This window comes from Haemaphysalis longicornis, unplaced genomic scaffold (assembly GCF_048455015.1).
Source record: "Haemaphysalis longicornis isolate Haplotype H1 unplaced genomic scaffold, Haemaphysalis longicornis Haplotype H1 scaffold_5, whole genome shotgun sequence".
In the NCBI taxonomy this organism is placed as follows: domain Eukaryota; kingdom Metazoa; phylum Arthropoda; class Arachnida; order Ixodida; family Ixodidae; genus Haemaphysalis; species Haemaphysalis longicornis.
The window spans coordinates 77768047-77912225 of NW_027526385.1; the positions used below are offsets into that span (position 1 = coordinate 77768047).

General features: G+C 47.0%; 1 protein-coding gene across 1 annotated transcript; it reads right to left on the reverse strand.

Moving 5' to 3' along the window:
* Window positions 1–11549: 11549 nt before the first annotated feature.
* On the reverse strand, window positions 11550–75499 carry LOC144139298 (uncharacterized). Its single transcript, XM_077671691.1, has 10 exons — window positions 75255–75499; window positions 66986–67063; window positions 57987–58136; window positions 54337–54493; window positions 46493–46658; window positions 42414–42541; window positions 35194–35338; window positions 27212–27382; window positions 19313–19480; window positions 11550–12392 (listed from the first exon to the last, which is right to left on the reverse strand). The coding sequence occupies exons 1-10, from the start codon at window positions 75484–75486 to the stop codon at window positions 12201–12203; spliced, it is 1587 nt and encodes a 528-aa protein (XP_077527817.1). The 5' UTR covers window positions 75487–75499; the 3' UTR covers window positions 11550–12200.
* Between the last annotated feature and the right edge of the window lie 68680 nt (window positions 75500–144179).

A 144179-nucleotide genomic window follows, 5' to 3' on the forward strand; every position in this document is an offset into this window, starting at 1 on the left:
TAGAAAGGCACACGCTAATAAGGGGTGCGCTGACAGCGCCGCATTTCAATTTTACTTGTCCTTGAAGAAATTTTTGTTTGCAATGTTTGTCACCCGCTTGGAGTACAAGTATGGGTTAGCGTGACAGTTCGCGGAAACAACAGAACAGCTTGTGGCGTATAACTTTTAATTACTATAATATACAGAATTTGATGTATACCTCTTCTAATTACCAGTATTGCTAAATGTGGGAAAAAAGCGAACAACGCAGCAATCCCGTCCAGAACACAAGTCACAATGACAAGACGGACCAGACCTACTACAGCCAGGTAAATCGCTAGAAACTATTTTTTTTACCCATGCAAAATGTCAACCTATTGTGTTATATATGGACGATATCGAACGGCACCAGCTAAACAACTCCGAAGTTCATTTATTATAGCGGAAAACAATCATTGGCAGCATGCATTAAAAAAGTGTAGAGGGGAGGACTCGTTAGAACACTAGTTTGCATTTTCAAAGCCGGGTAATGTAAACTGAAAGCACACAGATACAAACAAAAATGTGTCAACTTATTTCACCTTTCGAACCGCAGTGATCCATGCTTACCATCTATCCTTTTGGTGCGCTTTCGCGGGGAATATGCAGAATTTAACGAATGGATCCTCTTCTTTCGCCTTGTTACTGTCGTGGCAGCTGACCATGCAACAATATGGGGGGTTTGCTTCACTTTCAGTTAATATTTTCCTTTCGGGCGAGTGAGGAGTGTTCCCGCCGCCCTTTGTACGTGCTGGCTTAAGTGGCTCGCGAAGCAGGCGGTCGCTTTCTTCGCATTCGTGAGTAGGGGGCTGGATGCCTCAGGCGGTGCGGGAGACAGCGCGAGCTGCGCGTGCACTTGCCAGACGCGGAGGAGCGGGCCGGGAGGCGACTGCTTCACAAGAGCACTCTTTATCCTGTGAAACCGCCGGGGCGCTCGGCCGTTCGAGCGGCGCGTAGCAGACGGCGCGTCTCTAGCAGACGACAAGACATGCACCGGCAAAAATGGACCCAGTAGCTACTCTACGTGTAAACCGAACTTGCTGGACACGTGCTAATGTGTATGCTTTCATAAGTCGAAAGAAAATTTTACCCAGCCCTCTTCCTAGCGCGAGAAATGCAGCACGCGCGCAGCGAAAAAAGCACGTGCCGAATAGGCCGCCGGCCCGGCGTACTCCCCCTCCGGGGAGAGTGCAGCGCCACCCGGCGATCGTTCCGGAGCCTATACCTACTAGAGCGCACTACTTGAGGCGTGTCTTTTTCGAGATGAGCCAGATCGACCTAACGCGAATTTGAGAAAAAAGCTTGTTTTTTAGCGTACCTAAATACAGCGCCGTCAAAGCGATTATATGATAAAATTTACATGTCAGTTAGGGGAAGTTTATGTCCACAAGTAATTAAAAGTTATGCTGGTAATTGGTGCAATATTGGGATGAAAAGTTCCGATTTGGCTCATATTGAAGTGAAACACTCAAGTTGATGCGGCATGCATATGAAAACTTTATTTAAATTGATGTACAAGCATGGTGCGTTTGAGTTTCGGCTGAAAAGGCATTAAAATATGCAACAGGGCTTCAAGAACAGTAAAACTATACATGGAGAAAAGGTGAGTCCTCTTGGCACCATTAGCAGCTCTTTTCCAATTCTTCCCCAGGATTATTTTCTTGGGAACGCCTGAATGCACTCTCGAAGCAAGAAAGCTCGTCATTGCTTCGCCAGGAATTTCCAAAACACCTCGCAAGAAGTCTGCTCATATCTTATTCCTCGCCTTAATGAAGTGGTTCGTACTCTCGGAGGGGGGGGGTGGGGTGCCATTTGCAGGGCTTGTAAGCAGTGGCTATTTAGTTGAGTACTAAAATGGCAAATTTGGGAGTACAAAACAAATATAACCAACGTTATTTCGTAGGGACGGGTTAGACGAAATGAAATCATTGTTCCGCATTTCTGTTTCATTTCGTTCGCTTCTTCAGTTCACTTCGTCGTTGACATCAGGAAACAGATCATTCGCCGAACTCGTAATACAGATTTCCGATGTGAATTCTTAATAAGCCAGCTCCGAAAAGCAAAACAAAAATATACGAAAACACCCACGAAACAGTCTGTACTACCGTGATAAAATGAAATACTTACAACGGAGCGCGTGGCTCTCAGTACACTCCGGGCATCCTGGCGACGGGCCGCGCATGCGCAGTGCGAACGAGTTATGAGAGTTCGTGACCAACCTTGATATGGAAAGACCACCGTATTTACATAGTCCGTTGGGCGCTCAGCAGGAAACAAAGAATAAAGGAATTTAGCTGCGTCCGCCGTTTTCACTCACGGCAGCTACAAAGTTAGATAACGCTTGCGTGAGTGGGCGCTTAACGCGGCGGGAACACAAACCGAAACGCTCACATGCCAAACGACGGTGTTTGCATTAGAACGTTGAACCATCGCCTCCGGTATTTTTACGTGCCAAACGCATCAGCCCGGAACGGCCATCCAAGCCCTCTCCTTCTACTCTGGCCACTCTTCCCCAATCGGTAGCCTACCCAGCGCTTGAATCACGTGATCAGTTCAGCTTGGGGCGACATTGGCAAAACATGCTCCGCCGCAGCTCTGATCGAGCTTTCTAGCGCTGGTGCGAGCGCAATTTCTTTGACAAACGACATCGGTTGCCTTGGCAACAATGTACAAACCGCTCTCGAAGTCAGTTACGGTTGCGTGATCCCGGTTCAGCTCGGGGCCCCACCTCGCGACATGCGGGCACTGCAGGCGTATCACTCACCCCGATTGGAAAGTGCGCGATGCGTTTGGCATTGTAAGTACAGGAGGCGATGGTTGGACACAAACTCTCACAACGTGTTCGCACTGCGCATACGCGGCACGCCGCAGGAGGCGTGGCACATACTGAAAGCCACGCGCTCCGTTGTTCGTATTTCAATTTATCACGACAGTGCACTCGAGCCAAAAGGAAACTCCTATTGTGCAAATGGATGTGGCTCACTATGATCTATGAAGCAGCAGGATCGGGCTCATTTTCGATACGAACTATGATGTGCGTGCACGTTTTCAGGGTGATAGCTCTACTATTCTCGAGCCACCACTTTTTTAGGGGAAAATTGCCGAGTTTTTCTTGTCGCAGAAGTTTTATTCGACTCAATTTCAGCCTCTGGATCTGGCTTATTTCGAAAAAAAAGCCTGATTTGTATATAACAATATATCGGCCAAACTGCAACGCCGTTTCGTATGGGATTCAATAATCACCGCTCTCCCGCAAAAGTTCTCCTTTGTGCAGTTTGTCAAGGCATGTGAATGGTCCCGGTAATGCATTTGAACACTTCAAAGCCAAAAGATTAGAATATATTTTTAAAACCCACCGGGATTGCGATGTTCGGGAGTCTTACCTCATTTATAAGTCAGCTTCGCTTGGTATTGATCAAAGGTACAGGAAACTAAAATGTTTATCCCTCGAATAAAATTTTCGACGTCATTCTATTAACGTTGTTTATTTTTTTCGCGTTGTTTTTTCCGCAAGCACCGGAATTTCCAATAAGAATTCGCACGAACTCCGTCTCACAGAAAAATAATTTCGCACAATCTGCCGATACCCAGCAGCTGAATCGGGTGCTTTCACCCCGTACAGTGGCTTCATTAGCCTAATCCGCCTCGACGATGCAATCTCCCCTTGGGAAGGAGGCTGCATTCCACCGCTACTTCAAAACTGTGAACACTTTTTTTAACAGATCGCCGCCAAGGGGCCGACACAGGCACTCGAGCCTCGTTTCGACTCACGTTTCCAACGGCCTGCCTGTGATCTATCGATGATCCCGACCTAACTGACACTTCCACTGGTCATCGGAAGTCATACAGACCCGGTTGACGCGCTGTGTGCCCCTCTCCGACATACGGGAGTATCAATAAGGCACCCTTCCAGTTCGACCGCGCTGGTGCCGCAACTAGGCCTACTTTCCACGGCTAGCGCGACCGGCTGTCTCCCCGCCGCCCCGCCGTCTGCGAGCGCGCTCCTATGCGTGCCTGCTGACACGTCTTCCCAGCCAGCGACGGCTTTTTCTCCTAGGATAGATACAGCACTCACTACCGGCAAAAGCGCACCACTACAACCAACCGCCCAGGAAGCCTTCAACTCTGCGAACAAGCCGGCCGGAACAATGGATTTCGACCCCCTTAGCGGTCGTACCGTGCCACCCCCAAACCCATAGACACAAGTTATAAATCGCGGCAGCGACCATCCCTGACTCACAGCGGGGTACGCAATTCTCCCGATGCCACCAAGTGTACTGCAACTGCCCGCCCGATACCCCTTCATAATTTCACGAAACCTACCCTGTTTCGGTTTTCCGCCCCCACGGCGTTCTCCGATTCATTGACTGCGCCACATGAGAATTGACTTGCAGCCTCGCAACCACCAGCCAGAGGTCAGACCTACAATTCCGGAAGGAAATCACACTCCAAGCCCAGCCGGGGCCAAACCTCATTGTCGCCGGCACTCCGGATACCTATAGCTGGCCGACCACCTCACTTCGGATACCTACCTGGACGATAGCATATATCTCAAGTAACCACCAATCTTCGTGAACCATCTACGATGTTACTACCGACATGAAGCCACCCTCCTGTACATCCAGGGGCGTTATTCTTGGCATCGCGGAAAAAATTGAGAATGAACACTTGCTCGAACTAACGGCAGCGATAGTTAATTCACGCCTCGATTATAAGACACACAAGGTGTGCACTGCTCACCTTCAACGGGCTGAGCGTATACCACTCTTCGCAAAATTTGACTGGGCGCTGGTGCATTGCCGCCCCTACAGTCGTGCCCTTCAAACTAGCAAGTGTTGTGGCGACGTCGGCCACCGTCAGGACGTGTGCCCCCAACCCGAGAAGCCACGCGGCCCAACTTGCGGCATCTCCAACCCTCCACCGGATTACCGCTGCGTTCCACGCTGCAAGCTAGGTGAGGGCCCTCCGCTCACGGCCAACAAAGACTGTCCGAAGCGCCTGCTTCCCACCCCAGCTCCTCGCAAACCTCGCAGCCAGCCCAACCACGAACCCCTAGCCGGCCTACTGCACTTAAGATTTCGCTGCGCTTCCTATACTTTACCAATGGACCCCCTCCCCAGATCCCAGCCTAATCTTCAAGCACAGATGAGCTGTGGTCAGGCGCACTTCGCAACTATCGCGCTGATCCCAACCCAATCCCTAATACCTTTCCCGCCAGTCTTCCTACTTACGAATCCCTGATAGCGGAGCTCAAAGAACCACGACTACGTTTTCAAAAACAACTGGACACTCTCACCAAGAAGATTGAGGCCCTCGTTGCATCCGCTGCCCCCCACCGGCCGCACCACTCGTCCTCACATCCGAGCAGATAAACACCACCATCAACACTAAGCCAGTCGATGGCCTAAAACAACTCATCGACGTCCAAGGAGATAGCCTTGCCCCACTATGCTCTGGCATTCAGGCGGTCACAGACCGACAGCGCAAGTTGTAACAGGCTAACCAGGGCATAGAAGACACCCTGGCGTCCTCCCACCCGACCAATAAGCTTAAGAATCACACAAACCATGACTAGCGCTCCGGAGGCCCTCCGTGTCGTATACCAATAGAATTGTCGATCCTTTAGTAGTAAGTGAAACAGCTAGCGTCCATCACCCTACAGGACCCGCCAGATACCATTGCTCTCAGAGAAACAAATACTCCTACCGCTCGCTTGCCACAATACAGCGCCTTCATTCAGGACCCGCAAAACCGCGCAGCCATCCTTGTACTTCCTTCCCACCCGACCCAACCACACCAGCTCAGCCAGACCATTCCTATAACTTTGTTCAAAGACCATTCCTATAACTTTGTTCAAGTCATCTCCACCCGGCTCTCTTAACCCAGCGTGTGTAGTCCTCATACCAACGAGCCGCTCTTGCATGCAGCTACGCTCAAAGCCAAAGACCACCCGCTACTCCTCCCCGGTGATTTCAATGCCCCGCTTACGGCTTGGGCATATACACGCGCCTCGAAGAAAGGTACGGCTCAGTTAGTCATACAAAATGACCTTACAATCGCCACCCGGACTGGTTTCACGCTATACCACACCCGATTTATTTATTTATTTACAGATACTGCTGTCTCGATACACGAGACATAGCACGAGTGGGCAAATCATAAAAGAGAAAAAAAAAGAACATTCATTAGGCAACACCAAAAAGCATACAAAGCATATAAAACACATTACAAAATCTGATGAGGCAGTTCTTTCAAAAAGAGTGCAATTATTTTTTCGATCAAAGAACCATCTAGGTCGTTCCGAATCTCAACTCCAGGTGGAAAAAAGGAACGCCTAAAGCAATTTCCAAATGGCTGGAAGGGAACAATGTTGAGTGGGTGAAATCGGTGCGTTGTTCGTCGGGCTGAATGACAAAAAGTAATCGGTGCTCCAATTGAACTGCAGCCGTGTACTATCTTGTGTAGCCGAGTGATGCGATCATGTGTTCGTCGAAAAGCAAGGGGTTCAAACGACAATGAGCATGCGTGGGATGAGGGAGAAAAATTGCGGTCATACCGGCCGAAAACGAACCCTATTGGTTTTTTCGGTATTTCCTCGAGTATTTTTATGTCAAGTGCAGTATATGGGTTAATTTAACATTCACAAAAATATATTCACGGCGTCAGATGGTCATGTGTGGATTGAAGTCTCGGCAGCGACCATCATAACATCTATATCCGAGCACCGACTTTGGGGCTGACTACTCGGAAGGCCACGCCCGCCTAATCAACCCTATTCATCAAGATGAATGCAGTTGGTTAGGCGGAATGGAGTTTCAAGATGACTCGATTCATCCCCCCACCATAGACCAAAATCTTAACTATTGGACACTGCTGCTTAAGCAGCGGGTCCAGAAGCACACCCAAGAAAGTGCGCTCACTGACAGTACTCCATGTAGCCACTGACCCCCATCTCATGCCCATCTGGGATGCTCGTCAAAGCCTAAAAAACGTTAGATCACCAGAAACACAACCGTTGCTTAAAAAACGCATACCCTTCTCACACAGCAAGCGCAGATGTACGCCGCTCATCTTCAACGACAGAATCGACACTCCTTTTGCAACGTGCTCCAAGGCATTCTGCACGCGAAGAAAACCTGGCACCTGCTCTGGTCCCTTGTCAACGACACCACTACCCGGCGGCAAACAAGCCATAAAATACAAATATTGATTCGGAACAGCTCGTTCTCTTTTCAAGACCTCCTGAGGTCCATCCAACCGCACCTTTTTGGAGATCCAGCTTCTTATCGAACCTCCCGAAACACACTACACTGGCCAGGCGTATGATGAGCTGGACTCCCCCTTATCCTTACCGAACTCCACCCTCTACTTGCCCGCTTGAAACGGAATACTACGTCAGGCAAGGATTAACTCACATATCTCGATCTCCGAAATTTGGGCGAATACACGCTGCAGGCGGTTCTCGAACTGTACAACCGCCACCGGGACGACGGCACCTTACCTGAACAATGGAAACATTCGGCCATCCCTCCAATGCCGAATCCAGACAAGCTCTTCTCTCACACGACCCTTCGGCCCTTTTCTCTGACGCCCTGCCTCAACAAACGTTTTGAACACTTAGTACATCGACGTCTACCTACGTACTTGGAAGATCACAACATGTATCTACTAACCATGTTCGGGTTTCGACAGCACCTCTCCATGCAAGACGTGCTAATTCAGCTCAAGGAACAGGTCTTAGATCATGTGAGAAGAGCTACTCCTAGGGCCATCCCAACACTCGACGTCAAGGGCGCGTTTGATAACGTCACGCATCAAGCGATTTTGGAAAACCTCACAACGACCAATTGCCGAAACAAGACGTTCCACTTCGTAAAAGCTTTTCTCGGAATCCGGATCGCAACGCTCGACTTGGGCCCCTTCAATCTCCCACGTTTTACACGCCGGCCAAAGGCACCCCCCAAGGCGCCGTTATTTCGCCATTGTTTAATATTGCCCTCCTTAACTTACCGACTCACCTACAAGCTATCCCCGGCTACAACACGCTCTTTATGCGGAAGATCCGACCATTTAGGCAATGCAGGGTTCCAGCGGCGCGCAACAAGGCACTTTCCCACAAGCCATCGACAAAACTGTCGACTATCTACCCCCAGGGGTTTGACATACGAAGCTAACAAACAGGCCATCCTCGTCCTTAGCGCCCGCACAGGAGGTCGGCATGCTTTGGCTACTCCCGATTCGCAAGTTACCATCCAGGGCTTTCCCGTTTACTAAGACCCCACCCTCCGGATCCCCTACGATGGTTCCGGCTCAATCCTCCCGCCTCAGCTACATAAAACGGCCACACAGCTCACTCACCTAATACGAAGGATACGGGGATCCACTCATGGCCTCAAAGAACAAGAAACCAGCCACCTGGTCCAAGCACAGCTGGTTAGCCGGTGTTGCGACACTGATTCCCCGAAAACCTGCCTTTGACCCTCCCTCATCGCCTTGCCACGAACCGGCGTATTTACAGTGGCGAACTTTGCGCCTACTTGAACTATGCGCCTTTCAGCGACCTCGCGGCTTCTCAAAGCGCTAACCTGCCAGTGGGGGTGCTAACAAAAGCAATGCTGGGCGCCCTGCACAACAAGCCTCAGCGGCGTGCCCGCGCCTCATTGTCTTGCCCTTTTGTGGCGTATTGTGTTCAATAGGCCACTCGAAGAATATTACCACCGAGGGATGCAAGGCGTCTTCGTGGTAGTGCAACATCGCCAGGACAAAGGGGGCTCTGACCACGGCGGATTGCCACGGCGGGAGCAACCTGGCGCTCACCTGCCCAGGAGAGGAGGGGTCTCTCGTGCGTGTGCGCGTGTGTTTTGCGTGGTGGCGCTCCTATCAGTGCCATGAACTGTGGGATTGGTGCCTCCTGACGTCAGCCGGAGAAAAAGGGTGAAGGGGAAGGGACCCAACGTGCCTATTTAATCTCGCGCGCGCAGGAGCGCACTGCCCGCTCTCATACCAAGATGTAAATACTTGTATTATTGTATATAAAGTTTTCTTCTTCGTCAACTTGCCCATCATGACTGCCCCGGCACTTCACCAACCTCGGCCCACATCGACCACGCTACCATGGTTCGCAACAGTGGAGTCAGCGGTGAAATTCCCAACAGTGGACGCAGCCCCTGGCTTCCCAATACCGGATAACCGATGGAACTTCTTTTGTCAACCTAAAACCACAGGACGCCAACCAGCTCGATGCTCTAATCTGCAAAAGTGACAAAGCTGCCCTTGGCTCTCAGCTTACACTTCCAATGAGCGTCTGCTTCGCCTCGGCCTGCAGAATACGCTCGGTGAGCGTCTGAAGTACAGCGCAAGCCCCACCTCTATCGCGTAGCCCTCACTCCCTCAGGTAGACGCGTTCTCCGAAGCATTGGCAGAGCAACCCCTGCCCTCAACACGAACTCCAACGCATCCCCCTGTACACTCGTCAACGCCTGAAGATCAGCCCGGAACCTAAACACGTGCACCATTCCTTCAATCGGAGATGTCGCCGGGGGTCGCCTCCACTAAATATTTAGCAATGTCAATTTTTTTCTGGGTTATCGAGCCTTTTCAAGCCGCATCGCAGCAGAAAAACATAAACTCTTTCAAAAGTACGTCGCGCTGACCGCCACCGGCACTCCACTGACGAGCGGTTCGCCACGGGCGGCGCTGTTTGCTAAAGCCACGGTGGTGCCATACAACAACAGCCCATTCCCTATAATTTGTCGTCGCCCACCCCTAAAAATAAGTGTGCTTTTTTGCTACGTATCATTGTTTTTTGGTTCGAAGTATGCACCTTTTTCTAATTAGACCAATATTAATCCATGGCCAATCCCCCTCACTGGGTATGTGCCATCACCCTAAAAAAAAGAAGAGGAAGAAGACTTCACTGATCGCCTGAGTCATCAAGCTAATCCATTCTAATATTTAATCATTTTTCTTTCCCCACAAAAAACTGCATAGTTTCTTTCGGTAAGGCGCTCACTTTCTGGCCAATCTCCCTGAGTGGGTATGAGCCATATCACTGGTACCACCATCGTCTGGTAAACATATCCGCTGAGGCCGTGCTCCCAGCCCTGCAGTTGTAGGTGCTTCTTAGATACGTTTAGCGCAAAAAAAAAAAAAAAAAAACCAAAGACGGCCCACAAGAAAGGAGACAGGACAAGCGCTTGTTCTGTCTCCTTTTTGGTGTACCGTCTGGTTTTTTTGTGTAAACATATTTAAAAATCACGAACCAACTAGCCCGCAACAAGTTTTTTTAAACTACCAGTCGTACGTGCTCCTGACTACCTTAGACGGTTCATCGCTGCTTTCCCACCGCTGTTGCGAACTGGACATTATATGAGAGATCGTTCTCATCCGTGGTGGCAAGCACTTCTCCAGGGTTTTTATTACATCACTCGTCCGCACTGCAGTCGTCACATTGCTGCGGCATCGATCGGGCCGGTCGCTTTCAACCGGGGGTGAAAGGCCTCGTGAGTGAGACGAAGTCCAGAGAGTAGCCAAGCACTGTGCCTCCCCATGAGTGAAGACGACTAAGGAGCAGGCCCCACGCATCCCAGAGGACTGCCATGACCGCATGTACAGCCACGATTAAAAGTTTACGGACCAGGCAAGCGGCAATTTAAGGTCATTTTTCTTCCTATAGCAGCCCGACAAACTGTCGAATGCATGCAAGATGTCGTACAAGTACTGAACTAATGAAAACTACCGCAAATAGTACTCTGGGCTGCCGTGCGGCACAGAAATAACTCAAAATTGCAGCTTTCGTGGTCCGTAAACTTCTGCTCTTGGGTGTACATAGGTCTTATCGTCTTGGGAATATATCGCACAACCGTCACGCATGGTTCGTCTCTTCTTTGTCCGGTCGTCGCGTGACAATATGTACCTTATACACAGCTTCCACAAAGCGAAGGCAAAAATTAACATTCCGCAAAAATAAGTGCTCAAAAACGAATAAAACTGATAAAAGTGTACCAAAAATTCTCTATGACAAGGATCTCTGCAAAAACATATACTTCGCGGAGTTGAGATGCAGAGAGAGCGTGGCGATGAAGTTTAGATAAGCCTAAACTGGCAACCGTGTAAGTATACATCATTGGCAAATAGAAACGAAACACTATAGAAAAATAAATAGCCAAACGTATTTGTCTACTTCTAACCATATTTCGCAAGATATATAGAAAACAACAATGCAGTTAGAGGATTAACTGAATGCTCCTTTTCGGTAGACAGTTTTCTAAATGCTTGCACATTTTTACATCAAATTTTTGTTACATAACTTCCAGATTCGGCGGTGTCCAAGCTCGGGAGGCCCAAGCTCCGTAGAGCGACGATTACTACAAATTAGGCAAAATTCCAGTCTGAGGGGCGGCGGCTGGGAACTTTGATTCGACAAAATTTTTTGTTTCTGAGCGCAATGGCTGATAAGGCTATTTGAGAGCACATTTGAAGAATTTTTGATCCCTCATAAAGGTTTCGATTAAAGGTTTGTTCAAGGTTTATGCAATAATTGTTTAGCATGCACAATTGATGTTAGTGGAGAAGGAGGTCCCGAAGTAAAGCTGTCTAAGAACAATTCTTGTCTCTTAGCGTTCCTTTTAGGGCCGTGCGGCTCGGAGCACCGCGCACCGCGCACCGGGGGCCACATTCAAGAGAAACGAAGCATCAGCATGGCCATGCCTCAGCTATCTCGACAGCAGGCGCTCGGCCGGAAGGCGTCGCGCCGATAGTTATCGCGCAACGCTCCCTTGGTCCGATTTATTTTGCGACCGACAGTATGGTGCGTCACCCGAGAAAGGACCGCGCTGTGAGTGGGCACTTAGTTTTAATAAATATATAAATAGCTAAAAGGACGGAAGGCCATCGTTAGAAGCACCAATGCACGCGGTTTTGAATATTATTGGTTCGGACTCTTGTAAGCCAATTGAGCCAGTCGTTTTGTGCGTCAAAAGGGTGATACCGGTGATAACATCCGTCCTAACAACAGTTAAAACCAGGCTCTTCGCGAGCATCTCTGAACAGGACAGCGATAGATAAATCAACAAAGGGGCAGGTGAAGCTGACATCATGAAGGAGGGCGCCAGTCGTGGTGTCTATGACGACTTCCGGTGGCGTCACTGGACTAAGTGGCGACGTCACGTCCGTCGTCGTCGTCAGTAATATTGCGCGGGGAAGGCCGGCCCGTACCGCGCCGTCATGGCCTTGACGACGGCGTGGAGCAGCTCGTATGCTTTGAACTCGACCGTGGTGCCACCCGCGGACAGCGTGGCACCTCTGCCGTCTTCCCCCAGATCGTCGAACACGATGCACTTGTCATCCGGGTAGGCGTTTAGTAGCTGCGTCACCTGCGTGATGGGGGAAGACGAGAAGGCAGGTCTCTCCGCTCTCACTACGGAAGCGTGCGGGCCGTGGTGCACAAAACAACACATGCTTCCCTTCAAAGTGAAAGATAAACTTTCGCATTAAAGGGACCCTGAAACACTGCCGATAAACTTTTTCACTATTTCCTTCCCGTCTGCAGGCACTGCGAAACTGAAATTATGGCCACCAGTGAGCGGTCCTGCGTGAATTGCTCGTTGCAGTAGATGCGTCTCCCAGTTTCTGCGCTGCTTTTCGTGCAGTTTTGTGTAATGGGGTATCGAATACGTTTATTGCTGCAACTGAGAGGACGGCCGGGCCAAATTTACAAGGTATCTCGACTGACGTCACTTGAGTCTAAACTGAGAAAGAAAAAAAGTATTTCGAGCAAGTTTCTGGGTTATTTATTGAGCACAGAGCAGTATTATTTGTCTGAGTGATATATGATCCCAAATCTAAATACTGGGTGTGATTGTTGACGACGCTGTGAAGGCATTCATGATTTAAAAGATGGCCGCCTTCTTTCGTTGCAAATGTCGACGAAAGACGGTAGTCGACTCGCGCCCCTGGCGAGTAAACTCCTCCTTTGTCTTTCCCGCTCAGCTTTCATGCTGTTCCTCTCCCGTGTCGTTCCTCCCAAGGTAAGCACGGTAGAGGTTTGCTCCAGTCAATTTAAATTTACCGCGTTCCACTGCTCCAACTCAGGCGCCTCGATGCCAGCGCTGCCGTACGGCGGAGACGCGCGTGAATCGAGGTACCCTACTGCAACGTTTATTGAACCATGTTGCCCTACTCCCCGAGCGTTCCAAGCGAAACATGGAACCTATCTACTGGAACTTTTCGTTGCTGTTGCCGTTTGATTTTGAAATGCCACCAGGTAGCGCACGCAGCAGCAGGCGACGGGTTTCTGCAGTTGATGTACTATTTCATTTGTTATCGCAAAAAACCAAGCATCCGTGAATTTTTTAAATAAAGAAACGCTGCAAATATCCCTCACTTATTTTCCGCCTTATATTTGCGTAATGTCTTGTTCAAGTTCAACAATGTTGACAAGTATGAACATTAACACCGGACTCAAACGTCTAGATTTGGCTGCGGGTATATAAGACTTTTGCGCAATTTGTGTTTCCCTTTGGCCAGGTGGCTGAATCTAGCTACAGACAGACAGACAGACGGACCAAAATTTCTGCGATTAGGTAGCAAAAGAAAGGCTATGGTCTTTAAAAAATAAACCTAGTACCACCCAGGGTAAAATCTGTGCAATAGAGCGGAGCTGTAGGTTGCATTTACGAACGTTCCATTTAGCTTCAGCTTCTTTCTTATACGTAACGTTAGAGTCGTTTTAGCGGCTAATTGTTATATGATCTATTTTCGAATAGTTCCGGTAAAAGAGTTGCTGCCGTTTTCTGAAACCACACTCCCTCCGTAGATGGCGATGCTTCACTGCAGAATTGCAATGTGGCAAAGCCAGCTTATACAGACCAAGCATATACCGATTTCCTTAACGAGGGCTTCAAATCTAAGCACAAATTCACTCCTGGGAAGTCATTTTTTCAGGGCCAATATAAGCCAACTCATATCATAATATGGATGCCCTAGCCTAGTCCACTCTTATTTTTTGCTAATATATTTATACTGGGAACCGATTTTTCGCGGCGGTGGTACCTGCTCCCGAAAGAGCGTGACACGATACCAGCCCCGAATGTCGTCAGGTCCTGCCCTAGAACAGCTTCGGTGTTAAAAAGTTAGAGCAGTGTTACAGGGTCCCTTTAAAGTGACCCTGCAACCCTTTTTTTAACTTTTTTATGAAATATTAAATGCTTGCAGAACGTAGTCACCCAATACACCCAATACTTAGATTAGGGGGTCGCAAAGTATACCTCGCCCAAAAATTACCGCTCTATGCTCATCAGATAACTGGGAAATTCGCTCAAAAGATTTTTCTTTCTTTCCAGGTCTTGACGTTCTTTGAGGGCTCGAATTACGTCACTCAGGCCACGCAGCGGCTGTTGGCCGGTTTTTGCTTCAGTTGCAGCAACGAACGCTTTTCGGTAGCAACTTTAAAAATAAAGCCACAAAAACAAAGCAGAAAAGGAAGGCGTATCTGGCGCGACGAGAAAATCACACAGTGCCGCTCCGTGCTGACGATAACTGTAACACCGGACTTAGACGTCTAGATTTGGCTGCGGGTATATAAGACTATTGCGCAGTTTCTGTTTCACTTTATCGGCTTACAATCGACTTGGAGACAGATGGACATACAGACGGACCAAAGAACTGTAGCTTTCGCAGTGCTTCCGGACACGAAGGAAATAGTGAAAAAAATTATCGAAGGTGTTGCAGGGTCCCTTTAAAGATGGCAGGTGATACGGGAATATGACTCACCATGTGCAGATGCACGTGCGTATAGAATCTATCGTACAATTAAGCGCAACACACGGGTGCGCTCTGGGCCGCACCATTGAATCTTTCACTCTGTGAAGGAGGGTGACCAGTGAAGTTTAAACAGCCACACCTATGAGACATTTTTGATAATAGATACACTTTATCTGCGTCCAACCTATCTGTTTTTATGCTTCAACTGCTCATAGTCTAGCCTCTTATCGTCATCGATTAGCGTTTAAGTTGGTATTGCTTGCCTTTTTTTTTCTGTGCGCATAAATCCACGTGCCCTCTTCCAAACGAAGTGGATTCGCATCTCGCGTGTTACCACACTCTTAAACACGTAGAGTTTCATACTAATATACACTAGAGGGAAATCTGGCGCCACTGCCTACGGGAGCCGCGCTTCGGCGAGCGTTACGTCATGCACCGGGCAGGCGCGTTACACTTGTCCTTGGCATGGCTCATGGACAGGCTGGAAAGTTGGCTCTGACTGCGAAAAGCAACAATATTGTTACGTGGCGGTAGGACGGATGGCATGAACCATGGTCGATGCTGAAGCGATCTATTTACAGAAAGAGATGCAAGCTATTTACAGTTCTCCCATCACAGCACGAGCGATAACCTCACGCCAACCGTCTTCGTCTTCGTCGGTGTAAGATGCCCATCGCACTAGCCTGCACAGTCCACTTCCTCGTCTTCTCGTTACATATCCCCCCGCCATCCAAAACGACCGTCCCGGTCGAGGCCACAGTCAATGAACCCGTGCGGTGAAGATGAAATGAATATAAACAGTGAAGTCCTTGCCGCCACTGCACACGCTGATCGGTTCATGAAGATGGGCCCCAGAACAGCGATGCCGCCGACGCCACGAAGGAACCTCAAGCTCTTGGAATCGCGCCGGAGAACTGGGCAGGGGAATGTCGTTGGCTTCTGGTCTCGTCGGGGCTAGTCAGGTCGGCTGGTCTCGTTGGATCACGGGCAGGGGACACCGGGCTGGGGAATGCGCAGGCCAATGGCTCACAGGGGCTGGGGCGGACCGAAGTGATCCTTGATGCTTGAGGTGGTCGCTTCAGAAACCGAGACGGGCGTAGCTGAAGGTCTACGAAGCGGATCAGAACCGCAACCTCCACCAAAACATGTTACGTGGCGGTAGGACGGATGGCATGAACCATGGTCGATGCTGAAGCGATCTATTTACAGAAAGAGATGCAAGCTATTTACAATTCTCCCATCACAGCACGAGCGATAACCTCACGCCAAACGTCTTCGTCTTCATCGGTGTAAGATGGCCATCGCACTAGCCTGCACAGTCCACTTCCTCGTCTTCTCGTTACAATATTACTGTAGAAGGTTCATCAAATTTGTTTGGTTGTTATAAAATTGAACCTCCAGAAAGATTAATTTGTCAGTGATTGTGTAGAAGCTTCATGCACGATGAACAAGAAAAAAAGGTTGCCATTTTTTTGTTGATTTTGGCTTCGAGAGAAAAAAAATCACGCCATATCCACGGAATGAATGATGATAAGTGGGGCGAAGCTCGAGAGGGGGAGATCATCGGTAACCGTAACTCTCCCGTGAAAGTTCGCCCATTACATCATTAAGAAAGACGTAAGACTGTGTGCGTACATTGTACAAATCAACTTTTATTTTCGGAGTCAATGCTCCCAGGCCCAGACCTGGTGAAAGACCCCGCGCCATCGAGGACTACTCCGCACCTCCACCACAATTTGTCACGTAGGATGGGACACAACGGTAAAGAAAGAACTTTTATTTAGGGCGAACCTGTGCCCGAACAAGACGAGAGGAAACGAGCAAAGGTCCTTGCGTCTCGTTCGATCTCCGAGAACGACTGCCTGCGTTCGTGGCGTGATCTCTTGCGTGATCTCCCCCTCGCAGTGCACGTGCGCTCGCGCCTCCGTTGGCGAACACAGACAAGCTCGCGCTCCCGATGCCGAGTTTGCGCTGCCGGTTGCAGCCGGTTCTTGCGCGTGCAACGCGGCCCACTTTGCGACATCTCCGAAAGCATGCGGCGGTCACGTACCACGAGACACAAGGGATGGACAGACCCATGGCTTTAGGAGCTTCGCCCCTAAAAGAAGCCATATGGCTAGCTAAGCCAAGTAGGCGAGGTACGTCGCTAGCGGCAATGGCGCCGCCCAGGGCAGCCCGCGACTGCAGTGGCAGATTTCTCTCAAGTATATATTAGTATGAAACTCTATGCTTAAACATATACTAGGCCCAGAGATTCCTCCGACGATTGTTCAGTGGATGCGAAGCATATAATTATTCAATCGCGCCAACAGACCTGACGGGAGGGTTCATTGGGGAAGATGCACATAATGACCCTGTGTCATACCTTTATTTTCTCGAGATTCAGCTAACGGCGAGCCATTTTAAGCGAAAGCCCGATGGCTGCGGCTACATGCATTTTTGATGCCTTCGAACAAAAATCCAGGCTCCTTCAAAGCGCGAGTGCGTGGCGCTGCAAAACGAATGTCCACTTGCGTGCGCCATTAGCTCGCGGTCACCAGCGAACTCGCACGCCGTTCAATACATATATGGGACCTCTCGTTTATACGTCACATCTCCTGCGTATATGCATTCCGAGTAGATTAGTTAGTAGGCACCAGTTTTAAGGTTAAAAATGATTTTGACTTTAACCCTCTACGTGTCATGACTCCAAATTTAGATTATTGACCAGCAGGCACCGTTTCAAAAACTAACAAATTGTTTAGACCTCAAGTTTATGTGTTGCTGTACTTGAATATGCATTTTGAACCGATTACATGTAGCAACCAGTACGCACCATTTTCAAGATCAGTGGAGTATGAGGTGGATATAAAAGTTTCTCAAAAGTTTGCCGCTGCAGTGCGACCCCCGTAGGCCAAGTCTGCGTTCGCAGCGCCCTCTCTTTATCGACGTTCCAAGCGCTCACGTGTCTACTTTCCTCCGGCTCCCTGTGGTGGCGGTTGTGTAGTCAAGTCAAGTTGTCTCTGCATTTTGAATTTCCCTCGTCTTCTGTAGTTGTAGTGGGGACGCCGAGTGCAGTCAGGGCTCAAGCATCGCTGGTCATGCCCCTTAACAGAGTGGAATAGCTCGAGATTTTTAACTGCAGAGCCGCTTAGGGTTTTAGATGCCCCGTGGAGCGTTGTCAGGAAATTCAACCCACCAGAGGTACACGTTAGCGAGCGACTCGTGAGGAGCTTCCCGCGTCGGCCAGCTCGATTTTCGAGAACACTCTGCTCAGCGTCTACGGCGTGATTTCTCGCGTGCTCTTCTACTCGCCACTTCACGTGCGTTCGCGCCTGAAGTGGGGAGCACAGATGCCCAGTTCGCGAATCCGGTCGCCGCGGGTTCTAACGGGAGGGATGTGAAAGCCTGCGGACAAAACGATCCGGGCAGGCTGCCAGTCATGGAGAACTTACAGCGGCAACTTCAGAAACACATGTCAGGTGCAACAGCCGCGTCTCAGGCGAACGAACAGGGGCCACCAGCCCTGCTGTTTCTCCATCCTGGCACTACGCAAGCTGCGCCAATTTCAGATGCCACACATCTCATTCACCCGCCTTGTCCCTCCATCCGGCGTCGGCGTAGTTGCCGGCGTCCTAGTAACGTTGGCCGGCGTCCGCCCCTCCCCCATTCTCCTCGCCGCGCCAGCTTCGCTCTCCGCCGCTCACCAACGCCACCTAGAGCCAGTCTAGGTGGCGTTGCGCTCCCCCTCTCCTCTCCGATAGCGAACACGCGAGGGGCATTGGATTGGATTCTATTGGATTGGCTTGGATTAGGTTGGATTTGATTTGGATTGGATTAAAGTGGATTTTGTTGGATTGTGTTGCGTCGTAGCCGCGGCAGACGCACTGGCGCCGGCGCGCCCCCTCACCGTTATGCGCGCTATAAAACGCGGTGCCTGCGCCCCTCCGCCCCATCGTTCCAGCGCCGTTCCTCCGCTGTCCAACGCTGCAACGTGAACCCCCTATGCGTCGAATCTACACAGGGGTTCCCGCGAGGGGAGGTGGTAGTTTTTTTTTGGTACTGCCCCTACCAGGTCGATGCTCAGGTTTTGTAATGCGATATTTCAGAGATTTCTTTTTTTAAACGTGAAAATGTCCACCGAGGCCGTAACAGATTTGACTGAGTTACAAAAGGTTAATGGTTTTAAAACGCGGTTGTGCTTTGTCTTTAAGGTCCCTGTAAGGCGAGACCACCCCTCCCCTTCTTTCGGTAGCGGGTTACTTTGTAAACCAATTCTTCAACGAACCACTAGAGTCAAGTTAAATTCCTACCCCCGTTTTAAGCAGCTCGAGCCACAGCCTCTTTGCAGACCGCGAAGACGCTGCCGGGTTCTTACACATTGGCTGGAGGGCACATCGCGGCAAAGCAGCAACCTCGCACCGCTATTCTACAAGGGGAACAACAATCGTACGAAGAAGACTACGAAGTGTAGAAGGGGAACTAGTCCTGCGTCGCGGGCTTACGATCACAGCGGAAGTCTCACCAAAGTCGTCCGGCACGAGGCACCCACCTTCGGTCCGAGCGTGTCGGCCTTGTCATACGCGAAGAAGCGCAGCATCTTGCCTCGGTAGTACCACCTCCAAAAGTGGGTCTGCGTGTGGTTGTCGAAGCCGTACGTGCAGTCCTCAGCTTCCACGGGTAACAGCCTGGCGCTTCCGAACGGTCGCCTCCTGGCGAACTGCGCAGGAATCCACAGTGAAAGAGCAAGGTTGACGGGAAGAAAAAATGGCTGCGTATCTGCTTGCTTTGTTGAAATGTCGCAGAAAGACGGCAGTCGTCTGCCACCCCTTCCTTCTTTTCTGCACTGCTCTCCAACCCCTCGTTTTCTTCTCCGGAGCCTTTCTACGCCATTTTTAGTGCGTCGTATTTTTTTGCGCGGTCATTTTCTTGGCTTGCTATCGTAACCAGCCCAACGTCTATTTCTACGTAACGCAGCGAGTACCGGTCAAGTGCCTATGTTTTTTTTTACCTCCAATGTGCCTGAAATTTTCTTAGCGCTCAATAGTGAGGACATGTGCGACCAATACAAGCAGTTTTAGGAGTTTGGAACGGCTCTGCCTGTATAACGTTCTTTTCGACGAAATGGCCGGAACGATGAATGGAGGAGCAGACAGTGAGACAGACCAATATTTTCGCGTTTGTCTAGCCCAAGAAAAACTCTCGACTTAAAAAAAAAAAAAAAAAAACCCGAAAGACCTTAAAGGAGCCATGAAGACAAAATACAAGTTGGGTTTTTTTAGAAAGACTGCTTAGTCAAGATAACAATGATACCAATATCATCGCACTCTTCGAACAAATAACGGAGATATTAAAGAAAACGTGTGAAGCAGTTGCGACCCCCTAGCCAATTTCCCGCAACTTTTCTATGACGTCACGGAATCTTGTTTGTGCGATTGGCGGCCGCCTAACTGACCTGTCGCGACGACACATGACTGGACGTCTGTAATGGGGCCTCTAGTTCCATTTGACCGCATCACTTGAATGCTAACGTGCAGTTAACGCACTGAAAATCATGTTTTATTGTTGGCCCGTATGACGTCATTCTTGCTCATAACACGTCATTGTGGCGCAAAATTTGAAAGTTTTTAAATACTTCTTGCTTTTTTTTTCGTTAAAAAACATCTTTTGTGGTTGTAATGGAGCTGAGTGAGATACTGAATTCTAGTTCTTTCAAATTAAACGAAGTTGTATTTTCTCTTCATGGCTCCTTTAAAGGGGCCATGTAGACAAAATGCAAATTAGTTTTATTCGAAAATTGTAGTGTTTTATAGTGGCCTCAGCGTTTGTCCGGCCCCAAACAATGCTTTATTCACCAAGAAATCAAACATTCTAAGACAAGGTTTCAATTCTCCCACTGAATTGTGTGTTTTCGTGACGTCGACAATGACGCATCCAGAGCAGGGCCTTAAAATTAAAGATAGCCTGCTGAGCAGGGCCGCTACAACCTCAGAGACGGCAGTTTGGTTATCCTGTTTATCGCCCGCAGGCACAGATGGCGCTGCAATATGCTGAAGAGCCAGTGTTCGCACTTTGCCGGACCACTGTACCTGCCGTATTTTTATTAGGGTTCATACTAATTGTTTCCTAAAACGTAAGCTATCACTCGCCAAACATGGTCATGTAAGTGAACGTGCAGTCAGATGGTCAGTGTTGTGTCAGACAAGTCCAACGCGTCCGACGGCTGTGTTAGGAAGGGTCAGCCGGCATAGTGCAGCACTAACTGCTTCAGTGGCTACGTGTTCGTTTGTGACTGATTGTTCACCCCACAATTACAACTGCTATGAGAAGAATGTGCAAATAGCTTGTTCGGCAAGCCCGCGGCGGCCGCTTTTCTGATGGAGGCGAAAAGCAAAAACGCCCGTGTGTACGAGATTTCGGCGCACGTTAAAGATCCCCAGGTGGTCAAAATTAATCCGGAGCCCTCCACTACGGCGCGCCTCATCGCCTGCGTTGCGTCGGCGCGTTAAACCCTACAATCAATCAATCAATCAATTGTTCGGCAAGCTTACGACCCTTGTTTAATTTGCAAAGGGTCTATGAGACCCTTCGCAAAACGGCAAAATCGTTGGCGGAAAAGCAGCAAGCCACTCTGGCAACATTGTGCACCCGCTGCGCCGCCATTAGAAAGGAAGCGAAAAGGCTGCGAGCACAGAGTTTCTATGGGGTAGCTACCGTCCACCGTCCACGTAATTGCATACGCGTCGTGGGGCAACAGACTCGTGAAGCCGTGGGCGAAAACGTGCAACCGCAACGGCGTTGCTACGACCTGCTTCCTTTCTAATGGCGTCGTCGCGTTCACCACCAGTGTTGCCACCGCTGAATTCTCAGTGTCGTCCGCCTTTTTGCAAAGGGTCTATAGGTTTTGTTGCGGGAAATGAGCTAGTGGGTTACATGGCCGTTCCCTTTTTCCTAATTATATAGCTTATTGGAGCGAAGCTTACGTTAGAAGGGGTATCAGTGGGATTCTAGCAACCCAATTTTTAGAATGAACAAAACTTGTGTCTGGTCTGTGGCCCCTCTAACTCTTTCGTCACCGTGGGAAAATAGGCGACTTTTCAGAGGCTTTAGTAAGTATTTTTTGTAATAATTATATAATGGTTATAGTGTAATATTATATATCAATAGAAAGCTGAGTAAACATACTTTTGAAATGTGTCAGTTTTAAAAAATAAAACCAGAACGTAATATGTGAAAAAATCTTAAAAGACAACATTTATTGAAAATTTCATAGAAAATTTATAATGATGTGCTCACTACACAAAAGGAGTAAAAATGAAAAATTCTCTGAAATCTACAAATTGTTTGCGCACCAGTCCTGTATATTACAGGAAAGGTTCAGTGCCCTAGCGCGAAACGTATATGAGTTACACTTTTTTCTTTCCTGCCCAGTAGAAATTGCCTTGTTCGACCGGGTGGCACAGTTTTATCTTCTCATTGAATAAGTTTGCCATCGCATAAACACGGTAACTATGAGCAAAAAGAGAAAGAAATGGGCTATCGAACTATACATATATGGACAATTTCCGCCGCATTGTGGCTCAAGAAAAAAAAAAAAAACTTAACTGTGAAAGTATAACGCTCCGCATTTTCGTTGTCCGAACTAAAATCCTATGATCCGGAATCATCTTCAGAGTCACTGCTGCTAGAAACAGTCAAATCGTCGCTTTCAGACGCAACAGAATTGTCAGAAAGGCGTTGTACGCGTGAGGGTCCCGCAACCGGATCGCCTGCCATGCTCGTAAACAAACGCAGGGAACCGCACACTTTGAACTGCCGTTAAAAATCGCCCCCGCGCGGGAAAAATACAAACTACACAGGAAATGAAAGAGCAGTGCCTGGAGAATGCGACAGATGGCGCCGCAAGTCGATAGGAGCGCTGGTATTTTATAAATTGCCCGTGGCGCGCTCGGGTCACCGGTGACCCACGTTCTATGGACGCGGTAACGAAAGAGCCTGTTCTCTCGTGGGAAATGCAATGTGCCGTGCTAAGTTTTGCGATGCACCTCGAAAGCGAGCGCAGCGTGCTCAGTTGAGTATGCTAGAGCAGGCAAGGCAAAACAAGGTCAGGCTTCTACGAGATAGCCAGCGTAACTACGTAGGCTGGCAAATAGTAAGTGAGTACCGAGCACTGATGTTCGAATAGTATATTACATTATGCGTACCAAGTACCCCATAACAAGGACTCCTAAGACACCGTCTATAACCGCATGCTTTTTTTATCGGAGAATTCAACGCACGCCTCGCTCCTAGCAAAGCTTTGCAAGTGGGAATGAAGGCGACACAATTGTCGTTATAATCATCATCATCATGAACCGTGCCATAATACAAGCATAGCTTGGATTCGAGAGAAAATTGATTGAGCGTTCTGCGGTCTAAGAAGTATTAGTGGCACCAGCTTGTACGGGGTGGCGACTTCGCTAGCCCTCTTGACCAGGGCGATTTGCACCTCTAGGTCTGAGCCCCCCACCATCTTGTCCCACTGCTCTTCGCTTGAAATATGAGCAAAAGGTCCTTTAGGACAACCACACAGGGTGTGGGGAAGGGTACTCGCGGCACCGGATGCATGGCATTGCGGGTTGGGGTAGAGTGAAGGGTGGATAAGGTTGAGTTTGGCGGGATTTGGGAAGGCTCGGAGAAGACGCCACGTGTGTTCTTCGGAATGGTCGACGTGGGTAATGGGCGGGAGGGTATCTACGGGGGAGAGGCGGCAATGGGTACTAATTTTATTATACGTGACCAGTCGGTCCCTGACAGATCTGATATCCCGGGCACAACTGGCAATGCACACATTTATATCAGTCAGGACTTGTTGCTGAGCGAGTTCGTTCATAATTAGAAGAAAACGTTGCGCTAAACCGACGCGGGCCAAAGACAAGATACGCCTGTGTCTTTGGCGCCTCTGTCTGTCGTATCTTGTGTTCGTCCGCGTCGGTTTAGCGCAATCTTAAGTTCAGAGTTTATGCCAATAATCACTGTATGTGGTGGCCTTAAAAAGGGGTAACTTTCTACCTGTGGCAATAAACTCCATGAATTTCATAGCGAGGTCGTTTTTGAAGAAACTTGTAAGGCTGAACACAAGAAAAACTTCCGAATGGGAAATGATTTGCCTGAATGTTTTCAAGTATTTGCTCCTTAAAGGAGCCATGAAGAGAAAACACAAGTTTGTTTCATTCAAAAGCTTGCCTCGTTAGAATCATACTGACACCACTTTTAACGTAAACATCGCTCAAATAAGCTACATAATTAGGAAAAAAGGGAATGGCCATGCGACCCACCAGCTCATTTCCCGCAATAGAACCTATGATGTCATTCGAGCCAGTTCTGCGATTGGCGGAGGCCGGCGCAAGTAAACGCAAATTAGGCAGAGATTACAAGCTTGCCGAACGAGCTATTTGCGCTTAAATTTAGGGCACATTCTTTTTAAAGCCGTAAGAATGGTGGTAAGTGTAAGTTACGAAAGCACATGTAAACATAGAAGTACCGCTTCGTACTGCTGTTGTTGGTTCTGAGCGCACTATGCTTGTTTAGCTGTACAGAACTGCGGGGCTTTGGGGTTGTCTCAGACGACACTGGCCGATTGATTGACGTGACGGTGTCTCACGTGAACATATTTGTCGAGCGAGCACTATGTTTCACGAAACCATTTTCTCCCAGAACGAAAAAATGGCAGAAAACGACACGCCACTGTATGGTGGCGCCATCTAGGTTCAATAACGTAAACAAACGCGCGAATACCTCAGTGCCAGCGCCAACGTACAGGGTGGAGACACCCTTTGAACGGTCCCGTGCCGCTGCAGTTGGGTCAACGTGCACAAAGCGTTGTTCTCGTTTCCCACGAGACCCAGCAACGCGAAACAGATAAGATGATTCAAACTTCGCCAGTTAACCCCGTTGCGGCGATAATTTTAGCGCGGTTTTCATACAATGACTTGTTTCGGCAGCGAGCGAGTGGACCAAAATGGCGGCGTCAGCGCATACGTGTCTCCACCCTATAAGGCGGATGCGTGAATCAAGGGACCCTAGGCTGCAGAGCTATAGTCCCTAGAGCAGAGCGGTCGGTTCCTGTGATGTCATTTGGGACCACGAAAACACACGATTGAGCGGGAAAATCAAAATTTTTACCTAAATTGATTAATTTCTCAGTGAATAAAGCATCGTTTGTATTCGGACAAGCGCCGGGGGCACTATAAAACACGAAATCTTCCGAATAAGACAAACTTGCATTTTGTCTTCATGGCTCCTTTAATTTCAAGAAGATCGCTCTCTGCTGAGTTGTTCTAATAAAACCAAAATTCACCCTCCGCTAGAATACAATTTGCCGTTAGGCACTCTGTCAACCTTTTGTTCCTAATGTGTTCGGCTATTACGGAACATACTGACAAGACTGATATCGATCGGTAGTTATTTAATTCTTTAGTGGACCTTTTTGTGCGGCTACAACGCAAAAAAATTGTTTTGTCAGGAAGACCCCTCTCGTGCGAAGTAGGTTACAAATATGATGTAACGACTGCTTACAATATTGCTAACAAGTTTTAATGGTCTTACTTTCACCTCGTCCGGGTCTGCAGCGAAACAATCTTTCAGCCCGGAAATTGAGTCCAAAACCTCATTCTCACCCGCAAGGAATAAATATTATGAGTTTGGATTGTTCACACGTCCAGTCAAGTCAAGTCAACTTTATTTCATGAATGAGTACAAGAAAACTGTTAAAGGAAGTTACAGCACAGAGGATGTCTCGAAGTTAGGAACAGAGGAGTTACTCGCAAGATGTGCCTACTAAGATAACAAAATGGTCATTGGAAATATTAGCCAATTTACACCAGAGAAAACAACCTTTTTCTAACATTTGACTTCCTTAGATAGTCGACTACGCGAAATTATTCCTTTTATACCTTTCCAAATCAATCAAGAATTTTCCCAATATCCCCTGAAATTGTGCATCGTATGATCATGCTCGTGACCGGAATGATATTATAAATTGGCGTAGTAAAGCGCTATCACACGGCGCAAAAAAAAACAAAAAAAAAAAAACCCGACATCAAAGAGCCACACAAGCCCACTTTCTCCCGGCAGCCCCTAGATGGCGAGTGCAAGTTTAGATTGGAGAATATTTACGGCCAGCACTGAGTTGACCCACGTTCAAACTAAAGCGCGACTTCCATAACGTTTGTTCAGTTTTTAAGGAAGACATGCACGTTGGCTGGTTAAACGCCAATTCTTCTTACAGGAATGCAATTTTTCCGGCAGAGTCGCGAATAAGGCTAATCGCACTTTAGGTTACCTCAAAAGGAATTTTTACTTAGCTCCATAGTCCTTTAAATCACTGCGGTACACCTCGTACGTTCGCCCACAGTTAGAATACGCATCTGCAATATAAGGATTCAGGCCATGCTACACTAACACACGCAGTCGAAGCCATACAAAGCGGCTCAGCTCGTTTCATCTTGGCGAACTCTCATCGTACAGCTAGCGTAACTGTCATGAAGGCGACGGTACATCTTCCATTGCTTGCTACCCGCCGGAAGCAGTCTCGAATTCTTCTCTTCCACAAGATATTCAATAACAGTCCTTTTTTGCGTTCGCTTTGGGTTTAACCTGCGCGATTCATATTATTTCGACGCGATAACTCGCAAAATGTCAACGTGCCTCGCTGTAACACATCAGCGCACCAACAGTCCTTCTTTCCCAGAACCAGCAATGACTGGAATTGTCTCAGCCGCCCTAACAAGCATAGCCGACACCATACTATTCAAAAATTCATGATAAAACCTGCTTTAGTTGTTTCATGTATCATGCACTTCTCTTTTTCTTTTTTTTTTCCTCTCTTGCTGTCGATTTTTGTAAATTTTGCATCTGCTTCCTACGGTACCTTTGTGTATATTTATGGTATTGTAGGCGGATGATGATGGTGGCGCTACATGTATCTTGCCCCTCCCCTCTGCAATGCACTTCAATGTACCCTGAAGGTATTATAAATAAATAAATAAATAAACAAACAAATAAATAAATAAATAAATAAATAAATAAATAAATAAATAAATAAACAAATAAATAAATAAATAAATTGTGAGCATAGGGACGTTATTGCCGGACATTATGCCGAAACGCAACATAACCATCATCGCTTGCATTGTGGACACTAAGGAGTGTGTTTCCCGTTTAGTCATATCCGTGCACCCATCGCCATTATCATCTGTAAATGATCGTCTTCATCCCCTCGCTTCGACTGCGGACGAACGTCTCGGCTCGGCGACCGAATAAAGGCGTTCTTGCGAAACGCCATCTCTCAAAATAAATAAATAAATAAATAAATAAATAAATAAATAAATAAATAAATAAATAAATAAATAAATAAATAAATAAATAAATAAATAAATAAATGTGCCTGCTGGGAAGTGTTCACACTTACCCTCATGCGAGTGTAGCGCTGCACGGCGTCGTCCACGCCTCCGATGTCGTCATGGAAATCGATTACCCGGGCGTTGCTGGCCGCGAAGTTGATGGCCGAAGTGACTGAGAAGCAGAGGCGGCTCTGGTTCAGCGTCTTCTTCCAGTATGGAAAGGTCTTCAAGATATCCAGCTGCAGAGAGGTGGGAAATTTATGGCAGCGTACTCTCAACGCATATGCTAGCCTGCCGCGTGGGCCATTCTCTGCGCACCTCTCTAACTATCCCCTGAGATCCTGCAGATCTGCCCGCCGAGTTATTGACGGGTTGTTTGGCGGGACGTGTGCGTCGGCTGGAATATGACCAACTTTTTCTGGTACAGAGTACAACGCTCGCTTTGTACTGAGTCATGCCCCGTGTGCGTTGCCTTAAAGATTCCATACACAGATTTATAGCGCTGTTGGGCCGTCACGTTGAGACTGTATGGCCTTCAGTATTCGTCTTAATGTTCTCGGAATCAAAACGCGGATGTATCAGCTCCAAAAACCAGGCGCGCGCGTGCAATCCCGCCTGCACGAATACCTAATACCAGTTTATTATGCAGCGAAAAGGCAGTAGTTCTAGATTAACTTTTGCAAAGCCCGAAGTGAAGCAACACCAAACCACTTAGCGAAAACTTACGCGAAGGAGAGCAGATGGTGAGCATTGATATTGCAAGGATAATGTCCAGTGGACACGACTATCATATCACCAGCAACATTACACAATTCAATGGCCGAATCGCCGGATGGAGCACCGGCCACCTCTGCCCTCCCTAACGCAATTTCTCCTCTCCTATTCCTCGGGGAAAATAGGGAAGGGTTCCCTATGTAGCCTCGTTTGGGGAATACCCTCTCCCGACAAGGCATACAAAGGCGGCGTCACCTTCTGACTCACTTTCGAAGCAGAAACCCGAAGGGGGCTGGTGGTTTTATGGGAAGCATCGCAGGTCAAGTTTTTCGGCGTCCAGTTTTCGGCGGTGTTCTTTGTTTGAAGATGTTTCACGCAAAAACAATTTAATTTGGTCGCTTGTGAGGCGAAACTACAGGAAGCGGTGTTAAAAAAATATTAGCGCTCTTGGTACGCGTTTCGAAAACCAGGTGCATCTGACAACAAAACTGTTTTCTCCGAACACAATTAAAACTGCCAACGCAGCTCAAAGGCGGAAGCCTGGCGTACTATAATAACGGGCACTTTTTTACATATGCACGTCGATTCGTCGACACAGCAACCACGTTATTTTAAGGCGGACGTTCCCCACTCCGCGAAAAACCATCGTTGTCCGGTCAAGGCAGTAGCCACCACTGCAAAGAGTAAACAAAAGACACGTGGGGCCTGATGAGATTTGAACACTGCCACCACAGAAAAAGCCCAATGCGCTACCACTGCGAGATCACCGCACGCTGCCAGCAGTTGAACGCAAGGAATCGTTTAGGTTATTCTTTTCTTCGTGGCATATTTGGGGAGTCGCCAGGAACTTCGACGTGCTGATGCGCCCCCTTCACATAATTCCCATATTTGAGCTTGAATTAACGTAATACTTGTAAATTAGGGGATGCCCCGTTGCGCCTACGAACGTGATGGCTAATAAGTCGAGCAGTACACACCAACATCGTAAAAACGCTGATTCTAGGGTACCTGTGGCGTGTGTCAGTCCGCTTGATGAAGTAATTGGCGACAAAAGACTAAGTAACGAAAGTGAAGGAATACACACAAACGCGGTTTTGCAGAAACGAAGCCGGTCGAAGTAATTTGCGCCAGAAGTCTAAGGAATGACAGTGAACAAAGGGACGCAAATACGATGTCGGAGTAATGGTGCCAATAAGTATCGCCACAATTTTGTCTTCGAAGGATGTAAGCAGACTTAAATACGTCGAGGGAGTTTCCCCGCCTCTCATCCTTACCACATCTTAATCTGCTCTAATCCACGTTAATGACTTTCATGACACCTTAATTTCAACTTACTCTGCTTAATCGACATTATTGCACTTTAACCTATCTTTGTCCGCTGTAATCCATCCCACTCCACCTTAATTCATCCTCATCTACCCAAACACAACATCTTAACTGATCCTTAATCCACCTTAATCTATCATAATACTTCTATTCCCTTTTCTAACGAGGAGTTGGATTAGTGATTGGTAATGAATAATTAAGAGTTGGACTTTTGATTGACCCCTAATCAACAATTAATCCGTCAAAATTCACCTGAATCCCCCGCGATACATCTTAACTGATCCTTAATCCACTTTAATCTATCCTAATACTTCTATTACCCTTTCTAATTAGGGCTTGGATTAGTGATCGGTAATGACTCATTAGGAGTTGGACTTATGGTTGACCACTAATCAACAATTAATTCGTCATAATTCACCGGAATCCCCGGCGACACGCGTTACTATTAACCACTAATAAATCATTAGTAACTCATCACTACCTGTCATCATCATCACCATCATCATAATAATCATCAGCCTATCTACGCCCACTGCGGGACAAAGACATCTCCCAATAATCTCCAATTAACCCGGTCCTGTGGTAACTGCGACCAATTTATCCCCGCAAACTTCTTGATCTCGTCTGCCCATCTAACTTTCTGCCGCCCCCTTCAACGCTTGCCTTCTCTAGGGATCCACTCTGTTACCCTTAATGACCAACGGTTATCTTGCCTTCGCCTTACATGCCCTGCCCACGTCAATTTCTTCTTAATTTGTACTAATATGTCCTTAACACGCGTTTGTTTCCTGACCCACTCCGCTCTCTTCCTGTCCCTTAATTTTACACCTATGATCTTCCGCTCCATTGCCCGCTGAGTCGTTCTCAATTTAAGTTGAACCCTCTTAGTGAGCCTCCAAGGTTCTGCCCCGTAGGTGAGTACCGGTAAGATGCAGCTGTCATACATTTTCTTCTTCAGGGACAATGGTATGCTGCCATTCATTATCTGAGAATGTCTGCCGTGTGCACTCCACCCCATTCTTATCCTTCTAATTATCTCTGCCTCATGGTTGGGATCCGGGGTCACAACTTGGCCTAAGTAGATATATTCGCTTACCAATTCCACTGCCTCGCCACCTATCTCGAACCGCTGGGCTTTCCCGATGTTATTGATCATTACTTTGGTTTTCTGCATATTAATTTTCAGGCCCACGGTCCTACTCTGTTTGTCCAGTGTGGAAAGCATGCTTTGAAATTCGTCTCCCGAATTACTTAGCAAAGCAACGTCATCAGCAAATCTGAGCCTGTAATCCCATGCAATCAGCAAATCAGTAGCTGTAATACCATGCAATTATCACTGAACAGGCTACCTCTTTGCTCCCCCCAGCAGTGTTCTGAGTAAGGACAGTGGCACAGCACTCGGCTTTTGCTCTGATTACTCGGTTCAAATACCGCATGATCCCAAGTGTGTTTTTTTTTGTAGCGAAAGCTACTTTACGTTATCTCGGGCAGAGTTCGCGCGTGACCAGTTTTGTCCTTGAGAGCTAGAGGTCAACCTCCCCTTCCACGAGCGCCCGACGCGGAGCAGCGGCCCGATGGCGGGGAGAGGTAGGCGGCAGGGGATAGTAAACTTATTCTTGGATGAAACCAGCGCGAGCATAAACAAAGGCAAACGAAGTGAATCACAAGGACAGGCGCTGGGCTAGCAATTAAAGTTTATTATCAAGAAGGGTAAATAGAAACACTTAAAACAAAACAATAAAAAAGCACTGTGCATGAGCAGCACAAGTTCACATAAGCCACGGTGATAAGGCAACTAGATAGACACCGACTACAGACAAAGGTCACCCAGATATGCGATCTCTTTGGGATGAAGACACACGCTTGCCTGGATGACACGACTGTCTCCCTGTTCTGCTATGTGGAACGCTTCCACGATTTCACTGGGCGTTGGTTCACGGGGTCTAAATAAAAGGTCAATGGCAGGAAATTAGGTCTACATCCGCTGTACTTTGTACAATGTGAAGAAAGATGGGATTATGGGGTCCCTTTAATGACGATTCGGGCTCTCTCAAACGCACGCTGATACAAATTGTGTTTGTTTAAGTTCGTGCTGGTTTTATCCAAGAATATGTCTCCTCAGCTAGCCCACCTTGGAACCCTTCTACCGAGAGCACCGTGGCCGAGAGATAGGCGAGAAGGGGACGGAGACGTGCGCGGAACCCGTGTCGCCACCTTGCAGAGAAAGGCGAGGAGGCCGTCACCGCAGCGATATGCGCGCGCCACAAAGGAAGGCCAGGAGGCTGCGTGATGCGCCGAGCGGTTTGCGATAGGCGGCGAGTGGTTTGCGATAGGCGGCGACGCTTAAACAACGCCGTGAGGCGAAAAAAGATGATGGATAAGTAGTGTATTCTTTGCAAATATGTCCGTGTATTGGGAAACCACACCTTGACCACACCTCGACATTGGGCCTAGCCAGGGCAGTGAAGCTTTCGCTATCAACTAGAGTTAACGAAAGATAAACCACAGTTTTTTCTCCTCAAGCGGTGGCCATTATTCTAGTATCATTCTTGTTGAAAACAACGCCGACCCTCACCTTTTGCTTTTAGTGTGACGTATAGGGCTGCTGCACTAAAAACTGAAGATTCCTTCGCACGGCCCGGCATGAGTTTCCGCGTGACTTCGTTCTTTTGACGTTCAACTCCACCAAAAAAAGGAAGAGCTATTTGATGAACGTTTCAGTGTTTTGCAATTAGACGTTCTTAGAAAGCTTCACTGAAAAAAAAGTTCTGTTTCGCTCCTGGCGCACCGACATTCTCCAAAGCGGCCTACACTCCACTGCTAATAGGTTCAAGCCGTGCACGTTGAATTATACTAGGAGAGGTATATGCAACAATTCTACTTTCTGTATACTCGTGGCGCCATCTACTGCTCGGTTTTGAACACTCCCGCTGTTCTTTTGAGCAACTTATTGTTTGTATTCACTGGCGAGGCGCGCATGCAGGCAACCGTGTGAGTGCGCCGTCACTCGTTACGTCGGGCTCCGCGGGATAGCGGTACTTGTCCGTGCTAAGCACAAGACTGTGTGGCACGTTACAAACTCAACGTCGCCGAACGCAAAGTATTGCCTCGAGTCCAAGGTGAGTGCGATTAATAACATATCTGTTGGCGCCACCGTTGAGAATCGGGTTGAAACGGAGCAGACGACTCAAGCCGGTGTTTTTTTCTTCGGTGTGCAGGCGCAGTGGCCAAAGCCGCATTAGAGTACTCCAGCCGCGTCATGTCCGTGGCGCATCGGCCATGTCTGTGGCCGTTTCCAGTGTTGCCAAGCGAAGAAATTGACAGCTAAACTTCTCAACGAAGACCACCTATGCCCATGCCACACGTACATGAAAACTGATATTAAGTGTTTAAGGCCTTAAGATACCGAATGACTTTAATTGGGTGGGCCGTGCTAGACGCGAAAACGCAAAGGCATTAAATGTGTTAGGCATGATGGTGATCATTAATTACCACAAAGAGAAATTCCCTCAAATTTCTAGAAGTATTTAACGTGGAGAAGAAACGTGCTACAAGCGTTAAAAATGTTTTTGGTGAAAGAAAATATTATGAGAAATAGCGTTTTCTAAAAAGTGCTGCGAGCCGTTTCTAAAAGCGGCTACAGCAACTGCCATCACCTGCCAGCGGTAGCCAAATCCGATAAATTTAGCACGACGGGTAACACGATGTTTTGCATTTTGTCGATGTTTTGACTATGTTTTGCGGTTTTAGTGAACTTCGTCTTCTCAAAACTTCGCCACCAAGAGTGCACAAAAAATCTTATCTCGAAGTTCAGCTATGTTTCCGCATCAACACTCTGGTGCTGAGAGTTTCGTTGGTTTCATGTGGTGCTCATCGCGTTCGAGAGTAGGCAGATTTAAGGCGTTCGTGAAGATGAACGAGTTCTTTAGAACTCCTTAAACCAAAAATGACATTAGAGCAAATGGCATTAGATTTTTGCGTGTAGTAGCGAATTGATGGCATTAAAACTTAAGGTATTAAGCACAAAATGTTAATTTTTGTGTACGTGTGGCACGGGTTTTATACCCATTCACACGATGTAGAAAACCTGCCTTTCTCGCCCCCGGGGCATGCTCCCGTGGCAGATTTAAAGGAGCATTAAGACAAAATACAAGTTTGTTTTATTCAAAAGATTTCGTGTTTTATAGTGTCCCCAGCGCTTGTCCAATGCAAACGATGTTTTATTTACTAAGAAATTAATCAATTTATGTAAATATTTTGGTTTCGCTGCTAAATAGTGCGTTTTCGTGGCCTGCGATGACATCACCCGAACCGACCGCTCTGCCTGCTCTGCAGCCGATTGGGAAGCCTTGGTTACCGTTAGTGAACCTAGATGGCGCCACCATACAGTGAAAAGCCGTTTTCTGCCTCTGATTTGTTTTTGACCGTGTATGAACCTGGCTTGTTTTTGTTCAGGTAGTAAAATAATCATTTCGCGAAACATAGTGCTCGCTCGACAAATAGGGTCACGTAAGACACCGTTGTTTGCGTCAATCGGCCCGTGTCGTCTGAGACTACCTCAAAGCGCCGCAGTCCTGTGCAGCTAAACCAAGCATAGCGCGCGCAGTACCAACAGCAGTACGCATCGGTTCTTTTACGTTTACGTGTGCTTTCGTAACGTCCACTGTTTGTCTCACCATTCTTACTGCTTTAAAAAGAATGTGCCCTAAATTAAAGCGCAAATAGCTCGCTCGGCAAGCTTATAAGCTGTGCCTAATTTGCGCTTGCTTTTGCCGGCCTCCGCCAATCGCGGAGCTAGCTAGTATGACATAATAGGTTCTGTTACGGGAAATGAGCGAGTGGGTTGCATGGCCATTCCCTTTCTTCCTGATTATATAGCTTATTTGAGCGAAGTTTACGATAAAAGTGGTGTCAGTATCATTCTAACGAGACAGCCTTTTTTGAATGATTGAATGAACCAAACTTGTGTTTTGCCTTCATGGCTCCTTTAATCCCTCCGCATGGGCCGACCACGAACGTCACGGGCCAAAAATGCCATCAAATTTTCCCGAGAATTTTGGCCGGACAAGCTGTCGGTATTAGAGCATGGAAGGGATCGTTTCAGCGTCGTGACTCCCTGTGTCGACCAGATGAGATGTGTCCACGCTAAATGTGATCTTTGCTTCGCGATGCTGCTGATGCTGCGCAGTGTGTCACAGTAACAAAAAAAAAATGCTCAATAGGTAAAGTTGTGCTGCTGGACACTCAAGCTTTCGCTATCAATGCATCGTAAGAAAAGCTCCGACGAACTCGTAGTTTGCTGTTATAGTTTTCTATATTTGCTAACACGCCCTTTCTCAGTTCTATTCAAAGCGTCGTTTTTGCAAAGAATTTGTGGTTTGATAGCATCTAGGCTCGTTTCTTTGCGAGACGCAGCCGGTCAGCCCGTCGAATTACTGTTGTGGATTCTGCACGAAGTGCCATGCATCTACCTATCAGTGAACTAAACGTCCTCCCAAGCAGAGCTACACGTGCACTCATCTGAAAGGGACCCTGTAACATTTTTTTTCAACTTTTTGAAATCCTAAATACTTGCAGAACGTAGTCACCCAACACACCTAGTACTTAGATTAAGAGGTCGCAAAGTACCCAACCGAAAAAAATTACTGTTTCATGCTCATCAGGTAACTTGGAGACTCCCTCGAAAGATTTTTCTCTTTCCCGGTCTTGACGTTCTTCAACGGCCCGAATTACGTCACTGAGGCCATGCAGCTGCTGTTGGCCGGTTTCCCTTCAGTTGCAGCAATGAACGCTTTTCGATATCAACTTTAAAAATAAAGCCACAAAAACAAAGCAGAAATGGAAGGCGCAACCGGTTGCGACGAGCAAATGCTGCAATACCGCTCCGTGCTGGTGATGACTGTAGCTTTCGCAGTGCTTCGGGACGTGACAGAAAGAGTGAAAGTGTTTATCGAAAGTGTTGCAAGGTCCCTTGAAGCAGCTCTTGTGGAGACCAGGTTGTGAAACTAACCATTCCCCGCGCCTTCGGATGCGCAGCCCGGATCGGGTTGGGCGGAGAGGCCTGCTTGTACTCGCTGTAGGTCGACCCCCGCCTGAGAAGCCGGTTGTCCTCGTAGGTTGTGTTGCTCGTGGCCACGCCCATCAGGTCGGCATTCCTGCGTGTCAAAGGCACGCCCCGCGCACATCAGCCGACTCTTTGACAAGGCTAGTGCCTAAGAAGAGGGACACCGAATCGGCTCACAAGGCGGTTCTGCCGTTCGACTAATTGTTGAGGAGGTTTGGGATGGTTTTGAAGGTTTTTATTCGAAGGTTCAGGGGTATTTACGAAATGCCTGTTCCCCATTTCGACAGACAACCAACGTAATGAAACAGAGGAACTAGACAACCCAGCACACGCTTTGTGTTTTATGTTTTAAACCATCTTTTTTTAAAGGGAAGATGAAACGCTTTCCAAAAAAAAAAAAATTTGGCCGCGTACCTGCTCCTTTCGTTGCAAATGTCGTCAAAAGACGATAGTATTTATCGACTTTTGCCAAGTAAATGCCCCCCTTCGCTTTCCCGCTCACCTCCCGTGTTGTTCCTGTTGCGTCGCGCTCCCACCAAGGTAAAGACGCCAAAGGTTTGCTTAAATAATTTTAAATTTCCCGCGTTCCACTGCTCCAAACCGGGTGTCTCGATGCCAACGCTGCCTTACGGCGAAGACGCGTGTGAATCGAGGCGCCCTAATGCAACGTTTATAGAACCGCGTTTCCCTAGTTCACGTGCGTACCAAGCAGAACGTGGAACTTATCTAGTGGAACCTTTCGTAACTCTCGCCACTTCATTTCTTCAAATGCCGCCAGAAGCTATATGGCGCGGGCGACAGCAGGCGACGGCGGAGTGATATTTCTTTCTTCAGTTGATGAAGTATTTAATTTCGCTAAAATCAAACATGTACGATTTTTTATAAAGGAACGCTGGAAATATCACTTCTGCATTCATTTGTTGTCTTTATAAGCATAATGTCTTGTCGTTCTTCAACAATATTGACAAGTATGAACATTACACCGGACTTAGACGGGCACATTCAGCTGTGACTATATAAGGCTTTTGCGCAGGCATTGTTTTACTTCGGCCGGGTGGCTGAATCCAGTCACAGAGAGACAGACGGATAGACAGACAGACATACAGACAGACAGACCAAAATTTATGGGTTTAAGTAGCCCAAGAAAGGCTATCGTCTTTAAAAATTGAGTTAGAGGCGCGTTTATATAGTTTCTTGCACGGTGACTCCGTATATCGCATTGAATTTTACCGCAAAGTGAGTCGAACCGGCATTTATCTTGCAAAACCCGCGGTCCCGTTTGAAAGACGCCCGCTCTTCGTCTTTGACGCCTCTGATAGGTTGCGCCCGTCATGGCGTCAAAAGAGCACACCCTTCGGCCGCGCGGGTTGTCGGAAGCATTGGAAACGATCGCACGGTAGCGGCGCTTGCCTTTTCGGCAATTTAGCTTGCAAGTTGTTGTTCGCACATGACTGCAAGTTTGTTTTCCAACTTCCCGTGCTGTTGGTTCAAGCATCAGAGCATGAATTTGCTTTACGCGACCGAGAACCACAAAGCAGTGACTGTGGCGTAGGCTAGAGAGTTCCGCCAGAATATTTTTGAACTGCAACCAGCACAGGGGGTTTCTATTCCTTACGTTAATATTAGGTACTGCGTGAAGTGTTTGTTACTATATACGAAACCGTTTATGCCCAAGATTAACTGGGGTTTTATAAACAATGTACCAGCGAAAAGCACGTACGTGCACTGCGCGAAAACATAGCGTTCATGTGCTGTAAACGTATATGCAAGACATATGTTGCCGTTACGCGCATAAACCAACAAGCGGACTCTGCTTCCGAGTTTCCTTTGTTCGTTGTTCCCCACCGCACCCTCCTTACTCATCTCTATACACTCACACATACACGTGCGCGCACGTGCGCGCGCTATTTGGGCAGCGGCGCTAAGGCGCCTCCGCGATCGCTAGCTGCACTTCGATACGTGGCGTCTTACTGCTTGACTTGCATTTATTCTGAAAACATTGTAGCATACTGGTGCCTCCGCAGCATTATCGGCTCTAGTAGGGCTTGATTTTCGCGCGTGCGTTGCACATTCTGCTACAATATTAAGGCCACCTCGTTATAATTACCAGACCATTGGGACAAGGCAGTTACGTTGTAGTTACGTTACTTTAGGTAACATTCACCAAACGTTTGTGATAATATATCCTTGGCCTGTTTTAGCATTTCTAGATGTAAGCATTTACGGCGCTTGTCGGATAAAGGCCGTCTTCGCTCCTAGTTTTTTTAGTCTCAACGATATATATATATATATATATATATATATATATATATATATATATATATATAGTTAGCGCTGGTTAGCGCACGGACACCAGAGGAATAAGTGTCCGGACAATCCCCCCGGTAGTTGTACACAAACGCTATGTGCCAAGTACTAGCACAAGGGTATGCGCCAGTGGACTCGTAATCCTGAGGCCTGTCTTTCACATGCAATCATGCTTCATCATCGTCAACAGTTGTCTATCATCATCAACGCCCGTCTTGGTTGCTCTCTGGGGCTCGCTCCCTGTCACGTAGGACAAGCCTCGCCTAATAAAGACGTTTCCCAAGACTCCTGGCGCGCGCCTTACAATATATATATATATATATATAGACAGAAAATAAGGGTTGGCAGTGTCAAGAAAATCTCAAAACCTCGGAAAGCAAGGGGGAGGATGTGGTAGGTCATTGAAACAGATAAAGAATTTGGAAAGAAAGAAAGAAAGTGGAGAAAGAATGCCCGCCAGGTGGGATCCGAACCCACGACCTCCAGAATACCGGTCTGGTGCGATAACCACTACGCTACCAGCGGGGCGGTTTTCCCCTCCACTTTCTGGGGTATTTATGTTTAGGTATTTTTTATCTCCTGTGCTTGGGGGTGGTAGCCAGCGCCACTCGGACTACTCGGAGTGAAGGGGACCTTCTTTTTAACCCCCGGGTCGTGACTCGAGTGTCTACGACATGTCGAGATTGGTCGACCAGCGTTGAACCCTCTTAAACGTCCTATGGCACGAAGACTGCCAGAACAGAGGCCCTCGCTATGTATGTAGCGAATCAGAATAGGAAATGAGGGGCTCGTTGAAAATAACACAGAAATAAGAGTTATCAGTCAAGAAAACCTCGGAAAGCAAGGGAAGGATGTGGTGCTTCAGAAAATGGAGGGGAAAATACCCCAGAAAGGGGAGGGGAAAATCGCCCCGCCGGTAGGGTAGTGGTTATCGCACCAGACCGGTATTCTGGAGGTCGTGGGTTCGGATCCCACCTGGCGGGCATTGTTTCTCCACTTTCTTTCTTTCTTTCCAAATTCTTTATTTGTTTCAATGACCCACCACATCCTCCCCCTTGCTTTGCCGAGGTTGTTTTGACTGCCAACTCTTATTTCTCTGTTATTTTCAACGAGCCCCTCATTTGCTATTCTGATTCGCTACATGCATAGCGAGGGCCTCTGTTCTGGCAGTCTTGGTGCCATAGGAAGCTTAAGAGGGTTCAACGATGGTCGACCACTCTCGATATGTCGTAGACACTCGAGTCACGGTCCGGGGTTTAAAAAGAAGGTCCCCTTCACCCCGAGTAGTCCGAGTGGCGCTGGCTACCACCCCCAAGCACAGGAAACAAAAATACCTAAACATAAATACCCCAGAAAGTGGAGGGGAAAATCGCTTCGCCGGTAGCGTAGTGGTTATCGCACCAGACCGGTATTTTATGGAGGTCGTGGGTTCGGATCCCACCTGGCAGGCATTTTTTCTCCACTTTCAGTCTTTCTTTCCAAATTCTTTATCTGTTTCAATGACCTACCACATCCTCCCCTTTGCTGTCCGAGGTTTTCTTGACTGCCAACTCTTATATATATATATATATATATATCATCACCAGCCTATCTACGCCCACTGCAGGGCAAAGGCCTCTCCCATTATTCTCCAATTACCTCGGTCCTGTGCCAACTGTGACCAATTTATCCCCGCAAACTTCTTGATCTCATCTGCCCATCTAACTTTCTGCCGCCCCCTGCAACGCTTGCCTTCTCTAGGGATCCACTCTGTTACCCTTAATGACCAGCGGTTATCTTGCCTTCGCATTACATGCCCTGCCCACGTCCATTTCTTCTTCTTAATTTCTACTAATATGTCTTTAACACCAGTTTGCTCCCTGACCCACTCCGCTCTCTTCTTGTCCCTTAATTTTACACCTATCATTTTCCGCTCCATTGCCCGCTGAGTCGTTCTCAATTTAAGTTGAACCCTCTTAGTGAGCCTCCATGTTTCTGCCCCGTAGGTGAGTACCGGTAAGATGCAGCTGTCATACACTTTCTTCTTCAGCGACAATGGCAGGCTGCTATTCATTATCTGAGAATGTCTTCCATATGCACCCCACCCCATTCTGATCCTTCTAATTATCTCTGCCTCATGGTTGGGATCTGGGGTCACAACTTGGCCTAAGTATATATATTCGCTTACCACTTCCACTGCCTCGCCATCTATCTCAAACTGCTGTGCTGTCCCGAGGTTATTGATCATTACTTTAGTTTTCTGCATATTAATTTTCAGGCCCACGGTTGTACTCTGTTCGCCCAGTGCGGAAAGCATGCTTTGCAATTCGTCCCCCGAGTTACTTAGCAAGGCAACATCGTCAGCAAATCTGAAGTTACTGAGGTATTCTCCATTAACCCTTACTCCCATATATATATATATATATATATATATATATATATATATATATATATATATATATATATATATATATATATATATATATATATATATATATATATATATATATATATATATATAATTTAAACTATTTCTAGAGCTTAATAACTCTGAATTTGATGATATTCACTATGTTCAAATCAACGGAACGTCAATGGGCACGAGGGTCGGACCAAGCTACGCTAACATTTTCATGTGCTCTCTCGAAACCGCATTTCTCGACAAACGTTCTCTTAAACCTTTCTATTACAAACGCCTTATCGATGATATTTTTCTGATCTGGCAGCACGGCGAACAAGAACTTCTTTCATTCATTAGAGATTTCAACAACTGCCACCCACAAATTTCTTTTTCCTCCAATATTCGGCTGAAAGAATCAACTTTCTTGACGTCTCAGTGTCATTGCATGACGGAAAATTAACCACAAAGTTTTACAGAAAGCCCACAGATCGCCATCAATATTTACACTTTGAAAGCAGCCACGTAAAGCATAACAAGACCAGCATACCTTACAGTCAGGCGGTTCGCTTCAAAAGAGTATGCTCGCAAGAAGCCGACTTTAACCAAAACTGCGCAGTACTCCGTGACTCCCTTACAAAGCAGAAGTACCCGGCACAGATTATTGATGACGCAGTAAAACGCGTTAGCAAACTTGATCGGAACGAACTATTGCTCCCAACCAGGCCGCCTCTTGCCCAACCAACTACTAATCTGATTCTAAGTTATTCAGCGTCAGCCCCAAAAGTTACTTCAATTCTTAAAAAACACCATAATATTCTCATGCAAAGCCAAAAACTTCAACGCGTTTTTCCGCATCCGCCCCGCGTAGTCTATCGGCGTTCCACGAACCTACGAGATTCACTCACTTCATCTAAAACCACTCGCCCATCTTACATCGGTTGTCGGCCCTGCCAAAAACCGCGATGCCAAAGTTGCCCCCATATGACGACCACCACAACAGCCACTAGTACAGCTTCAAATTTTAAGCTTAATATCAAAGGAAATTTCACTTGTGACACAGAAAATGCTATTTATCTGCTAGAATGCGCGCAATGCCGACTTGAGTACATTGGCCAGACCGCCAACTCTTTCAGACTACGTTTCAACAATCATAAGTCACACATTAGGACCCTTCCCAATCTGCCGTTATCCAAACATATAAACGCAGTTGGCCATTCGTTTGATAAAATTAAAGTGACAATTCTTGAATCCGGTTTCCGTTCGCACAATGATAGAGAAGTCAGAGAATCTTATCTTATTCATAAATTCAAATCCATGACATCAGGCTTAAACGAAAACATCGGCGCGCTGACCTTTTTGGCGCACTCATAGTCGTCTGTGTGAACTTTCACATCTTGATTACACATCTTTGTGCATGGGCATTCGTGTATGATAATGCGCGCGTGCTCGCAGTTTCACTGGTATAGTTTTAACGTTTTTACTCTATTATCAGTTTCTTTGGCCCCACCTTATATTGTGTAACAGTGACGCATTGGCCGAATGTCGCGGTTGCTCTCTTTCTACTTTGCACCGTAATTGGATGCTGGTTCTGTTGTACTGCACCCTCTCTCCCATTTTTCTGTTTCTGTTTTGTTCGCTACAGCCATGAATGACATGTCAATGTGAATACGAGTTATGTTTTGCTATTGCATGGCACATCATTTTTAAAGATTTATCAGTTGTTCTGACGTACCACGCAGCACGTGCAACCCTCTTTGCTGTGATTGGCCCTTGAAGCCTTTAAAGCTTATGCTCATGCGCTTGGGTTTTATTCTGACGAAGGCCTGTCCCAGGCCGAAACGTCAATAAAGTTTGTTTGTTACCCGTTCGTCTGTTCGCTCTACGGTATATATATATATATATATATATATATATATATATATATATATATATATATATATATATATATATATATATATATATATATATATATATATATATATATATATATATATATATATTTATTTGTGCTTGGCCTTTTGCCGCCTGGCTGCGCCGGCCTGTGTTATCGCTGTTGTCTCTGTGCCAAGGGAGGCGCGTGTTCCATTCTTTCCTTCCTTGCCGCATGTGTTATCTCTTCTGATAGGGAGAGCGTTCCCAACGAATGTGAACAGCCTAGAAGAAGTACAGCAGGCTTTGGGAACTTCTATGCCGTCCGAAGCACCCCGCGAGCCTCTGGCTCGCGGGGTGCTTCGTCACGGGCTGCTTCAAAGACAGCTGCGTCGTCTTTGGCTACGTGACAATATATACATATTTACACGAGTCAAAATCCACTCTCCTCCTCTTCGTTCCACGTGGTCAGAAACCAGCGCAAGGTGTTCTCGGGATCTTGTAGGAGGTTATTCTAACAATGAAACAGCCTGGCGAAAGCCAAGTTCTCATTGCTTTCAGCGCATCTTACCTCACGTAGTGGTTTCAAGTTTTGCCATAAGGAACTCACCCCATGACTTGTCTGGTCATGTCCTCCCGGTTAGCAGTCAAAGGAGGCAACGACCTTATACTGGCCGTGTGCAGGAAGAACCAGTTGGGTTCCAGGACCGCAGGGCTGAACCTGTCGGTTCGAAATATCTGCAGAGACGAAAATACAGAATGACATGCACTTGAGCCAGCTGTAACGCCCCCGCTTTTGGTGTCGGAAGCCGTCTTTGTGTATTTACATCGGACTAGTTTATGGCTAGACTTAAGTGCTTTTTGTTTCCTATCCGCAATTCTGCAATGGAAAGCCTCGCGGCAAAGCCAACTCTATCGCTACTTACCAGCACAAAACAACTATAATTCTTTTTTAAATAACAAACACAACCCCCAAAAGAATTATATGCAGGGTGTTGCGACGATACTTGGAACACTTTAAAAATTTTTCCTGAGCGATCCGCCGCTCTGTACGCGCTCAAACTTCACACAAAGGTCGCATTTTGTGGTCTATTTTGTTTGACACCGGGAACAACAACGGTACTTACCTGTTTATTCTGAAAATACATAAAAACGATTTTCGCCTATGGGAAAATGGCCGCTGATTTGGACGTGCGAGCCAGCGCAAGTTGATGTTGGAACGACGGAACCATCTGCAGAGTGAAACGCATGTTTGGGATTCACGTACGGAGCCAAATGGTGCAGCAGACGATCAGAAAATGCACCTAGAAATGAGCTAACAGACGATGAGAAAACCCGGTTTTCCGGCTCGCACGTCCAAATCGCCGCCATTTTCCCATAGGCGAAAATCGTTTTTATTTATTTTCAGAATAAACAGGTAACTACCGTTGTTGTTCCCGGTGTCAAACGAAATAGACCACAAAATGCGACCTTTTTGTAAAGTTTGAGCGCGAACAGAACGGCGGATCGCTCAGGAAAATTTTTTAAAGTGTTCCAGTTATCGTCGCAACACACTGTATACGAATTGGCCGCGAGACGATTCTATAGAAACTCTGACTTTCATTTACTCGTCATTGTTAGTTCGCTGAGGGGTTCTAAACGCTTCAGAACTGTCCGGACATGGCCGTCTACGTGAGGAGTATGATTACAGGAAACATCTGGAGTTCTTGCATTACCAAGATATTTTCCGACAAAAGTTATATGCCACTTGACCCCTCACAAGGCTACTATTACTCCTCAAACTTCAAATACGGGGTGTCCCAGCTATCATGCACCAACATTTTAAAAAAGAGCATTGGCATTTCTCGAATAATACCTTGTGCATTTTTTGCGTTTCCAAAACTGTAGAGTAGCGGTCAATAATTTTTTGTTATTTATATTGTATTAATTGAAATTATTATCTAACTCGGGAAATACTGTCCTTATCATTACACTGTCAATGAGGCACTTGTACGCACTAACGAGCGGAATCTAACTGGTATTTTCAGTGACGAAATAATTGCCGACTAAGTTATTCTGCCTGATAATGAAACCCTGCGAACTATGGAAAATACCACGTGACTGCGCTCGCACCCGCATCATAAACCAGCGCCGTCAAATAAGCTGATCGAAAAACAGCTGCTTTGCATGTCAGACGCCCAAACAGACAGTTCGTCACCTTGATATCGACATGGAACGGGCAGCTACAGGAAGTTTCGCGGAATATTGTTTCTTACCGTATACACAAGGGAAGAATCTGGCGCTAGCGTCTAAGCGGCTCACATCAAGGTTGTCTGTGTCGTCATGGGCCACCATTATACCACGCGTTCGCCTTAGTGTCATCATTGGCTTGGATTGAAACGTTTTTGAGGCCGTAAATTCAAATACAATGCCACAAAAAATCAAAGATTGCGAAATATCTTAATTATAAAATGAAGCACGCTGTTTTAACGCTAAAGAAATGAATAAAGTGTGATTTTTTACTGAGAGTCGACTGGAATGGTTATGGCAACTGTTCGGCAGACCAAGATGGTAGTTAACAATAATGCCAAATTTCGGTAGTGACTCTATAAAGACTTGTTTTTCCATCATTTCAACTAATAAATTGTTTGAAATGCTCAGGGGAGTTTATGTGCGTACCTACGAAAGCGAGAACCTCGCCTTCGCGGTGTTTTCGTTCATTTTCTGGTAACAAACTGTCTGCTACAACCTTCGCGGCGGTAAATTACCTGCTCATCCCGGGTGCTATTAAAATGTGTACTGCTACTGCAGAAAAGAACCAGGAAGCACTCTCTCCTTACCACGAACTAACGTGTCTACATTGTGGGCTTGTACTTATGTGAATATGTACTGATGTCGCTTGCCGGCACTACGCCCCCCGTTTGCTTAAGCACAGCTATCTTAGCATGATCAAATGGAGCGAGTTTCAAGTTTACAAGTGAGATGAGAGAACACAAGCGAGTTTCGGCCTTTTCGGTCTGATCGGCTTCGTCGTAGACATAGCATTGCATAGTAAAAAAGCAAACCCGACAAGACGCTGTAGCGAACGGGAAGGCCGACCTGAGCCGAGCTCCGGCGCCTCCGACATACGTGTGGTACCGTGGTGTGAAGCGAGCGGCCGGCCGCTGTTGCAGCCGCGAAGAAGCCCAGAAGCCGCAGGCTAACGTAACTGTTTACTTCATAGCGAGAGGTGAGCCGAAGCCCAAAAACAACGCCAGGACGGGTGAGGTAACAGTACAGGACTCGAGCAGAGTGACAGCAATGATTCACTGCTCAAACAGGAATGAAAATACAGCGCTTAGGCGGGGCCTATTTATACCCAAAAGCACCAATGGTGAGAACAGCGTTCCTTTTAGATTGTGCACACGCCACGAACGTCACAGACACACACAACGCTCTTTCCAGAGTTCGTGAGCAGTTGGTAGAAGCGGCGCACGCTGAATCCCAGAGAGGGGAGAGAGGGAGACTTCGCTGCGGACGCGGGGCCTCTGTGTCCTCGGGACGCGTTGAGACGTGCCTCGCCGGGAAGTGCGAAGATTGAAACGCGCCGAAAGCGAGACGTCTGATCCAGGCTTGCCAAAACGTGAAAACCTGAGTCACCGACACAATGGGGCTTGTTGCGTCAGCACGCCACGGAGGCTCCGCCGCACAGCCGATGAGTGTTGCAGGAAAGCACGGTGGCGGGCCGAATCATAACAACGCTTAAGAACCCGATAGACATGCCAAGCTATCAGCTGTGGTCTTCCCTTTAGTCCATAAACATGCACCCTAAGGCGACATATATTCCCAGGTGGACTTTCCTCTCTAGTATACTTGTTTCGCGGGGCACGTGGGGCAGATAAGGCACAAACTCGGTCGCGATTTCTTCTTTCTTTCTTGTCTTTATTGCATTATGGGTAACTTAGAGGCAGGCTGTTCAAGGGCACGGCTTTACGATGCAGGCGGGAGCGCCACCTCGTAGAATTTTTCATATTTCGTGGGGTTTCTTTATAAGTGAGAATAAATGAGTACGCAATTACATCGTCGCTGAAAATACCGCAGCTAGATTCCTCTCCTGGGTACCTACAAGTGCCTCATTGTCACTATAATGATTGGGACAGTACTTCTCGAGTTAGATAATTATTTACAAAATAATTAATCAATTACCATTAACAAAAATTACTGGGCGCTACTACACTCTACTGGAAACATCGTGCACTAAGTTTCCCTGGAATAACGCCAATGCTCGTTTTAAAAATCTCGGTGTGTGATAGCTGGGACATCCTGTATATTTGTAATAGTTCACAGTAGAATTGTAACGCTACAAAATCTCCGTCTGTTGTCAATTCATGGGCTACTGCGAGAGGTAAAATGCAACCCCCGTTTTTCTGGCAGGACAAAACTCTTTTACAATCAAAGTCTCATTAAGTAATCACACAGGCGTAGTCACTACGACTACCAAGTGTCGAGAAAAGGGCTCTGTCCATCCCACTCAATGTGGACGAGCAGCATTTGACGAAAGACACCATTGGCCATTCGCTCATCCTTAGCATGACCATCATCCGCATCTGCTATACCGCGGCTAAGATTGGAACGCCGCTTGGCCAACGCCGCGTTTTCTGTCTCCGCCAATATGACTCGCGGCGTGAACGAACAACCAGCCGTCTCGAGGGCCAGGCTCCATGCACTTACACTGCCCCAGTCTTCACTGACTTGAATGACCCTGGAGTCGTATATGGGAGAGTGGATGATGGCGAAACCCGAGAAGTTGGCCATGCTCAGGCGGGCGCCGAAGCTGGAAGCGCGAAGCGCATCGTGCAGCCCAGTCTTCATACTTCTAACGTTGAACAAGGCGGCCCTGCAAAGTTGGGGGTAGGGGTTAGCTTCGAGTGCGACGTCCGGGGGCCTCGAGAGCCCCGCAATTTTAACACTAAAGTGTTGTGTTCCCGGATACATCAAGATATTGATGACGTCAAATCCGTCACGGAAATGACGCCAGCACAACGAACACAAGAGAAACTCCAGAAAAAAAAAAAAAAACACCATCTCCCCGCGAGGGGGACTCGAGTAAATGCGTCGCATAGGGGGTGGGTGTATTGCGTTAACGTTTAGTGTTTGGGGAGTTGGTGGTGGTGAATGCGTTGTATCAGCAGCTTCTTGACGTAGTTTGAATGAGTCAGGGATATAAGGCGCGTTCGTACCCTTTGATTCTGTGTCGGTTTTGTGGCGCAGTGGGAAGAGCACCATGTACTTCGCGTTCCGCCCACAGGTAGTGAATGCGTTGTATCAGCAGCTTCTTGACGTAGTTTGAATGAGTCAAGGATATAAGGCGCGTTCGTATCCTTTGATTCTATGTCGGCTTTGTGGAGCAGTGGGAAGAGCACCATGTACCTTGCGTTCCTCCCGCAGGGTCGTGGGATCGAAACCAGGCGCCGGTAAGTATATTTTTTTTATATAGTGTAGGGGAGGGGTGCGGACCTGTTGTTGAGAGCGAGGAGGGTAGCGTGACGCGGGAGAGGAGGAGTGGGGGAGAGGGCGCGCCTGCGCGCTGAGCTGTTGCGGACGGACGGCGACGCTACATGTGAGTTAAAGAAATGCTCTGCATTTAAAAAACTGTGGTTGATTCCTCTGTTATAGGAATCATTAAAACATGCAAGTGAAATATGCAGCGAAATCTGCAGCTGAGCGTGATCTGCTGGTCGGCAGCTGTCTCGTGGGTGTGCTTGGCGAGCGACGTCCTGCTGGCGGGTCGCTTCGGCAAAGTGTACTGGCGTCATTTGCGTGACGGATATGACGTTAGCGAAATATTGGGGTATCGCGGCATAAAATACTTTCCTGTTAAAATATAAAACACGCAAACGAACAACCCTAAGCATAACGTACTTTTTAGTACTAAAGGTTGCTTCCTCGCAAGAAGACCCTGTGTGCAGCGATGCACTCTTTACAGGCCGCTTGCTCCGTTATACTGGCGTCACTTCCGTGATGGATATGACGTCAGCAAAATCTTCGTGTATCCGGGAATAACACACTTTCGTGTTAAAAAGTTTCACTGACGCGAATGGTGCTGCCGCATTGAAGAGGTGAAGCGAAATAGTGCATCATGATTCTAACAAGCGCCGACCGTTGGCGTAAACTGCGTCGTAGCGACGCTGATGGGCAAATGGCGCGAACGCCGACTGAGGGTGCGTTCCAATTTACCGTTTAGACAGCTTCGTTGCCGTCTTCGCGGAGAGTACGCCATGTTAAGCCCCGTTCCAATTCGAACAAACCAGTCAACGAAGACTGCTTCGAAGAGACAGCATCGAAGTCAGCAACGATGCAGGCTACCTTCCTGTCTAAACTTATAAGTGACGCCAGCGCCAGCTTTTTGTGTAATAATGTTAAAACAAAAGCCCTTGTTCTTTTATTTAAATATTTAGTATAATTTACTAGTGATGAAAACGACTTTGTTTAATTTTTAAATTACGTAACGTTTGTAATAACAACGCTAATATTACTTACAAAACTTGCGGCTTGCGCAACTCAACATGTCTGCTACGACGCTGTCGTCTGCGCTGGTGTTGCGTTTGCGACCGCGACGCGGTTCCAATTTTGTTCCTTTAGACGTCTAGTTAGACTGCTTCGTAGACTGTCTACCAAGCTGTCCGCGAATTGGAACGCAGCCTGAATTGATGCGAAGGGAAGAACTTGCGGGCAGCGGAACGCGTTCGCGCGTGCACGGTTCAAGCTACAAATTCTAACTCTCGCGTTCCATAAGCTGAGCTCCAATGCAGTCGTCTGCCGTATACGCCACGGAGCAGGACCGAAGTGGTGGCGCCTGTCCTGAAGCTACCCGCTAGCAGGACGTCGCTCCAGATTTCGCTCCACATTTCACTTTCGTGCTTTACCGATTCCCATGAAAGATGAATCAACCACAGCTTTTTTTCATCCAGCACGGCGCTTCGTTGACGTGACACAACGGCGCCGGGCAACACAACTGCGGCGGCGCCTACAGCACCGTGAGAATTCCGCAAAGGAAACAGAATCGCGGCACTCGCCTGGCACAAGCGTCGTCTGCGCGTTATCTACTGGCCTAGTTTCATATCCTAGATGACATTTGAGAGAGAAAGAGGGCACCGACCAAGTAACGAAAAAGAAAAACTCAAAAGACGTTTCGGCTCTGGCACGGGAGTCTTGTTCACAATAGCGAAACGTCTTTTAAGTCATTGTGAACAAGGCTCCCGTGCGGGAGCCGGAACGTCTTTTAAGTTTTTCTTTTTCATTACTTGGTCGGTGCCCTCTTTCTCTCTCAAATGTACCCTTCCGACAAGACGGGCTTTCGTCAAACGCTTGACTTTATCCTAGATGACATTCACATGCAGGAGAGCGTAGGGGTACCTTAACTACAGTTTACTAGTAGAAGTTTTTCAGTAGCCCGACGGCGGCCTCTCGCATTGTAACGCCAGTGCTGAGCACGAGAACGCGAGTTCGGTTCTTGGCCGCAGCGGCCGCTTTTCTGATGGAAGCGAAAAAGCAAAAAAACGCCCGTGTGTACGAGATTCCGGCGCACGTTAAGGATCCCCTGGTGGTCAACCGCTCACAAAACAAAACCGGTCTAGAGGCGGCGCTGCTGCCCCCGGCCACTGAACAGCCGCCGTTTCCCTGCACAAGTTCCTGCAGCCTGCGCGCGGCAAGATTTGCGCTGATTGCTGCGGTGTTTTGCTCTTGGTAGCTTTAAAAAGCAGGCTGTGCAGATTTTAACCTTCTACTACTAGACATAAAATTACCGACACCCCCCCCCCACGGTAATTTTGCATTTTCTGATGCGTGTTCTGAAAATGGCCTTGATTTACAGTAGACTCTCGATAAACGGAACTTCTAGGGACCGAAAAAAATAGTTCCGTTTAACAGGTGTTCCGTTTACTGAGATTGATGTCTGAAAGTGCAAATTTATCTGCGTACCAAAAAAAATAGTTCCGTTTAAAGGAGTTCCGTTTACTGAGATAGATGTCTGAAAGTGCAAATTTATCTGCGTACCAAAAAAATTAGTTCCCTTTAACAGGAGCTCTGTTTACTGAGATAGATGTCTGAAAGTGTAAATTTATGTGCGTACCCAGTCTTAATACTATTTCATAGAACTCTAAGCACTATAGAAGGTGAATGTAGATGATAGTTTTTGAGGAAGCAAGAAAACTACATGAGGTTTAGACACAGCATTGCCAAAGTTGATTTGGCAACAATGACTCGCTGTGTACTACAAAATGCGTCAATTATTTTTGTTCGAGTCCTTGCAACTGCATCTTCACGGAGGCTAGAGGCCTCAACTTCGCGAGTGCTTACGAGCCACCGAATTTAGAAGACGGCAAAGCGGTAATGAAGCGCGAATAGCACCACGATGGCACGAACGATGCGGCAGGACCTGAGCCCTGTAACCTCGGCGTCTTGAATCGAGACCGAACGATTGGAACAAGAACTACGATGTTGTATTTGTTGCGCTAGCACGGCTGAACACTAAGGAGAAGAAGCTTACGAAGCCAACGAGCAAAAAAAAAAATCATGGAGGAAGAAAAAAAGAAAATCAAGAACGAAACAGCCCGAACCGCAAAAAGCTGATTCTCATGCCAATGGTTTCACAAGAAGTTCTATTTCTGGTTCCGTTTACGCGGTGATGCGGAAATTTTAGTTCCGATTACCGAGTGTTTTTTTTTACCTTATCTGAATACAAAACCAACTTACTGGCTACTGTTCCGTTTAAGCGGCAATTTCGTTTAAGCGATTTCTGTTTATCGAGATTCTACTGGACTTGTGAGCAAAATTTTCGTTTAGTTGACTGAACTTCTATTCTTGACTGAAAGAGGTCAGAAGAGGTGCGAAAAATAGAATTTTGGGGGAATAGCGCTATCAAAAAAGTCTTGGGGCCAAGACAAACACGTAGCAAGTCAACGCCTTCCTGGAACATTTATTCACTGTGTTTATCTCGCTGGGATAACCAATTTTCACTAAAAAATTGTGTTTGTTCCGTGTGTCGTTTTTTGTTCGGCGAGTCCAGAGCATAAACCCCGGGCTGATCCCTAATTATAACAATCGGGAGGGGAGGGTGGTTCACCATAGCGGCGCGAGCCAGCGCTCTCCGAAAGTATGCGGTGAGGGAGGGGAGGGGGCAGTATGCTGTGCCCCCACGATGCGCTCGACGGCACGACGCTGGGGCGAAAACGTAGGGGGGGGGGGGGGGGGTGCGCGTGACTATGATGTGCGTTCGCTTAAGACGCAGTTCGCGGTCCCTTTCTGAGACGCACTCCGCGCCGCCGCCACGGAGGCTCACCATAGCGGCCGTCGAGAGAACCCACGAGTGAGTGCTGCCTCATCGCATTGCTGCTGCGCCCAAATATCGCATTAGGAAGTACTATCGTAATCGTATCGTGATTGTTAGTGGTATAAAAATGCGGGTTTTCTTTTGCTGGTCGTGAAAAACAGCCCCATACCGAAGTCGCCTATGTTCGTTGTCGAGGCTACTCCTCTGCTGCGTCTACTCCATGCTCTGCATGGGACCTCAAAGCAACAATGCAAGCAAAATAAACCTTGTCCTTCTTTTTAAGAGGACAAGGTTGTAGGGTTGAAAGTAGTAGCCTTTTTAGAAAGTTGTCCTTTTCAAGGACAAGGTTGAAAGCAGTAGCGTTTGGTAACTCGCTCTATGCCATTCCGGCCCCGCAGGACGTTTTCACCAAGAAAGATACCGATTATTGAATTTACTCCACCCAACCTCTGGGGGGGACGCGATGTAGAAGAAAACTGTGGTTGACTCCTCTGCAATGGGAATCGGTAAAGCACGAAAGGGAAGTGTGCAGCAAAATCTGCAGCGAAAGGAGCCCGATTTGCGGGGTGGCAGCTGTCTTGTCGGTGTGCTTGGCGAGCGAAGCCCTGCTAGCGGGTCCCGTCAGGAAAAGTGAGACCACTTGGTCCTCCTGCGTTGCGTGTACGGCTGCGTTGCGACGAGCTCTGCTTGCGCGACGCGAAAGGCAGAATTCGTAGCCTGAACCGCGAACGCGTTCCGCTTCCCGCTGGCGTTTCTCTTTGCATAATGAGTCTCCTCGATTTACCAGTCCTGTGCAGTCCGCGGGCAGTCCGAGGACTGCGTTCGGACCGGGAGTCCCATACATGGGGAAATCGAGCGCCGGATCGCGTCTCGGGCAGTCCGCGGACGATCCGGGACTGATAATCGAGGAGGCCCAATATCAGTCGGCGTTCGCGCCATCCGCCCGTCGGCGTCGCTACGACGCAGCTTACGCCAACTGTCGGCGCTTGTTAGCATCATGATGCACTACTTCGCTTCACCTCTCCTAGACGGCAGAACCAGCCGCGTTCCTCCTGTGTTCATTGTCCTGGCGTCATTTACGTGACGGATATGACGTCATCGAAATGTTTGTGTGTCCGGGAATACAACACTTTCGTGTTAAAACAGATTTATCAGTGCTGCAGAGGAGTACTGACACGAAATTTCAAAGCTCGGATAATTATGTACAAAGCTTCCTTTGTAAAGACGCCACCTCAGAAGTTAAAACAGTAACTGTTCAGTAGAACATTTTTGAAAACAAAATATAATCCTTGCGCGCACGAGGAGGCTCATCCGCGCCATCGAGCCAGTTCATGACGTCATCTGCGCTTCGACCCAAACGGCCGACGTCAGGGCTCCCGTGACGTATCGAGGCGGCCGCGGTGCTGTTGGCGCGCGCTTTTTCGCCTTGTGCACACGTCACAGTTTGTGGAACTAACGTCACGTGCGACTACGGCCGGTCGGGCTGGTCTGGCGCGCACGCACACCCATACCGGAATCTGCTGGCGTGCAACGAGAATAGTGGGGCCACGGTGCGCCTTCCCGCCATGTCGGCTGCCTCGGTGTCCGCTTCTCCGAAACCGAGACTGACACGAATAAACGGAGCTGTAAGTAATTATTTTTGCTGCGTTCAACAATCTAACGTTTTATTCTATTATTAGTGAGCTTGTCGTAGTACCCATAGCAGCAAAGAAAAAAAAACGTGACACAAAAATTTCGCGTCAGTACTCCTTTATCTTCATGTTAGCAATCAAGAGGCGCTGTAAAACAAGATTCGAGACGCCAGTAAATCTCAGACCCGATTTTTAGCAGTGTCTTTCGTCGACGGCGGCCAATCGCGTAAACATGTCCCTGTGACGTCATGAGGGCTGGGCAAGAAAGTGCCTGGTGAACGGCAACAATTTATTTTCGCGACTATCTAGCCTAACTGTTTCAAGTTGATATTAAGATCGACGTCACCGCTACGGGGACAAAGCCATCTTTCGAATAAACCAACCTCGCATTTTCGGTCATGGTTCCTCTGAACTACAAAGTTAGAGTTTGTTTTTGCACTTACGCTCAATCTTATCGAACTGGTTTGCAAACCGTTCAGGCTTGCAAACCGGTTCACCAACCGGTTCGGTGTGTAATTATTCGAACTGGAACTGGACCGGAGTGAAATCACTTCACCCGAAATCGCTGCCTTTCTCTTTTTTTTTGCCGACACTGCTGCTAACGCCCGCGCCGCCGCACCTGCTGGACGTCACATTTCGCCGTTCGTCGATGGGGCGCGCCGAAGCGAATTGCTGGAAATGATGCCCTTCGACGGCCTCGCGGGGGCGTGGTTATTATGCTTCCCCTCTGACAGATAAAACGCAGGGAGACTTCCGTGATTAACCCTGTAATGCCCAACGACTGAAAACAATAGATAAAAATTCTAATCCTTTGTTATATTGTAGTTTGTGACTGAAACAAAAAAAAAACGCCAAGAGAAATTTTTTTTCTCCCAGGGTTTCAAAATTACATAGTGTATCATAAACGCCTAAAGAGAACGCATATATATATATATAATATATATATATATATATATATATATATATATATATATATATATATATATATATATATATATATATATATATATATATATAGCGTATGAATGAAGTACGATGGGGCCGGTAAAAAATATGAGAAGACTAAAGGGTAACGAACGAAAATGTCGTTCGTTACCCTTTAGTCTTCTCTTTCACTGTGTATATATATATATATATATATATATATATATATATATATATATATATATATATATATATATAACTACATAGATAACGTAGGTATATAAATGTAGCATATACCAATTTACATGTAGGTATATATGAAAATAAAATGGGTATATAATGTATCATACACCCTGTAAAAAAGGTGTATCATACACCCATTGAATGTAGGTGCAGACCCACCGGAAGCGCTTACGACGGAGGAATCCATCTTGCAAACTGCATTTGGGACTCAATGCGGGGAGTTATCGAGCTATAGATTTTTGAAAAACGCTTAAGAGGTATCAGAAGTGATACTAGTGGGCCTTTCTCGGAGGTCGAAAGGCCCAGGAGCGAGTAGAAAAATCCGAAAGATGGCGTATGTTACATGATTCATTGGGCGCATTACAGGGTTAACTAAGGTGAGCTTTTTCTTCGTTTCGCGGTCGCCTCCGGTGGTGTAGGCGAGTGGCGAGGCAAAGCGCACTCACATGAGTCTCATGTACGTGGTCCCCCACATGCCGACGAACCAGCGCGCGTGCGGGTGTCTTCGCATCGCTATCGCAACCCTGTTGGGCTGCTTGATGTCATAGTCCGCCCACGTCTCCTGGTGGTCGTCGTAGTACGTTACGGCGAACTTGCCGGGGGCTGCAGACGGAAGAGAGCGAAAGATGCGTCGCTTCATCTTCGGCAGGTGCACGCTGCACAAGTGCCGGTGATACCCAATCAACTCTTTTGAACGCGGGCATTGCGTGGACAAGTCAGAAAAGATCGTTTCCCGCGACTGGGCAGTTGTGCTCTCACTCTCGGTGATTACGGAAAGAACTTCCAATTACTCTTGCTTGCGCGCTGGGGTAACACGTGAGAGAGTTTTGGCTGGCCGTTTTCGACGGTCCGCTCCGGTACCGGCGGCCCGCTCAGTGCAACCGGAGCAATTGCCAATTCGCGGCCAGGCGCGCCACGCATGCGCAGTGTCAGCTAAAACTCGCCATGGGCGAGTTTTAGCTGACCGTTTTTCACGATCCGCTCCGCTGCGATAGCAAGTGGGAGCGATTAGCGAGCTTTAGCTGACCGTTTTTCACAGTCCGCTCCGCTGCGATAGCAAGTGGGAGCGATTAGCAAGCTTTAGCTGACCGTTTGTCACAGTCCGCTCCGCTGCGATAGCAACTGGGAGCGATTAGCAAGCTTTAGCTGACCGTTTTTCACAGTCCGCTCCGCTGCGATAGCAAGTGGGAGCGATTAGCGAGCTTTAGCTGACCGTTTTTCACAGTCCGCTCCGCTGCGATAGCAAGTGGGCGCGCCATTGCGCATACCATGGCGCGCTTGGCCGCGAATTGGCATTGGCTCCGGTTGCACTGAGCGTGCCGCCGATACCGGAGCGGACGGTCGAAAACGCTCAACTAAAACTCTCTCTTGCTAACGCCGACCTTCACGAAAAAGTTTGGCTTCGGATCTTACGCGCCCAGCTGCATTTCGGATATGATGGGAGCCGTAGCCTTATCAACTCTGAAATGCCCTTATCCCCACCAAATTGACACTGGTTGCATATTTAGTTCTGTCGGGATACAGGACGATATGCGCATCAACGCTTTAAGCGCTTGCAGGAGACCCAAGCACTGGCAACTTTGCCCGCGCATCGTCCATTAGTTCCACACTCCGGGCAAATCTGAACTTATGACGGACAGCAAGCATGCTACGGTTTTGCTGTAAAGCATCTTACCACAAATTGTGAAAACACGCGTACAGAAATTTCCTCGAAAGAGCCTGCAATCAATCAGCAAGCGTGAAATTTTTACCACACTGATCACCTTCGACATGCACCTTATTTCGTTATATTTATGTCGCGCATTTTCGTTAAGCTCCACCAGTCTTCAGAAAGCACGCGTAGAACTCTTCCGCGTATCGCGCAACAATAGCCAGCTTCTAGAAGGAGGTCCTGATCACTTCGAAGTTAAGAGTGGCGCTGGATAACCTCACTTGCCTCAAGTGCGTTCGCACAAAAGGAATAGACGAGTAAGATGAAGATGACGCAGCCGGGCCTGTTGCGCAGCTGCGTGATAATTTGAAGGTTTTGGCTTGGCATGCCACCTGAAGCGAATATAATGTTTTCGTTTCCTAGCTTCCATACTCTACGCAATGGCCACATATAACTCCGCAGGTCTAGCTCTGGATAACACCACAAGAGCGGTGCGGCCAGCTGTTCACCCACGCTTAATGGACGGAGGAAACCGGCCGTAATTGCAACAATCACTGAAATAAAAAGTCATTCATTCATTCATTGCTGTCGTACAATTTTCAAATTAACGTTTCATGCGAAAAAGCGGACTTCCTTGGCGTCCTTACTGTGCTTTTCTATGTTCGTGCAACAAGCCCCTAATTCCAAAATGATACGCGACGCATAGTATTTCATAAATTACATAAATACATGCATACACGTTTGTTCCCTCGCGTAAGTATGTATATGTCCTTAACGCGTGTTAAGGACATATTAGTAGAAGTTCAGAAGAAGAAATGGACGTGGACAGGGCATGTAATGTGAAGGCAAGATAAACGTTGGTCATTAAGAGAAGGCAAGCGTGGCAGGCTGCGACAGAATGTTCGGTGGGCAGACGAGCTAAAGAATTTTGCGGGGATAAATTGGTCGCAGTTATCACAAGACCGGAATAATTGGAGGTTAATGGGAGAGGACTCAGCCCTGCAGTACGCGTAGATAGGCTGGTGATGATGATACATACATACATACATGCATACATACATACATATGTACATACATACATACATACATACATACATACATACATACATACATATGTACATACATACATACATACATGCATACATACATACAGCGAATCAGAATGGGAAATAGGGGGCTCGTTGAATAAGACAGAAATAACAAAAACATACATACACGCATACACACATACACAAACACATACATACATACATACATACATACATACATACATACATACATACTTGCATACAGAAACACGAACACGGGGTGTTTTAGGTTACCTTGTAATGTATACGTGCGTTTCCATGAGCCAGCCCCACTAATTATGTCCCTGAATATGTAACTACGTCACTTGGGGTAGCCTTCACCGCTATCACGTCAACGAACACACTTGTAAATAAATTAACTAATCACTTATTACTTGGAATTAAGGGACGTATTATTGTTAATTATAATTGATAATAATGATAGAAGTTATATTTAGCAACGCACGTAACTGCGACATAACTATTTGACAAGAATTCCTTAAATACACATTTTCATGCTAGATTTACAGCTTACCTTTGTATAGAACAATAGAGCAAAGAGCGCCCAGTGCAGAAGAACAGCACAAACGATAAACTGACAATAAAAACTGGCACTGACCAAGAATGTTAAAAATCCAAAGAAAGACATTTCGGCGCCCGTACGGGAGCCGAAACGTCTTTCTTTGGATTTTTAACATTCTTGGTCAGTGGCAGTTTTTATTGTCATGTGTTTTCCTGACCAGACGGGTTTCCGTCCAACCCTATATTTCATAAACGATAAACTGTCGAAAAGGACGAAATTAGTGCGACTGAAGCGCACATATGCAGACAGACCGAGAGAGAGAGAGAGAGAGAGAGAGAGAGAGAGAGAGAGAGAGAGAGAGAGAGAGAGAGAGAGAGAGAGAGAGAGAGAGAGAGAGAGAGAGAGAGAGAGAGAGAGAGAGAGAGAGAGAGAGAGACACTGTTATCGAGTCCTGTGGTTTAGCTGTGCGTGGTGGCCGCCGGTTGAAGTCTGGCGGCGACAGTGGCAGCTCTTGCGACCAGGGGTGTTTGCACGTCCAGGTCCGAGCTGCCCAGCGCACACTCCCATATGTGTTTAAACCCATTGCTTATATATGTTGGCATTCTACATTTCCGTGAATTCCTTCTTCGGAATAGCTGTATACGTCTTATTCCGCGTCTTCGCGGTACGTGAATTACGAAAACCACGTCTGAAAGAAAACGCATATAACCGGTTTTTGCTTCTACCAATTCTTTAATACTTTTTTCTGATTTCCGGAAGAACTGTTTTACATTACACCGCACATGAATATAGAATGCGTCAGTTCCTGCGAGTTTTCCGAAGGAAGCACTCTGAGAAGCCAGCGTGTGCACTCACGTGTTTTACTCTTCTTCACGAAGGTGATCGGTTCGCTGGACGTCTCGGTATACGAGAAGAGACGGATGTAGACGTAGTCCGTGCACTGGTCTGTTTTGTTCCATAGCCCGGGGCTGAGGTACTCGAAGACGCAGATCAGGGTGAAGTTGCCTGAGAAAGAGGGAAGAATCGACATCAGGTCGCAGCACCAGGCGGGCATTTCAAAACAAGTACAGTGACTACAGAAATAGGGAGCCCGACAACACACACACGCACGCACTCACAAACGCACACACGCACGCACGCACACGTACACAGATATATATATATATATATATATATATATATATATATATATATATATATATATATATATATATATATATATATATATATATATATATATATATATATATATATATATATATATATATATATAGAGAGAGAGAGAGAGAGAGAGAGAGAGAGAAAACAAGGTGCCTTTGCCAAAACTGCGTGGACCCTTTGAAGAAGATGTCGTACCGTCAACAATATTTACTGCGATATTCCCGCAGGCGACAGGTGTTTTTCCTTTGCGAGAGCCCGATCTCTAGCGGCCGCAAAATGCTGTCAAATAACTTGGTATTGGCAGCAAATACGTTTTAATTTATATATTTTTATTCCCGGCCGCGGCGACTGCTTTTATGATGGAGACGTAAAGCAAAAGCGCCCGTATGTTATAGATTTCGGCGCACGTTAAATATCCCCAGGTGGTCAAAATTAATTCATAGCCCTCCACTACGGCGCACCTCAATACACCAGCGTTGCGTCGGCGCGTTAAACCCTGCAATCAATCAATCAATCAATCAATTTAGAGATTTCATATCCTAGAAAGCAGTCCTGGTCAGCCGCCGACGGCAAGGGTTTAACGGTTGTTGTCGACGTGCGCATTTGCGTACGAGCGTCGAGCCACAAAGTTGCCAAAAATAATCGTTTAGAAATAGATAACAGTGACACTCATTGTACACCGATTCCCTGTCATCATTATCATCAGCCTATCTACGGCCACTGCAGAACAAATGCCCATAGATCTCCAATTACCCCGGTCCTGTGCCAACTGTGACCAATTTATCCCTGCAAACTTCTTGATCTCAGCTGCCCATCCAACTTTCTGCTGCCCCCTGCTACACTTGCCTTCTCTAGGGATCCACTCCGTCGCCCTTAATGACCAATGGTTATCTTGCCTTCGCATTACATGCCCTGCCCACACCCATTTCTTTAATTTCTACTAATATTATTTCTACTTTAATTTCTACTAATTCGCTTGCGAGATAGAGTACCTAGTACTCCGTACTAGGTACTCTATCTCGCAAGCGAACAAAACATGCCGTAATGAATATATGATTTATGCGCAGGTAACACTCTTGTCGCGCCTAATGACCCCGGTAACCTTGGAAGAGTGACACTGATTTTGCTTACGTTTAGAAAACGTAGTTTAGAAAACGCGTTTAGGAAACGTTCTTATTTCGGATTAAATATGTCAGCATTGTATTTTCCTCATTTTTGTTGAACGAAATAATAAAGACCATTCTGTTAATACTTTTTCGTGTGAGACTCAACATATGTCGTTTACTAAACAATGACATTGCATTTTAGACCAATATTATCAAGCTGATGGCACTTTTTTTTCATTTTTCCAAAGCTTTCGACAAGGCGTGTGCGCAACGTTTTAAGCTCAGCCGACTTAAACTTGACATTACCGTGCTTAAAGGAGCCATGAAGACAAAATACAAGTTGGGTTTATTAGAAAGACTGCTTAGTCTGGATAACAATGATACCAATATCATCGCAATCTTCGACCAAATAACGGAGATATTAAAGAAAACGTGTGAAGCAGTCGCGACCCCCTAGCCAATTTCCCGCAACTTTTCTATGACGTCACGGAACCTTGTTTGTGCGACTGGCGGCCGCCTAACTCACCTGTCGCGACGGCACATGACTGGACGTCTGTAATGGGGCCTCTAGTTCCATTTGGCCGCATCACTTAATTGCTAACGTGCAGTTAACGCACTGAAAATTATGTTTTATTGTTGGCCCGTATGACGTCATTCTTGCTCATAACACGTCACTGTGGCGCAAAATTTGAAAGTTTTTAAATAATTCTTGCTTTGTTTTCGTTAAAAAAACATCTTTTGTGGCTGTAATGGAGCTGAGTGAGATACTGAATCCTAGTTCTTTCAAATCAAACGAAGTTGTATTTTCTCTTCATGGCTCCTTTAGGTGTATCAAGTATTTCCTTCTTAACCGTTCACAATTCGTTATTGCTAACAATTTTATTTTTCTTGTGTGCCCTGTTTCTTCTGGAGTTTAGCAGGGATCGGTTCTTGGTCATGTCCTGTTTTTTATATAGATTAACGACTTTTGGTCTCTCGTATCTTCGAACATGCATTTGTTTAAAATGATTGTGCTATCTTTCACAAAATTAATACTGACAACGACACCTACCATCTTTAGTCCGACCTTGTCAACGTAACTAACTGGTGTCACGAATGGCTCACGGAACTAAATGTTTGAAAATGTAAAGTTATGCGCTAACACGTACCCTGTATACTATTTGAACAACGATTTATCAGAGTCCGTCAATTCTTTTAAGAACCTGGGTGTCTACATTCCAGCTAACCTTAACCTTACGTTCCACATAGACCATACAACTAGAAAAGCTAATCGAATGTTGGGTTGTCTTCGTCGTAACTTTTGAAACTCCCCAACTTCATCGAATTTTTTTGCTTTATAAAACAGCATAATCTTATAAAACGCTGAAACACTAATCAGACACTAATACTACACCAGTGTGGGACCCATGATGCGATAATCTAATTACTGCTATTGCAATGGTTCAAAATAATTCACTCTATATGTATATAGTTATTTTATCGTCGGAAAGGACGAGAAGAAAAAAATCTGTAGTTTGTCGTATTTTTGCGTGTCGTACTGTCGTCTTGTCGTATTTTTGTCGTGCGTGATTCTGCTGTTCTGTCGTGTCTCGTATTCCTGTCCTCATTTTGATGTTCCGTCGGGACGAATTCCTGCCCTGTCATGATCCTGATGGTCATCAGAAGTTGTGCATGGTTTGAATGTTACTGCCCATTGTGAAGAATGGTCGTCCTGTTGTTACTACAGGAATGTTTGTCGTTGAGAAAATTGACTTTGTCGTTACGACAGAAATTTGTGTCCTAACAACAGATGGCTTGGTCCTAAAAACAGGACTTCTGTTGTCAGAACAAAGCTTTTTGTCGCACGACAGGAATTCTTGTTAGGTTCTTGCGGTATTCCTGTTGTGATTTTAGATTGGTAACCGTACTATAATACACTTATAACCGTACAGCGAGCATCGCGTCAATGGAATCCATCTTCGGGCTGCCATTATTACCTACTCGCAGAACCACTTTCCATGTTACGTTGTTTCACAAAATATACCATCATCCCACCCTGCTCAATCGAGTCATTTGCCAACCGCAATACATTTCTCGTCGAATCGATCACGCTCACAAAGTAAGTATCGAACATAGCAACACGCGATATTTTTCCGAGTCAGTAATTCTACGTCACGTGAACGGAACCGTTTCCCGCAGATATTGTGGCCATACGTGATAATCGTGCATTTAACAATCAATTAGCCAATATTGTATAACCAGGATAATTTATATTTTATAACCATACTTGGTGTATTCTAATGTCTTTTTCGCTTTGTTTGGGCAACCGTTCCCCTCTGTAATGCCTCTGGCCCTGAGTGTACGATAAATAAATAAATCCCAGTGAGAGGAAGCGGCTCGTGCCGCCGGCATAAGCTATACAGGGTGATCAAAATTAAGTAGACAGGTTTTATCAAAATTATGTGATTAGATGTACGTAAAGACCGCCTATACAGTGAGGTTATGCGCTCAGGGGGACAAAAAATGATGTGGTAATTATGGATGTCGGCAGCTTAATTGTGGTATGATACAATAAGTTTGTGGTATGATACAATAAGTTTGATGGCGGCCCCACGTATACTATACCGGCTCACTTTTTCAAAGAGGATCTCATAATGCAAAGTACTTAACGCTTTGCTGAAGTCCACGGACATTCCTATGGTAACAAGCTGCGATTAAGAAAGCTTTAAATAGCACTCCGTTTTGTAAGTACAGCATGCTCAGTAGGCCTAGCTTATTTGTTTACAGTTCCGGAAAAATTGGTATGCTTGTCATTTATACAAAGCAGTATTTTAACGACCCCAACTAGAATTTAGTCTTTATGGTCCCTCTAAAGGCAATGTACTTACGGGCGTCCTTGTCAGGCTTCGGGGCTTAGGATGGAAGAAAGGGGGAATTATATGAGTGAAGATAAAAAAATATGAGATGATTGCATATTAGAAAGGAAAAACTCGCAGGTCCTACGCACACGTTCTCCACAAAGTCAAGCCTGCGGAGGGGCGAACCATGCTGTGTATATGTTCTAATCTGTCCGAAGCGAATCTTCTGCTTAATGCATGTACTTGGGTTTACCGATGTTCGTGATTACGTTGGAACTAGCTCTCACAAAAGAGTACACGAGTTGTTTGAGTAGTTCAAAGGTCACTTGTGGGCTCTTTGATCAGGTGGCAGCACACAATATCAAAGCACTCAAGTGGAATGCGAACTCTCATCATCCCGGAAAAAATGATGCACAGTAATAAAAAAATGGCTCCAATCCACGCTGTGAAGGTGATTTGAAAGTAAAGCTCTAAGCGACACCCACAACGCCCATGCGACGCCACTTGAATATACACACGTGGCTCTACAAAGAGCGAAACCAGAGATTCTGCCAGCCGTTACCTCGAATTCGCGGCCGCTGTGTCCAGAACGCAGCAGCATCAGCTACGGCCAGGCTAGAGCGGCGAACGCCGTCGCTGTAGCACGGCCGTGCGTCGGCAAAAAGAAAATGGAGTGGAGCGTGTTTCGAAAGGTGAGAAAGCGGAACCTAGCCATCCCGATGCTCTAGCTCAGGGCTACACCACGGCGCGACACAAGCGCTGACACCAAAACAATTCGGCATGTGAGCTTAGTGATTCCCGTTTATACAAATTTAATCCAGTTAGTTCAGTAAGTTTGAGAACTGTGAGAAAGCTGACGGAAATATTGTAATCACTATTTATCAGAACCAGTTGCTCCTTTTGCCTTTTGCAATACCTGCTGAAACGCAATCTAATTGGTATTCACCTGTTTAGAGAACAAGGTCCCATTTGTGGCTAGCAGTGCGCAAAAGGTAGCGTTTCTCTACCGGCCTGATGTCTCTATGTGGTCTCTATATTTTGTTTTGTCGCCCTGCAAACCAGTCTTTAAACTATCTTTGCCGTAAGACCACTTAATTCCGTCGGGTCCGGGTTACCGTGGAGGTGCTGTCGAACAATTTAATCAAGCCGTGCGAAGGAAGCGCGCAATGGACGCGAAGCTGCGCCAAAACAAGCCCAAAACAACCGTCGCTAAAGCAGACGACAAAGCCGTCCGGCCGAAGCGCCGAAGCTCTCAGCAGGCACCTGCGGGCGGGGAACGTTGGGTAACCATTCGCCGCGCCATCTACACTGTGCTCCGTGAGTTAAAAGCGCCCTCTCCTCCTCAGCCGAGATGGGAGTATTTTGTCCCACACATGACGAAGGAATCGTTGACTGGTAGAGGCAGAAAGCTTTGCTTTAAAAAACCAATTGAAGATCCATTTGTGGATCTCTAAGGGTGCGTCCGTATCTCGCCCCCATCCATCGCCAACTTGAGGCGTGCCCCGATGCGCTCAGATCGGTATTTCTGCCGTAGTTCGCTGCGGCATCGCCTGCCTGTCACTCAATTGTTGCCCACCAGTATCGGCATTTCTTCACAGTACGCCATTCCTCCTTTTTTTGCCTCGCTGCACTGGCTGTAGATGCGATTCCACAACGCGTACGAGCGGTGGCGGGAGTCACAAGCCCGTCGAGGTAAAAACAAGTGGCGAACCGCGCTTCGACTTGTTGACTCCCTGGTGACGTCTCTAACGCTGCGAGGCCAGTGCTCTTCCTTGTCCAATCCAGCTCTCTCCATGGGCTTTTCCACTCCGCCATTCTGTGCTTGTTTATCGCTCGTTCGGGTGACGCGACAATGAACAGAGTGCCGCGAAAATTGACCGAAGCTTCCACGTACTGCTCGCGAAATAAGAAGCGAACTCTCAATTCTGCGCCATCCGCCACTGCGCCACTGCACCCGCCGCGGTGGCGCAATGGCTATGGCATCCTGCTGCCGTGACCAAGAGCGCGAGTACGATCCGGGACGCGGTGGTCGTTTTAAATGCAGAGCATTTCAGTAACTCACGATGTCACCCGCGTTGTCCCGTCGTAGTCCGCACCGTCGTTGTCCGCACCCCTCCCCCTACACTATATAAAAGAAAATACTATCCGGCGCCAGGTTTCAATCCCTCGACCCTGCGGGCGGAAAGCAATGTACATGGCGCTCTACCCACTGCGCCACAAAGCCGACACAGAATGGGAGGCTATGAACGCGCCTTATATCCTTGACTCATTCAAATTACTGCTGACGAGCGCTCTGTCGTCAGCAATTGCCACAAGTGCAACAACACTAACGTAACGCAAACTACTTAACGTCGTGCGCCCCCGGAAATGCCCAGCATTTGATCGTGCCCCTCACGAGGGGGATGTTTCACTGCGTCTTCCTACTGGCCAGTACACTCGTCGCCATCTGTCGGATGTTGTGCGAACCCTTTGCGGCTGATGGCGCGCGATTTGAAACGCCATTTTTTCTTAAGATTTCGCCAAAAATGTCGCCACGTTTGATATCTGCTGTAACACCTAAAAATAAAAGCTTCTAATTTTGTATAATCCCTAAAAATCAGCACTTTTTTCACATGGAGGCGACAAGCGGGAGCGCGCATGTGTCGATATTTTGGCGCATGTTAAGGCCAACTGCACTCAAATTTCACCTCCGACAAATTTACTTCTAAAGTACAGTGCGTACTACCAAACCAGCTCGGACATGACTAGAATCCATGTTAAATGCGTTGCTAATTAGTTACAAACCCTTAAAATATCTCAGTCGCACGCGACGCCGCACCCGCCGGCGAAACGCGCAAAACAGCCATGAAGCGGAAGTGACCTCGCGGCAGACCCTGCGGTTTTTCCTACGGCCAGTCAGAAGAACCGGCCGAGCTGTGCTTGGCGTGCTTCTCCTAGGACTGCTACCTGGGCGAAGCGTTGCGTGCAGGTTTGCCCCGTATGGCCGGCCGCGTGCACCGCTGCCTGCTCACCGGCTTGGCCGGCTGGAACGTCACTCCTGGCCGTAATGGTCGTGCTCTCCTCAATATCGCTTTCAAAATCTCCGATTTTTGATGGTAGTATGCGCCGCAGGTACGCGTATTTCAGCTGTCATATTTTGTATCTTGCAGTCTATTTAGGTAGACTATATGAAAATAACGTTTTCAGGAGGTTGAAATTTTGTGTACACTTGGTTTTTAGAGATCTCAAGGCGGTTTTAATTAAATCGCGGCCCTCCGCCATGGTGCACCTCATAGACCATGCAAGTCTGCGGCATTTAACCCGAAAGATTTGAACTTTGTAGTGAGCCAGGAAGAAGAAAGGAATCGCAGTTTTAAACTATGGTGGTCACCGTTGGTAGAACAATTTCCTGAGGCATCAGCCTTAGAGTAGCCTTATGGGAAGACCGCAGGGTATGGCTTGGCTTGTCCATCGGATTCTTAAACGTGTTCATGGGTTTGCTTTCTTCACTACGCAATGCTATGTCTACGAAGTAACCGCTCCGGTCGAAACGCGGAAGCTTGCTTCGCTAGGAAACTCGAGATTCACTACATTAGTTCATGTTAAGGCAGATGTGCTTCATTATAAGCAAGTTGGACGACTAGTGCGGGCGAGCGACCATCGATGCATATTTGCATAAGTGCAAGCCTCATAACGGAGACACAGGGCCGTACCCAGAAATTTTTTTCGGGGGGGGGGGGGGTTATAAATTTTGGGAAGGGGGTAGTTTTGCTGAAAGCAACAGTAAGTATTGTTTACGTGGTGCCTGGAAAAAATTTCGGGAGGGGTTCGAACCCCCAAACCCCCCCTCTGGGTACGGCCCTGCGGAGACACGTTAGTTTTTGGTAGGGTGAATGGGCTTCCCTGTTCTTTTCTGGACTAGCAGGACACATTTTAATAGCGCCCGGGCTGAGCGGGTAATTTGCCTCTGCGAAATTTGTGGAAGACACAAGCTACAAAAACACGAACAAAAACAACATGAATGCGATGTGCCTGTTTTCGTAGGTACGAGCACAAAACTTTTGTAAACTCTTGAAACTATTCATTATTTGAAATATTTGCAAAATAAGAGTCTTTAATGAGATTCTCCCATAATTTTACATTATTGTTAGGTACCAGCTCGGTCTGCCGAATACTAGGCATAACGGTTCTGGAAGACTCTCAGTAAAAAGAACAGGCTTTATGTTTTTACTTCTTTAGCTTTAAAGCAGTGTTTTTTTTTATTTCACAATTATATAATTACACCCTCTTCCTTGCTGTTTGTGGCATTCTATTTGAATTTACGGGCGCTAAAAGGTTGAGTCCAAGACAATGAAGAAACTAAGCTCACTGCAGGGTATAATGGCAGCCCATGACGATACATAGGGCCTTGATGCGAGCCGCATATTATCTAGCGCAAGTTTCTTCTTTAGTGTATATTGAAAGAAAGTGGTTGTGGCATGCTACACTGCTGGCCGTAGTGATCACTCAATTGTGCTTGCTAAAAGTAGTGACGTCAGCGGCCCGTCCCCTGACGAATGTTCAGTGACGTGTCAGTTTGCTTTGGCACGTTCTAACCGCTTCTTTGGACATCCCGTGTATCATTCACGTCATTTCGACTTTGTATGTATTTCCATCTGTATACGTGTGACTCCTGTGCCAAATTTTTTGCGTTATATTGAGAGTCTGGCAATAAATGAGAAGCTGACCTCAAACTCGTTAGTAGTATTGAGTAAGGACGTCCAGCACTCACTCGGTTTCTTCGTTGTCGTCGAGGTCGTCGTGGGCTTCATCGTAGTTGATGTCGTCGTCGTCGTCGTCGATGGGGTGGCTGGAATGAAGCACGTGAGGATGTGAACGGTACATCTGCACAAATTACGACTCTTGAATGTGAACCTGCAATATTTCGTGGTCAACGCATTAAAACGATGGATGTTATTTTCGGCACGGCGAAGTTCAGGAGGGAAGTGTGAGCCTGTCAGCATGTGCTTCCGCACGTCTCTCGGCCCCTAAAAGCGACAGGGGCGGAATAACAACGCACACTACTGCGCACGTGCATTGATGCTATGACACATTCTTTCCTTTAGCGTCCGGCCCGTGACTTCTCGTTGCTTCCGAGAGAGAAAAAGTGGGGGTTTGTGTAGTTTTATCGGCCCCCAACAAGCTACGCAAACAGTGACACCGCGTAAATTGTTAAGAATAGAAAGATGTGGAAATCCGGAAAGAATGACTGGAAAAAAATGGCTGTGCCAGCGACGAAATACACTGCGAAAGCAGCACTCATCTCCCCTTTTTTGAAGGCGGTCGTCAAGCTACATCTACTGGATGATTGGATCCAGCCTATCGCTTGCGATGAAGCCCATGCGGAGAGCGCACAGCCGTCATGCCATCCATGGTGAGACTCGGCGACAAAAGTGCCAGCGAAGCAGCTGAGGTGTTAAACCTTCGCCTAGTCACGTGGTACCGCATCGGTCACGCTTCGTGCGAGGGTGGCTGCAATACCTTTCAGCAGCGGAGCAACAGGTGTGACGTCCCAGCTGACAGACTTGTGTTGTTCTCTGGTGGTTCGAGGTCATTACGAGGTGATGAATGACCTTGCGAGACATGGCGTAGTACAGAATCTGCTCTAGAAACACGTAAAGCGCTTCGTTGACAGCTAGGCCTGGGTGTTGTAAAATCCGTTTGCCATTCGGGCAATCGTACATCAGCCAAATGGAATGCATCAATGATCGGCCGAGGGAACACGCCGGCAACCTACAAACTTTTTGCCGGTAGCAACTTGGCAATTCAAGGCAAAACTTGCCATTACAGTCAACACTTCCGAGGCCTGTGATATTACAAAACGTTACAAGACTGCGCGGAAGGAGGTCTATTTTTGAAGCTTGTCCTGCTGTGCCCGAGGACGTGGGTTCGATCTTGGCAACGGTGGTCGCTTTTCACATGGAGGCAAAAAGCGGAAGCGCCCATGTGGTGATATTTTGCCACACGTTAACGGTCAGAAGCGTTCAAATTCCACCTCGGCCAAATTTACTTTGAAAGTACTGCAAGTAACACCCAACCAGCTCGGACATGACTGGTATCCCCGTTAAATGCGCTGTCAATTAGTTATAAACGCTTAAAATATCTCAGTAGCAGCCGACGCTGCACCTGCCGGCAGATCGCGAAAACATCCATGAAGCGCAAGTGACATTGCGGCTGGCCCTGCAGTTGTTCCTACGGCCAGTCAGAGGAACCGGTCGAGCTCCGCTGTGCGTGCTTCTTCTAGGATTGCGGCGAGAACGAAGTCACTCTTTGCGGTTGATGAGATGGAAAAGGTTTTCGGCTTAGAGACATATTTACACTGGATTCTGTAAGTTCATTCTGATGTGCAGTAAATGATATACTGCTGCGATTGTTGTAAAATGGCGTATTGAGGTTGGTTCGAAGTTCGAAGATTGTTCACTGGCATTCCGTTAGGCGCGGCCCGTGCCAATGGACTCCTGGAATGAGGAGGCCACCCTAAAGACAATTTAATAAGAAACAATAAACATGTTTAGTCTCTCTCTCTCTCCGTTAGCACAATGTGCCCCACACTGCGGTAGAATCAATTCATTAGTTTCGAAGCCGCGCACGGATTGTGATGATGTGTAAGTGGTAAAAAATTGCAAAAAAGGTGTCATTTCAGGCCACGGTTATCTTTTGGAACATGGGTCGGGAACCTATCGATATGGAGGACCGAGTTGCATGGAGGTGACACAGCAAGGGCCGCACTGCAAATTAGGACGCTTTGCGGCTTTCTTCTTTTTTTACGTATACAAAGAAAGGAAGTGAAGACGTTATAAGGCTAACTTTGATCGGGGGGGGGGGGGGGGGGGGCGAAGAGCAGGAATTCCAACTGGAAGCTATGGTGTATTGTTTCTATTCAGCCCCATCTGAGGCTAAAATAGCCATGCCAGCCTTCAGATAGCAAGTGACAAGTGGAGGGCCCTTCTGACGTCGTGCCGGGGCCGCAGGTTGCGACCCCTGTTTTGAAGAAACGAAACGTATATTCGAACATGCGATCAACTCGCATACAATTTTACACCGCCCGTACAAATAAGATTAGGCATCGTACAGGACGTTTCCAATAGCTCGAGCTATACTTCTGAAAAATTTAGAAATTTTGGAGTCTCTCCTTAATGCGGACTTACTCCATACCAAGAACTTGGGTTCGAATGTGAACAAAACAAGCCGTAATCATAATATGATTTTGTTTTGGAAAGCAACAAACTCTAGTAACACCTAAGGATCCCGGTAACTTTGAAAGAGTGACACCGATTTTGCTTACATCGGCGTTCCTTCACATGGTAGCAGAGAATGACTGACCAAGTGATGTAAAGTTTCGTACATATTCAAAGGCAGTTTTCTATAAAAATGATGGGGCGGATTTACAAAAAGTTCTCATTTTGGAATAAATATGTCAGCCTTATTTTTTCTTCATTTATTTTAACAAAATAATGCAGACCATTTGGTTAGTCACGCCAGTACCGTATTAGTCATGCTTGTTAGTTCATGAATATACTTTTTTGTTTGGGACACAACTTACGTCATTTACTCAACGATTACGTATTATTTTAGACGAATATTCTCAAGCTAATTGGATTGTTGTTATTTTTCCAAAGGTTTCGACAAGGCGTGTCACCAACGTTTTAAGCTAAGCGGATTTAAAGTTGGCCTTACAGTGCCTACGTGGATCCAGTATTTCCTTCTTATCCGTTCATAATTCGTTACTGCTAACAACTTTATTTTCTCCTCTGTGCCCCGTTTCTTCTGGAGTTACTCAGTGATCGGTTCTTGGTCATGTCTTGTTTCTTATATACATTAACAACCTTCCGTCTCTCGTATCTTCGAACATGCATCTGTTTACAAATGATTGTGTTATCTTTCGCAAAATTAATACTCACAATGACATTCACCTTATTTAGTGCGATCTTGTCATTGTAACTAACTGGTATCATGAATGGCTAATGGAAATAAATGTTTCTAAATGTAAAGGTTGGCGAATATCATGGAATACTAACAGCCCCCTGTATATTGAAACAACGTTTCGTCAGGGTCTGTCAATTCCTATATATACCTGGGTGTCTACACTTCAGCTAATCTAAATTGGACACTCCACATAGAACATATAACTAGCAAAGCTAATCAATGTAGGGTTATCTGCGCCGCAGCTTCTATACCCGCAACCTCCATGAAACTTTTCCTTTAAAAAACGATACATTCTTACAAAACACTAATCTTATAAAACACTTATGAACAATTTTGCTACATCAGTGCGGGACCCCTACTGCGATAATCTAATAACTGCTCTTAAAATGGTTCAAAATACTCTATATAACAGTACAATAATATAATTATAACCGTACTGAAAGCATAACGTCCATCAAATTCATCACCGGGCTGCCATTGTTAGCTTCTCGTCGAAACACTTTTCGTCTTACGTTGTTTCACAAACTATGCCTTCATCCCACCCTGCACAACCAAGTGATTTGTCAACCACAATAAATTTCTCACCGAATTGTCACGCTCACAAAGTAGGTGCGGAACATAGCAACGCACGACATTTTTTTAGTCATTCCTCCTGAGTGCGGCACGTGAATGGAACCACCTTCCCCAAGATATTGTGGCCATACGTAATAATTGTCTATTTCAAAATGCATTAGCTAATATTTTATAGCCAGGCTAATTTATATTTCTTTACCATACTTGCTGTATTCTCATGTTTTTTCGTCTTGCTTCGGCCACAATTTCCCTCTGTAATTGCTCTGGCCCTCAGCGTATGATGCATAATATAAATAAATAAATAAAAGTGAGAGGAAGTGGGTGGTGTTGTCCGCATAGGAGATATATTTTGCAGTCATGTTGCAGATGTTATAAATGTACAAGTTAAAGAGACGGGGTTCTAGAAGGCTGCCCTGAGGAACACCTGTAAATTTTTTACCGCATCAGATGAATAGTGGTTTAACACAACGTATTGGGAGCGATGACGGTGCTATGATCTAATAAGTTTGGAGACGGGTGCAAGTATACCGTAACGGCTCACTTTTCAAAGAGGAATGCTTTACTGAAGTCTACGGAGATGCCTAAGAGAAAAAGCTCCGATTAAGAAATTGTTTAAAAGGCACTCCGTTTTGTGAAGCAACGCATGCTCAGTAGGCCTAGTTTATGTTTTTGCAGTTCGAGTAAAATTGGTATTCTTACTACTTAGACAAAGCGGTATTTTTATGAGCAAAACTTGAATTTTGTCTTCACGGCCTCCTTAAAGGTAATGTACTTACTGGTGGGCTTAGTAGTCTTCGTGGCTTAAAATGAAAGAAAGGGAAAATTATATGAGTAAGAATAGAAAGGAAAAACTCGCAGGTTCTACGCACACGTTCTAATCTGTAAGAAGCGAATCTTTTGCTAATGCTTGTACTTGGCTTTAGCGATGTTGGCAATTACGGTGGAGCCACTTCTCATGAAAGAGTACACGAGTTGTTTGAGTAGTTCGCTGGTCCCTTGTGGGCTCTTTAATCAGGTGGCCTGTACACGTTATCAAACACTCACGTGCAAGGCGAACTCGGATCATTCCGCAAAACATGACAAACATTAATAAAAAATCAATTGAAGATCACTTTGGTGGGTCTTTAAGAGTGCGTAAGCGTCTAGTAAACCCTGCCTCTTCAACTTGAGGCTCGGCCGGATGCGCACATTGTTGCTTCTGAGGTTCGCTTAGTGGTCAACTTCACTAGTTGTAGTAGCTGCATCGGCTGCCTGTCACTCCTTTTGTTGCCCAGCAATATCACCACTTCATCACCGTGCGCCATTCCCATTCCCCCTTTTTGTTGCCCATCACTATCAGCATTTCATCCCCGTAGGCCATTGCCATTCTCTTTTTTTGTTGCCCTCAAGTAGCAACATTTCATCAGCGTAAGCCAATCCCATCCCCTTTGTCCCCTTTTTTTTACTGTCCACCAGTATCAGGATTTGATCAGTGTACGTCATTCCCATTCCCCTTTAATTGTTGGCCACCAATATCGGGATTTCATCACCGTACACCATTCCCACTCTCGCTTTCTTTGTTGAACACCATTATCGGCATTTCTTCACTGTACGCTATTCCCATTCCCCTTTTGTTGTCCACCAGTATCGCCGTTTTTATCACCGTACGCAATGCCCCTTCTCTCTTTTTTGTTCCCAACCAGTATCGGCATTTCATCGCCGTACGCCATTCCCATTCCCCTTTTTTGTCGCCCACCAGTATAGGCTTTCCTTACTATAGCAATTCCAATTCCCCCACTTTTTTGGACACCAGTATCGACATTTCATCACCGTATGCAGTTCCCATTCCACCTTTTCTGTCGCCCACCCGTATCGGCATTTCATCACCGTGCGCAATTCCCATTCCCCCCTTTTTTTGATGCCCACCAGTATCGGCATTCATCACCGTATGCCATTCTCATTCCCCTTTCTTGTTGCCCACCAGTATCAGCATTTCATCACCGTAAGCCATTCCCATTCCCGCTTTTTTATTGCCCACCAGCATCGACAGTTCATCAGCGTACGCTATCCCATTCCCCGTTTGTTTGCTGCCCTGCACTTGCTGCGGCTCCACAAAGTCTACAAGCAGTTGCGGGAGCCACAAGACCCGTCGAGACAAAAAAGCTTGCGAACCGCGGTTCGACTTGTCGACTCCCTGGCTACGTCTCCAGCGTTGCGACGGCGCTCTCTTCCTTCTCCAATGCAGCTCTCTTCGCGGGCTTTTTCTACTCCGTTATTCTTTGCTTGTTTATTACTCGTTGTGTTGACAGAGCGACACGAAAATGAACACAGCACCGTGACAATTAACCGAAGCTTCCACGTACTGCTAGTGAAATAAGAAGCGAACTCTCACAATTCTGCGCCACCCGCCACTGCACCTGCCGTGGTGGCGAAATGGCTATTGCGTCGTGGTGCCGAGCCCAAGGACGTGAGTTCGATCCCGGACGCGGTGGTCGCTTTTCACATGGAGGCAAAAAGCGGCAGCGCCCATATGTCGATATTTAGCGCATGTTAAAGGACAACTGCGCGCAAATTTCACCTCGGCCAAGTTTACTTGGAAAGTAGAGTGCGTACTACAAAACCAGCTCGGACATAACTTGTATCAACGTTATAGGCGTTGTTAATTAGTTACAAATACTTCAAATATCTCACTCGCAGGCGACGCTGCACCTGCTGGCGGATCGCGCAAACAGCCAGAAAGCGGAAGTGACACTGCGGCAGGCCCTGCGGTTTTTCCTACGGCCAGTCAGGGTAACCGGTCGAGCTCCGCTGGGCGGGCTTCTCCTAGGACTGTGGTGAGGGCGGAGCATTGCGTGCAGGAATGCCCCGGCTGGCCGGACGCGTGCCGCCGCCTGCTCGCCGGCGTGGCCGGCTGGAACGTCAGTCCTGGCCGTAATGGTAACGCTCTCCTCAATTTCGCTTTAGAAGTCTCCAATTTTTGGTGGTCGTTTCCACCGCAGATACGCGTATTTCAGCTGTCATATTTTGTATCTTGCAGTCTTTTTAGGCAGACTATGTGGAAATAACGTTTTCAGGAGGTTGAAATTTAGTGTACAGTTGGCCTTTTGTGATCTCTAGGTGGTCGAAATAATTCGCCGCCCTCCGCCACGGCCCACCTCATAGAGCATGCTCGGCTGCGGCACATTTAACCCGCGAAATTTGAACTTTCTATTGAACCAGGCAGAAGAAGGGAATCACAGTGTTAACTATGGCAGTCACCGTTGGTACAACGATGCTCCTGAGCCATCAGTCTGATAGTAGCTTTATGGGAAGAGCACAGGGTATGGCTTGGCTTGTCCATCCGATTCTTAAACGTGTTTGTGGGTTTGCTTTCTTCACTACGCGATGCCATGTCTACGAAGTAACCGCTCCGGGCGAAACGCCGAAACTTGCCTTGCTTGGAAAGTCTGGATTCGATACATTAGTTCATGTTAAGACAGCTGTGCTTCATTATAAACAAGGTGGACGACTAGTGCCGTCGAGCGACCATCGGTGCATATCTGCATAAGTACAAGCCCATAACGAAGACACGTAAGTTTTTGGTAGGGTGAATTGGCTTCCCGGTTCTTTTCTGAAGTAGCAGGACACATTTTTAATAGCACCCGGGCTGAGCGGATAATTTTCCCCTGCGAAAGTTGCAGAAAACGGTCCGTTACAAAAAAAAAAAGAAAAAAAAAAAACGAGCGAAAACATCACGAACGCGAGGTGCCCGTATTTGTAGGTACTCGGATAAAACCTTTCTAAGCTTTTGAAACCACTCATTATTGGAAATGCCTTCAAACAAGAGTCTTTATTGAGTATCTCCCATTATTTTACAGTATTGTTGGGTACCAGTTTGGTCTGAAGAATACTAAGCATAATGGTTCTGACACGCTCTCAGTTAAAAAAACACGCGTTATTTTTATTTCTTTGGCTTTAAAGGAGTGTGTCTTATTTTATAAGACATAATTACACGCTCTCCATCGCTATTCTGTGGCATCTAATTTGAACTTACGGGCGCTCAAAGGTTTCATTCCGAGACAATGACGAAACTAAGCTCACTGCATGGTATAATGGTAGCCCATGACGACACATAAGGCCTTGATTCGAGCCACATATTATCTAGCGCCAGTTTCTCCTGTAGTTTATATTGAAAAAAAAACTGTTTGTGACATGCCACACTGCTGGCCGTCGTGATCACCCAGTGGCGCTTGCTGAAAGTACTGACGTCAGCGGCCCATCCCCTGGCGAAGGATCAGTGACATGTCAGTTTGCTTTGAGTAATATTGGCGAGTTCTAACCGCTTCTGTGGACATCCCATTATCATTCACGTCATTTCAATGTTGGATGGCTTTTCCTTTGTATACATATGACGGCTGTGCCTTATTTCTTGTGTTATATTGAGATTCTGGCCATAAATAAGAATCTGACCTCAAACGTATTAGTAGTATGGAGTAAAGACGTCTGGAGTAAAGACGTATGGAGTAAAGACGTCTAGCACTCACTCGTTTTCTTCGTTGTCGTCGAGGTCGTCGTGGGCTTCATCGTAGTCGATTTCGTCGTCGTCGTCGTCGGTGGGGTGGCTGGAATGAAGCACGTGAGGAAGTGAACGATACATCTGCACAAAGTACGACTCTTGACTGTGAACCAGCAACATTTCGTGGTCAACGCATAAAAACGATGGATGTTATTTTCGGCACGGCGAAGTTCAAGAGGTAAGTGTAAGCCTGTCAGCATGTGCCTCCGCACGTCTATCGGCCCCTAAAAGCGACAGGGGCGGAATCACGACGCACACTACTGCGCATGTGCATTGATGCAATCACATATTCTTCCATTAAGCGTACGGCCCGTGACCTCTCGTTGCAGCCGGGAGCGAAATAGCGGGAGTTTATGTAGTTTTATCGGCACTCAACAAGCTACGCAAACTGCAACAGCGCGTAAATTGTCAAGGAAACAAAGATTTGGATTTCCAGGAAAAATGACTGGCAAAAATGGCTGGGCCACCGAAGAAATACACTGCGAAAGCCGCGGGCATCAGTCCTTTTTCGAAGCCGGCCGCCAAGCTACATCGGCTGGAGGACTAGATTCAGCATGCCATCCACGGCGAGATTCAGCGACAAAGCGCTGGCTAAGCAGCTGAGGTGTTAAACCCTCGCCTAGTCACGTGGTACCGCATCGGCCACGCTCCGTGCAAGGGTGGCTGCGATGCCTTTCAGCAGCAGATCAACAGGCGTGACGTCCCACCTGAACGACTTGTGTTGTTCTCTGGTGGTTCGAGGTCATTACGAAGTGATGAATGACCTTGCGAGACATGGCGTAGTACAGCATCTGCTCTAAAAACATTCGAATCGCTTCGTTGACAGCTAGGGTTTGGTGGTGTATGAAATCCCTTTGTCATGCGGGCGATCGTACATCGGCCAAATAGAATGCATCAATGATCGGCTGAGCGAACACGGCGGCAACCTACATAATTTTGTCCGTAGCAACTTGGCCATTCTCGACGAAACTTGATATTACTAGTCCACACTTCCGAGGCCTGCAATATTTCAATACGTTAAAAGGGTGCGGGGAAGGAGACCAATTTTTGAAGCTTCTCGTGGTGTGCCCGAGTACTCGGGTTGGATCGTGGCCGCGGTGGTCCCTTTTCACATAGAGGCAAAAGCGGAAGCGTGCATGTGTCGATATTTTCGCGCAAGGTAAAGGTCAACTGCGTTCAAATTTCACCTCGGCCAAATTTTCTTCTAAAGTACAGTACGTACCACCAAACCAGCTCGTACATGACTGGTGTCCTGGTTAAATGCCTTGTTAAGTAGTTATAAACGCTTAAAATATCTCCGTTGTCGCAGGAGACGCTGCACCTGCCGGCGGATCTCCCAAACATCTACGAAGCGAAAGTGACAGTGCGGTAATCCCTGCGGTTTTTCCTGCGGCAACTCAGGAGAATCGGTCAAGCTCCGCTGTGCGTGCTTCGTCTGGGATCGCGGCGAGGGCGAAGTCACTTTTCAGGATTAATGAGATGGACTACGCTTTCGGCATAATTATATATTTACATTGGATTGTCTACATTCATTCTGATGTGTAGTGGATGATATACTTCTGAAATTTCCGTAAAACGGTGTATTGAGGTAGCTTCAAAGTTCGAAGATTGTGCACTGGCATTTCGTAAACACAATGTGCTCCACACTGCCGCACGACAAGTTCGTTAGTTTCGAAGCCGCGTGCGGATTCTGATGTGTAAGCGGTAAAAAAATGCACAAAACGGTGTAATTTCGGATCGTGGTTATCTTTTGGAACAGGGGTGGGCAACCCATCGATTCGGAGGGCCGAGTTGCACGAAGCCGACACAGCAAGGGCCGCACTGCAAATTAGAGTGGTTGGCGGCTTTCTTCTTTTTTTACCTGTGCAAAGAAATGAAGTGAAGACGTTATAAGGCTAGCCGTAATGCCAACTGGAAGCTCTCTTGCTTTGTTCCTGTTCAACCCCATTTGAGGTTAAATTTGCCATACCAGCCTTCAGAGGAAGTGAAAAAAGGAAGGCGCTTCTGACGTCATACCGGCGCCAAATGTTGCTACCCTTGTTTAGAAGAAACAAAACGTATAGTCGAACATGCGTTCAACGTGCATACAATTTTATACCGCCGGTACAAAGATGATATGGCATCGTACAAGACGTTTCCAATCACTCCAACTAATCTTCTAAAAAAATTACAAATTTTTGAGTCTTTGTTCATGCGGACTTGCTCTAAACCAAGAACAAACATGCCGAAGTCAAGATATGATTTTGTGTTAGCAGGAAACATACTCTAGACGCACCTATAGTGACCCCGGTAAACTTGAAAGAGTGACATTGATTTTGGTTACATCGGCTTTCCTTGACATGGTACAGAAAATGATTCATCAGGTGATGTGAAGTTACCTACATATTCAAAGGCATTTTTCTACAAATAAAGATGTGGCGGATGTAGAAAACGTTCTCATTTTGGTTTAAATATGTCAGTCGTGTTTTTCTTGGTTTATTTTAACAAAATAAAGGAGACTATTTTGTTAGTGATATCAATATCGTATTAGGCATGCTTGTTATTTCATCAATATGCTTTTTCGTTTGTGACTCAACTTATGTCGTTTACTCAACAATTACATCGTATTTTAGGCGAATATTCTTAAGCTGATTGAAATAATTTATTTTTCCAACGCTTTTGACAAGGCGTGTCAATGACGTTTTTAAGCTAAGCCGATTTAAACTTGGCCTTGCAGTACCTACGTTGATCAAGTATTTACTTCTTAACCGTTCAGAAGTCGTTACTGCTAACAACTTCATTTTATCCTCTGTGCCCCTTTGCTTCTGGAGTTCTCAGGGATCGGTTATTGGCCATGTCTTGTTTCTTATATAGATTAACGACATTTCGTCTCTCGGATCTTCGAACATGCATCTGTTTGCAAATGATTGTGTTATCTTTCGCAAAATAATACTGACAATAACACTAAATTTGTTTAGACCGATCTTGTCAACGTAACAAACTGCTGTCATGAATGGCTCACAAAACTTCATGTTTCTCAATGTAAAGTTATGCGCCTATCACGGAATACTAACAGCCCCTGTATACTTTTTGAACAACGTTTCGTAAGCGGCCGTCAATTCCAATAAAAACCTAGGTGTCTACATTTAAGCTTACCAACATTGTACACTCCCCATAGAACATAGAACATACTCGCAAAGCTCATCAATGTAAGGTTATCTGCACCGTAGCTTCTAAACCCCCGAACCTCATATAACCGTTTGCTTTAAAAAACAATATCGTCTTATAAAACACTAAAACACTAATGCTACACCAGTGCGGGACCGCTACTGTGATATTCTAATAACTAGTCTTGAAATAGTTCAAAATAACTCGATATAAACGTACTATAATATAATTATAACGGTACTGAAAGCATCACATCCATGAAATCCACCATCTGGCAGCCATAATTAGCTTCTCGTCGAAACACTTCTCATCTTGCGTTGTTTCACAAACTATGCTCCATGCACAACCAAGTCATTTGAAACCGCAATACATTTCTCGCCGACTCCTCACGCTCACAAAGTAGGCATCGAACAAAGGAACATATTTTTTTAGCCATTCCTTTTGAGTGCATCACGTGAATGGAACCACTTTTGCGCAGATATTGTGGCCATACGTTATAATTATGTTTTTGACAATGAATTACCTAATATTTTATAGCCAGCCTAATTTATAATTTCGATGATACCTTCTGTATTCTCACGTCTTTTTCGCCTTGCTTGGGCCACCACTCCCTTTTGTAATGCCTCTGGCCCTGAGTGTATGATAAATAATGTGAATAAATAAATCAAAGTCAGCGGAAGCGGCTGGTGTTATCCGCATAAAATATATTCCACAGCCATGTTGCAGATGTTATAAATGTACAAATTAAAAAGAAGGGGTTCTAGAAGGCTGCCGTGATCAACGCCTGTTATTATTTGTACCGCATCAGATGAATAGTTGTTTAACACAACGTATTAGGAACGAAGTCTGTAGTACGATCTAACAAGTTCCACGTATACCGTAACGGCTCACTTTTTCAAAGAGGATCTCATAATTTAAACTACTGAACGGTTTGCTGAAGTCTACTGAGATGCCTAAGGAAAAAAGCTTCGATTAAAAATGATTTCAACAGTACTCCGTTTTGTGAAGCAACGCATGCTTAGTAGACCTAGATTAATTGGCTGCAGTTCCACTAAAATTGATATCGTTCTAGTTTAAACAAAGCGGTCTTTTTTTACACAAAACATGTATTTTGTTTTCCCGGCCCCCTTAAAGGTAAAATACTTACTGGTGCGCGTAGTAGTCTTCGTGGCTTAGGATGAAAGAAAGGGAAAATTATATGAGTGATAATAGAAAGGAAAAACTCGCAGGTCCTACGCACACGTTCTAATCTGTCCGAAGCGAAGTTTCTGCTTATTGTTTGTACTTGGCTTTACCGATGTTGGAAATTACGTTGGAGCCACTTCTCACGAAAGAGTACACGAGTTATCTGAGTATTTCGCAGGTCCCTTGTGGGCTCTTTGATCAGGTGGCCTGTACGCGTTATCAAACACTAAGTTGCACGGCGAGCTCACATCGTTCAACAACACATGATGAACATTAAAAAAACCAATTTAAGGTCACTTTTGTGGGCCTTTAAGGGGGCGTAAGTGTCTCGTCCCCCTTCCTCGCCAACCAGAAGCTCGGCCCGCTGTGCAGATTCGTATTGCTTCTTAGGTTCGCTTAGTGGTCAACTTCACTAGTTGTAGCAGTGGCATCGGCTGCCTGTCACTCCTTTTGTTGCCCACCAATATCGCCACGTCGTCACCGTACGCCATTCCCTTTCCCCCTTTTTGTTGCCCATCACTATCGGCATTTCATCACCGTAGGCCATTCCTATTCCCTCTTTTTTGTTGAACACCAGTATCGCCATTTTAGCACCATAGGCGGTTCTCATTCCCCTTTTTTTTTGTTGCCCACCAGTATTTACATTTCAGCCCCGTACGCCATTCTCACTCTCCCCCATTTTGTTGCCCACAAGTACCAACATACGATCACCGTACGTTATTCCCATTCCCCCTTTTTTTGGCCACCAATATCGTCATTTTATCACTGTATGCCATTTCCATTCCCCCCTTTTTCTGTTGTCCAGCAGTATCGGCATTTCCTCCCCGTACGCCATTCCCATTAACCTTTTTTTGTTGTCCCCCAGTACCGGCACTTCAACACGGTACGCCATTCTCATTCCCCCTATTTTTGTTGCTCCCGCCGCGGTGGCTCAGTGGCTAAGACGTTGCGCTGCTGAGAATTAGGGTCGCGGGTTTCATTCGCAGCCGCGGGGGTCACTTTTCTGATGCACGCGAAAAGCAAAAACACCCGTGTTTACGAGATTTTGGCGGGCGTTAGAGATTCCCAGGTGGTCAAATTTAATTCGGAGTCTTCCACTACGGCGCACCCCATCGCCTACGCTGCGTCGGTGCATGAAAACCCTTCAATCAATTAATGTTTTTTGTTGCACTCCAGTATCGGCATTACGTAACTGTTGGCCATTCCTATTCCCCCTTTTTTGCCCACCAGTAGCGGTATTTTGTCACCGTACGCCATTCCCATTCCCCCTTTTTTTGTTGCCAACCAGTATTGGCATTCCTTCCCGGTAGGCCATTCCCATCCCTCTTTTTTGTTTCCAACGAGTATCGGTATTTCATCACCGTAGGCCATTCCCATTCCCCTTTTTTTGCCCACGAGCATACGCATTTCATCACTGTAGGCCATTCCCATTCCCCCTTTTTGTTGCCCATCAGTATCGGTATTTCACAACCATAGGCCATTCCCCTTTCCCCTTTTTTCCCCACCAGTATCGGCATTTCATCACCGCACACTTTGTTGCCCACCATTATCGGCATTTCATCACCGTATGCAATTTCCATTCCCGATTTCATGTGGCCGACCAGTATTGACATTTCCTCGCCGTAGGCCATTCCCATTCCCTCTCTTTGTTGCCCATCATTATCGCCATTTCACGACCATAGGCCATTTCCTTTCCCCTTTTAGGTTGCCCACCAGTATCGGCATTTCATCACCGAACGCAATTCCCATTCCCGCCTTTCTTGCTGCACACCAGTATCGGTATTTCATCACGGTACACCATTCCCATTCACCCTTTTTTGTTGCCCACCAGGATCACCATGTCATCACAATATGCCATTCCTATTCCCCATTTTTTGTTGCCCACCAGTATCGGCATTTCAGCACCGTACGCCATTCCCATCCCACTTTTTTGTTGAGCACCAACATCGGCATTTTATCACCGTATGCCATTCCAATTCACCGTTTTTTGTCGCCCACCAGGATCGGCATTTCATCACCGTATGCTATTCCCATTCCATATTTTTTCCCCCCAGTATCGGCATTTCATCAGCGTACGGAATTCCCATTCCCAATTTTGTTTCCCACCAGTATCGGCATTTCATCACCTTATTCCATTCCCATTCCCCCTTTCTTGTTGCCCACCAGAAACAGCATTTCATCACCGTATGACATTCCCCTTGCCCATTTTTTGCTGCCGAATAGTATAGGCATTTCATCAGCGTAAGCCATTTCTACTCCCCTTTCTTGCCGACCTGCAGTGGCTCTCCACAACGCGTACGAGGGGTGGCGGGAGTCGCAAGACCAGTCGAGGCAAAGAAAAGGTCGCGAACTACGCTTCGCCTTGTTGACCCCCTGGCGACGTCTCTAGCTTTGCGAGGGCAGCTCTCTTCCTTCTGCAGTGCATCTCTCTTCCCGGGCTTTTTCTCCTACGCCATTCTGTGCTCGTTTATCACTTGTTCTCTTGACTGGCCAACATGAAAATGGCCAGACCTCCGCGAAAATTGACCGGAGCTTCCCCGTATTGGTCGTGAAATAAGGAGCGACTTCTCAATTTTGCGCCATCCACCACTGCGCCACTGCACCCGCCGTGGTTGCGCAATGACTAGTGCGTCGTACTTCAGAGCCCAAGGACGTGAGTTCGATCGCAGACGCGGGGGTCGCTTTTCACATGGAGGCGAAATTCGGAAGCGCCGATGTGTCGATATTTCGGCGCCAGTTAAAAGCCAACTGCACCCAAATTTCACCTCGGCCAAATGAATTTCTGAAGTACAGTACTTACTACCCAACCAGCTCGGACATCACTGGTATTAGCATTAATAATTTGTTAATCAGTTCTAAACGCTTGAAATATCGCCGTCGCATGCGACACTGCACCTGCCGGTGGATCGCGCACACTGCCATGAAGCGGACGTGACATTGCAGCAGGGCCTGCGGTTTTTCCTACCGACAGTCAGGAGAACCGGTCGAGCTCCTCTGGGTGTGCTTCTTCTAGAACCGCGGCGAGGGCGAAGCGTTGCGCGCAGGTTTGCCCCGGCTGGCCGGCCGGGTGCCGCCGCTCGCTCGCCGGCTTGGCCGCCTGGAACGTCACTCCTGGCCGTAATGGCCGTGCTTTTGTGAATTTTGCTTTCAAAATTTCTAATTTTAGATGCGGAGCATCTTATAGTCTGGGCATGTCCCGCGTCGGCATCCGCACTCACACTGCGCATGCGCAACTCTCCTCCTTCCCTCTCTCCCACAGCTGCGCGATACTCCCGCAACTTCTCTCGTACCAGCTGCGTGCACTTCGCTTTCGCTTTTCCCGCGTTCTCGCTTCTGCTTTCGCGGCGCATGCTCGGCGCTTGCGCATCTCTCCTCCTCTCGTCTCCTCTCCTTCAACCTTGAATGTAAATCGGGTAGCGCGCTGCGCGCGTTCAGTTCAGCGCTTGATGCGGTTGACTCGAATTCACTCCATTCTTCCGATGAAGTTGGATGGAAGCAACAGACCCGTCAGTTAGTGGGTTGGCGCAAGCAAGCGTCAGCACCACCCCACAAACTAACAGCAACGCTACGTCCACTGAACACAAAGCTGCGCAGCGAAGGGCACGCGACACTGAGCGCAAACGCTTGAAGCGAGCGGCGGACCTTGAACTTCGTCGGCGCGAATGCTCGGCGCATGCGCATCTCTCCTCCTCTCGTCTCCTCTCCTCCAACTTTGAATGTAAATCGGGTAGGGCGCTGCGCGCGTTCAGTTCAGCGCTTGATGCGGTTGACTCGACTTCACTCCATTCTTCCGATTAAGTGGGATGGAAGCAACAGACCCGTCAGTTAGTGGGTTGGCGCAAGCAAGCGTCAGCACCACCCCACAAACTAACAGCAACGCTACGTCCACTGAACACAAAGCTGCGCAGCGAAGGGCACGCGACACTGAGCGCAAACGCTTGAAGCGAGCGGCGGACCTTGAGCTTCGTCGGCGCGAATGCTCGGCGCATGCGCATCTCTCCTCCTCTCGTCTCCTCTCCTTCAACCTTGAATGTAAATCGGGTAGCGCGCTGCGCGCGTTCACTTCAGCGCTTGATGCGGTTGACTCGACGTCACTCCATTCTTCCGATGAAGTGGGATGGAAACAACAGACCCGTCAGTTAGTGGGTTGGCGCAAGCAAGCGTCAGCACCATCCCACAAACTAACAGCAACGCTACGTCCACTGAACACAAAGCTGCGCAGCGAAGGGCACGCGACACTGAGAGCAAACGCTTGAAGCGAGCGGCGGACCTTGAGCTTCGTCGGCGCGAATGCTCGGCGCATGCGCATCTCTCCTCCTCTCGTCTCCTCTCCTTCAACTTTGAATGTAAATCGGGTAGCGGGCTGCGCGCGTTCAGTTCAGCGCTTGATGCGGTTGACTCGACTTCACTGCATTCTTCCGATGAAGTGGGATGGAAGCAACAGACTCGTCAGTTAGTGGGTTGGCGCAAGCACGCGTCAGCATCACCCCACAAACTAACAGCAACGCTACGTCCACTGAACACAAAGCTGCGCAGCGAAGGGCACGCGACACTGAGCGCAAACGCTTGAAGCGAGCGGCGGACCTTGAGCTTCGTCGGCGCGAATGCTCGGCGCATGCGCATCTCTCCTCCTTTCGTCTCCTCTCCTTCAACCTTGAATATAAATCGGGTAGCGCGCTGCGCGCGTTCACTTCAGCGCTTGATGCGGTTGACTTGACTTCACTCCATTCTTCCGATGAAGTGGGATGGAAGCAACAGACCCGTCAGTTAGTGGGTTGGCGCAAGCAAGCGTCGGCACCACCCCACAAACTAACAGCAACGCTACGTCCACTGAACACAAAGCTGCGCAGCGAAGGGCACGCGACACTGAGCGCAAACGCTTGAAGCGAGCGGCGGACCTTGAGCTTCGTCGGCGCGAATGCTCGGCGCATGCGCATCTCTCCTGCTCTCGTCTCCTCTCCTTCAACCTTGAATGTAAATCGGGTAGCGCGCTGCGCGCGTTCACTTCAGCGCTTGATGCGGTTGACTCGACTTCACTCCATTCTTCTGATGAAGTGGGATGGAAGCAACAGACCCGTCAGTTAGTGGGTTGGCGCAAGCAAGCGTCAGCACCACCCCACAAACTAACAGCAACGCTACGTCCACTGAACACAAAGCTGCGCAGCGAAGGGCACGCGACACTGAGCGCAAACGCTTGAAGCGAGCGGCGGACCTTGAGCTTCGTCGGCGCGAATGCTCGGCGCATGCGCATCTCTCCTCCTCTCGTCTCCTCTCCTTCAACTTTGAATGTAAATCGGGTAGCGGGCTGCGCGCGTTCAGTTCAGCGCTTGATGCGGTTGACTCGACTTCACTCCATTCTTCCGATGAAGTGGGATGGAAGCAACAGACCCGTCAGTTAGTGGGTTGGCGCAAGCACGCGTCAGCATCACCCCACAAACTAACAGCAACGCTACGTCCACTGAACACAAAGCTGCGCAGCGAAGGGCACGCGACACTGAGCGCAAACGCTTGAAGCGAGCGGCGGACCTTGAGCTTCGTCGGCGCGAATGCTCGGCGCATGCGCATCTCTCCTCCTTTCGTCTCCTCTCCTTCAACCTTGAATATAAATCGGGTAGCGCGCTGCGCGCGTTCACTTCAGCGCTTGATGCGGTTGACTTGACTTCACTCCATTCTTCCGATGAAGTGGGATGGAAGCAACAGACCCGTCAGTTAGTGGGTTGGCGCAAGCAAGCGTCGGCACCACCCCACAAACTAACAGCAACGCTACGTCCACTGAACACAAAGCTGCGCAGCGAAGGGCACGCGACACTGAGAGCAAACGCTTGAAGCGAGCGGCAGACCTTGAGCTTCGTCGGCGCGAATGCTCGACGCATGCGCATCTCTCCTCCTCTCGGTTCCTCTCCTTCAACTTTGAATGTAAATCGGGTAGCGCGCTGCGCGCGTTCAGTTCAGCGCTTGATGCGGTTGACTCGACTTCACTCCATTCTTCCGATGAAGTGGGATGGAAGCAACAGACCCGTCAGTTAGTGGGTTGGCGCAAGCAAGCGTCAGCACCACCCCACAAACTAACAGCAACGCTACGTCCACTGAACACAAAGCTGCGCAGGGAAGGGCACGCGACACTGAGCGCAAACGCTTTAAGCGAGCGGCGGACCTTGAGCTTCGTCCGCGCGAATGCTCGGCGCATGCGCATCTCTCCTCCTTTCGTCTCCTCTCCTTCAACCTTGAATATAAATCGGTTAGCGCGCTGCGCGCGTTCACTTCAGCGCTTGATGCGGTTGACTCGACTTCACTCCATTCTTCCGATGAAGTTGGATGGAAGCAACAGACCCGTCAGTTAGTGGGTTGGCGCAAGCAAGCGTCAGCACCACCCACAAACTAACAGCAACGCTACGTCCACTGAACACAAAGCTGCGCAGCGAAGGGCACGCGACACTGAGCGCGAACGCTTGAAGCGAGCGGCGGACCTTGAGCTTCGTCGGCGCGAATGCTCGGCGCATGCGCATCTATCCTCCTCTCGTCTCCTCTCCTTCAACCTTGAATGTAAATCGGGTAGCGCGCTGCGCGCGTTCAGTTCAGCACTTGATGCGGTTGACTCGACTTCACTCCATTCTTCCGATGAAGTGGGATGGAAGCAACAGACCCGTCAGTTAGTGGGTTGGCGCAAGCAAGCGTCGGCACCACCCCACAAACTAACAGCAACGCTACGTCCACTGAACACAAAGCTGCGCAGCGAAGGGCACGCGACACTGAGAGCAAACGCTTGAAGCGAGCGGCAGACCTTGAGCTTCGTCGGCGCGAATGCTCGACGCATGCGCATCTCTCCTCCTCTCGTTTCCTCTCCTTCAACTTTGAATGTAAATCGGGTAGCGCGCTGCGCGCGTTCAGTTCAGCGCTTGATGCGGTTGACTCGACTTCACTCCATTCTTCCGATGAAGTGGGATGGAAGCAACAGACCCGTCAGTTAGTGGGTTGGCGCAAGCAGACGTCAGCACCACCCCACAAACTAACAGCAACGCTACGTCCACTGAAGACAAAGCTGCGCAGCGAAGGGCACGCGACACTGAGCGCAAACGCTTGAAGCGAGCGGCGGACCTTGAGCTTCGTCGGCGCGAATGCTCGGCGCATGCGCATCTCTCCTCCTCTCGTCTCCTCTCCTTCAACTTTGAATGTAAATCGGGTAGCGCGCTGCGCGCGTTCAGTTCAGCGCTCGCTGCGGTTGACTCCACTTCACTCCGTTCTTCCGATGAAGTTCTGCGAACACAACGGAAACACAACGGAACCCCGAGATGCTCCGCATCTACTCAGCGTTCCCTTCGGAATGATGGGGCTAATTTTTGATGGTCGTTTGCTCCGCGGACACGCGTATCTCAAATGTCATATTCTGTGTCTTGCAGTCTCTTTAGGCAGACTTTATGGAAATAACGTTTTCAGGAGATTGAAATTTTTAGTGCAGTCGGCCTTTAAAGATACCCAGGTGGTCGAAATTAATTCGCAGCCCTGCGCCACGGCACACGTCATAGCCAATGCTAGGCTGCTGGAAATTTCCCCTGCAAGATTTGAAATTTATAGTGATCTCGGCAGAAGAAAGGATTCACTGTTTAACTATGGTGGTCACCATTGGTACAATGACGTTCGTGAGGCATCAGCCTGACAGTGGTCCTTATGGGAAGACCACAGGGTATCGCTTGGATTCTCTATCGGATTCTTAAGCCTGTTCGTGGGTATGCTTTCTTCCCTATACAATGCTATGTCTACAAAGTTTCCGCTACGGCCGAAACGCAGAAAGTTGCTTCTCTTGGAAACTCGAGATTCGCTACATTAGTTCATGTTAAGACAGCTGTGCTTCATTATAAACAAGTTGGACGACTAGTGCCGGCGAGCGACCTTCGGTGCATATCTGCACAAGTACAAGCCCATAACGAAGACACGTTAGTTTTTGGTAGGGTGTATTGGCTTCCCGGTTCTTTTCTGAAGTAGCAGGACACATTTTAATAGCACCCGGGGTGAGCGGATAATTTTCCTATTGAAAGTTCTAGAAGACGGTCCGTTACAAAAAAAAAAAAAAAACGAAGGAAAACATCACAAACGCGAGGTGCCCGTATTTGTAGGTACGCGGATAAAACCTTTCTAAGCTTTTGAAACCACTCATTATTTGAAATCTCTTCAAACAAGAGTCTTTTTTGAGTATTTCCCATTATTTTACAGTATTGTTGGGTACCAGTTTGGTCTGAAGAATACTAGGCATAACGGTACTGACACACTCTCAGTTAAAAAACACGCATTATTTTTATTTCTTTGGCTTTAAAGCAGTGTGTCTTATTTTATAAATCATAATTACACACTCTCCATTGCTATTCTGTAGCATCTTATTTGAACTTACGGGCGCTCAAAGGTTTCAGTCCGAGACAATGACGAAACTAAGCTCACTGCACGGTATAATGGTAGCCCATGATGACACATAAGGCCTTGATTCGAGCCACATATTATCTAGCGCCAGTTTCTCCTGTAGTTCATATTGAAAAAAACTGTTTGTGACATGCCACACTGCTGGCCGTCGTGATCACCCAATGGCGCTTGCTGAAAGTAATGACGTCTGCTGCCCACCCCCTGGCGAAGGATCAGTGACATGTCAGTTTGCTTTGAGTAATATTGGCGAGTTCTAACCGCTTCTGTGGACATCCCATTATCATTCACGTCATTTCAATTTTGGATGGCTTTTCCTTTGTATACATATGACGGCTGTGCCTTATTTTCTTGCGTTATATCGAGATTCTGGCCATAAATAAGAAGCTGACCTCAAACTTATTAGTAGTATGGAGTAAAGACGTCTAGCACTCACTCGTCTTCTTCGTTGTCGTCGAGGTCGTCGTGGGCTTCATCGTAGGCGATTTCGTCGTCGTCGTCGTCGGTGGGGTGGCTGGAATGAAGCACGTGAGGAAGTGAACGATACATCTGCGAATCTGCGAAAGTTACGACTGCTGAATGTGAACCTGCAATATTTTGTGGTCAACGCATAAAAAAGATGGATGTTATTTTCGGCAGGGCGAAGTTAAGGAGGGAAGTGTAAGCCTGTCAGCATGTGCCGCCGCACGTCTCTCGGCCCCTAAAAGCGACAGGGGCGGAATCACAACGCACACTACTGCGCATGTGCATTGATGCAATGACATATTCTTGCGTTCAGCGTACGGCCCGTGACTTCTCGTTGCAGCCGGGAGCGAAATAGCGGGGGTTTGTGTAGTTTTATCGGCACTCAAAAAGCTACGCAAACTGCGCCTGTTCGTACATTGTCGAGGAAACAAAGATTTGGAATTCCAGAAAAAAATGACTGGAAAAAATGGCTGGGCCACCGAAGAAATACACTGCGAAAGCAGCGGGCATCAGTCCTTTTTCGAAGCCGGCCGCCAAGCTACATCGGCTGAAGGACCAGATTCATCGTGCCATCCACGGCGAGATTCAGCGACAAAGCGCCGGCTAAGCAGCTGCGGTGTTAAACCCTCGCCTAGTCACGTGGTACCGCATCGGCCACGCTCCGTGCGAGGGTGGCTGCGATGCCTTTCAGCAGCGGATCAACAGGCGTGACGTCCCACCTGACAGACTTGTGTTGTTCTCTGGTGGTTCGAGGTCATCACGAGGTGATGAATGACTTTGCGACACATGGCGTAGTACAGAATCTGCCCTAAAAACACTCTAATCGTTTCGTGGACAACTAGGTTTGGGCGGTGTAATTAATTAAATCCCTTAGTCATGTTGGCGATCGTACATCGACGAAATGGAATGCATCAATGATGGGCTGAGGGATAACGCCGGGAACCTACAAACGTTTGCCGGTAGCAACTTGGCAATTCATGGCAAATCCTGCTATTCCAGTCCCGCTTCCGAGGCCTGCAATATTTCAATACGTTAAAAGGGTGCGGGGAAGGAGTTCAGGCCTAGGACGCGGGTTCGATCATGGCCACGGTGGTCGCTTGTCACGTGGAGGCGAAAAGCGGAAGCGCCCATGTGTCGATATTTTGTGGTACTATCTAATAAGTTTGATGGCGGGTCCACGTATACCGTAACGGCTCAATTTGTCAGAGAATGTCGCAGTTTAAACCACTGAACGCTTTGCTGAAGTCTATGGAGATGCTTAAGAGAAAAAAGCTACAGTTAAAAATTATTTAAAGAAAACTTTGTTTTGTGAAGAAACGCATGCTGTTGGCCTAGTTAATTTTTTTTTGAAGTTTGAGTAAAATTGGTATCCTTGCTATTTAGAGAAAGCGGTCTTTTTATTAGCGAAACTTGTATTTTGTTTTCACAGCCTCTTTAAAGATAATGTACTTACTGGATCGCTTAGTAGTCTTCGGGGCTTAGGATGAAAGAAAGGGAAAACTATATGAGCGATAATAAAGAGGAAATATTTTCAGGTTCAATGCACACGTTTTAATCTGTAAGAAGCGATTTTTTGCTTAATGTTTGTACTTGGCTTTGGAGCCACTTCTCACGAAGAGTACACGAGTTGATTTTGTAGCTGGCTGGTCCCTTGTGGGCTCTTCGATCAGTTGGCCGTACATATTATCAAACACTCACTTGTAAGGCGAATTCACATCATTCCGCAAAACATGATACACATTATTAAAAAAATCACGCATCTCCACGAAGTGAATCAAGACGAGTGGGCGAAGAACTGGGGATTGTTCTTACCGTAAATCACCCGTGGCATTTCCCACTCGCGCATGTGAATGAGTGACAACGCGTGTGTACAGTATGTACAATTATTACAATCCAATCTAATCCGATACAATTCAATTTATTCCAATACAATTCAATCTGATCCATTTCAATTCAATCCAATACAATACAAATCCAATCCAATCCAATGCTCCTCGCGCAAGCCCAACACTGTGTGCACGGACGCCAAGCCCTAGACAAAGCGAGGTCCTAAGGTGCTTCTCACCTAAACAACCAATTGAAGATCCATTGGTGGGTCTTTAAGAGTGCGTAAGCATCTCGTCCTCCTCCCTAGCCAACTGGAGGCTTGGTCCGATGTGCACAGATTCGTATTGCTTCTGAGGTTCGCTTAGTGGTCACTTCCACTAGTTGTGGCAATGGCATCGGCTGCGTGTCACTCCGTTTGTTGCCCAGCAGTATCGGAATTTCATCACCATACGACATTCCCATTCCCCCTGTTTTGCCCAACAGTATCGGCAGTTCTTCACCGTGTGCCGTTCCAATAACTTCTTTTTTGCCCACGAGTATCGGCATTTCATCACCATAGGCCGTTCCCATTTCTCTTTTTTTGTTGCCCACCAGTATTGGCATTTGATCACCATAGGCCATTCGCATTCCCCCTTTGTTGTTGCCCAGCAGTATCGGCATTTCATCACCGTACGCCGTTTACATTCCCCTCTTTTTTTGCCCACGAGAATCGGCATTTCATCATGATGGGCGTTCCCATTCCCCCTTTTTGTTGCCCACCAGTATCGGTATTTCATCACCACAGGCCGTTCGCATTCCCCTTTTTCTGTTGCTCACGAGTATCGGCATTTCATCACCATAGGCCGTTACCATTCCCCCTTTTTTTGTTGCCCACGAGTATCGGCATTTCATCACCATAGGCTGTTCTCATCCCCCCTTTTTTGTTGCCCACAACTATCGGCATTTCATCACCATAGGCTGTTCCTATTACCAATTTTTTGTTGCCCACCAATATCGGCATTGCATCACCATAGGCTGTTCCCATTCCCCCTTTTTTGTTGCCCACGAGTATCGGCATTTCATAGCCATAGGCCGTTCCCATTCCCCATTATTTGTTGCCTACCAATATCGGCAATTCATCACCATAGGCCGTTCTCATTCCCTTTTTTGTTGCCCACCAGTATCAGCATTTCTTTGGGGTACACCATTCACGTTCCTCTTTTTTCTTTCTGCCAACCAGTATCGGCATGTCGTCAGCGTATGCCATTAGCATTCCCCATTTTGTTGCTGTCCTACACTGGCTGCAGACTTCACAACACGTACGACTGGTGGCACGAGTCACAAGACACGTTGAGGCCAAAAAAGGTGGCGAACCACGGTTCGACTTGTCGACTCCCTGGCGACGTCTCAAGTGTTGCGAGGGCAGTTCTCGTTGTTCTCCAATGCAGCTGTCTTCACGGTCTTTTTCCACTCCACCATTCTGTGTCCGTTTAGCACTCGTTCTGTTGACAGGGTGACAGGAAAATGAACAGAGCGCTGCGTCATCCGCCACTGCGCCCGCCGCGGTGGCGCAATGGATATGGCGTCGTGCTGCCGAACCCAAGGACATGAGTTCGATTTCGGACGCGGTGGCCGCTTTTCACATGGAGGCGATAGGCGGAAGTGCCCATGTGTCGATATTTTGTAGCACGTTAAAGGCCAACTGCACCCGAATTTCACCCGTTCAAATTAACTTCTAAAGTACAGTACGTACCACCAGACCAGCTCGGACATGACTGGTATCCCGATAAATGAGTTGCTATACTCGGTTACAACTCAAGAACGCACCACCTCATGTAGTGTATCACTCCGCCAAAGCGCCGGACCCGTGACGTCAGTGCGCGCGCGTTTTGAAAGGGGTTTGCTATGAATGCGTGATATCGTCTGCCTTGTCTCACGCAGTTTGTTTATCGTCACTGGAGTCGTTTATAAGTATATCAAGTCTAAAAAATCACGGGAACGGCTCACGCCATGTTCAAAATATTCCGGATAACCCCCTACTTGCGCCGCGCGGAGAAACATCCGGCTACGGTGATAAGGAACAGCGGCAACTTCTGTTGCCGTTCTTAAGTTGTCACCGAGTATAATTAGTTATAGCCGCTTAAAATAACTCCGTCGCAGGCGACGCTGCACCTGCCGGTAGATCGCGCAAATAGCCATGAAGCGGAAGTGACATTGCGGCAGGCCCTGCAGTTTTTCCTACAGCCGGTCAGGAGAACCGTTCGAGCTCTACTGGGTGTGCTTCTTCTAGGGCTGCGGCGAGGGCGAAGCTTTGCCTGCAGGTATGCCCTGGCTGGCAGGCCACGTGCCGCCGCTCGCTCGCCTGCTTGGCCGGCTGGAGCGTCACTCCTTGCCGTAATGGCCGCGCTCTGCTCAATTTCGCTTTCAAACTCTCCGATTTTTGATCGTCATTTCGCCACAAGTACGCGTATTTCAGCTGTCATATTGTGCATGGTAGTCTTTTTAGGCAGTCTATATGGAAATAACGTTTTCAGGAGGTTGAAATTTTGAGTGCAGTTGGCCTTTAAAGATCCCCAGGGGGTCGAAATTAATTCGCAGCCCTCCGCCACGGCGCACCCATTAGCCAATGCTGAGCTGCACCACATTAAACCCGCAAGATTTGACATTTGTGTGTGAGCCAGGCAAAAGGAAGGAATAATAGCGTTAACTATGGCGGTCCCCGTTGGTACGACGACATTCTTTCGGCATCATCTTGAGAGTGAGTGAGCTAACGAGGGAGTGAGCTAACGAGGGATAAACCGCCCAGTCCGGCAAGTAGAAAAGCCACAAAACAGCAGGCGTTTCACGATTGTGGCCAAAGAGTTTCTTAGTAAGTCTACTAGGGAGAAAACTGCGCCTGAGAATCCATGTCACCGTGGGGGGTTTCTGGCCTAATGGTAAGACCACTGCTTATGGCTTCGCTTGTCTATCGGAATCTTAAGCGTTCTTAAATATGCAATGCTATGGCTACGAAGTAACCGCTACTGCCGAAACGGCGAAACTTGCTTCGCTTGGAAAGACGAGATTTGCTACATTAGTTCATGTTAAGGCAGATGTGCTTCATCATAGGCAAGTTCGGTGACTAGTGCCGGTGAGCGACCATCGGTACGTATTTGCATAAGTACAAGCCGATAACGGAAGCACGTTTGTTTTTGGGACGAAGAGGGCGGTTCCCGGTTCTTTTCTGCCGCCGAAGTACACATTTTAATGGCACCCGCGGACTGAGCGGGTAATTTGTTTCCGCGCAAATTGTGGAAGACGGTCCATTACAAAAACAAAGAAATAAAACGAACGAAAACGCCACGAATGCGAGGTGCTCGTTTTCGGAGGCACGCGCATAAAACCTTTCTGAGCTTTCGAAACAGTTCATTACTTGAAATGTTTGCAAAACAAGAGTCTTTAGTTTCTGCCATTTTTTACATTATTGTAAGCTACCAGCTTGGTCTGCAGAATACTAGGCATAACCGTTCTGGCAGACTCTCAGTAAAAACATGGTTTATTTTTTATTTATTTAGCTTTAAAACAGCCTGTTTTATTTTATAATTACATACAGACTCTTTGTTGCGTTTTTGTGGCCTTGTATTTGAATTTACGGCCGCTAAAACGTTTCAATCTAAGCCAATGAAGAAACTAAACCCAGTGCACGGTGTAATGACAGCCCATGACGACACATACGGCCTTGATTTGAGCCGCATAGATGCTATCGCCAGATTCCTCTCTAGTGTATATAGTAAGAAACTCAGTGGCATGCCACACTGCTGGCCATCGTGATCACGCAATGGTGCTTGCTGAAAGTAGTGACGTCAGCGGAAGTCCTCTGGCGAAGGTTCAGTGACGTGAAATTTTGCTTTGAGTAATATTGGCAAGTTCTAACCACTTCTTTGGACATTCCATATATCATTCACGTCATTTCGACGTTTAATGGCTTTCCCTTTGTATACATCTGACAACTGTGCCCAATTTCTTGTGTTATATTGAGCTTCTGGCTACAAATAAGAAGCTAACCTCTAACTTATTAGCAGGTTTGAGTAAGGATGTCCAGCACTCACTCGTTTCCGTCGTTGCCGTCGGAATCGTCGCGGGCTTAATTGTATCTGATGTTGTCGCCGTCGCCGCTGGGGTTGCTGGAATGAAGCGCGTCAGAAAGTGAACGATACATCTCCACAAATTGCGACTCTCGAATGTGAACCAGCAATATTTTGTTGTCAAAACATAAAATCTATGGATGTCATTTTCTGCAGCGCGAAGTTCAGGAGGGAAGTGTAAGCCCGTCAGCATGTGTGTACGCACGTGTCTCGGCCCCTAAAAGCGACCGGTGCGAAGTTCCAACACATACTTATACGTATTCGCATCGATGCTATGACATATTCTTCCCTCGAGTGTCCGGCCCGTGGCTTCTCGTTGCTGCCGAGGGAGAAAGAGTGGGGGTTTGTGTAGTTTTATCGGCCCCCGACAAGCTACGCAAACAGTGTCAGCGCGCAAATTGTCAAGAAAACAAAGATGTGGAATTTCGGAAAGAAATGATTGGAAAAAAATGCCTGGGCCAGCGATGAAATACACTGCGAAAGTAGCACTCATCTCCCCTTTTTTTGAAGGTGGCCGTCAAGCTACATGTACTGGAGGACTGGATCCAGCCTATCGCTTGCGATGAAGCCCCCGCGCAGAGAGCCAAGCCATCGTGCCATCCAAGGCAAGACTCAGCGACAATGCGCCGGCGAAGCAGCTACTGAACCCTCACCTAGTAACGTGGTACCGCTTCGGCTACGGTACGAGCGAGGGTAGGTGCGATGCTTTTTCGCAGCGAATCAAGAGACCTGACGTCCCACCTGCCAGACTTGTGTTCTGATCCGGTGGTTCAAGTCATTACGAAATGATGAATGACCTTGAGAGACATGGCGTAATACACCATCTGCTCTAAAAACACGCGAAGCGCTTTGTTAAAGCTAGAGTTCGGTGGTGTTTGAAATCCCTTTGTCATGCGGGCGAACGTCTTGTTGTGGTCCTCAGAAGCGATATATTTTAGAAATGCTGAGCATGCCATCAATGTTGAAGTTAAAAAGAAGGGGTTCTAGAAGGCTGTTCTGAGGAACACCCTTCATTTTTCACGCTTGAGAATAGTGGTTTAACACAACGTATTGGAGGCGAAGACTGCGGTACGATCTAATAAGTTCGATGGCGGGTCCGCGAATGCCTTAACGGCTCACTTTTTCAAAGAGGATCTCGTCATTCAAACTACCGAACGCTTTGTTGAAGTCTACGGGGATGCCTAAGGCAACAATCTGCGATTCATATATTATTTAACATGCACTCCGTTTTGTTAAGTAACGTATGCTCAGTAGGCCTCGTTTTTTTGTTTGCAGTTTCATTAAAACTGGTTTCCATATTATTTAAATAACGCGGTATTTTTAAAACCTAAACATTATTTTGTCTTCACAGCCCTTTAAAGGTGGAGTACTTACTGGCGTCCTTGTCGTCCTTCGGGGCTTAGGATGAAAGAAAGGGAAAATTATACGAGTTAAGATAAAACATATAAGATGATTGCATAATATAAAGGAGAAAAACTCGTAGGTCCTACGCATATGTTCTAATCTGTCCGAAGTGAATCTTCTGCATAATGTTTGTACTTGGTTTTACCGATGTTCGTGATTACGTTGGAGCCACTTCTCACGAAAGAGTACACGAGTTGTTTGAGTAGTTCGCTGCTCACTTGTGGGCTCTTTGTTTAGGTGGTATGCACACGTTATCAAACACTCACTTGCAATGCGACCTAACAATTCCGCAAAAAATGATGCACATTAATAAAAAAACAATTGAAGATCCAACGTATTGGGGGTAAAGACTGTAGTACGATCTAATAGCTTTGATGGCGGGTCCACGTACACCGTAACGACTCACTTTTTCAACGAGGATAGCGTCATTCAAAGTACTGGACGATTTGTTGAAGTCTACGGAGATGCCTAAGGTAACAATCTGCGATTCAAATTATATTTAATGTGCACTCCGTTTTGTTAAGAAACGTATACCCAGTAGGCCTAGTTTATTTGTTTGCGGTTCCATTAAAATTGGTGTCCTTGTTATTTAGGCAATGCGGTCTTTCTATAAGCCAAACATTATTTTGTGTTCAAAGGTAAAGTACTTACTCGCATCCTCATCAGGCGTCGTGGCTTGGGATGAAAGAAAGGAAAAATTATATGAGTGAAGATAAAAAATATGACATGATTGCATAACAGAAAGGAAAAAACTCGCAGGTTCTACGCACGTGTTCTGCACTAACGTGAAACCTGGGGAGGGGCGAAGCATGCAGTGAATAATTATATTCTCGCCGTTTTTGCCAACGGATATGAAACCGTTGGGTGGTAGAGGTATACAGCTTTTCTGTAAAAGTCTCCTGCCGTTGAAGCACGAAGCTCTGTGGAGCGAGGCGTAAACGAGCGTCCCGTTATTTTTTTAGCACGCGTTACGTTCTAGCGCGAGGCGTAAACGAGTTTCCCGGAGTTTTAGTACCGTGGCTTCATGAAAGGACGATTAGGACGACGACGATGACGACGACAGGAGACGCCAACATCCCCAGCCCCCAAGGGCCTTCGCCCCTGAATGCGGACGTTAAAAAATGATGCCGAGAGAAAAAAAGTAAATGTACACGTTATGCAGCAAAGCAGTATTTTTGCATTCGCAGGAAGGTTTGATAAAGATGTGAAATGAATGGGGGAGAGGGGAGAGAATTCGGGGGGAAGGCTTCGCAAACACTTGAAATGCTTTCGCAGACTCCCTCAGATCCGCGGAGTACCATCTGAAACGAACTGTTAAAGAGAGACCCCTCCAATGCTGCAGAAGTTGTTTCATCACAGTTGTAGTATACACTCAAATCTCGTTATAACGACGTAGTAGGCGGGCAGTGAATTAGTTCGTTATATTCGATATTCGTTGTAACCGTAGAGGTAAAAATCTGCTCTAATTAATCGGCAATCTAGCTTGTGCAACAATCCTAGATATCAAACGTCCTGTTCTAGGCTTCGAACCCATTATAAACGAGGTAATCCTTGTCTGTCTCCCTGTGGAATTTCAAAATAAACATACCGGAACGTGAGAACGTGAAATCACAACAGAAGTTCGTTCGGCAAAACAGGCCGGCCTTCTGCTGGTGTCTATTCACAGTCTGAGCGGAATGAATTTTTTCAGTGTCCACAGAATGAAAAACCTGTTATACTTTTGCAGTTTTTGAAGCTACTAAAAATGGTTGTTATGTCGCACTTTTTTAAAAGTTTGCTTTTAATACGCTATCTGTCGAGTTTTGAGTCTCGCGGGAACCAAATATTTCTTCGTTATAGCCTATATCCCCCGGCAGTCGAGGTTTCGGTTTCGTTATAAAAAGAATAGGTGCCATTAAAATGAAGCGTGACCAAACAAACTCCATATTTAGTTCGCTATATCCGATAATTCGTCATTTCAGTGTTCGCTATTCCGAGGTTCGACTTTATATAGCTTACCTGAAGAAAGGCTGGGTAGCTCCGAGCTTCGCTTGTCAGTCGTAGGGGGGTCTGAATCTAAAGCGTGTGAAGCGCATTAAAGATCGGCGCCACTGGCTCTGCTTGTGAACGCTATATCAAAAAATACCCGAGGGACAATGTGTGAAAGTAATATTATATGAATACCCACCTTTTCCTGTAAAGATATTCTCGATCGTGAATTTTTAAAGTGACAGACAACCCATTCTGTGGAGTCCATGTCCTATAGCTCGTATGAAAGTCAGTGGTTTATACAGTGGGGTAACCACAAGAAATCTCTAAATTAAATGGGGGAAGTAAGGCTCATTTGACACTACAATTTCTGAATCCTCAAAGCCTTCTAGGGTATAAATGTGACACCACCGTAAGTATAGGTGTTATCCACTGAAAAAAACTAGTTGTCAATTTCTTCGCTTGTCAACACTGGAAAATGTCACGGACATGGCGCGGCTTGTGCCACTGCGCCCGCACGCCGCAGAAAAAAAGCGCCGGCGTGCGTCGTCTGCTACGCTTCAAGCTGATTCTCAACGGTGATGTCGACAGATATGTTATTAATCTCATTCACATTGCAGTCGAGTCATTACCTTTCTTTCGGTGAAGTAGAGCTTGGAAAGTCCTACACACATCATGTGCTTAGTACCGACAAGTACCGCCATCCCGCGGAGCCCGACGTAACCAGTGATGGCACACTCACATGGTTGCCTGCATGCGTGCCTCGCCAGTGAATACAACCTATACAAGCAACTCCGTCGCTTCAAGAACCGCGTAAACGAATAGGAAAGACTGCTTTTTATTATTGCTTGAGCCGGGAACATGTCTTCAAACACCTCTTTTCATCTTACGTACAATGAAAAGTATGCTGCTGCACGGTTGACTGTCAAGGTTGCCAGCATTCTTTTTGCAGGCCACGTAAGGCTGGCAGAATTAACAATCCCGCTTTCAAACGTTCCAGGGCCTATCGTACGATGCCCGAACTCGCGACGGTGAGAAAAAGGTATGAAGAGGCACAAGAGAAACAATGAACCTCCGAAATTAAAAGAAGGCTGCCAATAGATTTATTGCACAGTGAATGGGACTTCTCAATGCATAACACTGACATAGCACATAAACGAAACTATGTCACGCATTCGCTCCAGTTTCGCGTCTTTGAGTTTCGCGAAACTGGAGCGAAACTGGAGTCTTTGAGTTTCGCTTTCTGAGACTTGACTTTCAGGCTGGTCCTTGTGAGCGCGTAAAACTTCTTGATTTTGTTTGTTAGTGCTGTCTTGTGTTCAGGGCAGCCAACAAAATGCAACTAGTTATACTAAATAAACAATACAAGGTTCTTCTCCTCATCGCTTCTCACTTGATTTACAGTGAAGCATTGGCTGAGTGTTTTCTAGTCACGCCCCCAGTGCGTTCCGCTGAAAGAACGGATATAAATGTCCTCCTCAGTAAACAGCAGTAGTGAGGGCTGCTTCAGCGAGGGGGGGAGAGGGTGTTGAATCACTACCATCGAGGAGCTGCTGGCGTCATTCAGCGCACTTTGTGGTCGCTATGCTTTTCCTCGCGACATAATCAACCGCGTAGAAAATAAGCCTGGAATCAACAGCGTTAAGTAACATGGATCGGTGTTGGAGGTGACAAACCCTAAGACTTCATAGGCTTCTTTCAGGTTTCGAATGGCTAGAAGCTCATGAATTCTCCTCTTACTTGTCTCTTTTGCGTTAGAAGCACTAAGCAGCTAGGCTCCTTAAAGGAGTCATGATGAGAAAATATAACTTTGTTTAATTTGAAAGAACTAGGATTCAGTATCTCGCTCAGCTTCATTACCACCACAAAAGATCTTTTTTAACGAAAAAAAAAGCCAGAAGTATTTAAAAACTTTCAAATTTTGCGCCACAGTGACGTGTTGTGAGCAAGAATGACGTCATACGGGCCAACAATAAAATATAATTTTCAGTGCGTTAACTGCGCGTTAGCATTCAAGTGATGCGGTCAAATGGAGCTAGAGGCCCCATTACAGACGTCCAGCCATGTGTCGTCGTGACAGGTCAGTTAGGCGGCCGCGAATCGCACAAACAAGGTTCCGTGACGTCATAGAAAAGTTGCGGGAAATTGGCTAGGGGGTCACGAGTTCTTCACACGTTTTCTTTCATATCTCCGTTATTTGTTCGAAGGTTGCAATGATATTGGTATCATTGTTATCGAGTCTAGGCAGTCTTTCTAATAAACCCAACTTCTATTTTGTCCCGAAGAAATATTGCTTTGAGATGGCGATCGGGCCAAGTTCTGTAATTTTAATTTTTATTCACGGATATCAAAATCCGGCTGGCTGTTGGGTGGTCATTGCAACCAGACATCGGCCGAACAATGCCAAAAAGTCTTTCGATGGAGATCGAGCCCAAACGGATCGTCATGACATTACGAAGCCCCACCTGTGTAGTCAAATACTCCAGCTGATTTAATATGCTTGACGATGACCTTCAGCTGTGCTGTTGCTTTAAGAAACCTTTTGCCGCAGCTGTTTCTTCCCACCGGTGAAAACGGGCCAAGAAGCTTTTCGTGTCCCCGCCCCCCGCTTGTTGGGCATCTGTGGCGCACCGCGATTACGTATCGTCCTTACGACTGTTACTTGTCGCCCTTGACACTATGCAACCGGGCGTGCAATGAGACACAACGCAGTGTTTGCCTCGCTTTCTTCCCGCGGTTAAACATTTGCCTGGAAGAGGGCAGGGAACTGAAGCCTGCATGCTAACGAGCATTCTTCCACCGCAAAGGAAATACCGCGAAAATCACTCGCGCGCAACGTCGAACTGAAACGGTTATCACGCATGCGCACGCACAGTGGTGTTGGGACCAAGGGAGGCCGGGAGGCCGGAGGCTGGGAAGGTATCGAAGTGCTGATCGCAGCGCCACGACGGTCACAGCGGTGGCGGCATGAATCAACGGAGCGCGCTTTTTCCGCGAACATGCGGGCGTTGGTTCCACCTCTCCTTCTAGGTACCATAACAGATTGTTTTGGACACGTAACGTAGTGTCCCGTTCAGACACTAGATGGAGCCACCTGTCAGACTTCAGAAATGTTTGTGCGAAATTAAAATTATTTCCGCCTGTTTATTGAGAAATTTCTCGCGGCTACCCCCGGTATATAAAACGGCGGATTTCATATGAGCTAGAGGAAATACTCTCCACAAAAATCGGTCGTCTCAACCTCAAAGTTGTGCCCCAGTATAGTATGGCTTATTTTGTTTGAACTACCACACAGCGAGCAACTAGGGAATGTTCAAGCTCACCTGGCTTCACTGCGTTGCCTATGCCTGCAGTGGTGAGGTAGTGAGCCGTCAACGGGTCTGAAAAACGAAGAGAAATGTTGCGGATGTTTATCTCAAACTCGTTATTCAACACACTTTGGGAGACTAACATATGGTGAACTAAGCGCAGGCACACCATACTGCAACTTTCATTCGCTGCGATAAAAAGCGCGAGCAAAGAGAACAACTTAGGAAGTGAATTTGTACAAAAAAAAAGAATTCTGGACAATTACAGGATAGTAAATGTGAGCAAGAAATCTAGTATAGTAATAAAAAATTATTGCACAGCGGTAAAACACAGAGAAATTAATCAGCAGTGAATGGACGCCATCAAAAAAGTCGCAAAAGATTCCCAATCCCATTTTAACAGCGAAGCTATTTACCAAATCCATAGAGGTTTTTGTCCGCATTTAAAGACACCAAGAAAATGGCGAGCGCACGTGAGCGCGTGTATGGCAGCGACCGTCCGGTCGCTGTCAGAAAATGAAAATGCCTAGAAAAGAAAATGAAAATGGCTAGCGCTCGTGTGTGCGTGGCTCACGGCGACCACTCAGCGTCCCCGGCGCACCCTTGTCAAGCCAAGCATACTCACTGAGGGAGATTGGCCAAAATTTCCCAAAAAACAAACAAAAATTAAAACTCCATCGTTCGCCGTAATCATGGCAACACCTGTTCGGGGCGAGAAAGACAGGTCATAGCGTACGCCCCTCCAAGGTGATGTCCAATGATTATCACTCCCCCAAAAAGTGAAAGACGGTGACACGTATAGCAACAATGATGGAGTAAAGGTCGTTGCGGCAGCGAAGAAGAAGCAAATCGGCTGCAATCGTGGACATAAACCTTCGGGATAATCGTGAAGGTTGCGTACAGCTTCGCTCCCTTAACGTCTTACGCGTTAATGTGAGCTTCCTTCTTTTTTCACGAGGTGGAAACGCGAAAGTGTCTCTTTCGGCGAGTCGTTCGATAGGGCCACGCTTGTGAATGTATACCGAAGCACGCACGAAACAAAACATGCTCGTTGTCCCGAACCCGTCGAACTGACAACTCAGTGCGTTGTCCTGGCACCATCTTCACTCCGAGAATTTTCACTCCGGGCACCACCTTCACTCCATCTTCTCCGAGCATGGGTCTTGAGGATAACTTTTGTGGAGACCAGAAGCGGCACCGTAAGAAAATAGCATTGAAACTATTACCCGGAAAAAGCTGGTAGAATGCTTTTTAAACAACTAACCCGTTGCGAACAAATCTGTTGTACGCTTGTTTTGATTCCTGGTTCAGTGTCTGTTTTTTTATATGTGCGAAGTTGTTCCCCCTGCTTTTTTTTTTCCTTTTTCCGCAAGTACTTTCACAAACATACGTCTCGGTTCTAAGCTTTTAAATATGTCATTTTCAAGTGCTTGTTATTTTACAACGCGCTGCCGTCTGTACGGGTCGTCACGCACCCTCCGGCAGTATGCGGCTGCTTTTGCCGGATGTAACCCCAACCTTGGGTTAAAAAATAGACATTTGATTCGATTTGGTTTGATTAGATTAGAAATGTGGTCGCGTCTCGGAAAGATGGCAGGTTATGAACATGAGTTATGATTAGGTAAGCGGGGAGAACAGCATTTCTGCGAAAACAAGATTGAGTACCCATTTGGGCCAATAGGTGTGGTCACAATATCATGGCCGTAGGGAGTTCATCTTCTGCCCTCGCCATGCCTTTTAGACTTCGCAGTCGGTGGACTCCCGTTCTTGACTGCTGACCGCTGTCAAGTAAGTCAGAATCGCAAGGTCGTGTGTTTTCATTCAACGACACTTGATCTCCTTGTGGGAACCTAGAATGTACACCTGATAAAAGCAGCCGCCAAAAAGTATCTTGTAAAGCAAATATCTTCCATTCGTATCCGTTCATTAGGCTACCTACTGTAGTCATACAACGCAGACCCCCCATCCCCACCTTCTTTTTTGTCGGTTAATAACTGGAAAACGATTGGAACACAATCGGCTTTCTACGAACATAATAAGTAGTGTTTAGGTATGGATGTATGCTTGAACTATACCTTAAACGCATGATTAAAAAAAGGCATTAACTTACAGCGTTGATAACCCCGACAGAGCGGGCTCCGGAGACTACTTCTGCAGTAGTCAATACTACGTGTTTATAATTTTAGAAATTGCTCATCAGCGAATCTGAAATATTTCGCCAATTCAGACTGCTCATTTCGGAACTACTTAACTTATTCGAATACAGGTGGCCTCGAATGTGTATGCAGACCTCTATAGTTGCACGCCTCATCGGGCAGAACGACCGTTTGAATATTGGCCGGCCATTTTGAGTTTACTTGGTCACGATTATGTTATCCTTAGGTCGAACCAGCGGTCTCCGCTCTAAAGCCACCCATCGTTTTCCTCCGTTGGGTCCCTGGACATTCCGAGATTGACGGAAATGAGTTGGCGCATCAACTCGCCCGCGAAACTCTTCACCGGGCACCATTGATCCCCTGTCCCGGGACCTCGGAGGAAGATGGGAGGCTCTCCCTGCGCCGTACCATCAAGGAGGTCTATTTTCAGCTCCGTCTAGACAAACGCCTCTACCCGCCTCCTTACCCATTACTCACCGTAACGGAGGCTCGACTTCTCCGGCACATCCAAATGAATGCCCTGATCACTCCCTCCCGCCTATTCCTCTATCGCTATAGATCTGACCCCTCTTGTCCCAACTGCCCCACTGGATACGCTGATTTACCTCATTGCCTATTCTACTGCCCGGCGGCTCAGCTATCCAACTCGTATCCCTCCCCATCCCTTTCCATCACCACCTGGACCGACTGGCTTGGCTCTGAAGGAGAAGAAGAACAGTGCAGACTGGTCACCCAGGCGGTCGACATGCTCGGCCTGTAACTTCGGCCGGATGTAGGTCTTTTCACTGTATAAATATACAACCTAAAGAAAGAAAGGTCTCTATGATCCTGCGCTGATCTCCTTAAATTATGGACATATGAATGAAACAAACAAGAGCCTCTCTGTATCCGCATATATAAGTAACGCCAGTGTTCTCACAGGCTCAGCGGTTGCCTCAGTCCCGCAGCTTCATTGAAGAATGAAAACAAGGAAGCAAGGGCCTCACCTTCTTCTATTTCGGTATCTAGAAAGAGAGAAGTGACACTTGTGAAATATCTGTAGAGGGCAGGCACACACGAGCACTCAAGTATATGGCCAGCATCGTAACAAAGTTTACGAACAAAGCACCGTAACAAAGCCAGCATCGTAACGAAGTTTAGAGCAATATACAATTGAACGTTGCTTTTCAAAATCAAGACAGAATTGAAAATACGACGAATACCAATTGTTTCAGCTGCTTTTAGACAAACTTACGCGCAAGACCTTTGTTCAGATTCAGATTCAGTTTATTTCATGTACAAGTACATCGGGGGGTTTGAGAAAAGCTACAGTACTGCAGCTTGACAAAGCTCCAACCCCCTGAATGCCTTCTTTTACGAACCCCAGTGAACTATGTAAAGTACCCTAGCACAATTCATAGACATGGCGTTTATAGTTTTTATAAGTAATATTTTACACTGCTAACTGTATATGGGAGGTCGACCACAATTTTACACTACATGCTGTCTGCCAAGAAACTTTATATAGAAGGGTTCACTGCAGCGCAGCTATGAAGAAGGAACGCCAGCCTCACAGCTCAGGACATGAGATGATCTATGTCATTACCCCGGTATGAAGGGGATACCATTACCAATCAATGAATGAATAGAGCAATCAATCAATCAATTGATAAATCAACCGATCAATGGATTGATTGATAAATTAACCAATCAATTATTCAACCAATCAATGTGTTGATAGATCAGTCGATCGACCAGTCAATAACTCAATCAATCAATCAATCAATCAACCAATCAATCAATCAATCAATCAATCAATCAATCAATCAATCAATCAATCAATCAATCAATCAATCAATCAATCAATCAATCAATCAATCAATCAATCAATCAACTATCAGTCGATTAACAAAACAAAGCCCTAGCAACAGAATTCACGCGCAAAATGACGTCCCAAGGCGGTTCTACATGGTGCGAATTTCGCCTGCGAATTCGCAGGTATGGCACCGCTCGCGCGGTAAAACCACCTGTTCTTGTTGCTGTGGCAAACTTCCAATTGTTTGGAACAGTCAAACTTCTCCCGTCAAGGCCGCTTCGCGTTTGGCGATTTGTGGCATCGGTCAAAATAGAAAAAAAAATAGATCGTTTTGTTTCCCCTCTTCTGAAACGCTCGTTTCCCCTATTCTGGAACTAACGTGCTGACGCAGGAAACAGACCATCCGGCAGTGCGAGCGGCCTGTCCGCCGGCCGACCCCGCTCGGTTCGGGGCAATCAGTAGTGGGGGTCGGCCGCTGAAAAAAAGAAAAGAATGTCGTAGCGACGAACGCTGCCAATGGTTGCACGTATCTCGAAGCCGTAAGGGCCATGTCCTGTTTCTTTAGGTGGTCTTGCTCCAGGTCGGCGACGTCACGGCGACGTCATAGCATCCACAGCAGGGCCGTACCCAGAAAATTTTTTCGGGGGGGGTTATGAATTTTGGGAAGGGGGTAGTTTTGCTGAAAGCAACAGTAAGTATTGTTTACGTGCTGCCTGGAAAAGATTTCGGGAGGGGTTCGAACCCCCAAACCCCCCCTCTGGGTACGGCCCTGATCCACAGTGCTTTGGAGGCGCGAGGAGAGGGTGAAAGCTTCAGGCCACTGGCCCTTTTTAATGAGCAATAACTCGGCTAACACTTGACCTTTTTAAACCATTTTTGCGGGAGATGTTCCTTGGATAGTACTACAGCGATTGCAAGCGTAAAATCGCAACCTTTGGAACCGTGTTTAGAGCCCTTTTAAAAGGGTCGTGCTGACAAAATAGAAGTTTGTTTTGCTCGAGAGATTTGGTGTTTTATAGTTCCCCCAGCACTCGACAGGCAGAAAGCGATGCCTTGTTCACTGAGAAAATAATCGATTTAAGTTAACATTTTCATTCTCCCGTGAAATCCTGTGTTTCGTGACGTCTGCGATGACGTAACAAGGACAGGTCTTCAAGTGAACGTTAGGGGACTGTTAGACTCTGCAGCGGACTGCGGAGCCTTGTTTACCGTCAGTCTTCCTAGATGGCGCCACCATACTGCGCCAAACCGCTGCCCGCCTTTGCTTCGTCTCTGGCCGTATTAGCACGTGACTTGTTTTTGTTACGGTAGAAGTAATCGTTTTGTGAAACATGGGGTGTGCACGACAGGCAGGGTCACGTAAGATAACGTCACCTACGCCAATTGCCCAGGATCGTCTGAGCAAACCCCAAAGTTTTGGACTGCTCTGCGGCTATAATAAGCATAGTGCGCCCAGTACCAACAGAAGTACGTGTGTTTACGCATACTTTTGTAACTTTTATTGTTTACCCCACCATTGGTACTGCTGCAAAAGGAATATGCAATAAATTTAAGCACAAATAGCTTATTCCGGAAGCTTATAATCCCTGCCTGATTTGCGTTTGCTTTTGCCGGACTCAGCCAACCTCACGGCTGTGCATATTGCGTCATATGTTTTAGTGCAGTAAGTGAGCTAGTGACTCTCGCGTTCATTCCCTTTCTCAAGTATGTAGTTGAAGTTTACGTTAAAAGTGGTGTCAGTATGATTCTAACGAGGCAATATCGTCTGAATGAACCGAACGTGTGTTTTGTCTGCATGGCCCCTTTAAAGATTCCCATCGCGCATTTAATACAGACAGCATTTTTTCTGCTTATAGTCTTTAGGTTATACAAAATATCTGATGTTCTTGGTGCTACGGTAGTAGCACAGACCATAGCTGAACAGATGAGATAATTTTTGTTTTTGCCTTAGTAGCGTGAAGTGGCAGTACAATTCTTGGATCAATTCTGCTCCATTCTGATTTGCGCTGACTGAACTGCTGCGGATATTGCTCGGGTATGCCCGGCCTTTTAAACTGCAAATCATGTAAACTCCGCTGTTCTACAGCTTGGCATTAACGGCTCTGCTATTGTGCTGCTGTAACGAAGCAAACGACCATGCGTTTTCAAGGAAACATCCAATTAAGATGTCTAGTTACCAGCTGAAGAGAAGAGAAAAGATATTAGATAGTTTTAGCATATTGTTACCGTGTTTGCGTTACCGTTGGCCGTGTTACCGGAAGCCGGAGTTTCCGTTTACCGGTGACAACGGTAAAACGCGTTTTAGCACGCGGTTTGCGGTTTGCGGATTCTGGCTTACCGGCCACCGTGGGACAAACAGCGACATCTAATGCGTTACTATCGAAACAAATCACGCATAATTTTGTTGCTCACAACTATCTGCTTTTGTTTAAAGTAGCATGAATGCTTCCCTTTTTGGGGGAAGAGTTCACAATAGTTTTGAAAATATTGTAGCCATTACCTGTATAGCTTTAAAAAAGAAAAGTAATGTCGGTCGCGTGATCTACTGAGTACAGTGGGAATCAAGGTAAACTAGAATTTACGTCTGCGCTAAATATTTCAGCATGAAATGGGTAAATATATGCTTAAATAATTACTCAATAACCTACACTACCTTGCGCGGCACAATTTTGAGGCGTAAAAGCGCTTTAAGTGCTGAGAAACCTATCTGAACTATTTGAGGCGGGCGAGGCTTAGCACGAGTAGGGGCGGCCATTTTGCTCACCCATCCGAAAAAAAAACAGTTGTTTGTCGTACTCTTGAGCACCATTTAACGAGGAAAATGTAATAAACAAATCAACTAACAATATTTTTACCGGCTGTACCAAACTACAAGCGTCGAACGCCCAGCGTTTGCTGTAATCAAGACGAGAGGGTACACTTGGTCTGCTCGGGAAGCGCCGAGGCGACCGTAAAGCCTGTGCCGGTAAGTTACCGTTCACAGTGACTTGTCGCGCATGCGCAGTCGACTCCCGCAAACCCGGTAAACGGTAACGCTAACACGGTAACGATATGCTAAAACTCTGTATCATTTCTCGTGCACGTGAATCATGTTCATCGCACCCGTTTAGAGGTTATCTGTTCTAGATTCCGGTTAAGTGGCTAAGGCGTTGCGCTGCTGAGCACGAGGTCGCGGGTTCGATTCCCGGCCGCGGTGGCCCCTTTTCTGATGGAGGCGAAAAGCAAAAACGCCCTTGTGTACGTGATTTAGGCGCACTTTAAAGATCTCCATATGGTCAAAATTAATCCGGAGCCCTCCACTATACGGCGCGCCACATCGCCTGCGCTGCGTCGGCGCGTTAAAACCCTACAATCAATCAAATGTTCTAGATTCCGGCAATCATCATCCCTCGAAGATATTTTAACAAAGAGCTATCGCGTCCAGCTAAAGCGATAGTACATGCAATGGCTCCCGTTCTGAACTACTTTTTATTACCAATTAATTGGTAATAATGGCCTGACCACTATACACCATGCGGCTTAACCCGCATGGTGTACTGGTCAGACAGTTTATTGTACAAGTACATCTGTTACCTGATACCGGCTAAGATGTTTCCCGTCACACAGAAACGGAGCCACTTTTTACTCACGTGATCTTTGCGCATGCGGTGGCAACAGCGTTAGAAAATTTGGCAAGCGGTGCGACCCTGAATTGCGCAAATTTCGATACCCAGCTAATTTCTCCGCGTTCGGCGAAAGCTCGAAAAAAAAATGTAAAAGCTTCCAAATGCAAATTGTCCGAAAAATGCCCTTTCTCCTATAAGCTCCGGGACTATCGCCGGGTAGCGCTGCACTCTCCCCTGCGCGGGAGTACGCCGCGGCTGCCGCCGCTTCGGCACGTGCTTTTTTCGATGTGCGCGTGCTGCATTTATCCCGCTACGGTGAGGTCCGGGTAAAATTTTCTTCCGACTTATGAAAGCATACACATTAGCACGTGTCCAGCAAGTTCGATTTACACGTAGAGTAGCTACTGGGTCCATTTTTGCCGGTGCTTGTCTTGTCGTCTGCTAGAGACGCGTCGTCTGCTACGCGCCAGTCGAACGGCCGAGTGCCCCGGCGGTTTCACGGGATAAAGAGTGCTCTTGTGGGCGACCCTTGGCTGGTCTAACCACCTCAGTCATCGCTAAACGACTGCGTCTGGTGAACGGCTTTTCAGCGCCCTAAGCAGACGCCCCCCGGCCCGCTCCTCCGCGTCTGGCAAGTGCACGTGCAGCTCGGGGTGGACGCTGTTTCCCGCACCGCCTGAGGCATCCAGCCTCCTACTCACGAATGCGAACAAAGCGACTGCCGTCTGCGCGAGCCACTTAAGCCAGCACGTACAAAGGACGGCGGGAACACTCCTCACTCCCCCGAAACGAAAAGATGAAACTGAAAGCGAAGCAACCCCCCCCCCCTCTTTCATACTGTTGCATGGTCAGCTGCCACGACAGTGACAAGGCGAAAGAAGAGGATCCATTCGTTAAATTCGGCATAATCCCCGCAAAAGCGCACCAAAAGGATAGACGGTAAGCATGGATCACCGCGGTTCGGAAGGTGAAATAAGTTGGCACATTTTTGTTTGTATCTGTGTGCTTTCACTTTACATTACCCGTCTTTGAAAATGCGAAGTAGTGTTCTAACGAGTCCTCCCCTCTACACTTTTTTTAAAGGAGTACTGACACCAAATTTTGACGCCTGAAAAATAATATAATTGGCTTCAGTAGTTTGTACAGATGCCTGACAGAAATTTCTGCAGCGATCCGAGGGCGGAATCACATCGAAAATCGATTTTGATTGTCCCGGCCGCGAGCTTCCACAAATCGGTAGCACTAGCAAAATCGCTTTTGGAGTGACGACACATTGGCCGTCGTGTCTGGCCGGTTCAGGGTGACGTCATATAGTCGTTTTCGGAACTCCGCTGCTGTTGTGGGTGGTATTCGTTTGGGCAGGAGACGTGGGTGTACCTCTGTCAGCAATGCTTATAAACTTTGCGCACTATGCGCGTTCGACGTCTTTGCTCTTCAGATCGTGGCCGGCGCATGGTGTTCCCTTGCACTGGTGCCAAAAACTGTGCGGTGTCTTATCTGAGCGGCCTGTGCGCGTCGCCGAGCTCGCCCAAGTTGTGCTATGGCAAGCTCACGGAATGCGAAGTACTGCTCAGTGGAAGCCTGTCCGAGCAAATCGACGACGACACCAAGATGCATTATTTTCCCCGCGACGACATGCAGCGCGAAACGTGGACTGAGTTCGTGCGCGGCGGCGACCGCAAGAACTGTCGCCCAAGCCAGCGGGCTCGGCGTTGCTCGGGTCAGCTTGGGTGTTGGGAACTTTAGGCTTAGTATCGTGGCGAATATTTGATCGCCGCTATCTGTACATCTGCGAATGACCATCCTTCACACAACTTTTCACCACACTACCATCCCCTTTTTCGCATGTGGAGCTTTATTTTGGTGATAATTGCCGGTTGAGTGATCCGCAACCAAGGCATCTGCCGTGGCCTGCTTTGATTCTACCACGCAGGTGGCGCCATCTTTTGGCCGCTCGCCGCACCGCGGTGCCGGCAGTGCCAACGTTTTTAGATTGGGCAGTGCTGAGTCGGAGCGCCGAACCTCCGCTGCCGGTCAGCGTAGGCTTACCATCGCGGCAAATATCTGATCGCCGCTTTTAAACTCAGCGCTGATAACAACCCCTAGCACAATTTTTCACCACACTAACATCTACTTTCTCGCATGTGGAACTTTTTTCGCGATAAGATTGATTAGAAGAGTGACCACAAGCTGTTGCATCGTAGCAGACGATGCGGCGAACGTCCCTGACGTTACGGGTGAGACCGTGGCGTAAGACTGGCCCGCTTGCAGGATGGCATTCGAACGGCCATTTTCCCACGCGGCGACCGAATTTGAAACTGGTTGCAATAAACGTGCTATAATTAATTCTATGTTGGCGGCTGACGTCTTTCGGTTCGATTTTCGTAATTGCTGGCCCGATAGGTATTCTTTACAGCATAAAAACTGTAAGCAAGAAATTTAGTGTCAGTACTCCTTTAATGCATGCTGCCAATGATTGTTTTCCGCTATAATAAATGAACTTCGGAGTTGTTTAGCTGGTGCCGTTCGATATCGTCCATATATAAAACAATAGGTTGACATTTTGCATGGGTGAAAAAAAAGTTTCCAGCGATTTACCTGGCTGTAGTAGCTCTGGTCCGTCTTGTCATTGTGACTTGTGTTCCGGACGGGATTGCTGCGTTGTTCGTTTTTTTCCCACATTTACGAATACTGGTAATTAAAAGAGGTATACAAGGTATACACCGAATTCTGTATATGAATAGTAATTAAAAGTTATACACCACACGCTGTTGTGTTGTTTCCGCGAATTGTCACTCTAACTCAAACTTGTACTCCTAGCGGGTGACAAACATTGCGAACAAAAATTCCTTCAAGGGCAAGTAAAATGAAAATGCGGCGCTGTTAGCGCACCCCTTAATTAGCGTGTGCCTTTCTAATGCGTTTTTATAAGATGCAGCTGATTGCTTCAAGAGTAAGAAATAACCTATTACCATAATCAATCACGTTTGTCTTACATTTCTTGCAAGCCTCAGTGTTGCTGCAGTCCAGAAAATCCGGATGTCCGAAGCGCGAGCCCGCGAAGGGAGTACCAAACAAGAGAAAAGTACCCTGTGACAAGCTGAAGAGCTGTCGCCTTGCAGACAAAAGGACAGAAGCCGGCGACCGCCGAAAAACGCGTTTCCCCCCTTAAAATCGTCGGGGCAGTCTGCCGGTCGAGCGGCGGGTCTGTAGCAGACGACAAGACAAACGTCGACAAAAATGAACTCAGTAACTACTCTACGTTTAAACCGAACCTGCTGGACACGTGCTGACGCGTATGGTTTCATAAGTCAAAAGAAAATTTTACTCAGCCCTCTTCCTAGCGCGAAAAATGCAGCACGCGCACAGCGAAAAAAGCACGTGCCGAAGCGGCAGCAGCCACCGCGTACTCCCGCGGAGGGGAGAGTGCAGCGCTGCCCTCGCTAGGCAAACTTTAGCTTCGCCTCCCTATACAGGGTGTCCCACGTATCATGTCCTAAGATTAAAACAAAAAAGAGCAATGGCGTTACTCGAAAAAAAAAAAGAACCTAGTGCATAATGTTTCCAGTACAGTGGAGTAGCGGCCAGTATTTTTTGTGAGTAAGAATTAATAAATTAATTGCAATTAATTATTTAACTGGAGAAGTACTGTACCAATTATTGGGGTGTCAATGAGGTACTTGTAGTTACCCACGAGGGGCATGCCACTGCGTATTTTCGGCAACGTAATGATTGCATACTCATTTATTACGATTGATAAAGAAACCCCCCGAATTAGGAGAAATACCACGCGACGGCGCTCCCGCCAGCTTCATAAACCAGCGCCATCAAGTGAGCTGATTGCGAGCAACTGCTTTGGCGGTCACATGACCGAGGAGGCAGTGCATCACCTTGATAAGGGCATGCACGGAAAGACCAGCAGCTGCAAGTGTGACGGGACGCGGCCGCCTGACAACACAGAGTTTCTTAGAAAGTATAGAAGAAAGGAAGCTGCGTCTGTGAATCTATGCCAGTGTGCGGGGTTATGGGTGTACATGAGTGCTGCTGGCTTGGCATATCCGTCGAATTCTTAAAGGGACCGTGCAACACTTTTGATAAACGCTTTCACTCTTTCCTTCGCGTCTGAAAGCACTGCGAAAGCTGTAGTTATCAACAACACCTAGCGGCACTGCGTGGTTGGCTCGTCGCGGCAGATACGCCTTCCATTTCTCCTTTGTTTTGGGGCCTTTATTTTTAAAGTTGCTATCGAAAAGTGTCCGTTGCTGCAAATGAAGGAAAACCGGCCAACAGCCGCTACATGGCCTCAAAGACGTAATTCGAGCCGTCGAAGAACGTCAATACCGGGAACGAGAGAAACATCTTTCGAGAGTTTACAAATTATCTGGTGGGCATAAAGCAGTAATTTTTGGCTGAGGTACTTTGCGACCCCCTAATATAAGTACTTGGTGTGTTGGGTGACTACGCTCTGCAAGCACTCAAGATTTCAAAAAAAAAAAAAATCTTGAAAAAGGTGTTTCAGTGTCCCTTTAAGCGTCTTCTTGGGTTTCCTTTCTTCACTATGCAATGATGTCTACGAGGTAACCACTCCGGCCGAAATAGCCGAAACTCGCTACGCTTCTATTGCTTTGCTTCGAAACTTGAAATTTCCTGCATTAGTTTCTGCTAAGACGGTTGTGCTCCATTATAAGCAAGTGACAGGACCAGTGCCGGCGAGCGACCATCGGGTCATCATTTAATAAGTACAAATCCACAATGTAGATACGCTATTTCGTGTCAAAAAGAGTGCGCTTACCGGGTCTTTTTGCAGTAGCAGTACATAATTTAACAGTGCCCGGACCACTTGAGTGTGCGGATGATTAGTCGCAGCGAAAGTTTTAGCAGACGGTATGTGCACCGGTTCACAGCGAAGACGATGCCTTTATAGGTAGCCGTATAAAACGTTTCTGAGCTTCTCAAACAATTTAGTATTGAAATATTGTCAAACTAAGACTCTTTAATGAGTCTTCTGTCAAAGGTTTATATTATTGTTAACTACCAGCTTGGCCTGCCGAATAGTAGGCACAACCGTTCTGACAGACTCTCAGTGAAAGGAATATGCTTTATTTTCAATTTCTTTAGGTTGAAAACACCGTGTTTTAATCTATATTTATTTATGAAGACACTCTTTCTTGAGTTTTTTGGGCACTGTATATGAATTTACGGCGACTATAACGTTTCTATCAAAGACAACGATGAAACCAAGGTGCGCTTACGGTTTGATGGCGGCCCATGACCATAGAGTTTCCTACTAATATATACTAGAGGGAAATATAGCGGTTCGATCGCAAGCCGCCGTGGGTGGTGCCATTTCAGTTAGCGATGTTCCTCGCCTGATCGGCTGAGCTAGCCATATGGCTTCTTTTTTGCCTCGAAGCCAAAATCATCAAAAAATGGTAGGGTTTTTTTAAACGCGGACCATTTCTTAGGCTCGCCTGGTCCTCCATGGCTGATGGCTGCGCCGTCCACACGCTCAATGCCCATGCGCAACTCTCCTCCTTACACCCACAGCTCCGCGATACTACACTATATAAAAAAAAGAAATAGTTAGCGGCGCCCGGTTTCGATCCCACGACTCTCTGGCCGCAACGGGAGGTACGCGGTGCTCTTCCCACTACGCTACAAATCCGGGACAGGAGCAAGTGCTACGAACGCGCCTTATGTCCTTGACTCATTCAAACTACGTCAAGAAGCTACTGATACAATGAAGGCACGCGAAGCTGAACGTCAACGGAAACGACGAACTGAAAACTTTAGAGGGGGATGCTGAATTTCTCGTGGGAAAGCTGTGGCGGGAAGCGCCACGCGCCTTGCAGCTCAACCAGCCCCGTCCGCAGCGCCTCTGATGCTGATTGTGGCAGGATGCCCCTAGGGATTGGCCAACTAAAGAATCCATCACGAGATAGGTTCGCGTTCAACCACCGTCGTCATCTTCCCGTAGGTGGAACCGCCGAATAAGAAGAAGAACGAGAAGACAAAGCTGCAAAGAGGAGGGCGTGTACATTGCTCTCAGCCGGTGCACCAATGTCAACAACCTTTACCTCACCAAAGCTGACGGAGACTACCGATTCTACCACAGAGACATCGACAAGAACATGATGGACGAGTTTCGGCGCCTCAAGAACCACCGCCTACTCCCCGTAACACAACAGCACTTGCGTGCCTTTGCCACCGGTGTGGACCCGGACGCGGAATTCCCTCTGGCGCTAGTAAAAACCAGATCACTCAACATAACGGCAACACAATGGAACCACACGAAACCGCCACGATGCTTCGCATCCTCATCAGGGTTCCCCACGGGAAGATGGTGTAATTTTTTTTCTTGTTCATCGTGCATGAAGCTTTAAATATTCTTTTACAAATAAATCTTTTCGAGCTTCAATTTTGTAACAACAAAACAAATTTGAATATTTTCAGTAAACTTGTGTCGTTTTTGCAGCCAGAGGCAACTTTTAAGCATGTTGATGAGCCATGCTAAGGACAATGAAACGTGCCTGCCCGGTACATCACGGAACGCTCGCTGAAGCGCGGGCTCTCCGCAATGGCGGCGCCAGATTTACCTCTAGTACATATTACTATGAAACTCTACGCCCGTGACGGCATAGACGGGCTTGTTTTGAGCTGAATAGACGCTAGCTAGAGCACGATTCCTTAAAAAAAATTCTATGGCAGATAAGGCACGAAATCGGCCGCGATTTTTTTTCTTTTTTTTCGTTATTTAGTAGTGGCTAATTCCCAAGCAGCCTGTTCGAGGGCGCTGGTTTATTGTACTGGCTGGAGCTCCGTGGTATATTTAAAATTGGCGGGGTTGCTGTATCAGCCAGATAAATGAGTACGCAATTAGTTAGTCTCTTTTGAAAATGCAGCAGTTAGGCGCCTCTCACAATTAATTAAATCACTCTAACTATATACTGCTGCCCGCTACTCCACTGTATTGGATGCATTACGCGATATGTTTTCTTCGAGTAAAGCCATTTCTGCTTTTTAAGATACTGGTGCATAATAGCTGGGACTTCGTGTATACACCGAGGCCCGTTTAAAGTAAGCTATACCGCTGTGCACAACTACACCGCCGGCTAGACAATTTTTCATGGGAAACGTGAGGAGTGTAATATCAAATAAGTAAGGACCCAGGCTTGCACCTAATGCGTTCATAATATGTATTGCTGATGTGCGTTATACACTTAGCTTCCCGAATGTCAGCTTCACTCTACTGGAGTGTTTTGCTCGGAAGACGTTTTGAAGACATTTTTCAGTGGATATACTTAGATATTAGAGTACGAACAGCGCAACGGTTTTTCAAAATACCTGCATGTGACCCCAAGTATTCTCATAAAACGCTACCCGTCACGTTCCTTTAAATTAGACTTCACTGCTGAACACGAATGCACTGCTGAATATTCGAGTCGGATGTCCTAGTACTCTCTAATGACGTTTCGTCGTTCAGCTTCACCGCAATGAACTCGAGGGAGCAATCTATGCCACCATCGAAGCAAATGCGGCGAATGACAGCAGCATGCGTTGTATTTCAACTGAAAAATAACATCTGCGCATTGCCACCGCGCAATGTGGAACGTAATCTTGCATTGCATATAGCGACAGCACAGACCGAAATTTTGAGTCAAATAGAGTGCTCTACATCTTCGCTACCAGATATTTTATTGTTGGCTGCATGGGATGGGAAATGGAGGCAATTGTAGTGAAGCAGAACCACAGGATCGCTTTAGAGTGTTTCTAAAGAACTAGCGCATTTTGTTAAATATTTTCGTACCACCTCCAGTATTCCAAAAGGAAGCCCACATAGACCCTTTAAAGTTTACTTCACTGCTATACGCAAACAATGTGCAGACATCCAGTATTCCAATAGATGGCAGCACAAATAGGCCCTTTAAAGTTAGCTTTACTGCTATACACCAACAATGTGCAGACATCCAGTATTCTAAGAGATGGCAGCACAAATAGGCCCTTTAAAGTTTACTTTACTGCTATACACCAATAATGTGCAGAGAAGACATTTTTAAGGGCATAGAGGCGGTCTTATATAAAAATCTGATGCCCTCTTTCAATTATTAGCCCTTTCTTGTGAAGGGAAGGTGGGACGCACCAAACGCTACAGTCGGACATACGCATTGCTTCGTTAAGTCAGCATAGAAGGGCTAACGGATATAAAACAAAACCCTCTCGTGCTAGCAACCAAAGAAAAAGCTTTCGCTGTTATGGCACCCGCCGCGGTGGCTCAGTGGCTAAGGTGTTACGCTGCTGAGCACGAGGTCGCGGGTTCGATTTCCGGCGGCGGCGGCGGCCGCTTTTCTGATTGAGGCGAAAAGCAAAAACGCCCGTGTGTACGAGATTTCGGCGCACGTTAAAGATCCCCAGGTGGTCAAAATGAATCCGGAGCCCTCCACTACGGCGTGCCTCACCGCCTGCGTTGCGTCGGCGCGTTAAACCCTACAATCAATCAATCATTCGCTGTTCTGGCGAAACCGTTGGCGTCCGTGCCATGAAACGTGTAATGCGCCCATTGGTGGTGTTCATTGAAAGTCAATCAGGATTTAATGCAGTTGCTTTCCCAGGACACTGTTCTCCGTGCTCACGAAGCTGGAGTGAAGCGCTTCGAGAGATCCCTACGACGAATCACAAAAACTGACAGGGCAAGTCGCTTCACATTGAGGGATCGTGTGCAATTTTTTTTTAAAGTGAAAGCTCCACTACTACAGGTCCAACCCCAGAAAAAACCTCGTTCCATCAATCTCATCAGAGGCGTAGCAAGTTTCAGTGTCTGAACACCCCACCAAATTTTCTGGGGTGTACATTACCCCCACTCTCCACTCCGTATTTCGGGCTTTTTTAAACGCAGAGCATTTGAGTAACTCACGATGTCACCCGCGTTGACGTCCGTAGTCCGCACCGCACCCCTCCCTACTATATAAAAAAAATACTATCCGGCGCCCGGTTTCGATCCCTTGACCCTGCGGGCGGAACGCAATGTACATGGTGCTCTACCCACTGCGCCACAAAGCCGACACAGAATGGGACGCTACGAACGCGCCTTATATCGTTGACTCATGCAAATTACTGCTGACGAGCGCTCTCTCGTCAGCAGTTGCCACAAGTGCAACAACATTAACGTAACTCAAACTACTTAACGTCGTGCGCCCCCGGAAATGCTCTGCATTTGATCGTGCCCCTCGCGAGGGGGATGTTTCACTGCGCCTTCTCTCGGTCGCGGGACCCGTGGCGCCATCTGGCGGAGGCGTGGCACAACTCGTAGCACTTTCTTTGAAAAAGCGCCTCGAAAGCGCGGCAAATATGAAATAGGGATGACGCGCTTTCGAGGCAATCCGCCGACGCGGCTGCTTTGTGTACAGACTCGGCGGCGAGCGTCCCGGGATTCTGGTGCCGACCGAACCCCATTGTTTGGCTTTCCTCGGTCTATAATATAGTAACGCCTCTTTTTTTGCCCCCGTTTTTCACACTCCGCACCCGTATACATGTAACAAGAAAAAATGGAAAAAAAATTATTTAAGAAAATGAAAATGAAATTATGTTTCCACGCAGGCTATGTTTCATTGCAGATTTTTATCCTTTCTGCCGGTGGCGTATAACATCTCAAAAGGATATTTCTGGCTACGCCTTTGTATCTGACCTTTAAGCTCCGCCAAGGTCAATTTAGCGCCTGTTGCGGTTGCGCAGTGAAAGCATGTAATGATCTTTCTCTCCAAAACTGGAAGGGGGGGGGGTGGAGGCAGGGATATGGGGAAAGAAAGGCGGTTGCCATCAAAAAATGATACAAAAAATTCTTCAGAAATTCAGAGAATTATCTACTAATGAGCAGCATTCTTATGCCGCTGACTTGAGTGTGTTTTTTCGGCCAATTTTTTTGGTTTTTTTAAATCCTGTTCAACCAATTATCTCCATTTACGCTATTATAACGATAAGAAGTGGAACTTTCGCGAAAACTGCTTTATTGTGGAATTGCAGGGCGTTACATGGTTCGCCATTTTCAGTCATTTTTTTTATTTTTCTTGCTTTTAGTGTTTCAAAATTTCTTTCTACCAATTATCTCATTTACGCCAATATAACGATTATAGCTGGAACCTCCGCAAATTCTGCATTAGTGTGGAAATGCAGGTAGTTATACGATTTGCCAATTTGCGTATTTTTGTCATATTCTTGTTATTTCTTATATTTTCAAAATTTCGTTCGACCAATTATCTCCATTTGCGCTATTGTAACCACTACAAGTAGAACTTTTGCGAAATCGCCATTATTGTGAAAATGCAGGGCGGTACACGGTTCGCCATTTTCCGTAATTATTTTATATTTTTCTTAGTTTTAGTTTTCCAAAATTTCGTGCGACCGGGCATCCTCATTTACGCCATTATAGCGATTACAGGTGGAACTTCCGCGATATCTGAATTTCTGTGGAAATGCAGGGCGTTACACGGTCCTGGCTGCGGGGGTACTCGTCAAAGAATGCTACGCATTAAAATCGAAGGCTCCATCCAAATTACTGCGCGTTGGCGCCTACGGCGTTGACTGCGCCGAGCAGCGTTTGTGGTTTTCCTTGCGGTGCAATTGTGTTTTGCCTTGTGTTTTGTCTTTGTGTTGTGTAATTGTGTTTTGCCTTGCGGTGCAATTGTGTTTTGTTTTGTGTTTTGCAATTGTGTTTTGCCTTGCGGTGCAATTGTGTTTTGTTTTGTGTTTTGCAATTGTGTTCTATCTTGCGGTGCAATTGTGTTTTGCCTTTTGTTTTGTTTTTGAGTTTTGCAATTGTGTTTTGTCTTGTGTTTTGTCTTTGTGTTTGCAATTGTATTTTGCTTTGTGTTTTCTTTGTGTGTTTTGCAATTCTGTTCTGCCTTATGTTTTTTCTTTCTGTTTTGCAATTGTGTTTTGCCTTGCGGTGCATTTCTGTTTTGCCTTCGTGTTTTGCAATTGTGTTTTACCTTGCGGTATAAAAGCAGAGTGATTGCTGGGAAAACTTGGTTTAACTGCGTTCAATTACGGGGAAATTTCCTTTACGGAGAGAGTCCCGGAGCCATGCAATGACAATCGCGGGCCTGATGCAGCACGTAGCATTGAAGGCCCACGCGAAAAAGGCAAGACTCACTTACTGGTGGAGATTGTAGCGATGAGCATAAGCAGGATGATCATGAGGATAAGCAGTATGCAGATTATGCAGCAGATAAGCGCAACGACATTGTCCGAGTATGTTTCGTCGTCTTCAGGCCTGAAAAACCATTGAAGACGAGTTTGCAAAGCGTGCACTGGTACCCGTGTTTAGTTGGTGGTGTTTTCATTAAACCGGTGGGCATCTAAATAATGATCCTGCATTAAAAGGCGGTTGGAATTACTACTTGAACTGTGCTTATACAGGCGGTATGTATACAGCAAACTACTGTTAGGGCGTACTTGAAGGGACCATTACAATGTGTTCATACTATCAGGAATTCGCCTTAAGCGGACGTTTTTTGCATTGTGCACGTTACAAGACAGCGAAAGCGTTGTTCGTCTAAACCAGGAATTAACCTGGTTCATCTTAACGACAGTGTGAAGGGAAAGGAAACTGTGAAGGGAAACTGGCGCAAGTTAAGTAAATTTCTGATTCGTGGTTTTTGATGTTTGCGGCTAAGTCTTAGTTTAAACTGATTCGATAGCCCAGAACATAAAACGCCAGTCTGCGGTGGCACGCAAATCCTTTGATAAAACTGGTAAACTGCCAACTTCCTTCTAGAAGCTCGTTAAGTGAACATCTAGGAGTAACACATAGGTCTATCATCCGTGACAGTGTAGTAGGACATCGCGCTGCGTTACGAGTGAGATCAAAGTGTTTTGACCTTAGTCGTAAAGAATTTTGATCTCATTCACCGAAGTGGAGGGCTCCGTATAGATTTTGACCACATGGGGATGTTTAACGTGCGCCGAAATATCGACGCACGGCAGTTTTCGCGGTTCGTCTCCATCAGAAAAGCGGCCTCCGTGGCCTGGATTGAACCGGCGTCCTTGGGATCAGTAATTCAACGCCATAGCCACAGAGCCACCGCGAAGGGTTTAGTTTTACGCGAGTGCTGCACATTATGGCGTTACGAATTCGTGTAATGCGTTCTGCGGAGAAATTAAAGGTAAGTAATGGTCTAAGGATTCGATAGTGTCTGTTTTTAATTGAATGACTCCAAACGTGTCAATTCACATCATCATCATCATCATTTTGCTTCCTCCACACAACACCCTCGTATCCCACTCTCGTTTCGCCGCTCAAGAAAGAGGTCATTGTTTTTCGAACCAAGTTTACTAAACTCCATTCAATTTTCCCGCGTTCGTACTGCTAGATCGTGTTCTATTGTGCCAGTGCTCGCTGTTTTAGTGATAATTTGTTTTCATTTGACTTGGAGCAGCTTGAGCCAACTACTTTAGTTTTCAGCATCCTCTTATCTTAATTTTCTTCGAAATGTTATGAACGTTTTTTTTCTTTCGATAGGAAATTCCAATCCAACGTGTAATATTAATTGAGAAGGTGTAGTTACGTACTTATTTACTTATAATAAAGTCAATCTTTCTACGTCTCTCTCGTAGCAGTGTCTTAAAAAGTCAGTGCAGAAAAGCCAACTTTACACAATGGGCTTCCCAAAGGGCCCATCAAGCAGACACGGCATGAACAATGAGATGCCTTTACATGCATAACGGGTTCTATTGTGGCAGACGAATGCAGTTTAGTGTCATGCAATTGAGCCACAATAGTGATGAAAGCCCTCAATAACAGGCGCAAAGAAGGCACGTTGATCATGCCACACGCTCAACCAAAGGCAAGCACAAATCGACGACGACGCTGAGCTTACCCCCCCCCCCCCAGTACGTTGAGATGACCCAATCAGAAACTGATACAAAATTATAACATCACATTCGGTTAGCCCAGCGTTGTCATAGATTCGGTTTTTTGGCTGATTAGATTGTAGATGGGGCATTTGTATTGGAGAAAACCTCTCGTTTCAATCATTTTTTTTTTTCGGAAAAACACGTTAAATGTTTTGCTTCAGATATGCTCAAGGTTTCCTTTTGCGGGAAATAATGTGGACTTGTATGAGTCATTCAGTCAGATTTAGTAGTGTTGTATTGGTCTTGCTGTACATACTTCGTGTTAGGCACTCTTTGACCTGCTGTTCTTATTAGGTGCGGAGTACCTTAGGACCACACAATGTCCGTCCGCGTCCGTGCGCATAGCATTTACAATCACAAAGAAATCACCCAGGCATCGGCAGGATTCGAGCCTGTGTCTGGTAGACCAGACAGAGTTAGTGTCAGTCGTCTTACCCATTGGGCTACGACCGTGAGTTAGTGCCCGAGAGTCAAACGGCTTACTGCCTCGCCTGTAACGGTGCGGAGTACCCTGGGACCTCCCAATGTCCGTCCGCGTCCATCCGTGCACACACCACCATCAAGCGAAAATCAAGCGAAATTCATTTGAGCCGTGAGTTGCAGTTTCATTTAGGGAATAATCAAGGTGCAACTTACGGCTCAAATCGAATGACGGTCGGGACGCGAATCGGATGTCACTCGGGGCGCAACTTGGATGCCATTTCGGGTCCGCGTACTACGCACCGTCGCCATAACCCACGGAATGGTGATGCAGCCGTTTTGATTGAGCCATCGGTCAATTTTAAAGCCACCTGTGGGTCTTTCAGGTGCCAGGGACGCTGTATTTGTGACCAAAGGATTGTTTCGTGTTAATTGGTTTCCCTGGACGGGGTACTTACGCTCGCAGGCTAGCAGTAGATATTGCCACCGAAGGTTGTTCTGTAGATATTGCCACCGAATGTTGTTCTGTAGATAACGCCATCGAAGGTTGTTCTGTTAGAGAAAGCGAAACTCAGGTATTAGCCGTCGGTTAAGACCCCAATGTGACCATATGGTGGTAATCTTTCGTGTTTAACGTAGTATGAAATGGAAACTCGCTACGTTTAGTGTTTATTTCATCCATAGGTTAGGCCGTGCCAACTCTACATGACCCTCCTCCCCCCCCCCCCTCAAAAAGAGAAAAAAGAACGTGGTGCAGTAGTTGTCAAGGGTAATGGCCAATTTGACGGACTCGACATCCTCATCTTCAGAAGAATTTCACTGAGAAAGGAGGCGGCGCGCGCAATGCAAGGTTCGTTCGAGCCCTGCGTTTGCACAATTGTTACCGTAGAAAACAAATTAAAAGCACTTAGCCCCCCTGCAAGACCTTGCACGAATTTTATTGCGTTTACAGCGCAAGCGTACGGGACAGGCCTCCTCCGCTATTTTGACGTCCCGTCAACAAATTTGTCCGACAAAGGGAGCGCATGGCAGGCTCCCTTAACACCAGCCAGCAAATTTCATCAAAGCAGGGATATACGTGCGTTGGGTCGCCTTTGAAATAAAACGTAACCCTCAATGACGTAAACATCGCATAGCCGACACAGTCACCGCCATGTACAGTGCGCGTCAGGCTTGTCTACGGCAAGCGAGCGCTCGGCTTCGGAGCGTGCTGGCGACATCTGCTGATAGCGGCTGGGCTGGAGATAGCTTGCCTTTGCGCGTGCGCGGATCTCGGACAGGCTCAGGCTAGTCGTCGTCTCGCATGTGCCACTCTAGTTTCCAGACGCCACCACCCGAGCTCGTCGAGCGGTTTTCTTCTACAGGGCCAACAGTGAGCATTGAACAGACGCGTCGTTTGACGCAGTGCACTATCCACGCAGGTGGTTACGCAATCATGCAAAACAGCCTGCGCTAATCTTCTGAATATTACGTTTAGCAAACAAAAAGCACGAAACAAGAGTGCACTGCAGCGCTTTCCGTGGAACCTCTTGTGCGATTACGTGACGCCTGCACTGATAAGGCATCGCGTCAAATTACGCGCTTATTCCCGTATCACCGCTTACGGCTGACGCTGCAGAACAGAAGTACCCCTTTCGGTGGGAGGCGTCTGTAAGTTTGAGTTGCCCATGCTAAAAGGTGAGCGGCCCGAGCCTGTTCGAAATCCACGCAAGCGCAATGGAAAGTTATTTCCAATCCTTAGCCGCTGTCAGCAGATGTCGCCAGCGTGCTCTGAAGCCGCGCGCTCGCTTGCCCTAGACAAGCCTGACGCGCACTGTACGTGCATGCACCCGGATGTACATGTATCTACATGTACCAAGTAGGTACATGGAGTACATGTACGCCATGTATCTTTGATGTATGGTAGCGTCTATTCTCATGGCAGCCATGACAACTGTCGTCAGGAATTTCTCGCGGCAGTCACCCCTGATTGGCTAAGCACGCCACACGAAGCTTCTATAGGACAAATATTCCTTGAAAACTCGCTTGCATAACTGTTTCCCTGGCTCTGTGTTAAAGTGCATGCTTTGTAACGGAAAGACGGGTTCGAATCCGGCCGAAGGGAACTGCTTGTTTTTCTTGTGAAGTTTTCAATATTTCAGAAGTTTTCGTTTATCGGGATTTTGGTAGAGATTTTTCTTCACTTGTTATTCCAGTTACTACGTTATTGGCGCACAGGACTAGGTTCGGTTTGGTCTAAGGTAGATCGTGTTCAGCGTAGTTAGGCTGGGTTAGGTTCAGTTTGGGTAAACTAGGAGAGGACAGGTTGGATTGGGTTGCATTAGTTTAGTTAGGTTACGTTAGGTTAGGTTCAGTGAGCTTAGGTTACGTTAAGTTACGGTAGGCTACGTTTCATTAAATCCTGCCCCCACTTTTGTCACTCAAATTTTAAAGTTGTAGCAGTATGGGACTATCTTTGGTTACCCGTGCAAAACAGAGGTAGATGTTGGTATGTTAGTTTATGTCACGTAATATTATTAAGCTAATTTTAGGCCCGCCAGGCTTTAGTTCGAACAGCTGTGAGAAATTTCCAAAGGTAATTATTATGGCTGCCGGGAGAATAGATGCACCCTTTATATGTATATGTCGGGGTATAGCGTCTCGATGTCTTCAAATGACGCTTACAAAGGAAGACCACAAGGAATCGCGGGGAGGAGTGAAAGATCTTTGGGAGTGCGGCCAGGGAGATTACGGTTATGACACACTGTAAGCGTGGCTGTGGGGATTTCCTTTCTTTGGGGGAGAGGGGGAGGGCGGAGACGTGGCAGACTACGCCCGAGAGTATGCTATGACGGCAGTGGTCACCGACACGGCACGAACACTCACGAGCCTGATACTTAGATGCACCAATACGCTGCAAGCGGAAGAAACAGCCATTGCGCTTGCCATCACTCAAACTGAAGCCATGACTGTCATCTCAGACTCACAGGGAGCATGCCGGAATTATATGTATAAATGGACGAATTTCCAAAACCGCCCTTCAAATCCTCCAGCAAAACCCTCCTAGGAGAAATGTGACTATTGTCTGGACACCCGCACACTCCAGTCTTCGTGGGAACCTCGTCGCTCACACGAGTGACCGAGAATTAGCCAGCCGGGCTCCACAAGAAGACCAGCAGAGGGTTAACCAGCAGTTAGTCACGTGCAGAGATATCACTCAACATTATAGGCTTTCCCGACAGAGCGGTCCGGACAGCCGAACGACAACGTTGCTGAACCGCTTTCTGTATCACTGCAGGATAGCGGCCAAACGGTATACGCGCTGGGCCGGTCGCGGAATAAATGGTCCCGGAACAAATGGTCCCAACTTCAAACTAGGAAGAAATGGTCCCACCACTACTGGACCTAGGTATGAGTGCCTGTATGAGGGAAGGAAGGGGGTCAATGTATTTTTGTTTATATGTTTGTATTTGTGCACAATGTATTTTGCATCTGTTGATATATAATATATTATTTCATAAGGCTGAATTTACTTGAGTTAAATGCGGTATACAAATTATTTGTCGCACCTGTACGTCCTCGCGCGCTTCCTTTGATCGACTTTTTTTGTTATTCTGAATACGAGGCAAACCTGTGGCAGACATTTCAATCGAAACCAGCGTGCACTGGGCCGCCCTCGGCCGGTGTTTAAAATGAATACAGTAACGGGCTGCCATAATTTTCTTTATGAATGCAGTTTTCTTACGAAGCGTGCTTAGGGAAGCTCAGGTTCTTAGGGCAGTCGTTCTTAAGGCAGCAGGTGAGCACATACTCGAAGTTTGTCACCTACCATCGACGATAAAACTTTATTCTTGTTCGTAACTGCATTAAAGCACAAATATATGCAGTATATTCGCGCAAACACATAAACATGTTTTTGCTCGTCTTACGGGCGACTTCCCGCTGCCAAAAATTACCAAAACCAAAGACAGTCACACGTCATGGTTAAATGAAAAGCAGACGATTGCGGCAGGTTGATGCCCCACCGCAGGCAGACTAGCCCCTTCGCGACGCCCCGTAAAAAGCAAAGGTCAGAACAGGAAGGAAGGGGGGTAGGGCGGAGTAGTGCACTCGCTTCGGTAGCATATTTCTTTTCTTGAGATGGCCCTCATTGCCGTCTTTAGTAGAAATTGGCCATGGTGCTGAAAGCCTGGCTTGACCGGTGCCTCAGCAGGCGCTCGCTAAGAGTTGTCTGCATGTTTCGAGACTGTGCCTGTCGCCAACCTCGCTTACTCGCGGCGTCTCTCGACAGGTGCGGCTTCCTGGAACACGACCGGACTCACAAAGTATCTTCTTAAAGGGACACTGAAGTGAATTTGTCAAGCTCCCGTTTTTGCTTGCACTGCGTAGACTGGCTCAAATTAGCACACTTTTCATCGTTTATCCGGTTGACAAATCGGTAATTATTTTACAAAGCGCGAAAGAAGAAAAACTACCATGCGCGGTTTGCGGCGGCCGCACCAACTAAGGCTGTGACGTTGAGAGGAGGGGCGCCGTGATTGGACGATGCCCAAGGTTAGCAATCACACAAGTTTCGGTTTCGGTTCTGTAAAACATAACCAATGGCTTTGTTGGATGGGCATTCTCAATATCTCAGTAATCATCGTACCGCGCTTCTGCCATGTTGTCGGCTGTAAAATGCACAAGATAAGCCTCCCAGGACGGCTTGTAGTCGTAGCATTCACTAGCCGAGGCCTACGCAGTGCATGAACGCCCTCCGCGTACCCGCAGACGCCCAAATGTCATGCGCTTTTCCCCCATATTTGGAGCTTGCCTCCCTCACGCCTGTATCGTAAAAAGCATGTTCGCACCAGGCCAAGGGTCTGTTCATTCTGGCCTGTGCCCACTGCCTGCAAGCAGTCGGTGCTTATGGCAACAGCACGCCAACGAGAACTCGCTAGCGTGCCAGTGCCAGCCTGCGCGCGTTTTGTGAACTAGTTCGTGTAGCCATGAACGTTGCGGCCCAAAAAAAGGTGAACTCAATATAGAAAACATAGGCGGAAAACAAAAAAAGTTAACTTACAAAAAAAAAAAAAAAAAAGCACGTACCCGCGGGGATTCGAACTCGTGACTCGCAAAACATTTGCGGTGAATTCCTAGCGCCCCAAACTGCAAGGCTACGGAGCGGGACGCGAATGCATTGCTAATATAGAGTATATATTGTACAACCGGTTTACACTTTTATTTAGTTTTGGCATTTCAAGCCGCTTAGGTGACTATTTGTTGTACTGCGATCGTGCAGTAAGCGTCGCCCGAGTTTCCACAGTAGCTCACGTCTAGCAATTGCATTTCGTAGACGGAAAAGCGTTCGCAGATGCGTAGTCGTGCTGCTGACCGCTGTGCTTGTTCGCCCAGCGCAAAAAAGTGCTTCCCGCGCCCTAGTTTTACGCTGTACGGTAAAAATATCAGTTGATTTTATTTGCTTAGTACCTATATTGACTTCGCTGACTCTTCTCCCGCCTTCAAGAGGCCTTATATTTTCCTACTGGCGTACCAGTCAGCGAAGCGTCGCATGTGCAGCGCTTGTGTGAAGCGACCTTGACTTGGAGCTAGATACAGTGTACAAACAAACCAAGTAAAGAAAGGCACATTCTTCCATTCACAAACGTGTCCTGGCTTCGTTTCAACTAAGCGAACGAATTGCGACCAAGCAATTTTTTTTAACCTCCTTGATTGCGACGACCCGCCGGCGGCCGGCGGACGAAACGCTGGGCCGACTGACTCTGTCGGCCGGGGAGCCGTGCAGTAGCGCAGCCGTGGCGCAGCCAATTGCCAGCTCATCCCCTCCTGACGTCACACGAAAACGCCACAGAAAATGGGCGAGCGTAAAGAGAGGAGGACAGCGTTTTCGAATTAGTTTTTCTACCAAATAAAATCGCGTAAACGCGCCTAGAGTGGTCGAAACATGGCCTGGGGACTCCGGACTACAATTTGCGCTAGTAATCCCGCAATGTTTACATATCACTTCAGTGTCCCTTTAAAGGGGAATGGAGCGTGGATTCTGGCCACGGCTGGAAATAGTTGCGGTGACTGAGAAAACTTCCGAGGGGGATGGAGGGGGAGAGAACTCACTACGCATGTACCCGTGAAGTACCGTGAAGAAACTGATGGAGCTTCTTTCTGAGGCATGCCTCAACGTATTCTGTAAATCATGGAGTTGCATCTTTCTCACGTGGCTTCTTTTTTTCTCATGTGCTCGCAAGTAGCCCATTCATTCGCATTATGGTTATAAGCAGATAATTGAAAAAACGATATTTTGATAAACCAAGAGGTCTAAAACAGAAAAAATGAAAGCATTTCAGAAATCAAATATCGACAGAGAGAGAGAGAGAGAGAGAGAGAGAGAGAGAGAGAGAGAGAGAGAGAGAGAGAGAGAGAGAGAGAGAGAGAGAGAGAGAGAGAGAGAGAGAGAAGTAGTCAACGAGAATATTTGTCTTCAACGTATAAAAACACGAAGACGAAAATAAAAAGGCTTGAGAAGAACGGCGGAAATACGAGTAAAAAATTCCCGAAACGGGACTATCGTGTACTGCCCTGCACTAGAACAAAAATGCATGGTTGGCATAAATAACGCGTTTAATCGTTATCATAGCGTAAATTGAGATAACCGGGTTAACGGAAGCTTAAAGGGACAGACAACCGGTTTTTGTCGAGTATATATTCTCTATCCCAAATGAAGGGGTATCACTTAAAGCACCTTGACGAGAAACGGTTTTGCTGATAACGCCCTAGAACTTTTTAAATCGAGATTTTTAGATCTGTGATGCGTATGTGTCCCTCCCAAAAATGATGCTGGCAACCATGACATAGAGCAGCCCGGCAACATACTTTTGTCTGCATACGAAATAAAAAACGATATTCAAAAACTTGTCCCCAGCTAAAAAAAGTTTGAATCGCGGGCTTTCCTGTTCCGTTAGTGTTTTTTAATGCAACGGTCTATTGGGCACGAATGCGCCATCTGTTGGGATAGGCGATAAGTAGAATCTGGCTTCACGTTGTGGAGGCGGGAAGTTCGATTCTCCCCGGGCGCGACGTTTTTTTTTGTTTTTTTTTAAGCTGCCGTTGGCGTATTTGGAAACTGAAATCAAATATTTTGGCAGATCAAACGCCTATGCATCAGGCAGAATCATCAAAGCTCCTTCACTGGGTCTGTTTACTGAACGCTGCCGTTGATTCTGGGCATGGTGGCTCAGTTAGCCACACTGAGAGCAACCCAGCGGCGGCGGGCGGCGTGTCTTTAGAATTTTCAAAATAATGTTTAGAAATACATATACAATTTAACCTTGCATAAATACTTGTGTTAAAAGGTTTTCCATGCGTAAATAAACGTTTCAGCAGTTACAGTAGCTGCTAGATTTGCAGGTCACGTGACAGGGACACATATTGTAGTGCCAAGTTTCGACACTACGAACCGCCACCCTTCCGATTTCAGAAAGTTTGCTGCCAAATTAAAATTATTTCCGCCGATCTGTTTAGAAATTGCTTGTGGTTACCGGGCTATATAACACGCTGGCTTTCATATGAGCTAGAGAACATATACGCGACAAAAATCGGTTGTCTGTCCCTTTAAAAACAAAGAAAACAAGTATTATACAACTAAACAAATTATAAACTGCACTCCAGCAAGATACCACAAATTTAAAGGAGTACTGACACCAAATTTTGATACCTGAAAAATGATATAATTGGCTTCAGTAGTTTGTACAGATGCCTCACAGAAATTTTTGCAGCGATCCGAGGCCGGAAGCACATCTAAAATCGATTTTGATTGTCCAGGCCGCGAGCTTCCACAAATCAGCAGCACTAGCGCAATCGCTTTCGGCGTGACGAAACATTGGCCTGCGTGTCTGGCCGGTTCAGGGTGACGTCATATAGTCGTTTTCAGAACCGGAAACGATATCCTGCGCTGCTGTTGTCGGTGGTATTCGTTTGGGCAGGAGACGTGGGCGCTGTGTGAGCACTGCTTGTAAACGTTGCGTGTTCGACGTCTTTGCTCTCCAGTTCGTTGCCGGCACATGGTGTTCGGCACTGGTGCCGAAAACTGCGCGATGTCGACGGGAACCGCGGCGACGCGGCGGTGCGCGTCGCCGAGCTCGCCCAAGTTGTGCTATGGCAAGCTCGCGGTATGCGAAGTACTGCACGTGGAAGCCTGTCCGAGCAAATCGACGACGATGCCAAGATGCATTATTTTCCACGCGACGACATGCAGCGCTAAACGTGGACTGAGTTCGTGCGCGCCGGCGGCCGCAAGAACTGTCGCCCAAGCCAGCGGGCTCGGGGTTGCACGGGTCACCTTGGGTGTTGGGAACTTAGTATCGTGGCGACTATTTGATCGCTGGTATCTGTACAACTGCGAATGACAATCCCTTACACAACTTTTCACCGCACTATCATCCCCTTTTTCGGATATGAAGCTTTATTTTGGCAATAATTTCCGTTCCAGCGATCGGCGACCAAGACATCTGCCGCGGCCTGTTTTGATTCTAGCGCGCAGGTGGCGCCATCTTTCCGCCGCTCCCCGCACCGTGGTGCCGGCAGTGCTGGGTCGGAGCGCCGAACCTCCGCTTCCGGTCAGCGTAGGCTTACCATCGCGGCAAATATCTGAACGCCACTTTTAAATTCAGCGCTGATAACTCCTAGCACAATTTTCAACACACTAACATCTACTTTCCCGCATTTGGAGCTTCTTTTTCGTGATCAGATTGATTAGAAGAGTGGCGACAAGCTGTTGCTATCACGGTCTGCGCCGGTTCGAGCCGCAGTGATATTAAAAAACGGACGACGGCGAAGACATCGCCGGCCTAATCGCCTGGCCAAATAAAGTTGTTCTGTCTGTCGGGTGGCAGTGACTCATCCGAGTCTGACGATTCAGACGACATGTCGACTGCGCGGGCGAGTCGCGGACCATGTGAAATCGTAGCAGACGATGCGGCGAACGCATGGAGGAAAGAAAAACGTCCCTCACGTCACGGGTGAGACCGTGACGTAAGGCTGGCCCGCTTGCAGGCTGGCCTTCGAACGGCCATTTTCCCGCGCGGCGACCAAATTTGAAATTGGTTGCAATAAACGTGCTATAATTAATTCTGTGTTGGCGGCTGACGGCTTTCGGTTCGATTTTCGTAATTACTGGGCCAATAGGTATTACAGTCAAACCCGGTTATATCGAACTCGCAAAAAAACGCCCGCGAGTTCGATATATGGCGTAATTCGATATATGCATGCTGAAGAATTGGACAGCATAAAAGCGCCTACCGTTTATGAAAGCACTTTATTAATGAAACAAACTCACTTCCGCACGAAGTAGTCATGAATTTTCTTCTGTTTAAGCAGCTTCGCTGCCTGCGAAGCTGGCACCGAAGCGCGTCGTCGAAGCGCGTCGTCTACTGCGAAGCGCGTCGTCGACTGCGAAGCGCGTTGTCGCGAAGCCGCGGCGACGACGGACTTCTTCTCACCACGTTCCACTCTGTTTATAATTTCCAGCTTCACGGTGAAAGGCAGGTTCTGTCGCTTCGCGCTAGCCATCACGGCTACACAGTACAAGTCCAACACATGCCGACAATTCGAACACTCCGAACGCAAAAACAGCAAAAAGAACAACGCGCGCCTCTCCAGCGACCAGAGAACTGGAGTGGCAACAACCGGTGATTGGCTGTCTTAGCAAATGGGGCGGGAGGGCCAGGATCTTTTTTATTTTTGGGGTCGACGGCGGCTTCCCGACGCGGAAACAGCCCGAGAGAGAGAGGAAGAAAGAGCGAGATGAAGGAGCTGCACAGGAACTGCCGGGCTAAACCACTTTTCGAGGGGGTGTCGGCGGGTTTCTCGTCTTCCGCGAGGGAAAGCCAACTTGGGGGAGCGGGGGGGGGGGGGCACTTTTGCGCCGCTGGCGTTCGATATATCGGTAGTTGCTGCTATTTCTGTTCGATGTAAGCGTAATTTTTGCTATACATTCTCATAGAATACATTCCGTGCGCAGAAATAGTTCGATATAGAGGATAATTCGATGTAAACGGGTTCGATATAGTCGGGTTTGACTGTATTTACAGCATAAAAACTGAAAGCGAGAAATTTCGTGTCAGTACTCCTTTAAACAGAGAACCCACGTGGAGTTTTATTGAATCATTTTGCCCGAAGAGGGGCCTGGGACCATTTGTTCCGGGACCATTCATTCTGGAACCATAAGTTCCGGGACCATTTGTTCTTACTTTTGAGTTGGGACTATTAGTTCCGGGACCATAAGTTCCGGGACCATGAGTTCCGAGGCCATTTGTTCCGGAACCATTTGTTTCGGGACCATTTGTTCGTGCACCCGCGCCGGGTGTGCCATCTCCTTCCGCAACCATGGGCGCCATCACGTTAGCACACTGGTACGTCGTAGTCGCTGGCAAGGCACGTGGCTTCAACGGATTCTGCGCAACATCGGCCTGGCTTCTGCGCATGCGGAGAGGACTCACTGACGCCCTCGTCGCCCATATTTACCCGGCCAACAGCTACGCCACATCAGAGTGGTCCGGGCAGCCGAACGACAACGTCGCTGAACCGCTTTCTGTATCACTGCAAGCACTGTTCATACGTTTATGTGCACGATACAAGCTGATGTGCTGCGGCTGCTTGGATTACTCTGAGTGTTTTGTTGGTTGAAACTGTGTTGTCCAGGAATACTTAACGCATTAGGATGGAAAAAGATAACAAGGAAACCGATCCTTTGACCGAGTTCGCAAAGGGGGCCCCGGAGATAAAGCACCAACTAGCATTTAAGAAATCGGGTAAGTCCTGGTTGAAATGACGTCTAAGTTAATTGAGGCCATGAATAAGTTGACAGCCATGGTAACAGCTCTTGGTTCCTCAACTACTGATATCAAAAAGGAACTTACTTCTGTCCCGACTTCAATGAAATTCATGAATGGCTGTTTCTAGGAATTCAAGGGTGACGTAAAGTCTATCCGGGAGGAGCTCACTGAAGTCAAGAATCAGAGCCTTGAGTGTCACCACGAAAATGACAGGCTGAACAGGGAAATGAAGGACGTCAGGAGGCAACCTGTGAAGCTGAAGCAGTACAGCAGAAAGAATAACCTTGAGCTAAAAGGTGTCCCGTTTACAGAAAACGAGGACCTAAAGGAAACGCTGAAGCAAATCACTAGCCGTCTAGGTGTTGAAGTTCCTTCTCAAGATATTGAAGTAGCGCATCGAGTAGCTTCAAAGGGACTTCCTAACGTCATTGTTAAGTTTAACTCAAGGTCGACTCGAGATAGCGTCCTGCAGGCTGCCAAAAAGAACAAACTAAACACGGCGATGCTTGGATTTGCAACAAACGAACCACTTTACATCAACGAACATCTGCGCCCGGAAAACAAAGTTTTGCTTGGTAAAGCGCTAAGTGCAAAGCGTGAGAAAAACTGGAAATTCGCTTGGGTTCTTCACGGCAAGATCCTAATGAGAAAATCGGAAAAAGCGAAGTTCTTCACATAACTTGCGACGATGACCTCGTCAAAGTCGTGTAGTCATCCACTCAGTCCTGATACTTTGTTAAGGTGCCAAGGCTTACCTTTACAATAAATAATGTTCAGGTTCAACAGCTTCCTGGTCAAACGAGCTCGTCAATATTCCGATGCAATGATCGAAGTATCAGAAATAATTTAGATTTACTTGTAGCGCAGTTGTCTGAGCATGCACAACCGTTTCATATCATTGCAATCACGGAAACGTGGCTGCAAAAAGGTGAGGAGATTGTAATCGCTGATTATAGGTTTACCTCACAGCCAAGAGTCGCGAAATCGCGGTGGCGGCTTCGCTCTTTTTGTTCATAAAAGTTTTTCTTTAACACCCTTGCCATCAATGTCGTGCAGTTCTTCATTTATGGAAGCCTTGTTCGTAAAGTTAGAATTTACTCTCATTGTTGGTGGAATCTATCAGCCTCCCAATTCTAGTCTACCCGCTTTTCTTGCTAAACTGAAAATGATTTTCATGACGATATCAAAAACGTACTCTGATCCTGTTGTGGTAGTAGGGGACTTTAACCTTGATACTAGTCATGATGCTCATAAGGATTACTCATTCCTGTTGCAATCCTTCAACTTCAGAAATGTTATAACCACCCCAACGCGTGTTGCAAGTGTATCTTTATCAATCATAAATCCCGCACTAACAAATATAGAGACCAACGTTCACGCTGGCGTGTTCGATGAAGCCATTGCGGATCACCTTCCAATATTTATTGTACTTAATAACTTAATCCAAACTAAGAAGTAACATCGACGACATATTATCAAGACAGATTACACGATGCTGATACAGAGCCTCTAGCAACTCAGTTTCGACTATATATACGACGATGATGTTTTCGAACAATCATGTTTTGGAACCCAATAACAATTCTTAAAAATGCAGTTAATAAGTGCCCTCGCGCACTACCTACACGTTCATATCAATTACCAATCTGCCCTTGGATGAACGAAGGGATTTTGCAACGATTAAAAACAAAGAATTTTTGGTACAATAAATGGAAACGTCAAAGGACAAACAGTTACTATTTAGGTCAATACAAGCTACTACGCAATAAATGCGGTATGATAATCAGAGCACGTGAAAAACAATACTACTCACGCTGCATCCAAAAGGCATCTGGCGATAGATGCAAAATATGGGGTATCATAAACGAGGTTACAGAGGGCCGTCAATGACGGCGCGTTACTCCTGACTGCGTTCACAACAGCACTGTCGAAGCGTTCAACAATTTATTTTTTGGTATAGGCAAAGCTCTGGCAGACAAAATTCCCGCTCTGTAGACAGCTACATTGCGTCACAACCAGTTGTCAATACGTTTGTGATGTATGATATTGAACTTTCTGAATTTGTTCGCAGTATTATTAATTTTTCAACTAACAAATCTGCTGGACTAGACCAAATTAGAGCACAGTTGTTAAAAGAAAACGTAGATATTTTAGGCCCAATCTTATGCAATCTATTTAATCATTGTATACAAAACAAAACTTACCCATCCATACTAAAAATTGCAAAAGTAGTCCCAGTTTACAAAAATGGTGACATTTCCGATCCGTCTAGTTACAGACCGATATCTGTTCGTAACGTTGTAAATAACATTTTTAAAAAACTCATATCAAACCGCATACATACGTTTTTACACAAGTACATGGTTCTCTGTCCTCAGCAACATAGATTTCGGTCTAATTATTCTACGTCATCTCCAGTGTTTACATTGGCTCAATTGATTAACAGGGCCCTAAACAACAACAAGCTAGTGGGAGGTTTTTTCCTTGACTTACAAAAAGCATTCGATAGGTAGATCATTCAATTCTTTTGCATAAATTAAAGCACTATGGTCTACGTAATCAAGCCTATGAGTTATTTTCTAGTTACATCAAAAACAGACAGCAGGTTGCCGTGATGGCCGATATTACTTCCACACTGCAATATCTGAACACAGGGGTGCCACCGGGATAGGTTCTTGGGCCGCTGTTCTTTTCACTTTATATCAACGACTTGCCTCATGTATGAAGTTCTTCCAAAATTATCATGTATGCCGATGATACAGCATTAATATGTACGGCCGACAATGTTTTTAAATTACAAACACAAGTAAACTCAGAATTTAAAAAAAATTTCCCAGTGGTTTGTTGCTAACAGGTTAACGGTTAATGCCAACAAAACGAAGTACATTATATTTCATTCCCGCAGGAAATTAATTAGGTACGAAGATATTCAGATTAAAATTGACAACTGCATACTGGAAAGTACAGACACGTTTAAATACCTCGCGATTATACTAGATAATCACTTTCACTGGGCAGGTCAAATAAATTCCGTCGGTGTATTGCTGGCTTCCGGCTGTCACGCGCTTTTACAAGCGAGAGACTACTTCGACAAAAGCATTCTGCGGGCGCTTTACTTCCCATTCATCAGTAGCCATTTAACTTACTGCATGGAATCGGGGGCCTGGACTTATGATTCTTATCTGGATCCCCTTCGGAGGTTACAAAAGCGTGCCATAAGAATAATAAGTCACAGTTACCACAACGAGCCAAGCCGGCCGTCCGATCTTTTGCGTGAATACAAGACGACTGTTTGTGTTAGTAGTATTGAAAGTACAATAACCCATTTGATGTCTCATTATTTTATTCCTCTTCTCGCCCTACTAGAAGTATCACGTTCGGTAACGTCAACTTGGCGCCAAGAAATAACGTTTATGGGGAGAGATTAATGCAATTCACAGGGATAAATATCTGGAATAGTTTGCCCACTGAATTCATGAGATCACACAGTGCTTTGGTAAAACTAAAAAATCAGTTCTTGAGCAGGCTGTAACTGCTTCTTTTTTTTTTCTTTGGTGGTAAATCCTGATATCTGTACAATTATACACTGGTGAATCTTGTAAACCTAGCCTTTGTTTTCCTCTTCGTAAAACCCGGGATAGTTATCGTGTTTCTCATATTTTAACTCATGTTTCTGGGTGTGTCACCAAAGTGATCTGTCACAAATTTTTTTATTGTATGCGCACATGTAGTTTTGTTTGTTGTGACCCGATTGTTTAAATAGAGAAAGACTTCTCTACTGTGTAAAAGTGTATGCTCATAATTACACGGAAGTGATATTTACAGTGTCTGTACAGCTATATCTGTATTATGTGTAATTGATGTTTCTCGCTTCTGTCCCTTAGTTTTCTTATTGGAACCTGCACTAGCCTCTGGTTATGGGTCCAATCAGTGTTTGTAAACTTCATGTGACATATGGTAATAAACGTCCAATCAGTCAATCAATCACTACACCCGCCAGGCCATAAATCCCTCACAAAAGAGCAAGAAACCTACTTAGGCAGCTACAGACCAATACTTTTCCTAACCCTACCAGGCTTCACGTTATATTCGCTACAATGTATACATCCACTTGCCCTCACTCCGGAGAGCTCTCAACCTTTTATTACATGGTGTGGGCTTGCCAACATAACAATAATATAGACACAATACGAAATCCAACTTCAGAGCAGTGGGAGCGAGGGCTGGCGAGCTCTGATACTGATATTCAGTTTCGGATCGTCGAGAGGGCGGAGACGGCAGCAACCTCTAGTGCGATCCTGGACTCAGGACTCCACTCACAGCGCTCTTATTTAATATCAATACAAGGTTTCCTCCTTCTCCACAACCACCTCCTCGTCCTCCTCCGCCTCCTGCTCCTCCTCCTCCTTATCCACCGCGGTTTCCGGATCATCGACTGCATTCTTATTTCTCGAATTCCTGGCTCCACGCTGAGAGAGGGCTAGCTCGTTGCGTTCCGGCACAATTCTATTGCTGACGGTTCTGGATATGAGAAAAACTACAGTCTCGGTACCGGCTGCCTCGTGGGACATCGCCTTTCGTTTTGCAATCCAACCGGGGTTGGTTACGACGCACGACTTCGTTCGCAGGCAGTAGAGAGGAAGGGGATTAAGGTAGCTGTTCACCAGAAGGGGAACGAGGACGTGGATGGCATGGGACGTGAGTTCGCAAAGAAAAACCAAGTCGGCGAAGCAAAAAGATAATTGTACCGTCAATGCAAGCTAGGATAGAAAATGCAAAATAAAGTTCCTTCATCTGTGTCCTTCGTCTCAGTTAGATGTGGTTAGACGGATTGGTGGTAATTCCGTTGTTCTTGAATTGGCACCCCCTGGATGATCCGAGAATCGGTGGTGCAGTCGAAGACAACAAAGGCTATTCCAGCGGCAGTAGACTTTTAATGTGCGGAGAGTCAGGGATGTAAACGATGCGTGAGACGGCGGCGTTCACCCCGGCGTGCACCAACACAACCGTCCTTCGCGTCGTCCCACCACCGTCTTCCCAAATTTCCCCCGACGGACATCAAACACAGCATACACAAATCACTACTTCATATGCTGCCCAATCATAGCCAAGAACACAGGTACTCTCCATTCGCCCCAAACTATTCCTCCTCCCCATTGGTCCTGCCTGAATCCCGTCACCTCCTCATCCTACTGCCCCTTTAGGTCGAGGAAAGACGTTCTCATGGGAGGGGAAGAGTCAACGCCCTGATGGTCACTACCCAGTCTAAAATCACAACAGGAATGCCGCGAAAACCTAACAGGAATTCCTGTCGTACGACAGAAAACTTTGTTGTGACAACAGAAGCCCTGTTGTTACGACAGACCTATCTGTTGTTACGACACACATTTCTGTAGTAACGACAAAAGTCAATTTTCTCAACGACAAACATTCCTGTAGTAACAACAGAACTGCCATTTGCGCTACTCCTGAAAATGGGCAATAACAATCAAAACATGTGCAACTACCGATGGAACATCAGGATCACGACAAGACACGAATTCGGCACGGCGGAACATCAAAATCAGGAGAGGAATACGAATCCCGACAGAGCACCAGAGTCCCGACACGACAGGGCTACGACAAGACGACAGTACAACACGCGAAAATACGACAAAACTACAGAAATTTTTTCTGTCGTCTTTTTCGACTGGGTAAACGTTACCGCGCCGCCATCGCCGGCGCCTGGCTTACTGAGGACCAAGTACTGCAAGACAAGGCCAGCTCCTCCGATTAGCCGTCACAAACGAGCGCCGCGTCCGCTGTCAAACGGCGTTGAACATAGGTCAACCCATCTCGTCCCGCTAACGACGAAAGCGCTCTGCGTGTCTCGCCGCAACGCGCCCCGGCACCGTCCTCCGCCGACAACAACAGGGGGGGCGGGGATCAGCAAAGCACCGCCGCTTCCGCCGGCTTTAGGCGCCGGGTACAACTCCTGCGAAATTTTCCTCTCTAGCAGCCCCCGTCCGAGTGAAAGTGGTGGGAGGCGAACAATGTCCTCTGCCATTCCGTTGCAAAGTGGCTCGGGATACAGGAACTACGCACATTGACTCCTACTCGCAAAACTTGCACAACAAGGTAACATACATCAATAACATACATCAACTTAACTGACTCCGTTTGAGGTGTCATCGCGATTACCATGTACCAAGTCGGCTAGGTTACCCCCCCCCCCCCTATTCCACGCACGGTATGCTTAGCAGGGCCTGGTCACAAGGCGCACTACCGTGTGGAAGTGAACCCGCCTAGCACCCCTCGTCTTCAATCAGGCCCTGGGTAAGGCTATCTCCTACTCGGTTCGACAGCGTCCCAATTGAATAGAGGAGTAAGGCTTCCTCACCGGTAATGCCGTAGGGGTTCGGAGCGAAGTCTTCGTGTCGTAGCATAACAGCGGTAACAATGATGATGATGGTGAGACGACGAGCATCACGAGGAACGCGTAAAAATGTTTGGGGATCATCCAAGGGCTGTTATACTTCTGAAGAATCGGGAAGAAGCGTTAAAAGCTCAAAATTCCCAACCAAGGTCGAATAAAACTTCGAATGAAACTACAGCCGTGCCCAAATCGCCTCAGAGGACACTAGTTACGGCGGTGGAAAAATGACGAAATTGCGTCCCTCCAGTGGTAATTAAAAACAGAGAAAGGCCTCCGATATCTATGAGCGCGCGCCCTTCATGGTCAACTGTAGAGTCCGTAACTATTTCCTCCTCGTAGTCTTTGAAGCGAATCTTTCTGTGCCCCAATGATTGCGTTCAAATTCGAGGAAACACACTGCAGGAAAGCCAACTTTACAGAATTTGTTTAACAAAGGACGCATCAATCATTCACCACATAACAAAACAGTGGCGCGTCTTTGCACAGCTAACGGACCTCTCCTAATACGCAAGATATATAGTTTAGGAGTACACACTGTTAGCGATGACGACAATTAAATGCATTGTCTGAGCAGGGTTGGACGTTGGCCTTCGGAATTTTTGGTGTGGGATTGAACGTTGGCTTTGAACTTTGGCTTTAAGCTTCGGTAGTTTGTATTTTGGATTCCGGGAGAGTGTATTTTTGACATTCGCTTTAAAGGGGTCCTGAAATACCTTCCGCCGATGCATATACATTAAACCAAATAAAGCAATGTATGAGCAATCTACTCCCGCAAGAATTTTGTTAAAGCGATGAGTATTAGGCATGAAGACAAAGTACAAGTTTGCTTTATTCGAAAGATTTCGTGTTTTATAGTGCCCCCCAGCGCTTGTCGGAACGCGAACAATATTTAATTCACTGAGAAATTAATCAATTCAAGTTAAAATTTTGATTTTCCCGCCAAATCGTGCGTTTTCGTGGTCTGCAATGACATTAAAGGAACCGACCGCTCTGCAGCCGATTGCGGAGCCTTGTTTACCTTTAGTAAACCTAGATGGCGCCATCACAGATGGGCGGCCAAAGTGTTACGGTATCTTTACATGAAAAGCGTGGACACACAATGGAGAAAAGATCCAGAAGGCTCAGGACAAAGTATATGAAACCGGGAAGTGCAGGCGAAACGACCAAGGCAATAAAAAGTGAAGTGAAAGAAACAGAAACAACGACCTGGAAAAAGAGGATGGATGAGAAGAAGTCCTTAGATATCTACAGGATCGGGAAGCAGGAGATCACAAGGGAAAAATTATTCGATAATACCAAAGGGAATGCATTGCTTTTTTAAGCCCGAACGGGTTGCTTGTGGACAAAAATGCTTATCCGCGAGTCGGTACAAGAAGGACTATGCGCAGGCTGCGGAAATGAGCAAGAAACCATGCGACATATTGTAACGGAGTGCAAAAGTATCCATCCAGTCTTCAGTGATGGAGCCATCCAGCTTCCGGAAGCCCTTGGCTTTAAGGTTAGCTGAAAAGTGAACTGGGCAGCAGTAGAGGTTAGTAAAAGAAGGTTAGAATGCTGGGGGGAAAAGAGCGGAGAGCAATCTGGGAAGAGATGCGAAGAAAGAAGTCAGACTAGCACAAAACATTTTTAAAGTATTTGCTTTTTATTTTGACATTACTTTTTATTTATTTTGTTTGTATTTTTTTGGCGAGGTGATTGTACAGTGGCGTTGTGACTAAGGCCGCTGTGCAACGTCACCCCGTTACAAAGGGGAAGCCACTAAGCATCATCATCAGCCGTTTTGTGCCTTTGGTTTGTTTTTGACCGAATTAAAATATGGGTTCTTTTTGTTCAGGAAGAAAATAATCGTTTCGTGAAACATAGTGCTCGCTCGACAAATATGGTCACGTAAGACACCGTTACTTGCATCAGTCGGCCAGTGTCGTCTGAGGCAACCCCAAAGCCCCGCAGTCCTGTGCAGCTAAACCAAGCATAGTGCGCGCAGTACCAACAGCAGTACGCATCGGTACTTCTATGTTTACGTGTGCTTTCTTGACTCCCACTGTTTGTCCCACCATTCTTACTGCTTGAAAAAGAATGTGCCCTAAATGTAAACGCAAATAGCTCGTTCGGCAAGCTTATCAGCTCTGCCTAATTTGTGTTTGCTTTGGCCGCCTTCCGCCAATCGCAGAGCTGATTGGTATGACATCATAGGTTCCGTTGCTGAAAATGAGCGAGTGGGTCACATTGCCATTCCCTTTTTTTTCATAATTATACAGCTTATTTGAGCGAAGTTTACGTTAAAAGTGGTGTCAGTATGATTCTAACGAGGCAATCTTTTGAATGAATCAAACTTGTGTTTTGTCTTCATGGCCCCTTTAGAGAAACATGGTTAAAAAACGGAGATTTCCCTCACGCAACCAGAGCCAAAGTCCGAAATTCCAACTGCTTCTACCGTGTCGCAATGGCGAAATCGAATAGACGATGGCTTCGTAACACCAGCAACCTAGGTTTGATCCCGACCACGGGAAGCGTTTTTTTCTTGAGGCACTGGACGTGCCTGTGTGAAAACGCATTGTCTAAGTTGGCTTTCCTGCAGTGCCTTTTGAGGGTAACGATTTCTATTGTTGACTTTGATTACATTGGCTTTCGAACATAGATAGATTCGCGTTTTAACCGTTATTCCCTTCACCCACGATCATCATCATTGCAAGAGAGGAAGTTGGCTTTCTTGCAGTGCGTGTTGGGGCAACGTCTTCATCAGTGAGGCATAGAAAGATGCGTGTTAACGACAAACACGTCCCTGTTAATCGGTTGTACACAATGATGGTCATCCTCAGCCAGTGAGTGACGACTTCAAGACAAAGACGCATTCTATGTAGAGCCGTGATTTCGTCATTTTCCGTCGTCTTTTCCATTATTAGCAGGGGCGGATACAGCTTTTTTCTGAGGAGGGGGTCAGCTTCTATCAGTGATGATGAGAATATGAAGGACAATGACAAAAACCCTTTTTATACATCGCAATTTCGTTAAGCCAAAACACAACAAATCTAAAAAAAATCACCTAGACTTTTTTTAGACATCTTCTGGACATATTCTTGGGAGTATAAATTCATAAATTGAGGGGGGGGACAGGAAGTCTGGACCCCCCCCCCCCCCCCTCTGGATCCGCCAATGATTGTTAGTAGGCTGGTCTAAGGGGATGAGCACGCTGCAGTACTTCGCTGGTATTCCGTTCATATTAGTCGACCTTCGTTGCGAAGTACGACCTCTGGCGTTTCTCACGGGTTCCCCAGAAGTATAACACTTCTTGGCTGATCTCCCAACTTTTTCACATGCTCCCTCGTGATGCTCGCGGTCCCCCCTCATCATCGTTGTTATCGCTATTCTGCTGCGACGCGAGGACTCTGCTCCGGAAGGCTCCGACATGGCCGGTAAGGAAGCCGTCCACTCTTGCTTCGTGGGCGCTGGCGAACAGAGCAGGAGGGATCCTTATTCAGGGGCTGACCCGAGATCAGAAGCGGTGGGGTTGATGGCTTCCACCCCAGTGCGCCTTGTGGCTTGGCATTGCTAAGCCTTGCGCGAGATTCAGTTCGCTTGTGGTGATAAGCTCGCCACTCTCATCTACGCGCGAAGGAAAATTTTACCGCCTCCTGAAATGCAGTCGTACCGTCCCGCACGGCTACAAAGGATAGGTGTACAGCTTTTCTCGGGACCTTCGCAGTTAAAGAAAAATTCGTTTTGTTCCAGAACGCCCAACTCGTAGTTACTTCAGCAGCGTATTATAGGACGAAGTCGTATAGGCCGAACAGCGGCCAAATCTACCGCTAGGGGAAAGTAATTTCGTTTTCTTGGTAAAGATTTGCCATATGAACCAGGACCCAGTTTTCTTTAACTACAAAGTTCTTGCGTAAGCTTTATAGCTATCCTCTGTAGCCGTGCGGGACGGTACTTGTGTATTTCAAGTGGGTGTCCAATTTTCCCTAACAGAAACTCTGACCCCACCGCGAGGATTGCCTCTAAATGAGGTTGATCAATTCCTGTACTAGTTTCCTTCGGTTGTTTTAAGCGACTGCTAAAAGAGACGAGCTGTTTGGCCTCAGTAGCACAGTGGTGAAATCCCGAATATTGACGCGAACGACCTGGGTCCAGCCACAGCAGAGCTCGATGAGAGCGATTTTTTCCGAGGCGAGTATGTTTTTTTACTGTGAAGTGTTCTCTGAGTTGCCTAAGCGTTGTCCTCGTAAATAATGGTGGTTTGGCATATTTTAGTTCGGTTTAGAAGAGGGCGCGCATATTAACTCGTGTAATGAAGTTTCCGCATTGCCCCGGAAGCGACTGCATGCTTGGACCTCCTTCGGAAATGAATATTGCAAGCCTTTCAGTGAGTGCATGGAAGTTAATGGTAATCTGGCCGAGTTGGTTCTGACTAGTCGCGAAAGTCTGCTCAGGTGATGAAGGACGTAGGTGAAGAAACTGAGGCTGAAGGCGTCGTCGTTTTTTTCATTTGCACTGGCCTGTCTTGTCGCCATATTCATTTTTATACTTCCTCTTTATCTTTATTGGTGCTGCTTTACCACGTGCGTTAGCGGTACACAGTTCACACCAGTGGTTGTTTCGTTCGAAGCGCAAAACTATCACCAAAGCGCGCTGTCGAACTACTCGGGATGTTTATCCGAGCCATTTTTAGTTTCGTGCTTGCGTCGGCGTGTGTGCGCGACGCCCGATGTTAGGCCTAGCGATATGTTTTCAGGTCTAACGACGTCAGCAGGCATCGGCAGCTCGGCAGCTGGCGTGTTCGGCACGTGTTTGGGCTTAACGGCAGGGCTACCTAACCTGAAGCTTAAGAGAGGCGATGGCTCATACTCGAAGAGGAGTATTGACCAACGCTTGCCATCGGTACTTTAACAACGAGTTCAACCCGCTAGGGTAATGCATCAAGTTGACGTTTAACGACGCCATCAGGTAACCGCGTGTTGACGTACAATGAATTTGA

Bases quoted from the DNA above. Each gene is read 5' to 3' on its own strand.
- LOC144139298 (XM_077671691.1), bottom strand. From the start codon at position 75,486: ATGCTGACAGGCTTACACTTACCTCTTGAACTTCGCCGTGCCGAAAAT. The intron at 54,494-57,986 runs GTGAGTGCACAC...TTCCGTCTGCAG, and splicing joins CGTGAAGAAGAGTAAAACAC to CCCCCGGCAAGTTCGCCGTA. The intron at 19,481-27,211 runs GTAAGTGTGAAC...ATTCCTGCGCAG, and splicing joins AGCGCTACACTCGCATGAGG to TTCGCCAGGAGGCGACCGTT.